Source organism: Oncorhynchus gorbuscha, linkage group LG16 (genome assembly GCF_021184085.1).
Source record: "Oncorhynchus gorbuscha isolate QuinsamMale2020 ecotype Even-year linkage group LG16, OgorEven_v1.0, whole genome shotgun sequence".
NCBI lineage: Eukaryota > Metazoa > Chordata > Actinopteri > Salmoniformes > Salmonidae > Oncorhynchus > Oncorhynchus gorbuscha.
This window is the reverse complement of record NC_060188.1, coordinates 68571029-68692295: the sequence shown is the minus strand read 5'-3', so window position 1 is coordinate 68692295 and position 121267 is coordinate 68571029. Positions and strand designations below refer to the sequence as shown.

General features: G+C 42.8%; 3 protein-coding genes across 5 annotated transcripts; 1 reads left to right on the top strand and 2 right to left on the bottom strand.

Moving 5' to 3' along the window:
- The first annotated feature begins 23568 nt into the window (after positions 1–23568).
- Positions 23569–25688, top strand: LOC123998636 (ependymin-2). The gene is made up of 6 exons (XM_046303690.1): positions 23569–23753; positions 23954–23985; positions 24205–24345; positions 24531–24717; positions 24899–24983; positions 25188–25688. Exons 1-6 carry the CDS (start codon positions 23666–23668, stop codon positions 25318–25320), a joined length of 666 nt encoding a protein of 221 aa, XP_046159646.1. The 5' UTR covers positions 23569–23665; the 3' UTR covers positions 25321–25688.
- A 2364-nt stretch (positions 25689–28052) lies between these two features.
- LOC123999802 (sacsin-like) lies at positions 28053–61823 on the bottom strand. Its single transcript, XM_046305825.1, is given in 8 exon segments — positions 28053–39414; positions 39534–39622; positions 39727–41155; positions 50388–50534; positions 60230–60341; positions 60535–60579; positions 60581–60623; positions 61804–61823. Coding segments are annotated over 8 exon segments (12897 nt in total). The 3' UTR covers positions 28053–28402.
- A 27803-nt stretch (positions 61824–89626) lies between these two features.
- LOC123998832 (UDP-glucuronosyltransferase-like) lies at positions 89627–118807 on the bottom strand. Of its 3 annotated transcripts, none has more exons than XM_046304028.1 (6): positions 118059–118807; positions 117492–117684; positions 110596–110727; positions 93137–93224; positions 92733–92952; positions 89627–91250 (listed from the first exon to the last, which is right to left on the bottom strand). In XM_046304028.1, exons 1-6 carry the CDS (start codon positions 118733–118735, stop codon positions 90965–90967), a joined length of 1596 nt encoding a protein of 531 aa, XP_046159984.1. In that variant the 5' UTR covers positions 118736–118807; the 3' UTR covers positions 89627–90964. The 3 variants fall into 3 exon arrangements, with proteins under 3 accessions (XP_046159984.1, XP_046159985.1, XP_046159983.1); XM_046304029.1 differs by lacking the exon at positions 117492–117684 and adding an exon at positions 114519–114944 and having other exon boundaries at positions 118292–118807; XM_046304027.1 differs by lacking the exons at positions 117492–117684; positions 118059–118807 and adding an exon at positions 114519–115531.
- Between the last annotated feature and the right edge of the window lie 2460 nt (positions 118808–121267).

Below are 121267 nucleotides of genomic sequence, written 5' to 3'. Positions count from 1 at the left end.
AACAGCATTATTATCTAAATTACAGTATTTTGTTCCAGAAATAGAGAACTAATCACTGCCTAAAATAATCGTGGAAACTAAAGCTCCATTGGGCAATTACATGTTTTATTCACTTTGATGTTACTGCACAGCCCACCAAGGTAGTTGTAGAGTTTGAAAAACAGATCTCATTAATGCCCACCTGAAATAATATCTCAAAATGCAATTGATAGTAATTTTGAAAGTGAATCATTGTGAAAGCACTGTTCTCATTCAGGATGCAGTAAGTCACTACTTTAAGTCGTGCAGCACAGTTAATAAAATGGTAAACTTGGCATGGAACAGCAGCCTGCACTAATCCACAAGTCATATCAGGAGTCTGCTTGGAATGTACACTACCATTCAAAAGTTTGGGGTCACTTAGAAATGTCATTGTTTTTCTTTAGAAAACACTCTTTTTTTGTCCATTAAAATAACATAAAATTGATCAGAAATACAGTGTAGACATTGTTAATGTTGTAAATGACTATTGTAGCTGGAAACGGCAGATTATTTTATGGAATATCTACATAGGCGTACAGAGGCCCATTATCAGCAACTATCACTCCTGTGTTCCAATGACACGTTGTGTTAGCTAATCCAAGTTTATCATTTTAAAAGGTTAATTGATCATTAGAAAACCCTTCTGCAATTATGTTAGCACAGCTGAATACTGACAACTGGCCTTCTTTAGACTAGTTGAGTATCTGGAGCATCAGCATTTGTGAGTTCGATTACAGGCTCAAAATGGCCAGAAACAAAGTACTTTCTTCTGAAACTCATCCGTCTATTCTTGTTCTGAGAAATGAAGGCTATTCCATGCGAGAAATTGCCAAGAAACTGAAGATCTCGTACAATGCTGTGTACTACTCCCTTCACAGAACAGCTCAAATTGGCTCTAATCAGAATAGAAAGAGGAGTAGGAGGCCCCAGTACACAACTGAGAAAGAGGACAACTACATTAGTGTCTAGTTTGAGAAACAGATGCCTCACAAATCCTCAACTCATTAAATAGTACCTGCAAAACACCCGTCTCAATGTCAACAGTGAAGAGGCGACTCCGGGATGCTGGCCTTTTGGACGGTAGTGTATATTTTTGTATAATTAACAAAACAAAGTGTAGAAAGCACCTATAGATGTTATCAACCATTTTTTTACAGCTTACCTGTTGCTGCACGGTATGAGATGATAAGTCACAAGACAACATTTCACAAAGACAGCCAGCGTTCTTGCATTCACACACAAACACTGTCAGTCATCATGATGTGTACCCATTCTGGTCGTTGCACCATATAAATGATGTACACTAAAGGGCCAAGGTGTGCAGGTATGTGGTAATCATACAGTGAAGGGATCAAAGGTCACTCAATAACCTTTGTGCATAGACAAGAATGACCCACCACAATCATCGCTGCAAATGCAGCAGTTTACTGTTTTTGGCTTTCTGTCTTGACATTTATTTATACAATTTGACAGTTGAGACTTTTGGAAAATAGACATTTCAGGCAGTTTTAAAATATGCCTTTGATGGTAAAAAATATATCTGTAGGTTGTTGTATCATAGTGCCGTCTTGAGAGAGCATTGCGTCACATTTGTGTGTCATAGACAGTCTGAGTAATAGTGGGTCTCTCTCTTTTCGCTTTCTCTCTCCATCTACTTTCTCAATTACCAGCGAGTGATAGAGAGAGAGAAGGATAGGGCTGAGTCATTTTCTGGATTGCGGAAGCAGGCCGTTTCATCACAGTCTTATGCAGAGAGTGGCAGGTGATAGAAAGAGCAGAGAGGAGTTTCTATCCTGCCAATCTCCTGGTGATCCCCCGGAATCAACAGCCTGCAGGGGGACTGCCATGGGAATGTCTCAGAGTACATCATCACTACCATTTTTACCACCTTTACTACCACCGTCATGACCATCATGACTATCCATCCCACTTTCTGTTATCAAGAGCCATAGTAGAGATATGATATGGCACTCTGGCATTACCCTAAAGCCAACAGTCATAAATAGTCATAATCAAGATTCAAATGAGAGTTAAAAGATATATTAAGCAGCTGCTTAATCGATTTAGTGATCAGTCAAAACCAGCCAAGTATGGGCACAGCTTTGGTACTTGGCACTATCTGAGTGTGTATCTATGGTGTCACCGTTGTGGCCCTACTGGCCCGTGCGAACAGGTCAGGTTCAGACCTGGAGAGAGAGAGTGGCAGTCAGGACAACAGTGCTGATGGACAGATATAGTATCTACTTCCTCTCCTTGGGGAGCAGAACACTATCACAGTGATGTGTTATCGGGAGGGGCTGAGTGGGATTGTGTGGATGTGTGTGTTGTGTGGAAGAAGATCTTTATGAGTCACATACATACAAACTACCCCTTTCAAATCACACACATGACTCACCAGATGGGCTTCCCTCATTCGTATGACTTCCGCCTGTGCTCTCTCAGTTTGAAGGAACACTGACAGAGATTCCCCCTGTCTCGGTCACTTTGAGTTTCAATACATCTACTTTAATTTCAATACCATTCTTACCATTTTTTCAAATCAAATCAAAAATCAAATCAAATTGAATTGTTTACATATACATGGTTAGCAGATGTTATTGCGAGTGTAGCGAAATGCTTCTGCTCCTAGTTCCAACAGTGCAGCAATATCTAACATGTAATCTAACAATTCTACAACAACTCCCTAATACACACAAATCTAAGTAAAGATATGGAATAATAATGTATACACTAAATCAAATCAAAATCAAATCAAATGTATTTATATAGCCCTTTGTACATCAGCTAATATCTCAAAGTGCTGTACAGAAACCCAGCCTAAAACCCCAAACAGCAAGCAATGCAGGTGTAGAAGCACTACCGGTCAAAAGTTTTAGAACACCTTCTCAGTCAAGGGTTTTTCTTTTTTTTTACTGTTTACTACATTGTTCAATAATAGTGAAGACATCAAAACAATGAAATAACACATAGGGAATCATATAGTAACCAGAAAACTGTTAAACAAATCAAAATACATTTTATATTTGAGATTCTTCAAATAGCCACCAATCGCCTTGATGACAGCTTTGCACACTCTTGGCATTCTCTCAACCAGCTTCGCCTGGAATGCTTTTCCAACAGTCTTGAAGGAGTTCCCACATATTCTGAGCACTTGTTGGCAGTTTTTTCTTCATCTTGCGGTCTGATACATTCCAAACCCTCTCAATTTGGTTGAGGTCGGGGGATTGTGGAAGGCGGGTCATTTGATGCAGCACTCCATCACAGTCCTTCTTGGTAAAATAGCCCATACTGTACACATCCTGGAGGTGTGTTGGGACAGTGTCCTCTTGAAAAACAAATGATAGTCCCACTAAGCACAAACCAGATGGGATGGTGTATCACTGCAGAATGCTGTGGTAGCCATGCTGGTTAAGTGTGCCTTGAATTCTAAATCAATCACAGACAGTGTCACCAGCATAGCACCCCCACACCATCACACCTCCTCCTCCATGCTTTACGGTGGGAAATACACATGTGGCTATCATCCATTCACCCACACACATCTCACAAAGACATTGTGGTTGGAACCAAAAATCTCAAATTTGGACACCAGACCTAAGGATAAATTTCCACCGGTCTAATGTCCATTGCTCATGTTTCTTGGCCCAAGCAAGTCTCTTCTTACGGCTGTCTTTTAGTAGTGGTTTCTTTGCAGAAATTTGACCATGAAGGCCTGATTCACAGAGTCTCCACTGAACAGTTGATGTTGAGATGCGTTTGTTACTTGAACTCTGTGAAGCATTAATTTCGGCTGCAATTTCTGAGCCTGGTAACTCGAATTAACTTATTCTCTGCAGCATCTGGACTGGCAACCTTGCGAGGGTTAACACGTTTAAATACCTTACTCACGTCGGCCACGGAGGAGAGCCCACAGTCCTTGGTAGCGGGCTGCGTCGGTGGCACTGTATATCCTCAAAGGCGGCAAAGAAGGTGTTTAGTTTGTCTGGTAGCAAGACGTCGGTGTCTGTGATGTGGCTGGTTTTCCCTTTGTAGTCCGTGGTTGTCTGTAGACCCTGCCACATACGTCTCGTGTCTGAACCGTTGAATTGCGACTCCACTTTGTCTCTATACTGACATTTTGCCTGTTTGATTCCCTTGTGGAGGGAATAACTACACTGTTTGTATTCTGCCATATTCTCAGTCACCTTTCCATGGTTAAATGCGGTGGTTCGCCCTTTCAGTTTTGCGTGACTGCAGCCATCTATCCATGGTTTCTGGTTAGGGTAGGTTTTAGTGACCAAGTGAGCAGTCACGATACCATGGAACACAAACACTTGCTCTTCTTTGCTCTTTTGCACCTGACCCCAGCAATCCATTTCCTTATATCTGTACCATATTATTTGCACTAGACAATCCCTAAAGACAGTTAAAAGCAGAAACTGTCAATATTAAACCAGATAGTAATTCTGTTCCTTCTCCTGGGGTCTTTGTCACTATGAGAAATGTATTGGGGAAAGTGCTAACAAATCAAATTGGATTGATTGCCTCAGTTTCTGTCAGTTCGGGGACCAAATGCTGAAGAACAGTTCAGTTTTAGTCTAGATCCTCATGGGGGAGTGCTAGCCTAAAACCATTTCAGTGTGATTACATACTCAAGCCTATGTGCACTAAGATGAGCTCTCCTTGTCCGAGATAACTTATTTTTGGGATGTGATCCTGTCTCTCTCTGTATGCCAGGGTCAGAATTTTTCATGGACAGTACTGTCTGGATTTGTATCTTGTATAAACTTCGAACATGTACATATACTACTAACAGGGCCCGTCCACCAATTCGGTGTTTTTTGAGATGTGTAACTTGGTGAAAGAAAACCTTTGATTTGCAGCTAATTTTAACATTCTGTCACAAAGAGCACATGTTCAACTTCATACAAAGCATGTTTTCCCATCTAAAGAGGTTACATTTAAAACAATACTATAGTAAGTGCCTATCAAGTGTAGGGTTCAAGATTTAATCTTAAATCAGCCATAAATCCCCTCGTGACAGGGGAAATGGAAGCTGGCAAGCTTCACATAAAACATTTCTATCCTGTCTATGGTGTTAGATTCTGGGTTAAACTTGGAATATTGTTATACTAGAGACATGATACATCAGGAGTAATACTATAGTATATGAGGAGTGATAGAAACCTTTTTACATGTATTTTTTACATCAGACGTTAATGGTTATCTGCTATAGGTGATACGGGCGGAGAGGTTTGTATTAGGCATCACTTCGTCTACCTGTCGAACCATAACAGATGTCAGGGTTGGAGAGAAAGATGAGTGCCTCTAAATTGGAGTATATATACTTGTGTTGGTGGAAACGTTTATTCTAATGCAGCTGTATTGGTCCTCTGGGAAGGATAAACTTGGTTAATTAAGGTCTCATAGTGTCCGGTGAGTTTTTAATTCTGAGAATTAGGACCCAACAATGGGTAAGAGGGTTGGAGTGTCACGCTCGACCCAGTCAGAGGGTTGGAGTGTCACGCTCGACCCAGTCAGAGGGTTGGAGTGTCACGCTCGACCCAGTCAGAGGGTTGGAGTGTCACGCTCGACCCAGTCAGAGGGTTGGAGTGTCACGCTCGACCCAGTCAGAGGGTTGGAGTGTCACGCTCGACCCAGTCAGAGGGTTGGAGTGTCACGCTCGACCCAGTCAGAGGGTTGGAGTGTCACGCTCGACCCAGTCAGAGGGTTGGAGTGTCACGCTCGACCCAGTCAGAGGGTTGGAGTGTCACGCTCGACCCAGTCAGAGGGTTGGAGTGTCACGCTCGACCCAGTCAGAGGGTTGGAGTGTCACGCTCGACCCAGTCAGTTTACCACAACAAATACCTTCAAATGGCCCAAAAGAGTAAGCTGACCTGCTGAATGAATTGACTATTACATGTTGAATGTTTCTTCAGAATTTTTATTTTTCATTTTTTATAATAGTTTCATCTTATTAAAATGTATGTTCAGTTCACGTTACAGGTTGACCTTAAAATGAGGGACAGGTTGTTGTTTTTTTTAACCTTCAAATGAATCACTAAAAACATTAAATAAATTATAATCTTCAGAAATTACTGTCAAATCAACAAAATAACTAGGACTTTACAATCATGGTGTAAACTTGGAGAAATGTTGGGGTTAAGTGGGTTAAAATCTCCCTTGAAGTCACATAGGGTGCATGGAGAGACTTGTCAACATGTTGAATTTTGGCAATTTAGCAAGTCATTATTCATATAATTTTTAAAAATTGAATTCTCCACTCCACTGAATATAACAGGCTTTTAACATTCAATATTGGTGTACAATTTGTACTTAAAATATCAAAAGGATGCCAAAGGCACTCATTTCTTGGAACAACTCAACAATTACAGTGTTTGGATTATGTCTATTACAGTGTATCCAGATTTGAATCCTGAAGCATGTGGATGTCCATGCATGTTAGATCACTGATTATAGACCAGTCAACATGCTGTGTTACCTGAGATGTGGAGCAGTGAAATATATCAAGGTAATATCTCACCATTTTACCACTTTTTCAACAAATTCCTTTTAAGTTGAAGATTTAGTGGAATATAACCTATTCAGCAATGTGATCATATTCATCATCTCAAAGGAAAGACAAATCTGTTGTCTTATAGGGTTTGCTGTAGAGCAACAGAGGACAGACAGCAGAAGACAGTGGGCCAACCTCATTTCACCCCTACAGAAAGTGAGTCATGTGGCAGACAGGCATCGAGGCATTAAGTTACTGTTCGATTGAATGTTGGAATGGGCAAAACGAGTGACCTAAGCAACTTTGAGCGTGGTATAATCATGGACAGTACTGTCTGGATTTGTATCTTGTAGGAGCGCCTGCATCCTAGGCTTTTCATGCACAAGCACGACAGTGTCAAATCACACACATGCCTCACCAGTAGGGCTACCCTCATTCTTATGACTTCCGCCTGTGCTCTCTGTTTGAAGGAACACTGACAGATATTCCCCTGTCTCGGTCACTTTGAGTTTTAATACATATGTTTTCGTTTCATTAGCTTTCCTTGATGACAGCTTTGCACACTCTTGACATTCTTTCAACCAGCTTCATGAGGTAGTCACCTGGAATGCATTTCAATTAACCCATCTCAATAGGGTTGAGGACGGGTGATTGTGGAGGCCAGATCATTTGATACAGCACTCCACCACTCTCCTTGGTCAAATTGCCCTTACACAGCCTGGAGGTGTGTTTTGGTTCATTGTCCTGTTGAAAAGACAATGGTAGTCCCACTAAGCCCAAACCAGATGCGATGGCGTATCACTGCAGAAGGCTGTGGTAGCCATGCTGGTTAAGTGTGCCTTGAATTCTAAATAAATCACAGGCAGTGTCACCAGCAAAGCACCCCCACATCATCACACCTCCTCCACCATGCTTCACGGTGGGAACCACACATGCAGAGGTCATCCGCATACATACTCTGCGTCTCACAAAGATACGGCCATTGGAACCAAAAATCTCAAATTTGGACTTGTCAGACCAAAGGACACCACCAGTCTAATGTCCATTGCTCGTGTTTCTTGGCCCAAGCAAGTTTCTACTTCTTATTGGTGTCCTTTAGTAGTGGTTTCTTTGCAGCAATTGGACCATGAAGGCCTGAGTCTTCATGGCCCAGTCTCCTCTGAACAGTAGATGTTGAGATCTGTCTGTTAGTTGAACAAGACAGCTGATAGGATCAAACGCATTAACTTTTATTTTCTTCCTTTTTCATGGTATCCAATTGGTAGTTACAGTCTTGTCTCATCATTGCAACTCCAGTATGGACTTGGGTGAGGCGAAGTTCGAGAACCGTGCGTCCTCTGAAACACAACCCAACCAAGCCGTCTCCCGGTTGCGGCCGGCTGCGACAGAACCTGGACTCGACCCCGAGAATCTCTAGTGGCACCGCTATCACTGTGATGCAGTGCCTTAGACCACTACGCCACTCAGGAGGCCCAAACAAACTTAAATTACACACATTAACTTTTAAGGAACACTGTTAATTGGAATGCATTCCAGGTGACTACCTCGTGATGCTGGTTGTGAGAATGCCAAGAGTGTGCAAAGCTGTCATCAAGGCAGTTGAAGTTGAGCTTCCAGTTGAAGCTCGCATCCGCTACAAGACCATGGTGCTTGCCTACGGAGCTGTGAGGGGAACGGCACCCCAGTACCTCCAGGCTCTGATCAGGCACTACACCCAAACAAGGGCACTGCGTTCTTCCACCTCTGGCCTGCTCGCCTCCCTACCATTGAGGAAGTACAGGTCTCGCTCAGCCCAGTCAAAACTGTTCGCTGCTCTGGCCCCCCAATGGTGGAACAAACTCCCTCACGACGCCAGCACATCGGAGTCAATCACCACCTTCCGGAGACACCTGAAACCCCACCTCTTTAAGGAATACCTAGGATAGGATAAAGTAATCCTTCTCACCCCCCTTTAAGATTTAGATGCACTATTGTAAAGTGACTGTTCCACTGGATGTCATAAGGGGAATGCACCAATTTGTAATTCGTTCTGGATAAGAGCGTCTGCTAAATGACTTAAATGTTAAATGTAATGTAATGCAAAGGGTGGCTACTTTGAAGAATCTCAAATCAAATATATATTTTGATTTGTTTAACACTTTTTTGGTTACTACATAATTCCATGAGTTATTTCATAGTTTTGATGTCTTCACTATTATTCTACAATGTAGAAAATATTTAAAAAGTAAAGACCTTGAATAAGTTGGTGTGTCCAAACTTTTAACTGGTACTGTGTCTGCCTATATTAGTTACTATGCTGTTACTAGGCTGTAATGTATTACGGCACTGTTATGTTATGACACCTAATAGGAAGTGCACATGCTACTAATGTAGGGCATAAGATGTTTTTACTAAACAGCACTAAACTGTACTCCCGTCTCCTGCCTGGTCATTTTCTCCACAACACAAATATTACAGTGGCGATCAGGTGATTAAGCTTCTTAAACGGACATTGCTTGATGGGAAGAATGTTGCGTGAGTAATTAAACTCAATATAATGATGTAAATCCTCTGTTGTTTCCTTCAGTAGATGACTGCTTATGCTAAGCACTGCTAGCAGGAACAGTGTTCAAGAGCTGCCAAATAGCAAGCCGATGGGAGTCCAGAATAGCGACACTACCCTCTGCTGGTGATCATAGGAACTGTCATTGAACCCATTGAAAATAGACTCTCAGTGGAGAAATAGTGTAAAAAAGATAAAGATGAAACGTAACACAGTGTGCACATTATTACAAATGAGCGCAGATAATGAAAACATTTCAGAAACTTCTGAAATGGAGAAAGTGAAGAATTCGATGACATTTCTGAAGATGAAGGAATACAAGGAATGTGGAAACTGAACAATTAACTGTGAAAATGGCAACCATTGGTTGAGTACCAGAGTTTGAGGCTACAAAAGAGGATTTTAATTCCTATTTAGAGTGTTTTGAGCGTTGGCTGGCTGCAAATGAAATTAAAGATGAAAAGAAAGCAGATGTATTTCTCAGTGTTTGGGTCCCAACTGAGTATGGATTGCTGGAAGGTCTCATTGAACCAATAAAAGCAGTGGAGTTGACCTTCAGATTCTACCAACTTTTCCAGAGTCAAGGGGAGGCCGTGGCTGATTACATCCTTGCTGTGAAACAGCTGGCAAGTATATGTGAGTTTGTACAATTTCTTGATGACGCTCTCCGAGACAAGTTTGTCTGCAGTCTCACAGGTGAAGCATATCACAGATGGCTTCTGTCAGTGAAGGACTTAACTTTCAAGAAAGCCTGTGATATCGCACTTGGACTTGAGCTTGCCCACAGGGATAGTATTGACCTATCAGGACATACAGATCATCAGAAAGGAGTTCACAAGGTGACACAGTGACACACGTGAAGCAAAATGCTCACATAAGTCACACTTTTCTCAGTCCCATCCTCAAGGCTACACAAGAACACAGCAGCCCATATCACAAAGGTTTAAGCCAAGTTGGTACAGATGTGGGGGAGATTAACATCAGCACAGTGCATATCGATTCCAAAGTAAAAAGTGCTACAATTTTGGGCATTTACAGAGAGTATGTAAAGCTCCAAAACTCACAGCAAGAGTGCACAGTGTCAGACACAGCACAAGAAGAGGAAGGTACATCTGAAACAGTATTGGAACTGTTCACAGTGTACACAGCTCAACAACTAAAAGATGGAATCTATCTCAGCATGGGGTTTGCTGGAAAGCCAGTAAAAATGCAGCTGGACACCGGAGCGTCTGTATCTCTGGTTCCAGAGAGAATCTACAAAGAACAACTGATAGAGTGTCCTCTTCCGCCCGCGTCCATCCGCCTTTCATCATACACTGGTGACACTATTCCTGTGTTAGGGCAGATCCAGATACCAGTTGTCGTGACTTTAATACTTTATTTACTCTGATAACTGTTATTCATCTAATCAACTAACTATGTTCAATTGTCACCCGATTAAATTCATCATGTAACCATCTCCCGAAATAATCTCTAAAGGGTCTTTACCTATCACATCCATAAACAGTCAACTTATTAACCTCGTATCATATCATCATATCATCATTCTGAACAGTCTTAATGGTGTTATAAAGAAAATACTATAACTTGAAAAATATACACACTATGTGTGTGTGTGTGAAGTGTCCTTCCGATGCATTGTGCATGAAATATGAACATTTATTGAAGTGTTTTTGTTAAGAGATGGATGTGATTTTACAAACTATAAGAGGAAATTGTTTCTTTAACTTTGTACAAGTAAGTAGTCACCGCCCCCTTGAGTGAGGTCAGAGAGCCTGTCAGCCTCACGAACAGGCCTTTCTGAACGAACTGTATAAAACGATGGGTTAAGAATGAACATATCAGACCAGAGAGGCATGTAGCTGTAGCTCACGTTCAAAGTTGTTCGAACTCCGAAATCTCAACACGAGGTAGAGACGATGAAGTCACCCCCTAGACAATCACTGGTACAGCTGATTAGCTGTCCTAAGTAAAGTATCTAGAAAAGTGAATTTATGTAGGACCATTCTCCTACTCTTCTCAAATCACCGTAGCACACTACTCTCATCACCCCACTGAGAAGCATCAACGCGGCTGGCTAGCCTATCTTCAAATAATCCTCTCCCAGAGCGAGTGGAAGTAGAGCGAGCTTTGTAGTTCTGTTCAGGACTGCACGAAGGGTCGCCGGATGCCGGGCAAAGGCAGAGGAGAGCAACAGTAGAAGACGGGTGGGGACCCCTTTTGGTCAATCAGAGCCTTACAATCGTGCCGTGGAAAGCCCCAACCAATCCCTTTCCAATAATGCTCCGTTGGGATAAATACACAAAAAAACAAGGCATTTCCATGTAAATACACTCATGATTTCTTACTCCAAACGGGTGGCGGTATATGTGCAAAGTATACGATTACTGTGAGAGTAGTTTCTAAATGTACCAAAGTATTATATCTCTGTCCTTCCCCCCATCTCTTTTGTAACAAGCTGCCATATTGTCAGTCCGCTAGGGAACTGTTTCTAATGTCTTAAGTGTGTATGTTTATCCTGTGTTACCATTTACTTAGCTAGTAAATAAATAATTAAACCAATTTGTGTAGCACTGAATCATAAGTAAGGATAGGGTTTTTGCAGATGCAGGATGTTAATGACATCACAAAATAACACTCAAAACATCATTAGTGGTCTTTGGATTAGTTCTGACAATTCTCCACGTTCTATGTTGGAAATATTGTTCCAGTGTTCGCTAACGTGTTAGAGCTTTGTCTGGAATATGTATGTGAAACAAAGGCACATTCCTGTGTAAATTTCGAGAGGGAGATAGCTGAAAGTTATTGTCCTTGATTTACAACAGGGTGTGGGCTGTCAACCCCTCACCAGCTCCCTTCTCTCCCATCTGCGGGTGAGAGGGTGTCTGGCTGAAGATATTTATTTCAAAGCTTATCTGACCTATTTGAATTCTTATTGGACAGTCATGACATAGTCCGCTATGAGGGAAGGAGTGGATGCTACCGCGTATCATTGTTAAAGGAGAGAAACCAACTTTGCTAGGCAAAAACTGGCTACAGAAGATCAAGCTGAACTGGGGAGAAATCTTCAGTCTGAGAAATTACAGACCAGTGAGTCAGGCTACACTCACTAACATGCTGGAGAAGCACAAATAACTTTTCAAAGATGGATATGGCGAGATACAAGACTTCACAGCAAAAGTCAGAGAGCAAGAAGGAACCAGGCCTATCTTTCACAAAACACATTCAGTTTCCTATGATCTTAAGGAAGCAGTATCATGAAACTGGAGTTCCAGCATCATGAAACTGGAGAGTATCGACTGGGCCGCTCCGATCGCTGTAGTCCCAAAGAAAGACAAGACCGTCAGAATGTGAGGAATCTTCAAGGTTGCAGTAAATCAGCATACTACCAGAGGAAAATCCACTACCAAACGCTGAAGATCTGTTTGCCACTCTAGCTTGCGGGAAGGTTTTCAGTAATCTGGACCTGTCTTTCACTTAACAACAACTGAAGCTGGATCCGGAGTCAGAACAGTATCTGACCATCAATACACACAAAGGGCTTTTCAGATTCAATCGCTTGGCGTATGGGATCTCGACAGCTCCAGCGATATTCCAACATGCAATGGATCAGATCTTGGATGGATAGACAATGTTGTGTGCTTCAAAAACGATAAGAGTAGTGGTGTTTCACCGGCGGCCAGGGCCTCCCACTTGTTCTGCACCTCTCATGTCTCTTCACAGTGCCAGACGATTCCATGGTATTCCACCCCGGTTCAACTTCAGGTACCTTTTCTGACAGTTGATGCTGCTGCTAAGAACGCAATCCTGTACGCATTCCTTTACCTCTCTTGTTGGAATTCACTGATTGCGGTGCGCCATCCCACCATATGTCACGTAGAGTAGGCCAGAAGGCTATACTGGAAAACATAACCTCCATCAAAATAAAAAGATGGCGGAGCCGCAAAAGTTCTTCTGTGCTTCAGGGTGTTTATTTACATAGTGATTCCGGAACATAAACAACAGTACCGCCATCAAACATATACCTTATGAGACAGCTAAAAACAATGCTGCCCCATTCACAGGTCAATCCAAAATGGCCTCCCCATGAACTGAAAGAGAGACTCCTTTTGTAGGGCTAGCCCCTCCCCTCAGAACAATTAACCCTAATTATTTAAGCAATTACCTAGTCAAACCTACATTTTCCATTAACTAAACATACTAAAGTATATACATTGCAACATGTTTTTTTTTTTTTTTTTAACAATATCACCACATAACATTTACAAAATTACATCACTACTGACAGTGTCTTTTAATATACCCATTTACAATAATGGGCCATTTGGGACAGGCACTACAAAGTCACCCCAATTCCCTTTGCTCGGGTCCTTATCCAGCATACCCGGAAGCTACAGCGATGGAGAGAGAGAGAGAGGAACTGAACAAACAAACAAACAAACAATAATGCGCTCATCCATAACATCGATAAGTAAAATACATATTGCTTGTATTAAATATGAACATTGACATAAGTGTGAAATGTATGTACCAAGACAGAAAAGTTAACTTGTGTGTCAACCCACATTGTTAACTTATCTGATAATGGAGCAGGGAGGAGTGATGAATGTATACGTGTGTTAAAGAACCAAATGCTGCCCGCGGCCTGTGACGGACTTCTACGTCACAATGGACAACATCCTTGTCGGCACCAACCATTGAAGAGCCTCTTGCTCCTGAACTATTACAGAAAGTTAGTGGCAAACTTGTTTGCATTTATGTAATGGCATTCACAGAGTTGCAGGTCAATACAAAGTGGAATTGGTCTCCACAATGCCAAGAAGCATTCAAGACTCAGAAACAGCATCTGCCAAATAGCAAGTGGCTTTACCACTACGACACAGAGGTGAAGCTGAGACTTATCTGTGGTGGCCTGGACTGGATCAGGACATTCAGCAGCATGTAGATCACTTTTCACCCTGTGAAGCTGTTCGCAATAAGCCTGCTACTACACCTCTTCATCCATGGTCCTGGGCTGCAACACCATGGGGATGCATCCATGTGGATTACGCCAAGATTGACAAGCAACATTTCCTTGTTGATGTCGATGTCCATTCCAAGTGGATTGAAGTGTTCCCTACTCAACTGACCACAGCTGAGAAGACCATTCTCAGACACATGTTCGCATCCTTTGGACTAGTCAAAGAGCTCGTCTCGGACAATGGCCCTCCTTTCACATCAAACAATTTAGAAATGTTTCTCAATAACAACAGAGTAAGGCACATCCTGTCACCACCTCACCATCCGGCATCAAACAGAGCAGCAGCTACTATTGGGCCGGGAGCTGTAGGGCACGAGATGTTTTTACTAAACAGCACTCAATTGTACTCCTGTCTCCTGCCTGATAATTTTCTCCACAACACAAATATTACAGAACCTATATGCACTAAGATGAGCTCTCCCTGTACAAGAAAACATTGTTTTAGGACGTGATCCTGTCGCGCTCTGTAGGCCAGGGTCACAATTTTTCATGGACAGTACTGCCTGGATTTTTATCTTGTGTAAACTTTGGACATGTACATATATTACCCACATTAAGCATCTCCAATCCAAAATGAAATCTAGAATCGGCTTCCTATTTTGCAACAAAGCATCCTTCACTCATGCTGCCAAACGTATCCTCATAAAACTGACTATCCTACCGATCCTCGACTTCGGGCGATGTCATTTACAAAATAGCCTCCAATACCCTACTCAACAAATTGGATGCAGTCTATCACAGTGCCATCCGTTTTGTCACCAAAGGCCCATATACTACCCACCACTGCGACCTGTACCCTCTTGTTGGCTGGCCCTCACTTCATACTCGTCGCCAAACCCACTGGCTCCAGGTCGTCTACAAGTCTTTGCTAGGTAAAGCCCCGCCTTATCTCAGTTCACTGGTAACCATAGCAGCACTCACCCGCAGCTCGCGCTCCAGCAAGTATATCTCACTGGTCACCCACAAAGCCAATTCCTCCTTTGGCCGCCTTTCCTTTCAGTTCTCTGCTGCCAATGACTGGAACCAACTGCAATAATTGCTGAAGCTGAAGACTCTTATCTCCCTCGCTAACTTCAAGCACCAGCTGTCAGAGCAGCTCACAGATCATTGCACCTGTACATAGCCCATCTGTAAATAGCCCATCCAACTGCCTCAGCCCCATACTGTATTTATCTATTTATGTTTCTCCTTTGCACCCCAGTATCTCTACTTACACATTCATCTTCTGCACATCTATCACTCCAGTGTTTAATTGCTATATTGTAATTACCTCGCCACTATGGCCTATTTTATTGCCTTACCTCCCTTATCTTACCTCATTTGCACACACTGTATATATACTTTTTTTCTACTGTATTATTGACTGTATGTTTGTTTATTCCATGTGTAACTCTGTGTTGTTGTATGTGTCAAACTGCTTTTTATCTTGGCCAGGTCACAGTTGTAAATGAGAACGTGTTCTCAACTTGCCTACCTGGTTAAATAAAGGTGTAATTACTAACTGGGCCAGTCTGCCCATTTGGTGCCTTTTGATGTGTAACTTTGTGAAAGAAAACGTTTGATTGTGTAACGATCGTTGTCCTCCTCGGATGAGGAATAGTAAGGATCAGACCAAAATGCAGCGTGGTAAGTGTCCATGTTAATTTGAATAAATAAACTGAACACTGAAATAACCAAAAAACAACAAAGAGAGAGAGTGAACGAAAAGAAACAGTTCTGTAAGGTGAAGACACAAAACAGAAAACAACTACCCACAAACACAGGTGAGAACAGGCTACCTAAGTATGGTTCTCAATCAGAGACAATGATTGACAGCTGCCTCTGATTGGGAAACATACCAGGTCAAACACAGAAATACAAAACATAGAACAAAAACATAAAATGCCCACCCCAACTCACGCAGAGACATAAAGGAACTAAGGTCAGGACGTGACAGATTGCACCTAATTTTAACATTGTCATGAAAAGCTTTTTTTTTAGGAAGTTGAACATGTTTTCCCATCTAGAGAGGTGAAATAAATGAAATACTGCCTATTAAGTGCCAAATAATGTAACAGGGTTGTAGATTGCATGTTAAATCAGCCATAAGTCCACTTGTGACATGGGAAATGGAAGCTTGCAAGCGTCACCCCAAAAATGCAATTGTTAAATAATTTCTAGCCTGTTTATGGGTAAACGGGTTGGGGTGTTACGCTCAACCAACTCAGTTTTCCACCACAAAAAAACTCTAACATGGCCAAAAATAATAAAAAATGAATCACTAATCACATTGAATAAATCATCTTCAGAAATGACCTTGTCCATGCAACAAAATAAGACTTTACAATCATGGTGAAAACCTGAAGAGTCCGAGGGACATGTACAAATGATTAATTTTGGCACTTTAGCAAGTCTTTATTTGTATAAAGAACATTCTCCATGTGGTCTATATTAAAGGGCACTTCATTTAATATAAACTGACTTAAAATTCAATATTGGTGCACAATTACTTAAAATATGAAAAGGCACTAATTTAGTGGAACAACTCAACTATTACAGTGTTTGGATTGTGTCTATTACAGTGTATCCAGATTTGAATCCTGAAGAATGTGGATGTCCATGCATGTCAGATCACTGATTATAGACCAGTCAACATGCTCTGTAAACTGAGCTGTGGAGCAGTGAAATGTGGTATTTATCAAGGTAATATATCACCATTTTACCACTTTTGTAACAACGACCCAGTGAGTCAGGCAACAGGTGCAGATGGTGCCTTTAATAATAACAAACAGAGTGTAAGGTTCTGTATTTATTTTCTTAGTCAACCTTGTGTTCTGTTTCTGTGTTCTTGAACGTAGCCCTGTCTTTCATTTTTGTTCATTGATTTCACCTGTGTTAGTTACTCACCTGGTCTCATCAGCTCCTTATTTAGTTCAGTTCATTCTGTTTGTGCCTTTGTGAGGTATTGTTTGTTTTGACGCTAATCCTTTTCCTAGCACGTTTGTAAGAACCAGTTATAGCCTTCAGTCCTAGTTTTGATTCCTGCCTGTTTGCCTACCTGTGTATGACCCTTGCCTGCGACCACGTTTCCTGCCTTCTGCGAAGGCGAAATAAAACACCTACCGGGCTCGAATCTACACTTTTTTCTCCCTGAGTATTCATTACAGAGTTACAAAACAAGAGAAGCTTCTGGACATGAAAACAGAACCAAGGTAGATATGGTAACATAACAACAGCACTTTTGTTTAGAGAAAAAAAACAAGCAATTGATCAGCAACAACTAATGAACTTAAAGACCCTTGTTCACACACAGACGCACGCTTTAGACCACTCTGGGGTACTTCTTTCCCACCACAGGAGATCTTGTCTTTGTCTTTTGTCGGCCAGCAACAATGTAGAGAAATCTGAGAGGGAAAAAAGATCAGGCAAGGTTAAAGGGGTTAATGATATATCATAAACTTGCAACTCATGTTCTGTCGACTCCCGGGGGATTTTTTTGTTTTCATGTGTGTAAGGGCGCAGGGAGTTAGTAAGCAGGTGCAGATGGTGAGTTTAATAATAACAAACAGAGTTACAAAACAAGAAAATACAAGGCGAATGTTACTCCTGCCTGCCTGGGCTCATTAAGCCTAGCCGAGCAGTAGGGCTCTGTCCCAAATGACATCCTGTTCCCTATAGTCTGGACATGAAAACAAAACCAATACTGCCTGAGGTTGGTGAGGGCTATATGAAGGGAGAGTAATCATGGTGGTGATGAACTCCAGGTACACTTAATGATGGGGAGCAGGTGTACTCAATGATTATTGCCAGGCGTGCGCAATATGGGTTGCCAGGACTGGTGGTTAGTAGACTGGCGACGTCAAGCACCAGAGAGAGGGAGCACAATCCCTACCCTGACATGCGGTTACAGCCGCAGAAAGGAGGACGGCGGCAAGGAGCGGGTTGGTCGGTGGCGTTGTAAATCCTGGATGATGTTGGGGTCCAGGATGTCCACCAACGGGACCCAAGAGTGCTCCTCAGGACCGTACCCCTCCCAGTCCACCAGTTACTGGATCCGACCCCCAAAACGGCAGGAGTTCAGGAGGGACCTAATAGCATAGGCGGGGTGTCCCTCAATGTCCAGGGGAGGTGGAGGGGTGTCATGGGGGACGGAATCAGCCAGGGGACCAGGAACCACCGGACTGAGGGGGAAAAGGAAAAGATGATGAGATCCAGTAGTTAGTGGGGAGTTCTAAACGATGGGCTACCTCATTGACCCTCCAGAGGACCATGAAGGGCCCCATAAACCGGGGGCTCAAATTCGGGCAGGGCAGGTAGAGCAGGAGGTTCCTTGTGGAGAGCCAGATGCGATCACCAGGATGGAACACGGGAGCCTCACAGCAGTGGCGGTCCACCTGATCCTTCTGACAGTCGAGGGCAAAATGGAGCTTCATGTAGGCGGCGTTCCACACCTCGTCAACTGCTAGGGCCCTTGGTCTGGCTCAGAGTCCACAGAGCCTGGGCTGGCTGATATCCCAGGACGCACTGGAAGGGAGTCAGCCCAGTGGAGGAGTGACAGAGTTCTGGGCACATACCGCCCAGGGAAGGAACTGGGCTCACTCCACCTGCCGGACCTGGCAGTGACTCAGATGTGAGGCTGACCATGGCCCCCAGCTTCTCCATAAAAGTTTTCCAGACCTGCAAAGTGAATTAGAGACCACGGTCTAAATAATATTCTCCGGAAGGCCATAGACCAGAGGACCTGCTGGAATAGTGCCTCAGCAACCTGGAGAGCAGTAGGTAGACCAGAGAGCGGGATAAAATGGCAAGATTTGGAGAATGTCAACAACAATCAGTATAGTGGTAAAACCATCAGAAAGAGGGAGATCCATTACAAAGTCTATGGACAGATGTGACCAAGACCTCTGAGGCACGGGAAGGGGAAGTAGTTTACCTGCTGGAGAGTAACGGGGATATTTGGATTGAATACATGCCAAACATGAATTGACATAGTGGGCAAAGTCCTGCGCCAAGGTGGGCCATCAGTATTTATCGGAGAGGGATTAGATGGTGCTGGTGATACCTGGGTGTCCAGCGGCGAGGGATGTGTGTGCCCAGGTCAACAGCCAATCTCTCACCCAGTGGGGATGTAGACGCACTCGAGGACAGAAGCGGGTTTCCTCCAGAGCCTGGCAGATGTCCACAGCTACCTCCCAAAACACGGGGCAAATCATACGGGAGGACCACTTGATAGGGGTAGAAAAACAGGGTGTAGGAAAGCAGGTCCTCCGGCATCCTGGTTCCCAGGTGGTGATTCTCATCTTTGATCAGGAGATGGTGGGGTTATGGAGTTGGAGCCATGGTAGGCCAAGCATGACTTGTGTACGGGTGCGGTGATGAAGAAGGGAAGGCTTTCCTGGTGCTTGGGTCCCATGGTGAGGGTAAGTGGTGCTGTGACGTGAGTAATTGTGTAGGATGGGAGGTGTGTATCCCCTACCTCCTTGGGTTCAGGCTCTGCCTCAGGACAGCCAAAGGAGGGAGGTGAGTGGTGAGGTGGACACCAACGCGCCCGAAGAAGGTTATTCAGACAGATGGCCATCGCGACGAGAGCGTCCAAGGATATGTTGTCATCCCGACATGCCAACTCCATCTGGTCCTCTTTGTGCAGTCCACTGCAGAATAGCGTGTGGAGTGCCGGTTCATGCCCACCGCTGAAGGCTGCCACAGTCCGAATGGCGAGGGCGTACTCCGCAGCAGTCTGGGCACCTTGGTGGAATTGGAAAAGTCGCTCACCTCCCTCTCTGACCTCTGAAGGATGGTCGAAAACCACCTTGTACAGAGCCATGAACCTCTGGTAGGAACCCAGCTCCTCCTCTCTCCCAGACGTCTGTAGACCACCCCAACGCCTGTCCGGTCAGCAGGGAAACGACCGTGGCAACCTTGGACCTCTCGGTGGTGGGGGCTCCTGTCTGAGAGGTGAAATAGAGGGAACACTGGAGTAGGAAGCTATGACATTTTGATAGAGTACCATCATACTTCTTCGGAAGGGACAGTTGGGCATCACGGACCTGGGAGCATGGCTGGGTAGGCTGGGGGACTGGCTCACTGACGACCCATGGTAGGAGGCCATCCATCAGAGGTATGGAGAACCTCGCTGCTGGTGTTGAGTCGGTTGAGAACGTGGAGGACCTCCTTCATGGTCGTACCCAGTAGAGCCAGCTGGTCGTGGTGTTGGTGGAGAAGATGACCCTGTTCCTTGACCATGGTGTAAGCGGCTGCTTCCATAATTTGAAGCAGTATTTTGTAACAACGAGTCAGGATGAGATGGTGAGTTTAATAATAACAAGCGTGTTACAAAACAAGAAAAACATCTGGACATGAATACCAATACTGCCTGATGACTGAGGTTGGTGAGGGCTATATGAAGTGAGTAATCCGGGTGGTGATAAAGTTCAGGTGTGCTTAAGGGAGCAGGTGTGCGAATAGGGAGCAGGTGTGCGCAATGATGGTTGTCAGGTGTGCGCAATATGGGTTCGAGTGCCAGAGGGAGCAGGAGTAGGCGTGACAACTTTTTCAAAACATAACTTTCAGTTGAAGATTTAGTGGAATGTTACTTATTCAGCAATGTGATCATATTCATCCTCTCAAAGGAAAGACAAATCTGTTGTCTTATAGGGTTTGCTGTAGAGCAACAGAGGACAGACAGCAGGACGACAGTGAGCCGACCTCATTTGACCAGGGCTTTCAGTGTTTGGATTGGACTCCCCCTTATTTCTTCAGAGGATCGCTGGATCTTTCACAGCCATAGAGACATAAACTGCACAGGAAGCACTATTAATATACTGTAAGGGCATGAATAAAACTTTCGGTATAGCTTTAGAAGATCTTACATAGTAGATATTCTAGTTTGAGAAGTGCACCATATTCTACGCTATTACAGTTTATTGTTGAGAAGCCATCAAATAAAGTATCTAGGCTGTCTTATTTACACCGGTCTCATCCCTCACACAAGTCTTTAAATGCTGTGACACCCTGTGGAGATTGGGGCCGGGAGTTTTTAGGATACTGTAAACTTTGTATCGTTTGATTGGTCAATGGTGGTTGGTTTTGGGTTGAAAGGTTACACCTTCAGATGTTAGAAATGGAATTAAATGCCTTTGTTCTCTCTCCTATCCTGTATCCTGTCCAATGGGGAAGGTTGTATGATCAGTTTCAATTTCCTAGGCTTGTAGGCCTCCCGCCTAGTAAGCATCACTTTGTTCATGCTTTGTCCTTTAAGTTAATGCTTTGTAACTTAAGCTTTATTCCTTGTATGTGAATCCATTCATTGTACAATGTTAATTAAATATCTACCTTTGGTGTAGACAATTCTCAGACAAATTATTGCTAGTCAATGTCAACCATGATGCTTGCTTGTATATTTTAATTATCTTTATGGAGTCAGATAAACATTTATTACCAGTCGCATGTGAGGCATTTATAATATCATATATACTGTATATACACATGTCAAATATTACTGTCCACTACAAGTACATTTCTGACCAAGCAGTAAGCATTCATACAGTATAATTATTATCTGAAAATTGTCTCATGGCTTACAAACTAATTGGGTGGACCATACCCAAGGAATCATAGAATATACAGTTGAAGTTGGAAGTTTACATACACCTTAGCCAAATACATTTAATCCTAGTATAAATCCCCTGTCTTAGGTCAGTTAGGATCACCACCTTATTTTAAGAATGTGAAATGTCAGAATAATAGTAGAGAGAATGATTTATTTAAGCTTTTATTTATTTCGCCACATTCCCAGTGGGTCAGAAGTTTACATACACTCAATTAGTATTTGGTAGCATTGCCTTTAAATTGTTTAACTTGGGTCAAACATTTCAGGTAGCCATCCACAAGCTTCCCACAATAAGTTGGGTGAAATTTGGCCCATTCCACCTGACAGAGCTGGTGTAACTGAGTCAAGTTTGTAGGACTCCTTGCTCGCACATGCTTTTTCAGTTCTGCCCACAAATCTTCTCTAAGATTAAGGTCAGGGCTTTATGATGGCCACTCCAATACCTTGACTTTGTTGTCCTTAAGCCATTTTGCCCACATCTTTGGAAGTATGCTTGGGGTCATTGTCCATTAGGAAGACCCATTTGCGACCAAGTTTTAACTTTCTGACTGATGACTTGAGATGCTGCCTCAATATATCCCCGTAATTATCCTGCCTCATGATGCCATCTATTTTGTGAAGTGCACCAGTCCCTCCTGCAGAAAAGCACGCCCACAACATGATGCTGCCACCCCCGTGCTTCACGGTTGGGATGGTGTTCTTCGGCTTGCAAGCCTCCCCCTTTTTCCTCCATAACGATAGTCATTATGGCCCAACAGTTCTATTTTTGTTTCATCAGACCAGAGGACATTTCTCCAGTACGATCTTTGTCCCCATGTGCAGTTGCAAACCTGTTGTCTGGCTTTTTTTTTATGGCAGTTTTGGAGCAGTGGCTTCTTCCTTGCTAGGCGACCTTTCAGGTTATGTCGATATAAGGACTTATTTTATTGTGGATATAGATACTTTTGTACCTGTTTCCTCCAGCATCTTCACACGGTCCTTTGCTGTTGTATCGGGATGGATTTGCACTTTTTGCACCAAAGCACGTCCATCTCCTGGAGACAGAATGCGTCTCCTTCCTGAGCGGTATGACGGCTGCATGGTCCCATGGTGTTTACTTGCTTACCATTGTTTGTACAGATGAACATGGTGCTTTCAGGCATAGGAAATTGTTCCCAAGGATAAATCAGATTTGTGGTCTACAATTTTTTTCTGAGGTCTTGGCTGATTTCTTTTGATTTTCTTATGATGTCAAGCAAAGCGACACTGAGTTTGAAGGTAGGCCTTGAGATACAGCCACAGGTACACCTCCAATTGACTCAAATGAAGTCAATTAGCCTATCAGAAGCTTATAAAGCCATGACATAATTTTCTGGAATTTTCCAAGCTATTTAAAGGCACAGTCACCTTAGTGTATGTAAACTTCGGACCCACTGGAATTGTGATACAGTGAATTATAAGTGAAATAATTTGTCTGTAAACAATTGTTGGAAAATGACTTGTGTCATGCACAAAGTAGATGTCCTAACTGACTTGCCAAAACTATAGTTTGTTAACAATACATTTGTGGAGTGGTTGAAAAAACAGTTTTAATGACTCCAACCTAAGTGTATGTAAACTTCCGACTTCAACTGTAGCACAAGATGCTGACAAGACAAGGGACACACAAGGACAGAACAGGACACACAATGGCAAGGCAGATCATTACTTCATAGTGACTCCATGTGGCTTGTCCTTAAGTCCCTGTTTATGCAGATGTTGTTTGTCAGGGTCCACGTGGAAGGAAAGGTCAGCAAGTTTAAACCACCCCTCGTCTCTTTCCAAAACATTCTTCCCATTGTTACAGACACTGTGGGGGTTGGACCCATAGAGGTGTTCCGTTTAACCCCATGGTTGGACCCTATAAAAGGACCAGTGTTCATCCATCCTGTCACAGTTCCTGGAACCGCTTGGAGTCGTGATCATCCTCTCTGAGTTGTGTACGTTTGAGTGTTAACCTCAGTCTCCCTCCAAAAGAAGATGCAGGACTTCTCCTTCGCTGCCCTCTCCATCTGGCTGTGTCTGGGTGCCACCGCCCTGGCAGAGTCCCATGGCCCACAACACTGCAGTAAGGATTATCTGCTTTATATCTACTTGTAGTAGTTCATGTTTGCTGTGCACTATGTGGAAAACTGCTGTTACTTGTATGACTGTTTCTGTAATATTGTCAAGGTTCATAGATTTGACAGTCTCTAACTTAAATTATACCTATATGTTTACACATCTCTGAGTTTTAAAATCTGCCTAAATGCCGTTTTTGTCTTTTAGCATCACCTAATATGACTGGGGTCCTGACTGTGGTGAGTTGCCCATTAATCCATTAACCATTATCAATGTCCAGTTTCATGTAAGGACACCGTGTGGTTATATTTCCATTATTTCAAAACCAAACCAGACTCTCAGCTCAGGCAATCCTCTTTCAGTCCACTGATGTTTATGCAGGTACATAATTGGGTCATATTCATCTCTCTATCTCTCTCTTTATATCTTCCTCTCACTCTTCATCTCTTGATAAACAGATGGCCCTTACAGGAGGTGAAATCAAGGCAACTGGACATTACAGCTACGACTCTACGAACAAGAAGCTACGTTTCACTGAAAGTGAGATGCACCTCAACAAGACTGAGCACCTGGAGGACTACCTGATGCTGTTTGAAGAGGTAACACTGAGAACTAACAGAAATACACACGTATAAGACAACATTTCAGTTGAGTCCAACCCCATTGTAATGCAGAACAGCTGCTTTATAACATCAAAGTATACATGTATAACACACTTGTTTCTATGGTTATGGCACAGCGTCGTCATAACCGAGTCTTCCTCCATCTCATCCGTCTCTCTCAGGGGGTCTTCTATGACATTGACATGAAGAACCAGTCCTGTAAGAAGATGTCTCTGCACTCTCATGCTCACGCTCTGGAACTCCCCGCTGGTGCAGCCCATCAGGTTGAGCTGTTTTTGGGGAGTGACACTGTTCAGGAGGAGAACATCAAAGTCAATATATGGATGGGATCTGTGGCAGAGACTAAGGGTAAGTATGATACGCATTAGGAGTCGGACTGTCAATGTGCTTTTCATTAATTAAGTAATACATGATGGGTTATATACTGTATATTGGTTTACATAGCAAGGCTATTGAGGTGTATCAAAACATTCACATACAGTGTATATGTCAGTCCTAATGTCTGTCGGTCTATCTATCTGATCTCCAGGCCAGTATTCTGCGTTAACTACTGTGGGAGAATGTCTACCACTCAGTACTTTCTACTCAACTGACTCCATCACACTCCTCTTCAGGTGTGTGACATACATTTAACTTGCATAAAGCAGTGGTAAGGTCACTGACATGTATGTAAAGTATGCTGCTACCATATTGCCCTATTACAGTACTAGATTTATTTGACGATTGTAGATTTTGTTCTGCACTGTATATCTGATTGTGCTTACGGTGTAGGTTCTTGCATGCCTGAAATCTTCATGTGATTTCTCTTTTTCTTACAGCAATTCTGAAGTGGTCACTGAGGTGAAGGCCCCTGAAATGTTCACTCTGCCGTTTTTCTGTGAGGCTGTGGAGCTGGAGGAGACTCCAAAGGGCCAGAAGAATGACTTCTTCAATATTTTCAACACTGTCTGATACAGTGGCACCAGGACCTCCAGCCCCAACCAACCAAGAGCCTGGCAAGCTAATCCACCTAGATGTTTCTCTCACTCTAATGACTACATTTGAGTGTTTTATTATTACCATCTTTCCTCTTCTGTTAGATAAGATCTGTATTATAATTTACTTTCTTTGTTGATTCCCCTTTGAAGACATTGCATAAAAGACGGATCAGATGTAAAAAGGAAAGTTAATTTCAAGTTGTCATGTTAATGTAATCTCTACGTTTGAACAGGATAGATGGGCATATAATGTTTGTACCTTACACTATTAATCTGTCACTGTAAGTTGCAAATGCGTAAGAGGTCTGCATAGGCAAATAAGAATAAAAACTCCAAATCTTTTCCAGTCTCCAAATGTATTTTTTTAAATTACCCAAGTCATCTTCAACATCTTCATCAAACATACATAAGAATATATTTTAATCTCTATCTGAAACTAATTGCAGCACCATAGCGTCTAGCCCCTGTAGCCCACATTGGCTAAACTCTAGTCTCATTAATTAGTCATGCCTTTGATCCAGAACAATAGTCTCACTTTCTTTGTCTGTCAGTATTTCTGGGGTTAGGTTTACATAAAATGTATTTCACAGACATGGTCACTTGTGGCCTTTTGTAAATGGAGTTTGAAATAACAGAGAGGGATGTGATACCTGAAAGGCAATGAAGTCATTAAACCCAAAACAAGCAGGGAGACAGAGCGTGAACCCTAGCTGGGGTGAGTTGCTGAGCATGAGGCCAACAGCTGTCCTTGGTGCTGCAGCTGCCAGGGCTGGGACAGTGTGACTGACTGGGACCCTCCTCCAAACATGATGAAATGTGTAGGCCTCCTGGCCCATTTCAGCACCACCACATGGGGCCCACTGCATGGCAGCAGTTGCAGCAGTGGGGGACGAGTCCATGTATGAAATGAAACTGTCATAGCAACGCTATGAATCAGACCTACCTCATTTATTCCTGGAGGAGAGAACATTCTTGTTTTTTCTGTATCACTCAGTGCGTGGACTTGATTGCATATATGGCCGTGGACCTAGGCAAGTCTGGCACTGATTTTCCATTGACCGTATAATAATAATAGGCTGTGAGCGTTGAGGTGGGTCACGTGTCGATCACCCCTTTGCCACTAGCCCATCCGTGCAACACTAGACCATGAGTAACAGGCATGATTGAATGCACTTTCAGATAAGGAACATGCTTGTTGTTAATTAACTACAGTAAAGCTTAGTTCCTCGCAGTCTTCATAGCAAATAGGCCTAATGTGCGTAAAAACTTGGGACATCGGCTTGCTTTTCGGATGAACAATACTTTTAAAGTTTTTTTTATTTTACCCCTTTTCTCCCCAATTTCGTGGTATCCAATTGTGCATAAAAAGAGAATTACGTTACATTTCCGCACACTTACCTCGGATCTGAATTCCCCCGTGGTGAATTGGCACCAATTGAATTAGGCTATATATCATATTAGTCAACATAAAGATGAAGGAAAATTCATCTCTGCTGAACAAAAACATCTGAGAATTCTGGAGCCTTATTTTGTCGGTAAAATATAACAATAGCCTAATTTTCAACCCAAAATTATCGACAATCACTGGATTAGGTTGCATATCAAAACATCTTGAATCATGCATTCCTGTTTGGACATGTTAGATGTAACAACTTGTTTCTTGAATACCATCTCGATAGTCTTTTACACTTCTTATTAAGCATTGTGGATTACTTGATAAGGTGATTACTCATTTATCTATTGCGTGACGCCGCTATGTTTATTGTTGTTAGTGTCACGGATCCCTCCGGAACTTTCATCACGCACACCTGTCCCCTATTCCCACTGATTTGTATTTGTATACATGTGCCCTTTGGTTTCCATTGGGGGGTCGATTATTGTTACAATGTCCGTTGGTGAGTGTGAGTACCTGTGCTGTGTGTTTCAGGCTTTCTTGCCCTTGTGCATTGCGCAGATGATTACAGATCTCGTCCCGTGTGTTAATCATTGTGTGCGTGTGATATTTATTCAAGGTACTCCTCGCTCTTTTGTTCGGGTTTCAACCCTGTGTTTTTGTTACGTGTTTTCTTGCTCTTCGTCCCCGTGCCTTTACACGGCACGCTGTAATTTGGGCAAAGTAAAAACACATACCAGCGTGACAGTTGGGCTGGTGCCACAAACTGAAAAAGTTGGTGTCACCAGTGAAAAACATTAGTCTGGATCGCTGCATGTATTGTATTTTGTTCCCCTATCATCCACCATACTGTATCTGCTATGTAAAGACTCCTCTGTATCCTTAGTGCACCACCTGGGCCCAGGCAGCAGCCTGTTGTATATACAAGTTATTATTATTGGATCCCAGATAAAGGCTCCAGCCATAGGGTCATGATGAAGACGTGTGTTAAGAGACTGAAGATGATTCAAATGAAACCCCAGACTAACATGTTTCTCTATGAAGAAAACAGAACAAAACATTTTGTATTGCGTAAACACTGGGGGCTGGCTACTGCCGAGAGACAACCAAGCACACACTACCAGACTTATTTTCTGATGAGTGGTGACATCATTCATACAGGAGATATTTTCAGAGCAGATTCTGTTAGTTGACATGCATGTCTCTTATGGTTCATTTTCATGGTTTCTTAATAAATAAAATGCTTTTATCAGATGACTGATCATTGTTTTACTTGGAGACTAAATACTGTAATATATCTGAGGATGCAGAGAGACTGATCAATCTTTACTTTATTAAATCACATTTATATTTGACATTTATTAGAACAGAATACATCAACATAAAACGTGGAAAATTAACATTTTACTGTATTTGATGTATAACAAAAACAATTTCTCCTTTTAAATCAATGTTTTCTTAAAAATAATTACTGAACCACTTGAATGATCATAATATACTTGCAGCTAAGCACAAGCTCACAACATGAAATATACATTTAGCAATTCGAATCAAATAGCTTTTAGCATTTTTTTGTGTGCATTTCTAAAAGAACTGGATGCAATAATCAACCGTTTGTTTTCTATCAATGCCCAATGGAAACATATGCAGACTATGTCTTGAATCAATTAATATAAATGTCTATTTTGCACAGAAGCTTTGATGCCATGTCCAGTACCTCGGTTTCATTCTCACACTTGAACATTTTGTTGGGAATGTTTGGTAAGGGGTGGTAGTTTGGGTATTGAGTGGTCTTGGCGTCGACTCCCAGCTGTTTCAGTTTGCTCACAATGCTGGGTAGAGTGTGTAACTTGGGGCTATAGTCAGATACCCGCTCAGCCAGAATGGAGATGGAAATGTTGCTGGAATATTGTCCATGTCTTCTGTACTCGGCTGCTATGAGAGCCTTCTCCACGGCCTGATGTACCTTGAACAGAGTCCACTCTGTGGCCCTGCCTCCTGTGTCGTTGTGAGCAGCAGCTAGATCACACTGGGCCTGACTGAGCCAGCGCTGAGCCTCTGCTCGATTGGGTTGTGGTACATTTCCATGATATGTATAGAAGTTGTATCTGGTATTGTGGCCCCTTGCTCTGGAGAACCTCTCTCTCCCACACCGGTGGCGATGAGCCTCCTGGTTCCACTGTTCGTAGAAGTTTCGGAAATTTGTGCTCCATTGCGGGGATGATTGGTTTCCCGTCCTGCTGTTCTCAAGATCCTCTATTCTGTTTTGAAGATACTTGAATGCCTCTGTGGCAATTTGCAGACAGTCTGGATTTTTGTCTGGGTGCCACCTCAACCAGAGGCGATTGATGGCCTTGTGTTTCTCCTCTGCAGACAGAGTCCAGATCTCTGCCAGACAATCCTCAATGTCCTTTTTGGCTTCTTCCAAAGACTGTGGCAAGACCATTGTTGTTGATGACCGTGGAACAGATTCTGTCAGTTGTACCAGTTCCATGCAAGTTGCTCCAGTGGAAGAAGGCTTCTTTTCCTGTTTAAATTGGTACAGATCAAGGGCACTGACTAAGATTACTTTATCTTTCCCAATTTTTATTTTGTATCTGTGTGCACTCTGTCCTGATTGGCCTGTTGGTACACACAGCTGTTCCACTATAACTGCATAACACCAATAATCCTCCTCTGCCGTCTTCTTATAGCCAACGTATTCCCCAGCTTCATAGTTGTTGAGGTAGCTCATGTCCAGGGTGTCGTGCCACTCTTCAGGAATAGGACTTCCTGGTTCTGGCGGTCCTTTCAGGGATTCTTCGGTATTGGTGCTACCAGTATCGGCACTGTTATGGATACCGTTCTGCTCCAGAGCCATGTTGACATCCTCCATGCTATCACACGAGAGAAGGTGTCCCAGAACTAGCAGGAGGTTTGAGCCGAGAATGTTATTGAGAAGGACATTAATCTCATAAGTCAGTCTCATGATGACCTCACTCTTCACTTTGTGGGCTGTGTCGTTGTTGTGTTTCAGGTAGAAGGTGCAACCTTGCTGGCCCTTTTTGACATACAGCTGTGTGGCAGCAGTGGTGCCACTCAGTAACTCCTGGCCAAGCCAAAGCACCGTTTCAAGGCTCTTGCAGCAGGTGATCTCAATGCTGCCAAAGGCTGTCTCACACATGGTGGCAGCGTCGCCTTGTGATACCTGGCCCTCTTTCTGCTGTCTAATGAGACAAACCAGACCATGCCTGAAAGGAGTAGAGGACAGATGTGCCTGAAACCATCCACTGAACTCGCAGCACTCCCCGTACTCACACAGTTGCATGTTGGATTCCACCATGTTCTCTACTACAGTTTGGGAGAGCATTTTGGGTCGTATCTCCAGGGGCAACAATTGCAGCATTTTACGATGCCCATACCTGTCGAACCCTAAATGGCAATTGCTCAGTTTCTCCAGGAGTTTCAAGTCTTTAAGAGCACACTCCAATCTGCTACCCTGGAAGACTGTGTCGTTGAAATACAGAGAGTCTGAAGGATACAGTCTGCCATCTGTTGATGGTAGATACAAAGCCTTGGGAAGTTCTGAGGTCAAATGATTTTCTTCCAATCTCCTAATCAGACAAAAAAGCTGCTCTACAGCACACTTGACAGTTTCCTCCTGATTTGGTTGAAGGGTTTGCTTGTCGGTGGAATCTGCATGGATTTCTTGTAGCACGTTGCAGTACTGCTCTGCAGTAGGCTCGTCTTTGACGCCAATTTTCTTGAAGAATTCTGCATACCTAAGATCCTTTGGAGGAATGCAATACAAATATGGCCTAAACTTCACGTCGTGAGGCAATACCAGAGCTGTTTGCTTGGTCTTTACAAGAGTAGAATCTTCTTCCACCAGCACCACAGGGAGGTCAGACAACAGCTTGGGGTCAAACTCTATTGTTTGTAGATAGGTGTAAGATGTCCGGAACACTTCAGCTCGGGTTCCAACCAAGTCAGGAGTTTGGCATGGTGACTGACAGATGTTTCTGAGGTTCTCTATCACACGTTCCGGAGGGGGCTGTTCAACAGCGCCTGCTTCTATCATCATTGTTATATGCTTTTCAATAAACCTTCTTAAGTGCAGTATTGGCATGGTTGTCCAAATCAGGGACTTGTGGAGATCTTTTCCAAGCAAACAACCTCTGATTGAAACTACAGTCCTCTCTCCAGCAAATGACGGGTGGTAGGTGCACAATCTCTTTTGAATTTCCACAGGAAAAACAAACTTAATGTCAGAAATAATTTTGAGAAAGTTTGGTGCTAGCTTTAAGTCATCCCTTTTCAAAATAGTTTCAAACAATGTAGACGACTTTAGTTTCAGCTCTTGGAGGCAGGCAGTGACTTTGGCATCCAATTCAATTTTATGAGCAAACTCAATTATCTCCTCATCTGACACAGTGCACTTCATTTCAAGTTCTTCGAGCAGTTTCCTTGCTTGAACCTTATGAGATATGATCCCTCCATCTGGGAATATTTTCCAGAAGCTTTCTGGCACAAATCTCTCTTGCGGCAGCATGACTTCGTACAACTTCTCATTCTTATCAAAGTAGTAAGAGGCCATCTGCAGATTCCCATTGATGTTCCGAATGAATTTCACATTTTTCATTGTAGAGATGATTTTTTCATGGTACTCGTAGTTGGGTTTTAATTGTAGCAACAACAACAGTTGGACAGAGAGAATCATTTGGTTTTCGTTTAGCTTGTGTAGGAAAGGCAGAATAAACTGTACATAGTACTCCAAATCACTTAAGATTTTAATGCTCAGGTTGTCTGACAAGCTCTCATTTTCACAGTTATATTTGAGGAAGATGGTCTTGTCATCTGCCATGTACAAATCTGGAAAGCTTTCCTTGAACTCTGTTTTGAGGATGAATACATTTTGTTGTCCATCAATCCGCTGCCGTTTACCCTGTATGGTTTCAAATAATGGCAATGACTTGAGCTTTCTCTGGTAGCCCTGTCTGTTTTTAGATGAGCACATCCCAGACTGCAGAAACTGTAGTAGTTTAATCAACTCATTACTAGACAGATGCTGAAACTCTGAATGTTTCAGCTGGTGGACTTGGTCTAACACAGCACTGTAGTCACTTGTCTTCAAGAGCTCAGGGAGTAGATGTTGATACATCAGTTGGTCCACATGTCTGAAGAATTGAATGTTTATTTTCATGAGACCAAGTTTCAGGAGGATAGATGACATGTCTTCTTTTGATGCAACGTCAATCACACTGGACATTTTCCTCATTGTTTGGAGAACATGTTTGTTAAGTCTTGGGCACACAACTGGCAAAATAGGGCAGTCAGAGAACAATTCCTTGATGGCCCTCAGAGCCTGATTATCACCTTCACCCTTCTTAGCTGCTAATTTGACTTGACCATCAAAGAATTTCCAAAGCGCTTTCAGCCATGAGAGCATTGTCTCGTCTGGTACATGTAACCTACTGTGTGGATCAGTTTCACAGTTTTGAAGGAGTTGCAGAAGTATAGGTTTCAAATACTTAACTGTGACTGGAATGGTCAATTTCTCAAGAAAGTTCCCATCTTCTAGAACCTCAACATGATTGATGTTGGTTGTGTAATCAGCAAAATCCTCTTGATGTCCATGGAACAATCCGTAAAATGTTGACAGAAGCTTGGGAGACTCAGCATCGAACACTCTGAGAATCTGATCTTGAGTGAGAAGGAGTGGAAGTCCACTGATTGATCTGGAATGCTTTTTGTTAGCAGCTATTTGAAGTCCGCTCTCTGAACTGGAAGTGTTCTTGCTAACTACAACATCTTCGATACAGTACTCCAAGAGCTTGGAGCATCTCTCTTTGTCTTTGATCAAAGTCTGCCCAATGGGTAGAGGTAAACCCATTTCAGTTTGAGTTGGATCATTCAGTGGTTTCTTCCTCAGGTAGTTTCCCACCGTCAAAGGACTGACTCTTTCCACATCAATTCCAGCTGTTTTGAAGCAGGTCCATATTTTTGTCATCTTTGTGGATGAAGGAACCAACTGCATTCCAATATCTTCTAAAATAGAAAATAAGATGTCGTTCTCCATGCTTGTTAAATGAGGAGTGTCAGTTGGTACTGTCTTTCTCACACTTGACCAGTCAACAGTGTACTCCTTTTCATTTGTCAGGTGTGTCATTGACTGGGGTTGGACTTCACAAGTTGATCTGCGTAGTACTGGAACAACACAGAGTTCTTTTTCATTGACTGACCTGTACACTTCATGAATCATTTCATGCCAATCTTGGCCAATGTCTTTGGTAATTGTGGGGAAGAAGGACAAGTAGGACTTGTCCAGGACTGAATTAATAAGATGTATGGAATTGGGTTTCACTTTCTTTAGGTTGCAGATGTAATTCAGAAGGCCAGCATACAGTGGGGCAATGATGTTCCGTTTCAGAGACTCATTCCAATCACTCTTCAAACTCTTCCCATCCTCTTTCCAGAGTGCCCGTCTGGAAGAATCTACCTGAAAGTGTCCGTTTACATGGACTGGAAGCCCAGTTCTACCAGGCAACGGCAGGGAGCAGAACACTTGCCCACTGAAGTCATCCTGTTTACAATGAGAACTTACACATGCTGCCAAAGATGCCTGGGGAACTCTGCCAGTCTCTCCTTTCATATCAGTGTTTCCTTTAAAGGAGCCAAACTGCTCTGCAATGATCCACTCGCTTTGCCTTTCATCAGATGATGAAATCTTGACATTGTAAATGGCTTCATGTGGTGTTGTTGGTCCATCAGACAACAGGGACTGTTGTACGTGGTTTTGGAAATTAACCTTTTCTGCATGACTCTTCTCAGAAATACTTTTTTCAATCGAGAAAGTAATTCTAAGCGTTCCTGTATTTGTGTTGATTTCATGGAACTGTATTTTCCTGATGTTCTTCAAGAAGAGAATCAATCCCTCAGGGTCTTCACGGAGAGCAGAAGACAGTTCATTGATATCTCTGTCATTGACAACATTGTTTGATATCTTTGAGGTTTTTGCCATGGCACACGACCTGATAGGCAACCTAAACATGGTGCCTTTTTCAAGAGAGAATTTGTTTGGGAGAAATGTATTGTAAACATCCATGAAGGTGTTCTTCAATTCGTTCTTCAGAGTGTACTTGCGACCAGGTGATTCTTGTGATCCACCTTCAACATACTTCAGATTGGGATCAGAAATGCAGAGCCATTTGTCACCGGTTAGGATCGAAGGACAGTCAGTCAGGTGGTAGACTGAGTTAAATCCAAGTCCATATTTTCCAGTTTTCCCTGGAATGTTGTGCTTTCCACCTTCTCCCAGCTGTTGAATGCCTCTCAGATCAGCTTCAGAAAATACCTGGTTGTTGTACACACACAGTGCAGGGCCCTGCAGTGGATGCCATCTCTCTCCAAATGTTCTTTCCGTGCTGTGATTTCTTTTGTCCAAAACAAAGTGAATTTCTGTGGCCTCTGCATCATCAGCATTTTGGATGAGCTCCTTCAGGATGTCCTTCTTTGAGGGATAAGCTGCAATTATGTTTTTAATGCGGACGGTCAGTTCCTCATGTTGTCCGAACTCTTCGGCAAATGGTGAGAAGTTCTCTACTGAATGCTTTTGCAGTGTGTGGTGTCTTGTTGTGTTCACCCCAAAATAAAGTGCAATGGCACGAGATATCTTTTTATGGCATAAAGTGACATCTTCTGACACTTCCATCCAGGGGCTGTCATTAAAATAGAGCTGTTTAGATGGCTTCAAAACACCACTTCCATCAGGTATGAGACAGTCATCTTGGTTTTCATCAGGTATGAGACCATCATTTTGGTTTTCATCTTTGGCCTTATATAATCCCCTTAGGATTATTGTCAGGCAAATTTCTAGATCATTATTGGAAAGTGGGCTGATACCATAGGCTTGGCTAAGTTTCTGCAGTACACCATGGAACTGTTCTGGTGTGAATTGCTTTTGGATGCCTACACATTTCCAGAGCTCTTTGAAACTGGACAAGGAAGGTGGAAGGACATGAAGATACGGTTTAGCCTCAAAATTCTCAATTTTTGCCACCGATTTCACATCCACAAATCTGTCTTCAACCAGGATGAAGGGGAATGAGTGTGCCCTCTCAAAAATGGCTGTGGATTCCTTCTCATCTTGCAGCCATTCATTCAGAAATCTGTAGCATTCAAGGGCAATGTTGAAAAGCATCTGTTTGTCAAATGTTTGTGTGTGCTTGGATACTTCCTGCAGCTGCTGAAGAACTGTCTCAAGTGAAGGGCTTTCACAAAGTCCCAGTATGCGTAGCACTGCATCATCACTGTGTATTTTCAAATTTGAAGAGTCTACCACAGACTGTGTCATGTCAACTAGAAGGCGACATCGGTCACTGTAAATGTCAGTAGGCTTTTGAATCCTGACTGCTCCATCTTTACCTTCCCATGTATTCACTGGAGCACATGCTGGAATGAACTCTGTGTTTCTCAGAGTCTCCCAGTGAGGCGAGGCTTTATCCTGTAAGGAGTCCCTCATCAGCTCCAGGATGCACTGAAGATGCCTGTATGCTTTCCCTTTTTCTTTTTGCCAAATGCTGCCAATGGTCTCTGCTCTCTCTGTGATGTCCTCCAAAGGGAGATGGTTACTCAGCATCCCCAGTTCTGACAGACGTTGAATCCTTTTAGAGGAACAGAAGTCATTTTTGGTCCCCCCAAGGAACCGTCCTTCCTCTTGCTCAAACAAACATGCTACTTTTCCAGGGGGATTCACAAGTTTTTTGATGAACTGGAGTTGTCCACTTTTCTTTGTAGGAATGCATGGGTAGCTCCTCAGTAGATTGTCAATGGCATCGTCATTCAGGTCAATAGCATGCAGTACAAGAGCGTTCCTACTCTTCTGGTCCATAGTGCTCAGGTTGTTGAATACCACGTTTTGGTAAAATGTTTCCCAATCAAATGTTCTCTGATTTAGAATCGTATCAAAGCCGGTCTGTATGAAGCTCTGTCTCACCCACGATGGCAGTGGGACAACATGATAAGATGCATTTGGAAAACTTTGACAAACCTTCATTGCAAGCTCTCCTACAGCTTTGTCCTCTTGAATTGTTGGGTGCAGAAATCTGGCATTGCACATTGAGCACCAGTTGTCCCCGTCACTGAAGAGCTCCAGAGCTTTGCCAGAGAATTGCTGAGTGATGGTGAAGTAAAATTTCCCAACCAGGGGTTTGAAGGTCTTGCTCACATTCTTTTCATTGGGCCAAAAGGTGTAGTACGGGTAACGTTGAAGGTCTCCATTTTTTGACATATTCTTCAACACTAGTAGTGTAGTGACATATGCAGTTGTAACAGCATCCTGCAGGAGAGCTTTATTCCAGTCATATTTCACACCACTCTCCCACAGACCTCTCCGATTAGAGGTCACAGCAAAGGATCCATTCAGGTTCACCGGGAGCCCTGTGGCAACAGAGAGGGGGAGGAAGCTGAAAGCCTGGCCAACTTGTTTGGTGTCTCCTGGGACCCATTTCCCAGTCTGTGGTTCTTTGTTTAATGGTACAGCAACACCTCCTATTGGCAAGGAGAACACTGTATGCTTGTTGTCTGTCTGGACCATTTGTAAAGAATTTTGTGTCCCAAAGCAATTGTACAGAAGCCAAAACTGGACATCAGATCCATCACAATGTTGTTGAGTTAGTTCTGCTATGTTGGCGCTATGGCAGTCAATGACCTCTTGGCATTTCGCATATTGCTTCATCAGAGATTTCAGAGCATCATTCTGCATCGTTCCTGGAGGAGTGTCCTCTGGAATCTTGAATGTGCTCACAACTTTTCTGGTGGCAGTGAAAAGCGTCTCAATTTGGTCGTCTTGAGGAGGAGTGGAAGCGTCGCTCGGGAGGTTTTGAAGAGATACCATCTTGATGTTCTTCAGAAAGAGGAGATGAGTTTGTGAGTTGATCAGTTTCTGTTGAAATTTCACTATGCCATCGCTGTCATACACATTTCCGCTGATTTCTGACTTGACAGCCTCCTCTCGTGTCCGGAAAGGTAGTTTAATAAGCGTGCCCTGGTAGAATTTCTGAGTGCTCTTTTTTGAAAGATTGCAATCAAAAATGCGCTCATATGGTCTGAATTGTCCAGGAAACCTGTGCAGAAGCTGCTCCCGAGATAAGTCCAGTTTGATTCCAGTATTTGCTTTGTTTTGTATGTGCTTTTGCAGGTGTGTAACATTTGGGTCAAGTATCAGAAGCCCCTTGCCACTGAGGATTGAAGGAATATCAGTCACATGGTACACAGCATTAAATCCAAGTCCAAACTTCCCTATTTTTTCAACCTTGTTTTCCTTTGAGGCAGATCCGAGCTTGACAATGTTTTTCCAGTCATCCTCAGTGAAGAGCTCGTCATTGAAGGCCCAGAGACATGGTCCCTGACAGAGGGACATGCCTTGGTCTATGAGGCTGTCCGCTGGGTCTTTGTGGTCTCTGAAATCCACCATGAACTTACAGGTGTTTGCTCCAGCATCTTCTGCATTCTGAATGAGCTCTTTGAATATGTCATTCTCTTCATCATACTCCTTCAGGATGTTCTTGATCCTCAGAGTTATGGGTTCTGACTGCCCACACTGCTCTATTCCAATTAACTCTGGACGTAGGATCCGGGTGCTGAGGAACGGGATGTTTAGCCACTCTGCCATTGCCGGTGAAATCTCCTCGTGGATGACATGTATCTCCTCCTGGTCGTGCTGTATATCCTCCAGACTGATTCTGCTTATGTCACAAAACACTGTCTTGGACAAAGGTTGCAGAGTAAATCTCTGACTCCCTGCCATGACCGGCACAGGGATATTGACCTTGACGGTCTTCTTCTCTCTCCACATCCAGTTCAGAATGGCTATTGACACTTTCAGCTCCGAGGGTTCGCCAAATGGTTGGGACCTTTCCTCAATGGTCTGTTTGATGTCATGAAGGATGCCCTCTATTTCTGTTTTTGACAGTGATGTCTTTACTCTAAACTCTGTCAGCAAGGTGTTGTATGGAAGAAATTCATCGGTCACCCTCTCAATGTACGAGCTCAGATCCAAATCAGGTGGGTAGGCCAAGACTACATCATCAGGAAAAACAAAATGATTGTGGATCCACAGCCAAGGTATGCATCTCTTTTTCAACACTTCCCTGACCGCAGGAATGTGATCTTGCATATATTTGTAAATGCTGTGCAGCTTGGTTTTAAACTCCACATCTTTATCTGGATCTGTCATTGCCTGGGCCACAGCTGCCAGTGATGACACATTCTCCATAACCTTCTCAGCAGGAGGGAGGCGTAACAGACCCAGTTTGCTGCTTACTTTCTGACTGAATTCTCCAGTAAGAGGCATGACATGCCCTACAATGCTCTTGTACTCCGAATGTCGTATCTCCTCTGGCTTGTAGAAACTTTTCTGCTTGTTCTTTTCTTTCGTGATGCAAGGATTCTCACAAGGGACCCACTGCAGCTGTGAGAGGTGCTGCAGCTGCTGATGAGAGAACTGGGAAAGCAAGTCATTGTCATTCAATAGTCTTTGAAGTGCTTCTGCCTTTTTGAAAGCCCTTTGTGAGTGAACACGTGATTTCTCAATATGGGTGGCAATATGCAACACGTTGTCTGCTGAGACTTCCATTTCCTTTGTCTGCAATCCAATGCGTGTTAAGCCGTCAAGCATCTCTGGAGTCTGGGTGAACACAGCTGGAGGGAAAAAATCTCTTTCAAAAAGGACTTGGAAGGTTTTATTGTTTGGATCAAAAATGCTGGAAGTCTTCTTCAATTTTCCATCTACTTCGATGAAGCTCAAATCCTTACATTTTCTGTACAAGGTCCCATTCTGTAAGAAGAGGATACTGCCATGCTGTAAAATCCAGGTCATGATTCTCTCAGTCTCTTGTTTCTTGAAAGACTTCCTCTCAACTCCATCAACCAAATAAATGGCCGCCTGGGCGGTCTCCAGGAGATCAACCTTGAGCAACAATAGGAGCATGCGATCAGCCTCAGTTGCACACCGGACAATGGAATGCAGCATGGGGAGCTCTGTGGGGAGAGCTGGGGTGGAACTCAGATCCACTGCCTTCTTGGATAGGGCGGCAACGTATTCTCCGGCCATTGATTGGAAGAGAGGCATCTTTGAGAGCAGATCTTGTTCCTGGACTGTGAGAGGATTCAGAGTAGATAGGTAGGCTTTGAGTTCTTCTTTCTCATGGTGAGGAGCAGAACTGATTCCACTGATGACCTGACTGGCAGCTAAGTTCATGAACACCTGTAGAATGTTCTGAGGCGATGGTGGTAGTACGTACGAGTCAAGATCTCGGTGCTTCAGGCATTTATCTCTGTTCACCACTGTTCCCCCAACACTATTTATCACTTTCTCGATTTTGTCTGATAAGATGGTTTGTTTGCTTTCCCGAAAGATTATGGTTGGATTATGTTGTAGTCTTGCAAGTTTGACAGACTGGCTAGTATCGTGAAGTGGCTCGATGGGTATCAGTGGCATGCCTTCAAAACATCTCAGATATCTCCAGTGAGTGTTGAGACATTTCCAGAACTCTCTGAGCCACCTCAGGGGTGGGTGCTGGCCACTCCCTACCTTCCAGGTGACATGACCATCTGTCTGTTCCCACTCCTTTGGGAGACTCTTCTTGGCAAATGTAGCCACGATGTCAGCATCCACATTGAATACGTTGAATTTCTCTAAAATTACAGAGATATGTCAATAATAACCATGTAAAAAACATGCAGGTATTTGCAATTCCACATGATATCCAAAACCTTTCAGAATTTGTACAATATTGAACAATATATTATCTTACTTGTTTTAGCTAGTTGCCTCAAATGGTGGATGCTAGTGTCGCTGAGATCATCCGGCAGAAACAGGGCTTGGCAACCTGGCAGCAGCACTCTGAATGATGAGAAGACTTGCTTGTAAATTGTTTATTGAAAAAAAGGCATGGATTATGCCTGTGAAAAATACTGCACTGTATATTTAGATTATTAAGAATTTACCTTGGAAATGAATCATTGTCAATAAGAGCAATGTCCTTCTCTTCATTTGTGAATGTCTTGAAAGTCCCGTCGCTGAGAGGCAGCATCTTCAGATCCCTGAGGTTGTGGTATTTCTCATCGCTCAAGATGAACTGCAGCAGAGACCGTTTGTCATCGATGGAGAGGTTGGACATGGCATCTCTGCGGAGAACACCCCTTACAAGAGCTGGAGTCACCCATTTCAGAGTGTCACGGTTTGGGAAAGCCTGCTGGACAGCTCTGGAGACATGATCTGGGAAGGTGACAAGCTTTTCTCCTCCTGCAATCAAGGTCCTGGTCACGGCAGCCATCATTTCAGATGCCTTGGGGTCATTGGATGGACACACAGACTCGGCAGGAGAAACAAACTGTCTTTCGTCTTCAGCTAGAGAGAAGACAGCAGTGTTCTGTCTAAACAGACGTTGTAGAATGTCCTCAGCAATCCCATGCCATTTGTCTCTGGTCTGACTGAGGTCTGGCCAGATCTTGTACACAGCTGAGACGGGGAGTGTGTTGGTCTTGGCTAGGTTGGTGGCATCCTGCAGCATCAGGAGGTATGTGTGAGGGAGAACCTCCTTCACCAGCAGCTCGTTCCACATTGCAGCTTCATCATACTTCTGGTCTTCCTCCTGCCACTTGATGTGTCTTCTGTTGTCAGTGAGGCCGAAGCAGGCATTCACATGGACCGGGAGTCCAGTCTTGTTGGAGTTGTTGTTAGGAAGGGGCAGGAAGCAGCTCAGTCTGCCCTCAGTCAGGACATTCTCCTGGCCACACGGAAACGCCAAGTCAACATGAGGGCGGAAACTTAGCTTCTTGGCAAGTGAATCTAGCTTTGGTACATTACCGTCTTTCATGCAACATGTTGTCACAAGCCACCTGGTCTTTGTCTCCTCCTTGTTGGAGATAGAGGCGATGGTTTTGAAGCAGGTTGAGCCCTTGATGTTTGAATCACTCCTGGGCTTCAGAGTTGGATCAGCTGTGGGACTGGATGAGGTGACTGAGAGCCGGGTGTTGATGGATCCGTTCGTGTTAATGTGCTGCAAAGAGACTGATGACACGTTCCTCAGGAACAGAGGGATTATGTCTGCATCTGCAATGAAGCTCTCGAAAAGCTGAACTACTTTGTGGTAGTTATACAGGTTATCTGAGATCTCTGAGGCCTCACTGCGCAGAGGAAACCTAAAGAGTGTCCCTTTAAAGTGCTGCTCCTCCTGGATGATGTCCTTCCATCTCTGGCCACTGACTAGTTCGACAACATCTCTGAATGGTTGGAACTGATCCTGCAGATTCAGGAGAGTTATCTGGTCTTCCTCGTTCTCCAGACACCACCGGAAGCCTCCATCCTCCTCAAACAGCTTGTCCTGAGCATCCAGGAAGCCCAGGTACTTGGAACTGAATATGGATGGCACATCTAGAAATGATCAGATGATCAGTAAGAACGAAATGCTGTAAATCTTCCTGTGTATAATATAGGTTTCCACACTACAGTGGGGCAGAAATGTATTTAGTCGGCCACCAATTGTGCAAGTTCTCCCACTTAAAAAGACGAGAGAGGTCTGTAATTTTCATCATAGGTACACTTCAACTATGACAGACAAAATGAGAAGGAAAAAATCCAGAAAATCACATTGTAGGATTTTTAATGAATTTATTTAGAAATTATGGTGGAAAATAAATATTTGGTCACCTACAAACAAGCAAGATTTCTGGCTCTCACAGACCTGTAACTTCTTCTTTAAGAGGCTCCTCTGTCCTCCACTCGTTACCTGTATTAAATGGCACCTGTTTGAACTTGTTATCAGTATAAAAGACACCTGTCCACAACCTCAAACAGTCACAATCCAAACTGCACTATGGCCAAGACCAAAGAGCCGTCAAAGGACACCAGAAACAAAATTGTAGACCTGCACTGGGCTGGGAAGACTGAATCTGCAATAGGTAAGCAGCTTGGTTTGAAGAAATCAACTGTGGGAGCAATATTAGGAAATGGAAGACATACAAGACCACTGATAATCTCCCTCAACCTGGGGCTCCACACAAGATCTCACCCCGTGGGTTCAAAATGATCACAAGAACGGTGAGCAAAAATCCCAGAACCACGCGGGGGGACCTAGTGAATGACCTGCAGAGAGCTGGGACCAAAGTAACAAAGCCTACCATAAGTAACACACTACGCCGCCAGGGACTCAAATCCTGCAGTGCCAGACGTGTCCCCCTGCTTAAGCCAATACATGTCCAGGCCTGTCTGAAGTTTGCTAGAGAGCATTTGGATGATCCAGAAGAAGATTGGGAGAATGTCATATGGTCAGATGAAACCAAAATATAACTTTTTGGTAAAAACTCAACTCGTCGTGTTTGGAGGACAAAGAATGCTGAGTTGCATCCAAAGAACACCATACCTACTGTGAAGCATGGGGGTGGAAACATCATGCTTTGGGGCTGTTTTTCTGCAAAGGGACCAGAACGACTGATCCGTGTAAAGGAAAGAATGAATGGGGCCATGTATCGTGAGATTTTGAGTGAAAACCTCCTTCCATCAGCAAGGGCATTTTATTTTATTTTTATTTTTTTATTTCACCTTTATTTAACCAGGTAGGCTAGTTGAGAACAAGTTCTCATTTGCAACTGCGACCTGGCCAAGATAAAGCATAGTAGTGTGAACAGACAACACAGAGTTACACATGGAGTAAACAATTAACAAGACAGTAGAAAAAAAGGGGAGTCTCTATACATTGTGTGCAAAAGGCATGAGGAGGTAGGCGAATAATTACAATATTGCAGATTAACACTGGAGTGATAAATGATCAGATGGTCATGTACAGGTAGAGATATTGGTGTGCAAAAGAGCAGAAAAGTAAATAAATAAAAACTGTGGGGATGAGGTAGGTGAAAATGGGTGGGCTATTTACCAGTAGACTATGTACAGCTGCAGCGATCGGTTAGCTGCTCAGATAGCTGATGTTTGAAGTTGGTGAGGGAGATAAAAGTCTCCAACTTGAGCGATTTTTGCAATTCGTTCCAGTCACAGGCAGCAGAGTACTGGAACGAAAGGCGGCCGAATGAGGTGTTGGCTTTAGGGATGATCAGTGAGATACACCTGCTGGAGCGCGTGCTACGGATGGGTGTTGCCATCGTGACCAGTGAACTGAGATAAGGCGGAGCTTTACCTAGCATGGCCTTGTAGATGACCTGGAGCCAGTGGATCTGGCGGCGAATATGTAGCGAGGGCCAGCCGACTAGAGCATACAAGTCGCAGTGGTGGGTAGTATAAGGTGCTTTAGTGACAAAACGGATGGCACTGTGATAAACTGCATCCAGTTTGCTGAGTAGAGTGTTGGAAGCAATTTTGTAGATGACATCGCCGAAGTCGAGGATCAGTAGGATAGTCAGTTTTACTAGGGTAAGCATGGCAGCGTGAGTGAAGGAGGCTTTGTTGCGGAATAGAAAGCCGACTCTTGATTTGATTTTCGATTGGAGATGTTTGATATGAGTCTGGAAGGAGAGTTTGCAGTCTAGCCAGACACCTAGGTACTTATAGGTGTCCACATATTCAAGGTCGGAGCCATCCAGGGTGGTGATGCTAGTCGGGCATGCGTGTTATGCTGGTGAATGAGGACCCAAAAGCGACTTAACAGAAACAGAGTCTTTATTCCAGTCTATAACAAAAATGATAATCCTGGATATAATCTCAGGTAAAGTCAAACAGGAAAACTGAAATCCTCTAGGCAGTAGAGGGGAACAACTGGAGACGCGACCACAGACTGCAGGTCGCTTCGGGAAGGCGCAGGCCGTAGCTGATATAGATACCTGCTCACACGCAGCATCTGAAGAAGGCAGAAACACGACAGGGCGGAACAAGGACACAGAACAGCAAACATCAAACAAGGATCCGACAAGGACAGAAGCGGAAAACAGAGGGAGAAATAGGGACTCTAATCAGAGGGCAAAATAGGGGACAGGTGTGAAAGAGTAAATGAGGTAGTTAGGAGAATGAGGAACAGCTGGGAGCAGGAACAGAACGATAGAGAGAGAGAGCGAGAGAGGGAGAGAGGGAGGGGGAGAGAGGGATAGAAAGAGGGAAAGAACCTAATAAGACCAGCAGAGGGAAACGAATAGAAGGGGAAGCACAGGGACAAGACATGATAATCAATGACAAAACATGACAATGCGGGTGCAGGCAGCGATCGGTTGAAAAGCATGCATTTGGTTTTACTAGCGTTTAAGAGCAGTTGGAGGCCACGGAAGGAGTGTTGTATGGCATTGAAGCTCGTTTGGAGGTTAGATAGCACAGTGTCCAATGACGGGCCGAAAGTACATAGAATGGTGTCGTCTGCGTAGAGGTGGATCAGGGAATCGCCCGCAGCAAGAGCAGCATCATTGATATATACAGAGAAAAGAGTCGGCCTGAGAAATGAACCCTGTGAGGTTGAAGGGAGGTTGAACCGGCTGGTAATAGGGGTTGCGACAATGGCGGCGGATAGTTTCAGAAATAGAGGGTCCAGATTGTCGAGCCCAGCTGATTTATACGGGACCAGGTTTTGCAGCTCTTTCAGAACATCTGCTATCTGGATTTGGGTAAAGGAGAACCTGGAGAGGCTTGGGCGAGGAGCTGCGGGGGGTGGGCGGAGCTGTTGGCCGAGGTAGGAGTAGCCAGGCGGAAGGAATGGCCAGCCGTTGAGAAATGCTTGTTGAAGTTTTCGATAATCATGGATTTATCGGTGGTGACCGTGTTCCCTAGCCTCAGTGCAGTGGACAGCTGGGAGGAGGTGCTCTTGTTCTCCATGGACTTCACAGTGTCCCAGAACTTTTTGGAGTTGGAGCTACAGGATGCAAACTTCTGCCTGAAGAAGCTGGCCTTAGCTTTCCTGACTGACTGCGTGTATTGGTTCCTGACTTCCCTGAACAGTTGCATATCGCGGGGACTATTCGATGCTATTGCAGTCTGCCACAGGATGTTTTTGTGCTGGTCGAGGGCAGTCAGGTCTGGAGTGAACCAAGGGCTGTATCTGTTCTTAGTTCTGCATTTTTTGAACGGAGCATGCTTATCTAAAATGGTGGAAGTTACTCTTAAAGAATGACCAGGCATCCTCAACTGACGGGATGAGGTCAATGTCCTTCCAGGATACCCATTGAAGATTGAATTGAAGATGAAACGTGGCTGCGTCTTTCAGCATGACAATGATCCCAAACACACCACCTGGGCAACGAAGGAGTGGCTTCGTAAGAAGCATTTCAAGGTCTGGAGTGGCCTAGCCAGTCTCCAGATCTCAACCCCATAGAAAATCTTTGGAAGGGAGTTGAAAGTCCGTGTTGCCCAGCAACAGCCCCAAAACATCACTGCTCTAGAGGAGATCTGCATGCAGGAATGGGCCAAAATACCAGCAACAGTGTGTGAAAACATTGTGGAGACTTACAGAAAACATTTGACCTCTGCCAATGCCAACAAAGGGTATATAACAAAGTATTGAGATAAACTTTTGTTATTGACCAAATACTAATTTTCCACCATAATTTGCAAATAAATGCATTAAAAAATCCTACAATGTGATTTTCTGGATTTTTTTTCTCATTTTGTCTGTCATAGTTGACGTGTACCTATGATGAAAATTGCAGGCCTCTCATCTTTTTAAGTGGGAGAACTTGCACAATTGGTGGCTACCTAAATACTTTTTTGCCCCACTGTAATACATCAACTAACTGGTGCCCTTGCACATTGACTCGATACCGGTACCCTCCTGTATATAGTCTCACTATTGTTATTTTACTGTTGCTCTTTAATTTCTTGTTACTTTTATTTCTTATTGTTTTATTTTTTTACTGCATTGTTGGTTAGGGGATTGTAAGTTACTACTGTTGTATTTGGCACATGTGACTAAAATTTGATTTGACATATCTTACATTACTCATATCATATGTATATACTGTATTTTATACCATCTATTTCTTTTATTTTTTTATTTCACCTTTATTTAACCAGGTAGAATAGTTGAGAACAAGCTCATTTGCAACTGCAACCTGGCCAAGATAAAGCATAGCAGTGTGAACAGACAACACAGAGTTACACATGGAGTAAACAATTAACAACAATTAGCACCTTGCCTATGCTGCTCGGCCATTGCTTATCCATATAGTTATATGTACTTATTCTCATTCACCCATGTGTCTTTAGTATCATTAAAGGTGAAGACTGTTATTTTATCAAATCAATTCTCTAATTATCATTACTTAATTAAACTAATCATGTAAATTTAAGTAACTAGGAAGTCGGGGCACCACGGAAAATGTTCAGATTAAAGTTAGATTTTTCAGAATATAACTCTTCAGATATTTTAATATCTGATAAATTAGTCTTCTATTAACCTCTTGAAGCTATGGGGGCGCTATTTCATTATTGGATAAAGAAACGTGCCCGTTTTAAGCGCAATATTATGTCACAAAAAGATGCTCGACTATGCATATAATTGACAGCTTTGGAAAGAAAACACTCTGACGTTTCCAAAACTGCAAAGATATTATCTGTGAGTGCCACAGAACTGATGCTACAGGCGAAACCAAGATGAAACTTCAAACAGGAAATGAGCAGAATTTTTGAGGCTCTGTCTTCCATTGTCTCCTTATATGGCTGTGAATGTGCCCTGAACAAACCTACGCGTTCTGCCGTTTGCCCAAGGTGTCTGCAGTATTGTGACGTATTTGTAGGCATATCATTGGAAGATTGGCCATAAGAGACTACATTTACCAGGTGTCCGCCCGGTGTCCTTTGTCGAAATTGCTGTGTAATCTCCAAGCTGCACGCATTCATCCATGTGATTCAGGGGAGAGAGGAGACTTCCACGAACGATATATCATCGAAGAGATATGTGAAAAACACCTTGAGGATTGATTCTAAACAACGTTTACCATGTTTCAGTCGATATTATGTAGTTAATTTGGAAAAAAGTTTGGCGTTTTGATGACTGAATTTTCATTTTTTTTTGGTAGCCAAGCGTGATGTACAAAACGGAGCGATTTCTCCTACACTGTTATGCAGGTGAATGAGGACCCAAAAGCGACTTAACAGAAACAGAGTTTATTCCAGTCCAAACAGAAAACGACTAATCCTGAATTCTTAACAGGAAATGTCCAAACGGGGAATAACAGAAATCCTCTAGTCTGTAGAGGGGAATAACAGGAGAAGCGGCCACAGACTGCAGGTCGCTTCGGGTAGGCGCAGGCCGTAGCTTATAGAGACACCTGCTCACTCGCAGCATCTGATGAAGGCAAAAACACGACGGAACAAGAACACAGCACAGCAAACATCAAACAAGGATCCGACAAGGACAGAAGCGGAAACAGAGGGAGAAATAGGGACTCTAATCAGAAATAGGGGACAGGTGTGAAAGAGTAAACGAGGTAGTTAGGAGAATGAGGAACAGCTGGGAGCTGGAACGATAGAGAGAGAGAGAGAGAGAGAGAGAGAGAGAGAGAGAGAGAGAGAGAGAGAGAGAGAGAGAGAGAGAGAGAGAGAGAGAGAGAGAGAGAGAGAGAGGGAAAGAACCTAATAAGACCAGCAGGGGGAAACGAATAGAAGAGAAAGCACAGGGACAAGACATGACAATCTATGACAAAACATGACATACACAAAGAATAATTTTGGACAAACTGAACATTTGCTATCTAACTGAGAGTCTCCTCATTGAAAACATCCGAAGTTCTTCAAAGGTAAATTATTTTATTTGAATGCTTTTGTTGTTTTTGTGAAAATGTTGCCCGCTCAATGCTAACGCTAAATACTACGCTAGCTATCAATACTGTTACACAAATGCTTGTTTTGCTATGGTTGAAAAGCATATTTGGAAAATCTGAGATGACAGTGTTGTGAACAAAAGGCTAAGCTTGAGAGCTAGCATATTTATTTAATTTCATTTGCGATTTTCATGAATAAACGTTGTGTTATGGTAATGGATTTGAGGCTGCAGTCACGATCCCGGATCCGGGCTGGCTCGACGCAAGAAGTTAATGAATTATTATTATTACCTTCATCAGTCTCATCTGAACATCATAAATTGTTGGTTATCTGCACGAAATGGGTCTCTATTGGACCTGGGAAGCTATTCTTACATAAATACATATGCCACTAACGATAGCTCATTCGGAAAAGCAATGCATTGTATTTATGTGAAGCTGGTTTCGATTGTTGAGTTGGTGATGTGAGGCTCTAGTTTGCCCAGTCTATGTCGCCATGTTCTTTGTGGAATCTTCCGGGTCGTCGTGTGAGAGGTTCACGTGGTCTGAGAGGTTCATCTCACTCTGGAGATTCGTCTACGTCAGTCAGTGTTCTCGTATTAGATTTGCTACCTTTCCAGCTACAGTCTGTTAGGCTGTCATCTAGGACTCACTTCTTGAGCGATCATTAGTTCAGAGTTCATACCATTTCACGTGTATAGCAAGCTCCCATGTTTCCTGGCCTGTATTGTTGACATTAGCCCTTTTAAACGTGAGGACAAATCCTTGCGGTATTCGGAACTTGAGTGACTTTTTGTTATGTAGAGTGGATATTCAACTATTCTCCACCACAGCTCACGCTGGGGTTTGGTTAATTCAACATGAATTGGGTCACTGGGGCTCTTATAGAAATGTAGAAATAATTTCCAACCAATGCCAATTCACTTGGGTGTGGCTACTGACTTAGTTAAACTTTACAGGAAGACGATTTTCTCATTTTAAAAGTTATCATTTCGCAAATAGTTTAATCTTTACTCATTCATTTTATACAATAATTAGATGCAAACCTCATAACTGAGGGACCTGTATGAACAGAGTTTGGGTAATGTAGCTGTATTGCCTATCATGAGGTCACAAACATGAAACAAAATGGACCGGGTCGTAGCTGGCTTCTCCACCGACCGTTTACACATTCTCCAAAATAGGAGTAGTTGTTCAATTCTCAAATTCTGGGACGTAGTAAAATTGGGTGGGAGAATCCCTTTGTCTTACCGTGTAACGCTCTCTCAATTACATGGTCAGGGAGTCTCTCTGTGGTATTTATAACGTGGTTGTAAGGTCGTAAAACTGCCCGTAAAACTTACTTGTTAGATATTACTGCACTGCCTGAACTACAAGCACAAGCATTTCGCTACACTCGCATTAACATCTGCTTACCATGTGTACGTTACTAATACAATTTCATTTGAACAGTTTGACCCTCCTTTGGGAGCAATAACCTCAACCAAACGTTTTCTGTAGTTGCAGATCAGACCTGCAAAAAGGTCAGGAGGAATTTTTCCTCTTTCCAAAACTGTTTCAGTTCCACAATATTCTTGGGATGTCTGGTGTGTACTGCTCGAGGTCATGCCACAGCATCTCAAATCAGGTTGAGGTCAGGAATGACTGGGCCACTCCAGAAGGGGTATTTTCTTCTGTTCAAGCCATTCTGTTGTTGATTTACTTCTGTCTACCTTTCTGTTTACTGTTCTGTTTACTTTTGTTGTCCTGTTGCATCACCTAATTTCTGTTGAGCTTCAATTGGCGGACAGATAGCCGTACATTCTCCTGCAAAATGTCTTGATAAACTTGGGAATACATTTTTCCGTCGATGATAGCAAGCTGTCCAGGCCCTGAGGCAGCAAAACAGCCCCACACCATGATGCTCCCTTCACCATAGTTTACAGTTGGGATGAGGTTTTGATGTTGGTGTGCTGTGCCTTTTTTCTGCACACACAGTGTTGTGTTCTTTCCAAACAACCCAACTTTAGTTTAATCTGAATATTTTGCCAGTAGCGCTATGGAACATCCAGGTGCTCTTTTGCGAACTTCAGATGTTCTTTTTGGACAGCAGTGGCTTCTTCCATGGTGTCCTCCCATGAACACCATTCTTGTTTAATGTTTTATGTATTGCAGACTCATCAACAGAGATTTTAGAATGTTCCAGAGATTCCTGTAAGTCTTTAGATGACACTCTAGGATTTTTCTTAACCTCATTGAGCATTCTGCGCTGTGCTCTTGCAGTCATCTTTGCAGGAACGCCACTTTTTTTTTCCCCCAAATTGTAGACAATTTGTCTTACCGTGGACTGACTCTTAGAGATACTTTTGTAACCCTTTCCAGCTTTATGCATGGCAACAATTCTTAATCGTAGGTTCTTCTGACATCTCTTTTGTTCGAGGCATGGTTCACGTCAGGCAATGCTTCTGGTGAATAGCAAACTCAAATTTTGTGAGTTTTTTTAATGGGGCAGGGCAGCTCAAACCAATCTCCAATCTCGTCTCATTGATTCGACTCCAGGTTAGTTGACTCATGACTCCAATTAGCTTTTGGAGAAGTCATTAGCCTAGTGGTTAACATAACTTAAACATTCACAGTGTAGGTTGGAAAAAGTATGTATTCAATATAGACAAGAAAAATACAATAATTTGTGTGTTATTAATTTAAGCACACTATGTTGGTCTATTGTTGTGACTTAGATGATGATCAGGTCAAATTGTATGTAAAATGTATGCAGAAATCCAGGTAATTCCAAAGGGTTCACATACTTGTTCTTGTCACTGTAGATCCATGCGCTGTGTTATGGATTTTAGCATATCAACCACACCTTGTGAAATACAGTAGCTATTGCATGCTCATTGTTTGATTCTTTATGGTGATAAAAATACTTTGGGGTTCACCTGTCATGTGGTAGACAGAGTTGAATCCGATCCCAAACCTGCCAACTTTGTTTGGGTCTTTGCGTTTGATGCTCCGGCCTGTGGTCGTGATTCCCTCCCAGTCCTCTGCTGTGAACTCTGCATTGTTGAAGGCATACAGTGCAGGACCTGGTCACAGACAGAACTACAGTCAGTTATTCATACACATTAGGACCTGCTGACAGACAAGACAACAGTCAGATATTCATATACTGTAATGTTCTGTATTTATTTTCTTAGTCAACCTTGTGTTCTGTTTCTTTGTGTTCTTGAACGTAGCCCTGTCTCTCATTTTTGTTCATTGATTTCATCTGTGTTAGTTACTCACCTGGTCTCATCAACTCCTTATTTAGTTCAATTCATTCAGTTCGTGCCTTTGTGAGGTATTGTTCGTTTTGACTCTATTAAGCCTTTTCCTAGCTCCAGTTAGCCTTCAGTCCTTGCTTTGATTCACCTGCCTGTTTGCCTACCTGTGTATGACCATTGCCTGCCTATGACCACGATTCCTACCTTCTGCGAAGGTGAAATACATTTACATTACATTTAAGTCATTTAGCAGACGCTCTTATCCAGAGCGACTTACAAATTGGTGCATTCACCTTATGACATCCAGTGGAACAGTCAATAAACACCTGCCGCACTCTGCACGTGAATATACACCTTTTTCTCCCTGAGTATTCATTACATATACATTAGGACCTGCTGACAGACATGACAACAGTCCAATATACCAATATTTTTTATTCAACCAAATCAAGTGATGGGGCACCGCTACACCAGATTGAAAAGTACTGGGGCAAGTGCCAGGTTTATGCATTACATTGTTGGGAGCATATAAAGTGTGGTACTTTTTTTCCCTAATGCCAGCTTGCCACACATTTGCTGGTGGCCCTGTGTGAGCCAGAGAGAGAATGTTTCCTGATGCTCAGAGCAAGTGACCACTAATATTTCTGCATTCCAGCATGATGATTAAAATTCTAAATCAGAGCGGTATACTATAAATGAGATTTGACGAGTTAGCGAGATAACTTTGGTCCACTCGGAGTTCAACTCTGGATAACCAGTGGCTCAACTTTTAGCCAGGTACATTTCTATGGCAACAAATCCTTCAGAACTAACCTGCTCCAATGCAGGCTAAGGGCTAACTCCATTTATCCTAAATGAAGGACCATTGAAATTCCATTCCCTCCCTCTCGCAAGGATTGCGTCATCATCCCCTTCATTTGAGGAAGACGACTGACAAAATATTGTAATGTTTTTTTGTGCTAATAAAATAGTCATGTTAAAATACCTATCACATTACACATTTAGTAATGACAGAATGCATTTGAAACTTCAGCACAGTATTACTTTTGTATTAATTAATACAATTATTTTATTGATAGGAGTGTGAAAAAAGGTGCTCGTGCATTGATAAGTACACCAAAACTAACAAAAAAGAGAGCATTAACAATACGTAATAAAATAAAGAAGGCACTTCTAACAGTCTATTTCACACCATAGCCTGCGGAATCTTCAAGATAACTTTTTTTTCATTTTGATTTCAGTACAAATGAAAAAAAGTGGCACTGACTCACCCATGAATTGACGTTTCAATTTAGGGTTTGGCATTCGACTAGCCACGTGCGACATGAACGAGCAGTTACTGCCCAGGCTTGAGTAAGAGGCAGGTACACAATCAATATCCACCTTCATAACATGGATGAAGCCTGAGCTGGAATGTGAAGCTAACAGAAGCTGGCTAGCTTTAAAAACCCTGAGTAGATCTAGCTTGCATAGTAGTATACACATTAATCTGGGCATGTTGCCCTGCTGTTAATCTGATGTTGTGGAAAACCCTTACTACATTTTCTGCCTAGCAGTCAGCATGCAATGAGACCAAGTCAGCCTCAGACATATAGATTGACCTGTATTTTATTAATTTCTGATGTATTCATTAGTGTTGTAGTGTAATGTTGAAGTAAAATGTACATTTCATAAACCACTGTTAAAGAGAAAATTCAGCATGTTGGCTGTCTAATCAACAGTGAGCCCTTGTAATGTAAGGTTCAATTTCAAGTTATTTATTTTGGGTCATTCCATATGATTTCAATCACTTTGACTGCATCCCTTGTGATTTTAAAGAAACCTTTCATACATACAGTGCATTTGGAAAGTATTGTTACGTTACAACCTTTATTCTAAAATGGATGAACAAAAAAAATATTCCTCAATTTATACACACAATACCCGACAAAGACAAAACAGGTTTAGACATTTTTGCAAATGTATAAAAAATAAAAAACAGAAATACCTTATTTACATAACTATTCAGACCCTTTGCTATGACACTCGAAATTGAGCTCAGGTGCATCCTGTTTCCATTGATCATCCATGTTTCTACAACTTGATTCCACATGTGGTAAATTCAATTGATTGGACATGATTTGGAAATGCACACACCTGTCTATATAAGTTGACAGTCCATGTCAGAGCAAAAACCAAGCTATGAGGTCGAAGGAATTGTCCATAGAGCTCCAAGACAGGATTGTGTCGAGGCACAGATCTGGGTAAGGGAACTAAAACATTTCTGCAGCTTTGAAGGTCCCCAAGAATACAGTGGCCTCCATCATTCTTAGATAGAAGAAGTTTTGAACTACCAAGACTCTTCCTAGAGCTAGACTACCGCCCAAACTGAGCAATCGGGGCAGAACGGCCTTGGTCAGGGAGTCGACCAAGAACCCGATGTTCACTCTGACACAGCTCCACCTCTGTGGAGATGGTTGTCATTCTGGAAGGTTCTCCCATCTTTACAGCACTCAACCAATCAGGCCTTTATGGTAGAGTGGACAGACAAAAGCCACTCCTCAGTAAATGGCACATGACAGCCCGCTTGGAGTTTGCCAAAAAGCATCTAAAGGACTCAGCAGCAGGGACTGGGAGAATAGTCAGGATTGAGGAAAAGACAAAAGGAGCAAAGTTGCAGACACTTGTAATATTTTTTCTATTAATAAATATTTGTATCTACACTGACTCATTTTACTCCTGACACTTGTTATTTACATGTCTGTTCATAGACACATTGCATTGTGATTTACTTTCAGAAGCAAGATAAATGTTTGTGTGCTAAAAAGGCTGTTGTGATTTCTTCATCTCAATACAAGGTGTTTCACGTGCTGGCAATGTAGATTTGTGGCTTCTACCTGTGTGGTATAGTTCAATCTAAATTCATGTACAAAGACATCATAGAATCAGGATAAATTGTATTAAGATGAAACGGTACATTTTAGTACTTTGCCTGACAGTGCACACAAATAACTGAGTCTATATGCATCCATCAAGGCGTGCGTGAGCATTCCAAATAAAGGCCTATTCTACATGATTTGCGGGTGTTGGGTTGAGTTGTCCTCGCCTAACTATGTCTTCCTGCCATGGCACACGTCCAGGGGGGAGAGGAAGTAGTCCCTAAACTTGTTTCACTTGCAAGCCGTGTCGCCCTGGAACGAGAGAGTCTCCTTGCCTCTTGGAGATGGTTGTGGCAGGCAACAACACGTCTCAACTCTCCAGGTTGGTAGTTGCCATAAGGGAGGGGCGTGTCAGCAAAAGCGGGAGGAAAGTATCTTGTGTTCAGCTCATGAGCTTCATCTGTGGAGGACAGGAAGTTGTGAGCCACACATGCTTTCACAATGTCCTTAGTCTTTTCAGGTGTACACTCATTTGGACGACCAAGAATCCTCATCCTCGCAGCCATGATACTGAATGCATTCTCTATGACTCTCCGACAACAAGAGTGGCAGTAGTTGTAGGTATGCCCAGGTTCATTGAGATGGACACCTGTGATAAAGAAATAAAACAGATCTGATCCCTACACAGGCTCAAGGGGGACCTGGGAGGGCTGGTCTTCTGGAGCCGATGTAAAATCCATGAGTGCCAAAAACCTTTCTGTTGCAGCCACAATAACGTCTAGTTTCTTCGACTTCTTTGAGACTTGTGCTGTACAGTTTATAACTGTGGCAATGAATGCAACAAAATCCATATTTTTAATACACTGGGTATCTTTTGTCTGACAGCAAACATTTACTACAGGCTGTGGTGTATCCACTACCATCTCTTCACTAGCATCACATGTTTTCTCAATTATTTTAATCGCCTCCACATAGGAGAATCGATTGACCGCTCTAACTTGCCACCTCAATTTCCTTCATCCTTTCAGGGCACTCTAGGAACTCATTATCCCCACCACAATTGCAACACAGTCGTCATTCTACACACCTTTCTTCAGTATACTTGGTTCGTCTGCACACACTTGAAACATGGCCAAATCCTTTACAATTCTTACAAGTGCAGGGGTTTGGGGACGAAAGTTCTTATGGCGTATCTTACATAACCAAGCTTCACATCCGTAGGTATTGTCGTGGAAATATTCGCTCAATCCTATTTCTCAGATACCGGAACTTGTGAATTGAAATAGACTTCATTACAAAGTAACAAGCCGAGCTGGCCCATGGACTAACTGCCGGACTCATTCTCAGTCCACTCCTTTTATACAGTTTCATTCGTATACAAGTTTCATAGTCCCTGCACATCTGCACATTATGCTGATAACCATATCCCATCGGCTTTACTCCACCATTGTTTCCAAATCTAAGTTATTTCCTCTGGGCGGGGTTTCCGCTCCCCTCTAGTTCTTTGGATCAATTATATTGGTGCCGCGCCTATACATTATTTCCAAGAAAATAATAACTACAGATTAATATAGGCAATTATAAGATTGCTACATGCCATTATCGGACTATAATATTACTATGCGCCATTTTAGGATTAAGTACAGATAACTATAGGCCATTATAGAATTATACCAATAAATACACATAATCCCCAGATTACACATGGTGCCTTTGCTTACCCCCTTTAGTGCTATTTAGCCTTTTAACAAGGCACATTCTCTTAATAGAAAACACCCATGGTATTTGCTCTTTATCAAAAAACAGGGCCGACAGACTTTCTTATTTTTCTCCATTCACCCAGCGGGTCAGACGCTGGGCACCAATCACACCACGAATTCAATTCGGGTATTCAACCTGAATACCTGTTGTCACCCCTGAGATGACTCCTTTGACTGGTGCTCTACTCCAAAGTTCAACACACAAAACTTATGTTGTCCGGATTCTTTTGAGGCTCACTGCAATCTTCCTCTACTCTTCAGAAATACAATGAATCAAAATAAAACCACTCCTGGTCACTCTGACAGACTCCACTTTTCCAAGCACACACTTCACCATTTTCCACACCTCAAACAGGTTTCTCATATGCATCCTTACTCAAACGCATCTCAACAAGAAGCAATTCTTTATCATTTACACACGTTTCGTCTACTCCAATTTGACAATTTACTTTTTGTTAGTTTTCAATATTACTGTTGTCCATTCAAACATTCGTCTTCACTAAATTTACACAATGCGCTGACAAATTCAAACTCAGCATGCACTTCAGCCATCTTCCCCCTCCCAGTCAAGTTTCTCTCTGTGTACACAATTGTATTCTCCCGCCCGTCTGTTCCTTGTCTGGGTGTGTCGTCACTTCCTTGTTTGGTCATAGATGGCTATTACTAACTCATTGCCCTCTACTGTCCCGGGGTAATACCGCCGCTTTCCAGTTTTTTTTCTTCATTAGTCTACCTAATGTCTTTTTTAGGGAGCATGTGAGCACACTCAATCAGTTTGGCTGGCCGGAAGCCAGATGCTCAGAGCACCGTGAGTGACCCAGAGAGAGCTACCACAACCACTGTTATCTCACGCTAGACTAACTTCTTGCTAGTTATTTATCATCCCATCCAATTACATAGTACCTGTCTTGACAGCATTAAACTGAGAAGCTAGCTAACTAGGCTAATTGAGGCTAGCCATAATGTTACTGCGCTTCTCACCATCCTACAGTTAGCCTACAAACAACTCTGGATTATAGCCTAAATAGCAGCCTACCTGTTGGCTTTTGGTTGTTGTAGCCTTTCTTTTCACTCTGTCATTTTAATTCCATCTTCTATTGATTAGATATACCCAAACTTTCTTGCTACACAAGCATAGCAGCAATGCAATCATCTCTCTCACTGGAAGCACTTGGATCAGAACGCATGCTTTTTTTGTGCATCTTTTTCCAAATCATCAATATAGAGTTGCATCATGCAGCCCTCATGTTTTCATTTCTAAGACATTCCCAGGTTTATAGGCCTATCACAACTAAATAAATAATGGATTTTATTGTGATGGCTATATAAAACGAATTACTTTTTAAAATGTAATGTTCCAAAGGCATGCTAAACATGTTGGTTAATTAACAGTAAATTACTGTGAGACCAGCACTAATTTGCATGACAATTACCTTCTGACAATATTTCATGACCACCACAGCCCTATCCCCTCCTCAAGAAACCGAAACTCAACCCCTCTGACGTCAAAAACTACAGACCTTATCCCTTCTTTCTTTACTTTCCAAAACACTTGAGCTGTCTCTGACCAACTCTCTCGCTATCTCTCACAGAACGATCTTCTTAACCCTAACCAGTCAAGCTTCAAGATGGGTCACGCAACCGAGATGGCTACGCAACCGAGATGGCTCTTCTCTGTGTAACGGAGGCTCTCTGACTCTCTCTCCTCTGTTCTCATTCTCCTAGATCTATCCACTGCCTCCGACACCGTGAACCATCAGATCCTCCTTTCCAAACACCACACCCCAAAAAGAGTCATTCGTTATGCCACCGCTGGTCTCTTGGCCCTCCCTCCTACGGAAGGGCAGGTCTCGTTCATCCCAGTTCAAGCACGATATCTTAACCGCCATCGATAAGAAACAATACTGTGCAGCCGTATTCATTTTTATTTATTTTTTTATTATTTTTTATTTTTTTGCCCCTTTTTCTCCCCAATTTCGTGGTATCCAATTGTTTAGTATCTTGTCTCATCGCTACAACTCCCGTACGGGGAGAGATGAAGGTTGAAAGTCATGCGTCCTCCGATACACAACCCAACCAAGCCGCCCTGCTTCTTAACACAGCACCATCCAATCCGGAAGCCAGCCGCACCAATGTGTCGGAGGAAACACCGTGCACCTGGCAACCTTGGTTAGCGCGCACTGCACCCGGCCCGCCAGAGGAGTCGCTGGTGCGCGATGAGACAAGGATTTCCCTACCGGCCAAACCCTCCCTAACCCGCCAACGCTGGGCCAATTGTGCGTCGCCCCACGGACCTCCCGGTCGCGGCCAGTTACGACAGAGCCTGGGCACGAACCCAGAGTCTCTGGTGGCACAGCTGACGCTGCAGTACAGCACCCTTAACCACTGCGCCACCCGGGAGGCCTGCAGCCGTATTCATTGACTTGGCCAAGGCTTTCGACTCTGTCAATCACCACATCCTCATCGGTAGACTCGATAGCCTTGGTTTCTCAAATGATTGCCTCGCCTGCTTCACCAACTACTTGTCTGATAGAGTTCAGTGTGTCAAATTGGAGGGCCTGTTGTCCGGGCCTCTGGCAGTCTCTATGGGGGTGCCACAGGGTTCAATTCTTGGACCGGCTCTCTTCTCTGTATACATCAATGATGTCGCTCTTGCTGCTGGTGAGTCTCTGATCCACCTCTAGGCAGACGACACCATTCTGTATACTTCTGGCCCTTCTTTGGACACCGTGTTAACAACCCTCTCGACGAGCTTCAATGCCATACAACTCTCCTTCCGTGGCCTTCAATTGCTCTTTGATACAAGTATAACTAAATGCATGCTCTTCAACCGATCGCTGCCTACACCTGCCCGCCCGTCCAACATCACTACTCTGGACGGTTCTGACTTAGAATATGTGGACAACTACAAATAACTATATGTCTGGTTAGACTGTAAACTCTCCTTCCAGACTCACATCGAAAATCTCCAATCCAAAGTTAAATCTAGATTCGGCTTCCTATTTCGCAACAAAGCATCCTTCACTCATGCTGCCAAAAATACCCTTGTAAAACTGACCATCCTACCGATCCTCGACTTCGGCAATGTCATTTACAAAATAGCCTCCAATACCCTACTCAACAGATTGGATGCAGTCTATCACAGTGCCATCCGTTTTGTCACCAAAGCCCCATATACTACTCATCACTGCGACCTGTACGCTCTCGTTGGCTGGCCCTCGCTTCATACTCGTCACCAAACCCACTGGCTCCAGGTCATCTACAAGACCCTGCTAGGTAAAAGTCCCCCCTTATCTCAGCTCACTGGTCACAATAGCAGCACCCACCTGTAGCACGCGCTCCAGCAGGTATATATCTATCTGGTCACCCCCAAAACCAATTCTTCCTTTGGCCGCCTCTCCTTCCAGTTCTCTGCTGCCAATGACTCGAACGAACTACAAAAATCTCTGAAACTGGAAACACTTATCTCCCTCACTAGCTTTAAGCACCAGCTGTCAGAGCAGCTCATAGATTACTGCACCTGTACATAGCCCATCTATAATTTAGCCCAAACAACTACCTCTCCCCCTACTGTATTTATTTATTTAGCTCCTTTACACCCCATTATTTCTCTCTCTACTTTGCACATTCTTCCACTGCAAATCTACCATTCCAGTGTTTTACTTGCTATATTGTATTTACTTCGCCACCATGGCCTTTTTTTGCCTTCATCTCCCTTATCTCACCTCATTTGCTCACATTGTATATAGACTTATTTTTCTACTGTATTATTGACTGTATGTTTGTTTTACTCCATGTGTAACTCTGTGTTGTTGTATGTGTCGAACTGCTTTGCTTTATCTTGGCCAGGTCGCAATTGTAAATGAGAACTTGTTCTCAACTTGCCCACCTTGTTAAATAAAGGTGAAAAAAATAAAAAATAATAAGCAGTTCTCTGTCCTGGCACCCCAATGTTGGAACCAGCTTCCCCCTGAACCTAGGACAGCAGAGTCCCTGCCCATCTCCCGAATACATCGGAAACCCTACCTCTTCAAAGAGTATCTTAAATAATTTGTCAGCACCCCCCCCCCCAAAAAAGTTATAATTTGAAAAGAACTAACACTGGCTCTTGACTCTTTTCTCCTTACTAGCTCTGGCTTTGCTGATTGCTGATAGCTACTAAAAATGTACTTACTATGACTGTGTTATGTGGTTCTCCCACCTAGCTATCTTAAGATGAATGCGCTCTGGATAAGGGTGTCTGCTAAATTACTAAAATGTAAAATAATAGACATTCCCATTCAAATTGACATTCGACAGTGTTGTGGACCGGTTGTCATCTTTCTGATAGTAATTGGAAGTTAAAGTTTTAATTCAATTTAAATGTCAAATGGTGTATTAGCTGAATTACAGGGATCTGAATGGATAGGTATTTTCTATTAATTCTATGATTGAAATAACACCCACCCTGTATTCATTAGTATACTGTGTCTCAACCGAAGACAGGCACAACACAGACATTTTCAAATTATGTTACATAGAGTCCCAGCTACAACATTTGTGAAGATGTGAAAAATCTTAGTTTACGTGTTTGTAGATTATTGACATTAAGGCTTTAAAAAATGACATTTTTTTAAAATATAAAACTGTTTTGCAAGAAATCGTAGAATAGTTTGACTACTCTGTTTGTAAACTTTCAAACGACATCAAACTCAAACCTTCATCTTTTTCAGTGATGAAGACATGGAGGTCTCTTGGTAGGCAAAACAGGTCAACTTTGTTTTGGCATTCAGATCCAAAAGGTCACTTTCTGACCACTTCCACCATGCGCAACCATGTATGAAAGGTTTTGTTCAAATCAAAATGGGTGCAGATATGTAATGACCCTCTTCAATCTTCCACAAATATGAAACAACCCTACCTTGGTACTTTCCCAAACCTTCAGTCTTGAGGCTCTGGCTGCCGTAGCATCTCTCATCATGGAGGAACACCACCTTCGACGCCCCGGCATCATCAGCATTCTGGATAAGCTCCTGGTTACAGCACAGATAGGGGTAGGGATGTTTACATAGGTTCCTTTAACTTGGATAGTACATTGGGCTATGGCAAACTTATACAATACAAGATCTTCACACTACTTCTTTAAATCTAGTGGCTTTAATGGCATTTACCGTAAGTGTACAGAATGAACAGATGACTACATGATTGATTGATTATCAAAATCACCTTTAATATCTGTCCTCCATCAGGGTACCTCCGCAGGATGTCCTTTCAGGTAATCAATGAAAGGGGGAACTGTTGCAGCAAATGAATTTCTAAACCATAAGAAGTGAAGAAGTTGGATAGTTTAGTCAAAGACATTACAGTATGAAGATAGGCTAAAACTGTTTATCCAATAGAAATCCCTGATCACACTTGTAGGCGATGTCATGGCGACGTTGGCTAGCTAAACTCAAGCGTAGAAACACGTCTTGGGTCTAACGTTCGTCGTCTCATGCAGAACTGCGCATGTGCAGGCAATCAAAGGCATTCCTTCAATAGTGTAACGACCCTGGGTTATTAACGCGATAATCGACCCTGCCGCACGAGCGTGCTTTTGCGGCACAGGCGATAGCGCGCCGGACTTCGGGCTCGAAGGTTCGAGACCTGCTCTCTGCTGTTTCATTACATTGATCGGACCTTGCATCCAGGACAGTGTGTGTGCTTGGCCGGTGAGCGCGTTCTTGTAAGACGTAGAGTCGCAGGCTAGCGCGAGGACGCGCTCTTTGAAAGGAGAGAATAGTGTAACGACCCTGGGTTTATAAGCGCGGAAATCGAGCATGCTTTTGCGGCACAGTTGATAGCGCGCCGGGCCTCGGGCTCGATGGTCCGAGACCTGCTCCATTACAATATAAAGTTGTTTTTTGACTAAAATAAAAATGGGTCCGTTTGACGAGGTTGGAGTAATAACATCTTCAACTTTTAAGACATTTGGCTCAAATCTAGGCTGTGCCTTTAGATATCAAGAAAATGAACAACTAAGGAAGAATTGTTCACTTCTCAAACGCTGGCCTGGTCTGTTTGGTCTGTTTCGCAAGCATTCCGGGAAGTCTTGCAATGTTGCGCCTTTGGGTTTAGAAACTGTGGTTTAGTTTTCACAGTATGGTTGGAAATTAAACCACATTATTCTCAATCTATACCGTCTATCTACTAAACGCAGGAAGAAATTATGTTTACATTCTATACATTTGCTAAACATAAAACTGACATTTAGTTCCATTTTTATGGCTTTTATAGCTTTATATAGAAAGAGGACATTATCTCCAGTTAATCCCACGATGTATAGTGTTAACAAGGTAAAGCTACAGTATGTATAGGGTTAACTAGGTCAAGCATGTATAGTGTTAGCAAGGTAAAACATCGTGCAGCTATAGGAGAACACACATACAGTTCCAAGCAACTGGTTCAAATGTTCTACTGGTTAGAATGTTCAACTGATTAAAATGATCTCCTCACCGTGTTTTCCTCTCACTCATCCTTCCACATTGGTTGGATTCTACAAGAACCAATGAATTCGTTTTAATTATTGTTATATGTCTTGATAGCAAATTTAACTGTACTAATCTAACTGCAAACAAAAATGTCCCTAGTTTAGAAATGTACTACTCAAGGATCAAGTAGGCCTAGCCTAGTCTTAATAATAACGTATAATAATAATCATGATAAGAAGACTTTTGTTGTATTTAAGATACATAAATTGATCAATTTACCTCAATCATTTCTTCGTGATGATGGAGTGCGATGGAGTAATCTGAAGCCACCTATGTCATCAGAATAAATATTCTTAGTAGATGTATGGTTTTATGTCCTCTACAGACTCTTCAGTTGACCAACACGCCTATTTTATCTTGGTCTGCCCTGCCATCATAGGAATAACAAAATAGTTTCGTTTCCTGCCTTGTCATGTATGAAACAAAACTTTCATTACGGCGTGACTCATAATCATCTTCTTCCTCTTTACATTTTTATTCGCACGTGATTCAAAGGTGAATGAGTGATAGGTGGTGGGCTGACGCCGAAAAAAGTGAATTTGATCAATCTACGTCAAGGGAGGAGCTGATTTTGTTGTATATGACAATGAAATATTATTATGAATACTGTAAAATGAGTTGCCACCTTCAATTCTTGCGCATTTTGTCAGAAAAAATATATATATTTCAACACTGTCTGCTGAGGCAAATTTATGAACTTGCTGAACTTGGAACCAATCAGAACTCCCTTACATATCCCTAGGGATGAAGGCAGCCAATGGCTTGCTTCTAAAATGTAAACAGCCTCACATTGTGGCCATAGATATATAATCTATAGAAAGGTGTGTAACCTTTTACTCTGGCAATTTGACTGTTAAACTCATAGGGTACGCTACCAATGGATGCCAGTACCGATTCGAATGGGAACTACCAACAATGGATTATATTTATATGGTTGGTTGCGGCTGTCGGTTTGCCTATTGAAGATTTCAAAATACAATTGCGGGGAAAACGTAGAGATTGGAAAGCAAATGCCTACTGCTGGAAACAGAAGAATTAATTATTTTCTTTTTTTAAATCAACAACTCCCAATTTGTAGCTAACAGCAGCACTATTTTTCAAAGCAGATCATCTTGAAATAGGCTATTGCTACGACCAGCTCATCGGCCATAACCATGAGTAGTTTAAGGCCTCATCTTCATCAATAGGTGTGTTAGTGTGCCACTACATTTTATTTAGTAGAGGGAGAGCTTTTTATGCATCTCTGTGTGTGGAGTAAACGTGATCTAGAGCTTTTTTCACCTCTTGTTGCACAGGTCCCTTGCGAAAAAAGATTGCAGTATAACTGCAGTACACTGTATTATAACTGTAGTTGGAGTGCAGTATAACTGCAGTATGCTGCAAATACTGCATCCAAAATGTGTTTTTTTTTCTGCAGTAATTTTGCAGTGTGACTGCAGTTACCATGCAGTATAACTGCAGTTCAACTACAGTACACTGCAGTTATTCTGCAATTACTGTGTTCAAAATACCACAGTCAACTGCAGTTACTGCACTTTCAAAACTGGGGTGACATGCTGGTTTAAATAAGGTAAAACAGATTGCATTAAAATAAACAACCACTAGGAGCCCTGCTTCTGGATGACATAATTCTTTGCTTATGGCGCTACACAGCTTGTTGAGTGCGTTCTTGAGGAGAACGAAAGATGGCGGAAGCAGATGATGAAGTGGATTCTGAATACAATGGCGGTAGAATCAAGAAGAATTGGAGTATTGTCCGGAGCAAAGTAGTGTACAGTGATGAAAATGACCTTTTGTATCTAGTAGGAGTACGGTTTGTTAATGAGGAGCAGCTGAGCAGAGTGCCAATCTTGAAGAAACCATATGAGTTATCCAAACTGGTGGAGAGAGTGCTGGGTAAAGTGATGGCTGTGAGGATCACGAGAGGCAGCCTTGTTTTGATTTCTTGTGCTTCTGCAGATCAGAAGGAACGTGCATTATGTCTTAACGGATTTGATAAGTTTCAAGTGTCGTGTGTGGCTCTTCGGAACAGGGCACTCGTCAAAGGGGTTATATCTGGCACCTGGAGGGAAGTCGATTTTGAAGAGATTAAAAGATATTCCTGGAGTGATTGAAGCACGTCGGATGAATCGTGTGGTGAATGGTGAACAAGAGAAGAGTCTATCTGTTCTTTTGTTTCTTCATATGGAGTCTCACCCTACTCAAGTGCAGTTAAGGTACCTGTATATTAACTACATAGTCAGAGCATTTATCCCAAGACCAATACAGTGTGATCATTGTAACGCTTTTGGTAATGTAGCAAGTGTTTGCAGAAGTGAGAAGCTAGGATGTCCAAGTTGTGGAAAGGATCATATTATGTGTTATAAAGGTGATGAATATGTGACATGTTGCAATTCGGGTGGGAACCATGACTCCACGTCTTCTGAATGCCCCACAAGGGTGAAAGAGAATGATGTGGCCAAAGTCAGGGTTGTACAGAGCATTTCATATGCAGCTGTGAAAAGGGTTGAGGGTTTGAATGGTGCACCAGAAGAGTCCATGGTAGTGGATTGGCCTACAATGCAGGAGGCAGGGGTTGCCTTTCACCAGCAGGATCCTGACATTTCAAAGGTAAGAAAGTGGAATTTGTGGCATTTATAGCTATGGTAATTAGTGGCACTGCCAAGTTGTAGAGAAAGTCCAGGAATATAGAAATCATAGTGATTGCGGCTCCTGGGGCTGAAAGATTTCTCAGCGAAGGAGTTACATGCAATATTGGCACAAGCCGTACCACCCTCTCAGGTCCTAGAGCTAAAAGAAGGAAGAAGTAGGAGTTTTCTTTGTTTTGACAATGTACTATTTTTATTAGGGTGGATTAAGTTAGTTTTACTATTACGTATGGATACATTTATTTATTTTTTAAACATTTATTTTGGGGGGGGCTCAAATCGTCTAGTTCGTGGAGGCAGTGTAGTCTGCCATAAAACCCACAGAAGAAGAAGATGAGGCTGCCAAAGTACTGAGTAAAGGGTCTGAATACTTATGTAAATGTGATATTTCCTTTTTTAATATATATATATATATATTTCCAAATATGTGTGTGTGTGTGTATATATATATATATATATACACACACACACACACACACACACACACACACACACACACACACACACACACACACACACACACACACACACACACACACACACACACACACACACACACACACACACACACACACACACACACATATTTGGAAACCATTCTAAAAACCTGTTTTCACTTTGTCATTATGGGTGTAGATTGAGGGGAAAAATAGAATGTATTTTCTAATAAGGCTGTAACGTAACAAAATGTGGAAAAGGTCAAGGGGTCTGAAAACTTTTTGAATGCACTGTATGTCTCTCTATTATGCAAGGGAATGCTTGGAACATATTGCCAAATTAAAATCCATTGGAACTGATTTCCTGGTGTTTCTGAAAATAAAACCACCTGTGTGCCAAATTCTGCCCACCAGCTGGGGAACCCTGATGTAAAATGTACTTACATATGTAGCTGTAGAGGTATAAGTGTGTCAATGACCTATGCCACCCCAAGTTTAAACAAGAGCATGTGGAGCATTGCTTAGTAATACAGTACAATACAGGCTCTTAGGTCTGGTGGGAGTCACTGTTTCACACAGGGAAGAGGCTGGGACAGAAATAACTTTATGGAATTTATTTCAGACAGTGTCATTTTTAAAATGTAGAGTCAGAGATATGACAGATGCAGACATAGATGTGTCTTTTCTGGTCAGAGGCAACCTAACATGGGTTTGGCTAAGACAAATGAAGGGGTGGGTTAATAACAGCATTACATTGTGTTTAATTTATATGTGCCTTGACAATGTTTTTATGACATTCCCCCGGGGTTTTATATTAATGTTGAAATTAAATAAAATATACATGACAAAGTGTGGGACTCTTAGGCCTAGATTCAATCAGTTCAAGCATTAACCGGCGATAGCCATGAAGTGTAGGCTATATAGAAATCATTCCACTTAAATTGAAAAATCATAAAACTAAATAATGAGGATTTCAAACTAAATAATACAGCAGGTGTGGACATTACAGTGAAATGCAAAGGTTGACATTACAGTGAAATGCTGAATACAGCATGACATTACAGTGAAATGCTGAATACAGCAGGTGTAGACATTACAGTGAAATGCTGAATACAGCAGGTGTAGACATTACAGTGAAATGCTGAATACAGCAGGTGTAGACATTACAGTGAAATGCTGAATACAGCAGGTGTAGACATTACAGTGAAATCTTACTTACAAGCCCTTAACCAACAAAGCATTTAATAAAAATAAGTGTTAAGTAAAAAATTAAAATAAAGTGCAGCAGCAAAATAACAGTAGCAAGGCTATATACAGGGGGTACCAGTACAGAGTCAATGTACAGAGTCTAGCATCCTAATTGAGGTGTAGATTACATCTCATATTCCAGTGTTCAAATTTGCCAATGGCAATGTCCGCTTTAGGCATAATGCCAGGAGCCGCTTGTGAATGAGAATGGCGCTGGAATGTATAGAGGACGTTTTACCGGCTACTTTTTTAATTTTAGCTTTTTAAATAATATTTTTGCAATAGTTTCCTATGACCAAAAATAGCTTCTGGACAACAGTGATCAATAACCTCGATTTGGATAAAGATTACTACTACAATTATTTGGCTGCGCAGGACATACTGCTCACCCCGGACCAGGCCCTGATGACTCACACTCAGAATTCTTTATATATATATTAACCTTTATTTAACTAGTGTTAGTGTTTAAATACTGGAGAGTCGAGACCAAATCTCGGGCGCTGGACAGAGTGAATTTCAGTTGTAACATAAGGCAGTTTATTGAGTCAAAAGATATCTTGTCCCGCAGTTTTAAGTGCACGGATCTAGTTCATATAACTCGGTAAGGAGTCAGGTGAAAAAGAGACTTAGACATTGGTTTACAGCAGATTTTATACATGGATTATGTAGGTGGAGTCTTGTCGTGTTGGTCTTCTGAATGGTCCCGAAGGGTTGGAGGCGGACCTGCTCTAGCCAGAGCAGGAGCCCCATTGGTGCAGAGCAGAGTCTTCTGCTCTGAGCACCCTACCAGTAGATGGGGGAGTAAGGTGTGTGTGTTTATGCAATGGAATGTCTTTGTTTCCTGGGGTCGTGAGACAACAGACCTGAGGGGGCAGTTTTATTGCTGGGTGTGTGTGCTGGATCCTGTTTTAGCAGGGGTACGTAAAATGACTTGAGTCAGGCGGTTTAGCTTGGCGCTGTATAATATATGAGCTATGTGTATGAACATTTATATATATATATATATGACACTAGGCAAGTCAGTTAAATAACAAATTCTTATTTACAATGACGACGCTGGGTCAATTGTGCACCACCCAAACTAATATGTATACCAAACGTTTTAGGGTCCATACACAGATCGGCTACATAGCTAGCTACACATCCATAGGCATACAGGTATTTTTATCCTCCACAGCACAATAAGCAAGAAAATAGTTAGCTAGCTACGTTATTTCATATATCTGCATTGCATGGCAAATATCAACAAGAAAAGCTTACAAAATTGCACATTCAATTTGCAATAACTGCTTTAGCTAGCTAGATTATTTACATCCACTGTTCACAAGATGACAGCCTGGTTTGCTGGTTGTTTCCAGAATTACAATTTCATACTGTCACAACACCCATAAAGCAACCAGCTAGCTTGCTGAATCGCCATTTTCATAAATTAACTTTATGATTTAAAAAATATGCATAATTGTTTTTTCTCTACACTAACTAACACATTATTCTCAACTGTAACTTTTTGCATTTGTTATGATGTTATAATCACTTACATTTGCTTCCATCCTAGTATTTTTGTCAGCCATCTTTGCGTTGGGTCGCATAACGTCAAATCCGTCATGGGAACCACTCGATATGATTAGTCATTGTACAGCAGTCGCTGCTGGTGATTTGCATAAAGTTGGATAAAGTTTATTTTTCACCACCTCCCACACCACGTTCACACCGCCCAAAGATCCCTCACCGCTTTCCTTCCATTGGAAATAAATGGGAAGCGCGGCTCTTCTGCTAGTGTACACCGGGCATTAGCTAGCTATAGTAAGCAGCTTCGGCCGTTTCCATATAAATTACATTGGTTGATACAAAAACTGAAATATCACAATTTGCATAAGTATTCAGACTCTTTACTCTGTACTTTGTTGAAGCAACTTTGGCAGCGATTACAACCTTGAGTCTTCTTGGGTATGACACTACAGGCTTAGCACACCTGTGTTTTGGTAGTTTCTTCCATTCTTCTCTGCAGATCCTCTCAAGCTCTGTCAGGTTGGATGGGGAGTGTCGCTGCACAGCTATTTTCAGGTCTCTCCAGAGATGTTCGATCGGTTTCAAGTCCAGGCTCTGGCTGGGCCACTCAAGGGCATTCCGAGACTTGTCCCGAAGCCACTCCTGTGTTGTCTTGGCTGTCTGCTTAGAGTTGTTGTCCTGTTGGAAGGTGAACCTTCGCCCCAGTCTGAGGTCCAGCAGGTTTGTACTTTGCTCTGTTCATCTTTCACTTGATTCTGACTAGTCTACCAGTCCCTGTCACTGAAAAACATCCCCACAACATGATGCTGCCACCATGCTTCACCGTAGGGATGGTGCCAGTGTAACGGATGTGAAAAGGCTAGCTTAGTTAGCGGTGCGCACTAAATAGTGTTTCAATTGGTGACGTCACTTGCTCTGAGACCTTGACGTAGTGGTTCCCCTTGCTCTGCAAGGGCCGCGGCTTTTGTGGAGCGATGGGTAACGATGCTTCGTGGGTGACTGTTGTTGATATGTGCAGAGGGTCCCTGGTTCGCGCCTGGGTATAGGCGAGGGGACGGTCTAAAGTTATACTGTTACACCAGGTTTCCTCCAGATGTGACGCTTGGCATTCAGGCCAAAGAGTTTAATCTTGGTTTCATCAGACCAGAGAATCTTGTTTCTCATGGTCAATTGTCCTTTGGGTGCCTTTGTCAAACCAAGCGGGCTGTCATGTGTCTTTTACTGAGTGGCTTCTGTCTGGCCACTCTATCACAAAGGCCTTATTGGTGGAGTGCTGCCAAGATGGGAGAACCTTCCAGAAGGACAACCATCTCCACAGAGTCAGGACACTCGTTTTAACGTCCCATCCGAAAGACAGCACCCTTCACAGGGCAATGTAATCAAGGTTTGAAAATGTTATGTTTTAGTCAAATATATCTGTTTTGGCTTCTTGCGGTCAATATGCATTCTAAAAATATTTTTATTATGTTCTGACCATCCACTCAATAAAAAATAGTCGCGCAGCTGAATCTAGTTGATGATCCTTGTTTTACATCCTATAATTTCCTTTTCATCAACAAGTAATATTATATAAAGGGTACAAACTGCAGAGTACACAACTTATGATGTGGGAACTGGCACCTAGACCAAAATCAAAGAAAGAAAATGTATAAATACATTTCTAATGCTTATTATTTTGACCATTACAACTGTCAACACAGGGAAAAAAATACCACAATGCAGCACACACAGACGTTTATGTAAATTATTAATGAGATACCTAAAATGAAACAGGATGGGAATGGAGGTATTAGCAATGCATTCAGCTACTAGTGTTTGTGCCAGACAAGTCTAAACTTGAGCTAGCAGTCAGGATTTATGAAATTATAACAGGAAAGGGTAACAAAATTTGTAGTCTACATGTAATTAGTCTATGATAAAACGGGTTCAATCAAACAATCACTTTATTCACTGTTTTTAGGGATAGTGTTCTGGTGGTTTCCTTTTGATAAATGCCTGTCAAACAGACAGCCTGTGCCAGTAACTGTGCCATTTGAAGCATTTGGGTCAGGCAGGATCCTTCACAGCAGTGCATGTCTTTTCCTGTCAGTGTGGAGACCGTTGTAGACACACAATGGACCATCCATTAATCCAACTCACCCATGCAAAGTTATTTAAAAAAGCAGTATGACTCAACACATGTTAGACCATCACTGATTACTGTCTCCTCTATCTGAGCGTTGATGTTGGCACCTGCAGAAAACAGAGACAACAGAGGGAGGATTCAAGATTGTTTTACTGGGAAGGCACTTTTAAAGGAGTATTAATCTATTCCCACTGTTGGTCATTGAATCCAGAATGTTTTTTCTTCTTCCATTTGTTATGGAAAAGCCAGTTTGTCCCTTTTGCATCAACTCAATAATATCATGAGCTTAAACCTGTATATGAATACAATCATATCATGTGATCATTTTGTTTCCAAAAGAGAGGTTTTGTATTTTTCCTCAAAACTGAGAAATATGGTAGGTAAAATCATTAAATAGAAGCACTAGTTTAATTCAAATCCAGAGAGAGAGACCCATACCTTGTGACAAAAACAGTGCCACCAGGGCAAGTGGTTCGAATGCCTCCTTCCCATTGGCCCCTCTCCAGTTCATGGCATTTGTCAGGAGTTGTGTTAGTGTTCTCCACACAGTCTCCTTGGTGGTCATTCCTCCAGCCAGTCCAAAAGATGTGATCTGAAAGACAACAGACTGGTATGTCACAGAGATTATACTGATTTTAGAGTACTGCTTCAGAACAGAGTTATTCATCAGAGAGGGTAAAGCACCTTGATCACCAAGGGGTTGGTAAACCCAGGGCTGGAATTTCGAGGTGGAACTGCATTCTGGGTCAGATTGAACGTGGCTTGGTTTGGGTGAATTGATTTCAACACTACATTTCATTATTTAATTTTGCACACTGGTCTAGGTTAGTGTCTGTTTTGTAAACAAGACCGAGAGAGACAGACACTCTGTATGTGCTGCTGGTTGTATAACAACATTTGTAATTACTCATTCACAGAGACTAGGAAGAGTCGCAGCAACAGGTCAAGGCAGTGAGACGAGGGCTGTTGGGTATAGGCACAGCTCTGACATGTAGTTAGCTACAGGACTTAATAGGAGAGAAAATATGATGTTGAATTGACTACTGAATTAGGTCAGTGTATATTGTGGCCAATGGGTATCCTTCATTAAGCAGCATGACAGAATCATTTCACCACCATCACCATCTGTTATTTCAAGATGTGCGAAATTTACAGAAATCTGCCTTTTTCGTTCTGCTTTCTTCACCTTGGATATCGTAAAACAAGCATTATCAAGGTAGGCGGGGAAAGGGAGGGTGTTGCCGAACTGGGTGCATTTATTGTTCCTAGTGCAGCTACAGTAGCTAGCCACACAGTCTCCGTTGAGTGTAATTTGTGTTCTTGGTCAAATCATTACAACTGTTAGTTGAGTGACTTGATAATTGTAATTCTGTAGCCAGCTATTGTTACCTAGCGGCTGTGCACGTGACAACTACAATCTCTAGCTAGCATTTGAAGCTAGCTAACTAAGTAACTACTTGATATTGTATTGTGTGTCTAGTTAGCTAACCATTTATACACAGGCTAACGTTACTTACTTATAGGCTACTAGCTAGTCATGTGAGGATGTGTTTGCTTGATAGCTACTTGAATTGTTCGTGCTCTGTGTATGGACCGCAGATGTGCAGCACTGCAGTGTGTGTGTTTGAAGACATTCTGTGTCCAGGGGGGGGCAAGAGCTGGGAGAGTTCAAGGTGACTGGATAGGGCCCATCACGGGGAGCAAACTGCTGCACGCACACAGCCATTGAGCTATCGACAACCCTGTTGTACAGTCATCACTGGTAAGACAGGGAGGGAGATGCGGTCTGAGACTTGGAATTTCTAAGTCTTTTTTTTTACTGTTTCTGTTTCTCTACCTGCCTATGAACCTGGAGACACTGGAGCAGAACCACCATGAGTATGTCAAGGTAAGCCAGTCTGAACCAGACAAAACTGGTTCACAGGCTAGACCAGTCTAGATCATCTTACAAAACCTTAGTAGACTAAAACCTCAAACTCTACAAAGTTACATTCAGTCCTCTCCTCTCAGCTTCAGGAACATGGTCCAGCATGATGACAGCTGGTGGGGAATAGCAAGTGGATACATTTTCATACTGGTACCCTGTGGGAATCAAACTCACAACCATGGCATTGCTATCACCATGCTCTACCAACTGAGCCACATGGGTGTAGAATTATAAATTAGGATTTAGAATATTAGAATGGACATAAACCTTATGATGGGACAAATGTCAGAGTGTTCACCAACCATGGTTTGCCAGTGCTGTGATAAAATATTGTGTAAGATAATGAATTTGAATAATTTATCTGTACTGTATGTCTTGTTAGCTAGTGTCGAGGTGACTAGTACGGGCCACCCTGGCGATCCTATTAGGTTCACTCACGTGTGGGTAGTCTTTGCCTGTGGATCTTCTCTTGACCTCTCAGGGTGGGTCAACTCCCACCTGTGGTATGAGCCTCTTTCCAGGGGAGTCAGTCTCCCTGTCTTCCTACCCTAAACTGTTTTTAACAGTAGAGCCCTAAACTCCACTTTAACAACTGATCATCCATCTTGGTCTATCCCTGCTTGCAACAGAGGTTAGCTCACACCTTCCTACTGATTACACTTCACAGGTAGTTTGTGACACGGTATACAATCAGCGAGGGCTATGTTTGTGTATAACACCAATGAGCAATCCAATATTTATTTATAGTCCGCTCTGTACTATTTTCATTAGTGGCGCGGCTCTTACGACTTCATTCTCACTGTGCATGGAGGTCACGTTCCACGACGGGGTTACACTATTTATTACAAGCGCAGCATAATCTCAGACACTCCTGCTAACGGCTGGTCCTTCCTTTCTAATTGACCGGACAGCACCCTCACAGGTGAGTCATGCTCGCTAAGTCCCAGGTATAGGGTTTCAACTAAATCCTCTAGCTGAAGGCAGGGGTTCAGCCCTTTGTCTGGGTAGACAAAGGCCCTATAGGCTAGACTCCCAGTACTCCATTATTGTACCTTTGACACAGTTACCCTCAAGCTCCCCTTTGGTTTCCTGCTCGAGCCCACAATATGGTCTGGCAGAAGGCCACTTAAGGTGAACCCCCTAAGCCTATAGTTGTTATTAATGTTACTTTACTTCTTAACAGATTATTCAACAAATAAATTAACTAGTAAATGAAACCCAGTAACACTTCTCTTCTTTTTGGTTCCCCAGCTTTACAGCTGATGGATTTTATTGACTTTTTTTATATAGCAATTGCACTCTACAGTTGCTTCTAACAATAGTTATGAAGCACTATGCTCACCTTGCCCCAAAGTCTTCACTCTTCTAATACATCAATCAGCTTCTGCTCTTTCCCTATCTTTTACATTGGTATTTATACATTTTGTCCAAGCCCTTGACTAGACACAAGACATCATCCCCCTTGCACATGACATTTAAGCAAAGTTACATAACACATTGTCTCCTTTACACGTGATATCTACACAGACTTTTGTAACACATTGTTTCCTTCATATGTTACGGCAATCCACGGTGTCATCAGTTCATGGCCCATGTTTCATTCGGCAGCTCCACCAGCTCTAACCCAGGGCCTGAGTTCGACAGGGGTGTTGCCACATAAGATGAACCTCTGCCCTCCAGCAGAGGTACATCTTCATACAGTCTCCTCACACCCATCCCCTCCCTGCGTTTATGCTGCTCTCTAGCTGCTTGTGGTTGGGTGTTCTTCTTGTCCTTCTTAAGCTTCTTCTTATTCTTCCTTGTTTCAGTGTTACCAGAGTCCTGTCAGCGGGCTGGAGGACTCATCAGGTCATATTGAATATGTGGACACCTATAAGTACCTAGGTGTCTGGCTAGACTGCAAACTCTCCTTCCAGACTCACATCAAACATCTCCAATCGAAAATCAAATCAAGTCGGCTTTCTATTCTGCAACAAAGCCTCCTTCACTCATGCCGCCAAGCTTACCCTAGTAAAACTGACTATCCTACCGATCCTCGACTTCGGCGATGTCATCTACAAAATGGCTTCCAACACTCTACTCAGCAAACTGGATGCAGTCTATCACAGTGCCATCCGTTTTGTCACTAAAGCACCTTATACCACCCACCACTGCGACTTGTATGCTCTAGTCGGCTGGTCCTCACTACATATTCGTTGCCAGACCCACTGGCTCCAGGTCATCTACAAGTCCATGCTAGGTAAAGCTCCGCCTTATCTCAGTTCACTGGTCACGATGGCAACACCCATCCGCAGCACGCGCTCCAGCAGGTGTATCTCACTGATCATCCCTAAAGCCAACACCTCATTTGGCCGCCTTTCGTTCCAGTACTCTGCTGCCTGTGACTGGAACGAACTGCAAAAATCGCTGCAGTTGGAGACTTTTATCTCCCTCACCAACTTCAAACATCAGCTATCCGAGCAGCTAACCGATCGCTGCAGCTGTACATAGTCTATTGGTAAATAGCCCATCCATTTTCACCTACCTCATCCCCATACTGTTTTTATACTGTTTTTTATTTATTTACTTTTCTGCTCTTTTGCACACCAATATCTCTACCTGTACATGACCATCTGATCATTTATCACTCCAGTGTTAATCTGCAAAATTGTATTATTCGCCTACCTCCTCATGCCTTTTGCACACATTGTATATAGACTGCCCATTTTTTTCCTACTGTGTTATTGACTTGTTAATTGTTTACTCCATGTGTAACTCTGTGTTGTCTGTTCACACTGCTATGCTTTATTTTGGCCAGGTCGCAGTTGCAAATGAGAACTTGTTCTCAACTAGCCTACCTGGTTAAATAAAGGTGAAATAAAAAAATAAATAAAAAATTGACCAGGCTCATTCGCGACACTCCCTCCTTGACCTGTGGCTCCTTTAGTCTTTTTAGGCTTGGATTCTTACCCTTACATTGGAAACAAACTTTTTGGGGGGGTTGTTAATATATACCACTTCCCGTCTCATCATGGACTGTACATACTTTAACCTGATAGGGCGTGTCCCAAGTAAGTACACTCACAGGGTGTACGTAGCCAAATTGGCTTGGATTAGGCAGATTAGGCTGAGCATATCCCTTACCCTGAACACTTGGTTTTCCAAGACAAAACCCTCCATCTGCGCCTGTTGTGCCCCTGTTGATAGGTCCCCGGGGTAGGGAGTCGTCAGCGCAATCACCTTCTTTATTGGTGGTTTGCAGGGATTTCAAAAATCCTGACTAGAACCAAAACAATGATCATATTACTCCAGTGCTAGCCTCCCTACACTGGCTTCCTGTCAAGGAAATGGCTGATTTCAAGGTTTTACTGCTAACCTACAAAGCATTACATGGGCTTTCTTCTACCTATCTCTCTGATTTGGTCCTGCCCTACATACCTACACGTACGCTACGGTCACAAGACGCAGGCCTCCTAATTGTCCCTAGAATTTCTAAGCAAACAGCTGGAGGCAGGGCTTTCTCCTATAGAGCTCCATTTTTATGAAATGGTCTGCCTACCCATGTGAGAGACGCAAACTCGATCTCAACCTTTAAGTCTTTACTGAAGACTCATTTCTTCAGTGGGTCATATGATTGAGTGTAGTCTGGCCCTGGAGTGAGAAGGTGAACGGAAAGGCTCTGGAGCAACGAACCGCCCTTGCTGTCTCTGCCTGGCCGGTTCCCCTCTTTCCACTGGGATTCTCTGCCTCTAACCCTATTACAGGGGCTGAGTCACTGGCTTACTGGTGCCCTTTCATGCCGTCCTTAGGAGGGGTGCGTCACTTGAGTGGGTTGAGTCACTGATGTGATCTTCCTGTCTGGGTTGGCGCCCCCCTTGGGTTGTGCTGTGGCGGAGATCTTTGTGGGCTATACTCAGCCTTGTCTCAGGATGGTAAGTTGGTGGTTGAAGATATCCCTCTAGTGGTGTGGGGGCTGTGCTTTGGCAAAGTGGGTGGGGTTATATCCTTCCTGTTTGGCCCTGTCCGGGGGTATCATCGGATGGGGCCACAGTGTCTCCTGACCCCTCCTGTCTCAGTGTCCAGTATTTATGCCGCAGTAGTTTGTGTCGGGGGCTAGTTTGTTTTATCTGGAGTTCTTCTCCTGTCTTATCCGGTGTCCTGTGTGAATTTAAGTATGCTCTCTCTAATTCTCTCTTTCTCTCTCTCTCGGAGGACCTGAGCCCTAGGACCATGCCTCAGGACTACCTGGCATGATGACTCCTTGCTGTCCCCAGTCCACCTGGCCGTGCTGCTGCTCCAGTTTCAACTGTTCTGTTTTTTTCCGTAATTTTCATCACTCATTATTTATATTTATAGCCAGTGTAAGCAATACAAATCAATCAAAGCAAAACCTTCACCCCACCCCAGGCAGACTCCTTAAAATGTCATCCTCACCTGGCTCACACCTTCCCCTGACTGGTCATAAATATTCAGTATCTCCAGCGATTCAACATCCATTTCTCCCTCCATCTGAGTCTTAGTTTCTAGGTCAGTAATATCCCTTATTTGTTGATAGGGCCGGAGTTCCTTCAAGATTTCCATCACCTCTGCAATTTTAACTGAAAGGGCCGCTAGCTCACCGGCCTCTATCCTAGCCCTTCACTCATCTCCTGATAGGCTCTCTTCAGCCTTCCCCTAAACTGGCGTTCCCCTGCGAAAACTGGGGTTAAGGCTCCAATAGCCCCATCCTCAGGTTCCTGAGGTTTAAAGTCATTCACTGGATTTTCTGTCAGAACTGGGGTTAGGGCTGCAGGACCTCATCCTCAATGCCCAGTGGATCCAGATATGTCTCCTGTCCATCCTCCCGACCAGGTTTCTACCCTAGGTACAAATAAACAACTGAAATATCATATTTACACAAGTATTCAGACCCTTTACTCAGTACTTTGTTGAAACACCTTTGGCAGAGATTACAGCGTCAAATCTTCATGGGTATGGCGCTACAAGCTTGGCACACCTGTATTTGGGGAGATTCTCTCATTCTTCTCAGTAGATCCTCTCATGCTCTGTCAGGTTCAGAGACTTGACCTGAACCCACTCCTGCGTTGTCTTGGATGTGTGCTTAGGAACGTTGTCCTGTTGGAAGGTGAACCTTCACCCCCAGTTTGAAGTCCTGAGCACTCTGGAGCAGAGCGCATCAAGGATCTCTCTGTACTTTGCTCCGTTCATCTTTCACTCGATCCTGACTAGTCTCCCAGTCCCTGCACTGAAAAATATCCCTTAAGCATGATGCTGCCACCACTATGCTTCACCGAAGGAATGGTGCCAGGTTTCCACCAGACATGACGCTTGGCATTCAGGCCAAAGAGTTCAATCTTCGTTTCATCAGATTAGACAATCTTGTTTCTCATGTTCTGAGAGTCTTTGGGTGCCTATTTGTAAACTCCAAGCGGGCTGTGATGTGCCTTTTACTGAGGCCTGATTGGAGGAGTGCTGCAGAGATGGTTGTCCTTCTGTAAGGTTCTCCCATGTCCTCAGAGGAACTCTGGAGCTCTGTCAGAGTGACCATCGGATTCTTGGTCACCTCCTTGACCAAGGCCCTTCTCCCCTGATTGCTCAGTTTGGCCTGGCTGCCAGCTCTAGGAAGAGTCTTGGTGCTTCTAAACGTCTTCCATTTAAGAATGACGGAGGCCACTGTGTTCTTGGGGACTTTCAATGTTGCAGACATTTTTTGGTACCCTTCCCCAGATCTGTGCCTCAACCCAATACTCTGAGAGAGCTTTAAGGACAATTCTTTTGACCTCAAGTCTTGGTTTTTGCTCTGACATGCACTGATAACTGTCGGACCTTATATAGACAGGTGGTGCCTTTCCAAATCATGTCTAAGCAATTGAATTTACCACAGGTAGACTCCAATCAAGTTGTAGAAACATCAAGGATGATCAATGGAAACAGGATGCACAGGAGTTCAATTTCAAATCTCATTGCAAAGGGTATACAAACTTATGTAAATAAAGTATTACATTTTTTTATACATTTGCAAAAAAATTCTAAAACATCTTTTCGCTTTGTCATTACGGGGTATTGTGTGTAGATTGATGAGGAATTTATTTAATCCATTTTAGAATAAGGCTGTAACATTAAAATGTGGAAAAAGTCAAGGGGTCTGAATACTTTCCAAATGCACTGTATTAGGCGAAGCGCAGGTTGGTTGATCTAGAACAAGAAACAATATACAAATATGTTCACATATTCACAAAAAAAAGTAATACATCTGCCACGGTCTGTAGTGTTATTTGCATATTGCACCCTGATTGGCCATATGCTAATGAGGGCCTGTGGGAATGTAGGGGTCCAAGAGGAAAGCATCTCTCTCTCTCTCATGGGGCTTGTAATGTGAAGCAATGTCAAGTTAGCAATAAATGTGGCATCGTAAAGACAACGTTAGTAGTTATTTTACTCACGTACAGACAAGTTTGATTACATGACATGGTATCAGAAGTGGACTAGAATGAGTGTATTTGCTAACAGAGTTTAGCTTACAGTACCGGGTTGAAAAGTTTGGGGAAGAAAATCAAGGAGGCTAATCAGCATGGAAGACATTGCGGCAGAAGTGCAGCAGCCACCAGGAGCAGTGCCTGAAGAGGCTAGCCACCCGTGCAAGGTGTAGCAGGAGGGGCACAGATACACGCACATACAGGTCCAAGTGTTACATTTATCATACAGCCGCCGGAGCGGTTAGATTTGTCTAAACCTCAAGAATGAACCAAAAGGATTAGGAGGTTTGAGGACTTTCATAATGTGAGTAATCTTCACACATCTACTGAGGAGAACCAGATAAATACTCTCGTACTGTATAGGCAATGAAGCAGATTACGTTTTGAGGGGTCTAAACCTAAATGAACTCGAGCAAAAACAGTATGGACAAAGAGACGGATTTCATGGATTCTTTATTGTAAAAAAGAATGATCTATGAGAGCACACTTTAACATGAAAATTAAAACAGTGGAATCTTTTCTTCTATGGGCTTATATGCCATGGCAGAGTATTACAACTATGGACTTTTGCACAATGAACTAATTAGAGATCGCAAGGCAAATTGAAAAAGCAGTAAGGCTGCTTGCGAGGTGGAAAGGCAGCGAGTGGAAACTGAAATTCCAGCTTGAGAAAGCTAGCCATGAAAATGCTAATGACAAAAAGCAGTCAAAGTGCACAGCTAATGAAGTAGTGTGTCACTCCTGTGGAAAAAATGGACATTACCAACATGTGTGTATGTCATCATGAGCCGTAAACGAGAAGAAATGTTGTTTATGGCTCATGAACACATTGTCTGGGATCACATTTAGAAATGTCAAATTCTAAATAGACACTGGTGCCGATGTGACTGTTATCCCAGACAATGTGTTCAATCACATTTTTGCAGGAACCAGCAAGTCAGCTCTACAAAAACCAACAAAACCTCTGATAGGACCAGGAAGAGTGCTGCTGGACGTGATCGGCGTGACACAAGTGTGGATCTAAGAAAGGGAGAAAAGGAGACACTGGAGGAGGTATATGTCAGAGATCTACACACAGCTTTACTAGGCAGACCAGTGATCATAAAGCTTGAGCTAGATGCTCGACTCAACAGCATTGATTTACAGACACTGAAAGAAAGCTATCCTACGCTGTGCAGTGGTCTTGGCACAGTATAACCATCAAGCTGAAACCTGGTGCAGAGCCCTGCTTACTCCACAACAGATTCCTCTGACATTGCTGCCACAAGTCAAGATAGAGCTAGAGCATGTTCAAGGGTTCAAGATTGTCACTTGAGTAAAGAAGCCCACGGACTGGTGCGCCGGCATGGTGGTTGTCCTTAAAGAAGAACAGGGACGTGAGGATATGTGTCAACTTCACCAGTCTCAATGAGTCAGTGTGTAGAGAAAAATACAAACTTCCCACTGTCGAACAGACCCTTGGCTCACTAGCCGGGGCGAATATCTTCAGTGAGTTCGACGCGAACATGGGCTTCTCGCAGATCCCGCTAGCCGAGGATTCAGTGAAACTAACAACCTTCATCACACCTTTCAGACATTACTACTTCAACCGTCTGCCTTTTGGCATCGCTTCAGCACCTGAACACTTCCAGAACAGAATGGTGAAAGAGGTCACTGAAGGCCTGGAAGGTGTGGTCTGTCACATGGATGAAGTGTTGGTCTTGGGCCAAACACAGGAGGAGCATGATACAAACTTCATGCCGCATTGCAGGAGATGGAAAAAGCCGGTTGAACTCTGAACATGGACTGTGACCTGTCAAAGGAGGAAGTGAAGTTCCTGGGTCACATCTCGGACAAAGGAGGACAGCCCGACCCGGCAAAGACAGAGGCTGCCAAGGAGAGTTTGAAGAATGGTGAACCAACTGGGAAAGTTCATCCCCCAGTTAGCAGAAAATGACAAACCTCTCAGAGACCTACTCTCAAAGAAAAATCACTGGTTCTGGGGGGCCGACCAAGTCAGAGCCTTCAAAGAGCTGAAGGAGGAGCTGACATCCACACCCACTCATACCATCACAACTTCCTGAGAGACCCTGTCAAAGACTGAACAGACTTGTTCACTCTGAAAATCACCACCTACCTCTCAACGTATGTGGAAATCGCAAACATGTCACTAACAAAGTCTGTGGAAGTCATAGTTCATCTGAAGTCCATCGTCGCCTGCCATGGGGTACCTGAGGTCCTGGTTACTTGCAATGTCACCAGTAGTCCAATGTTCCCGCAAAGCAATGAAGGCAGACCGCTCTTGCTTTGCTGGCCTATCGGTAAACTCCGCTCTAGAATGGCTTCAGCTCAGCTGCTGATGGGATGACAGCTTCATACCACAGTGCCAACACTCCCATCGCTGCAAGACCCATCACTCTTAAACACAGCTATGGTCTGCTCAAAGGAAAAGGAGTGTCACAGAGTTAGCAATCTCAGCAGACTCCCACCTGGAAAACAGGTGTGTGTGACCAACTCAAAAGTCACAGGAACAGTGCTGAGGGAACATGCAGCACCACAATCCTACATGGTGGAAGTTTCCCACGGGTCTGTCCGCAGGAACAGACATCACCTCATACCTATGAATGGACCCGAGAACAGCAACGCTACGCAGGTGAAGATTCAAGTGTCTTCACGCTTAGCGAAATACAGGGAATTTGGGAATTTGGTAAGTATTCAGGTCCCTTGACTTTTCACATTTTGTTATGTTACAGACTTATTCTAAAACGTATTAAATAGATTTTTTTCCCTTGTCAATCTACACACAATACCCCATAATGACACACCGCATTGCCAGAACCACCAACAGCAAAAGTAATCATGGATATTCCTGCTACACCCAGAACAAGGTCTGGGTGAGCAATAGTTAAAGACTGGACTTATAAGTCAAAGCAACAAGAACAAAAGACTGAGCTCAAAGTTAAACAAAATGACAAAACACCTGTCAAATCGTTACAGTTCTAACTTACCTTTGGGGTAGATTTGTGTTAAAAGAAATTAGATGCATTTTGGGTTAAAGTTGACAGAAAATATATGTTTATTACTATGTTGACATGTTCCAGAAGAACTAGGCAGGAACAGACTTACCAACATAAGGGCAAAATAATCCCTTGAGGTCTGTTGCGACAAAGGCAGTCTACCATTTGTTCTCTGAAAAGGGGAGATGTGGTGTTCATGAGGAAAGCATCTCTCTCTTGTGGCTTGTAATGTGAAGCAACGTCAAGTAAGCAATAAATGTGCCTTCATAAAGACACACCGTTCGCAGTTATTTTACTCACGTACAGACAAGTTTGATTAAACGACACTGCCAAAACCAGAGAGGGAGCCTGGGAAGAAATTGCAGACAGAGCAAATGCGCAAGTGAAGTGGCACAATTACAATATCTAATAGACCTAGCAGACACACATGCCTGATTAGTAATAATGCGTTCACTTTATAGAGCACTTTTATTGCAACACTGGTGATATGTGTCAAGGCTATGGTTTAATATGTACTGTAAGTTGTAGTAGCCTGTCACACTTGTAATGGTAGGCCCCTTCCATAGCCTATGTAGGGTGAAAAATAATGTATTGAATTCATAGTGCTTTTCGTGACAACACGGGCAACAATGTGTTATATGTTTAGTTGTAACCCCAAGGGAGTCACAGACAAAAGAAGTGAGAAAGATCATTGAATTGAATGACTGTTTCTGAAAATGATTTGGTGAAAGTGTAGATTACAGTATTCATGTATTTATGCTGTGAATTATTTTGCGTAGTTGTCACAGGCGTCGTAAGAAGGAGACCAAGGTACAGCGTGGTGAGCGTACATATTATTTTAAAATGACACCAACAAAACAACGAACACCACAACCGTGATGCTTACAGGGCTAAGTACCACTAACAAAGTTAACTTCCCACAAACACAAAAGGGAAAAAGGCTGCCTAAGTATGATTCCAAATCAGAGACAACGATAGACAGCTGTCCCTGATTGAGAACCATACCCAGCCAAAACAAAGAAATACAAAAACATAGAAAATACAACATAGAATGCCCACCCAAATCACACCCTGACCAAACCAAAATAGAGACATAAAAAGCTTTCTACGGTCAGGGCGTGACAATAGTCTCCTTCATTTGGTCCAGAGGGTCTTTGAATGGGGGATGTGTTCCATCTCTAGCACCAATGACGTTGGAAAATCTGCAGCGTGAATTAGGCCAGCTTTAAACTTACTCTTGAAAGTTGTAATAGTAGAATGCACAAGGTGCAATTTCAAAATTGGGTAGTGCATCATCACTTCCTCTTGTCATGTTACTCATTGCGTACCTTAGAGAACTATTTATAACTTGTTACTTATTTATTTACTTTTCTGCTCTTTTACACACCAATATCTCTACCGGTACATGAACATCTGATCATTTATCACTCCAGTGTTAAACTGCAAAATTGTATTTATTCGCCTACCTCATGCCTTTTGCACACAATGTATATAGACTCCCCCTTTTTTTCTACTGTGTTATTGACTTGTTAATTGTTTACTCCATGTGTAACTCTGTGTTGTCTGTTCACACTGCTATGCTTTATCTTGGCCAGGTCGCAGTTGCAAATGAGAACTTGTTCTCAACTAGCCTACCTGGTTAAATAAAGGTGAAATAAAAAAATAAAAAATAAATGTCCAGATCAACTAGCCCATGTCAGCAAAAAAATAATTGCCAACAGATATTTGTGTAATTTTTTTGTCACTCAAATATTACATGAATACACATTAGACATGGGAAAATGTGCTATAAAACTGCACAATTTTCGTTGTACACCATGACAAAATGTGTAGAATTGCAGGACACAAGTTTTAACCTGCAAAATTCTGAACAAGTGGGGTGTGAACAGATTGTGCCATGAACAGTGCTTGTGCCCATAGAAATAGATGCAGCATGCAAGGGGAGTGCGGGATGTTCCCCAAAGCTTGAAAGGGAGCCCAGAGTGAAAACGTTTGGGAACCCCAGATCTAAAGAATGTATTTGAGGTCCAGAAAATACATTCCCTTTGTAAAGCGCGAAGAACAGCACAGGCTCCGATGTCAAGTGGATTTAACCAAGAAGTGACAGGGCATAATGATGAACAAGTATCTGATTGGCTTAGAGGTCCCATATTTATTCACCAGGACAGGCTAAGATCAAGTTAACCTAGTAGGTCGCGGGTTTGCTTCAGAGCATTCGTTGCTATGGTTTCTGATCAGGCTCTCTTTCAAGCTTTCTTTCTGGAGCCGCAGTTTGCACAAGTTCCTGTTTGACAGATCTTGCGGAATCCCTAATCCGGCTTCCAGGAATAACCCTCTGACAAATGCATATTTCCACATGTCAACAAACAGAATGTGCTGTAAAAATACTGTATCTCCAGGATAAAAAATGGCACCACTCATCAGAACAGCTGGGCATAGTGTGTACCGCATTGTGGGCAGCAGGTAGCCTAGCCGTTAAGAGTGTTGGGCCAGTAACTGAAAGGTCATTGGTTTGAAACCCTGAACCGACTAGGTGAAGATTCTGTTGATGTGCCCTTGAGCAAGGCACTTAACCCTAGTTGCTCTGGATAAGAGTGTCTGCTAAATTATTCAAATGTAAATGCTGTATCTCTGCAGTCACCAGTGTTCATACAAAATGTAATACAAGGCTTCTTTTTGTTTGTTTTGTTCCATTGTCTTCAGACAGAAACATGTTAATCTGTGGTTAGTCTGGGGGTTCATCTGAATCATCTTCAAACTTAACGTATACCCACCACGACCCCTCCACTGGAGCCTCTATCTGGAATCCAATAATAATAATAATAACTTACATAACATCGTACATACTTGGGCCACTATTCAATCCGTATCACGGAAGATCAGCGTTACAGCGTGATTAGAATTTAAAGGCAATGTTCCCACATTAGCAGAGACTACATTCACAGTAAACTCTGCATATGTCAGTCCATCAGAAATAATCTTTCAATTTAAAGCTTCAGTGATCCAGATTGTGATACAGTGATACAGAGCCCTTACAGCAGGATACCTGGGCCGACGTGGTGCGCTAAGAAAACAGAGGAGGGGTCTTTACATAGCAGGTATGATGGATGATGGTAGGGAAACAGAATGGATGTAATAGCCACTCACTTATTAGAGAATTCTTCTAAAGAAATCATGTAATATAATGTCGTAATCATCAGGCCTTCATCAGACCCCCATGTTTTTATATGATCGGTGATTCATAATATCTTCAGCAAAAACAGCTTCATCCCCTAAACTACCAGCAGATAAAAACAGATAAACAGTTTATAGGGAGATAAAGATGCTTGTGTTAAAATGGCTGAGACTCAGAAGGGCATGTAAGTAGGCATTTCACATTAAAGTCTACACCAGTTGTATTTTCCGCATGTGACAATTACATTTGATTGGATTTGACTCAAACTGGAGCAAGAGAGAGAGAAAGCATCAACTGAAACTGGAAGAGAGGAGGAGAGACAGCCGTCATTGACACAACTGGGACAGAATGTGAGCTATGGGAAATACAGGAAATGTACATCCAGCTGGGAATCAAGAAGGTTCTCATCCCATCCGTGCTGTCTTTGCGTCCCGAATGGCACCCTATTCCCTTTGTAGTGCACTACTTTTGTGCACTTGCCAAAGTAGGGCACTACCTAGAGAATAGGGTACCATTTGGGAAGCATGCACTGTAACTACGACCAGCAGACAGTATCCTACCAGCAAACAGTATCCTACCAGCAGACAGTTGCCCATCCACTCTGCCAGGTAGACTCAGCTCCTCAGGCCGGCACTGGAACACTCAGTCCACCTTCTCACAGCCTTTCTGCCTCACCACGGTCTCAGTGTGTTCTGCTATGGAGCTGACCTCCACTGCATACACCTACAGGAATAAACAGGGGTTTAATACACCTACAATGCAGAACAGAACACAAACCAAAACAACAGAAGTTAACACACCTACAGGAGTAAACAGGGGTTTAATACACCTACAACACAGAACAGAACAACAGAGGAGTTTCATATACCTAGCGCACAGTGTTCTAACTAACATTGTCCGTTATATTGAGGTTTAGGCATTGTAATGTCCAAGTGAACACAAGGCTCAAAAGAAAAGTTAGCTTCTATCCACTAATTCAGTTAATAGAATATCCTAAATATTGTTATATTGCAGGAGGGATGTGACACAGTGACCCTGTTAACATTAATAATAATATATTATAATCATGGATGGGCCAGGCGGGCACAGAAGAGACTGATGACTCTGCTGCCAGAGCCCAGGTCCATGACCACCTTCTCCCTGAGGGGGGCACCGTTGGTCAAGGTGACCTGGCGGTACACCTCCATCCTCACACGGTCACTCAGCATCTCCAAGTGAAGCCTATGGGTAAGCAGAAACACAGACAACAATATTAACACATTTACATTACAGTATATGTCCCAAAATACTTCTGGCGCCAACAGAGATGGCCGCCTCGCTTCGCGTTCCTAGGAAACTATGCAGTATTATTTTTTTTTTACGTGTTATTTCTTACATTGGTACCCCAGGTAATCTTAGGTTTTATTACATACAGTCGGGAGGAACTACTGAATATAAGAGCAACATCAACTCACCATCATTACGACCAGGAATACGACTTTCCCGAAGCAGATCCTGTGTTTTGCCCACCACCCAGGACAATGGATCGGATCCCAGCTGGCAAACCAAAACAACATCGCAGTAAAAGGGGCAGACGAAGCGGTCTTCTTGTCAGGCTCCAGAGACGGGCACATTGCGCACCGCTCCCGAGCATACTACTCGCCAATGACCAGTCTCTTGACAACAAGGTTGATGAAATCCGGGCAAGGGTAGCATTCCAGAGAGACATAAGAGACTGTAACATACATTGCTTCACGGAAACACGGCTCACTCGAGACACGCTATCGGAGTCGGTACAGCCAGCTGGTTTCTTCACGCATCGTGCCAACAGAAACAAGCATCTTTCTGGTAAGAAGAAGGGCGGGGGTGTATGCCTTATGATTAACGAGACGTGGTGTGATCATAACAACATACAGGAACTCAAGTCCTTCTGTTCACCTGACTTAGAATTCCTCACAATCAAATGTCGAAGAAATTATCTCCCAAGATAATTTTCTTCGATTATAATCACAGCCGCATATATTCCCCCCCAAGCAGACACATCGATGGCCCTGAACGAACTTCATTTGACTCTATATAAACTGGAACCACATATCCTGAGGTTGCATTCATTGTAGCTGGGGATTTTAACAAGGCTAATCTGAAAACAAGATACCGTAAATTCTATCAGCATATCGATTGTGCTACCGGGGCTGGTAAAACCCTGGATCATTGTTATTCTAGCTTCCGCGACGCGACGCATATAAGGCCCTTCCCCGCCCTCCTTTTGGAAAAGCTGACCACGACTCCATTTTCTTGCTCCCAGCCTATAGACAGAGACTAAAACAGAAAGCCCCCGCGCTCAGGTCTATTCAACGCTGGTCCGACCAATCTGACGCTTCAAGACTGCTTCCATCATGCGGATTGGGATATGTTCCGCATTGCGTCCAACAACAACATTGATGAATACGCTGATTCGCTGAGCGAGTTCATTAGCAAGGGCATCGGCGATGTCATACCCACAGCAGCTATTAAAACATTCCCAAACCAGAAACCGTGGATTGATGGCAGCATTCGTGCGAAACTGAAAGCACAAACCACTGCTTTTAACCAGGGCAAGGTGACTGGAAACATGACCGAATACAAACAGTGTAGCTATTCCCTCCGCAAGGCAATCAAACAAGCTAAGCGTCAGTATAGAGACAAAGTAGAGTCGCAATTCAACGGGTCAGACACAAGAGGTATGTGGCAGGGTCTACAGTCAATCACGGATTACAAAAAGAAAACCAGCCCCGTCGCGGACCGGGATGTCTTGCTCCCAAACAGACTAAATAACTTCTTTGCTCACTTTGAGGACAATACAGTGCCACTGACACGGCCCACTACCAATCCTTATCACAGTCTGCTGTCCCCACATGCTTCAAGAGGGCCACCATTGTTCCTGTTCCCAAGAAAGCTAAGGTAACTGAGCTAAACGACTATCGCCCCTGAGCACTCACTTCCATCATCATGAAGTGCTTTGAGAGACTAGTCAAGGACCATATCACCTCCAGCCTACCTGACACCCTAGACCCACTTGAATTTGCTTACCGCCCCAATAGGTCAACAGACGACGCAATCGCAACCACACTGCACACTGCCCTAAACCATCTGGACAAGAGGAATACCTATGTGAGAATGCTGTTCATCGACTACAGCTCAGCATTTAACAATAATAGTACCCTCCAAACTCATCATCATGCTCGAGCCCCTGGTTCTTGACCCCGCCCTGTGCAACTGGGTACTGGACGCGCCACCCCCAGGTGGTGAGGGTAGGTAACAACATCTCCACCCCGCTGATCCTCAACACTGGGGCCCCACAAGGATGCATTCTGAGCCCTCTCCTGTACTCCCTGTTCACCCACGACTGCGTGGCCATGCACGCCTCCAACTCAATGATCAAGTTTGCGGATGACACTACAGTGGTAGGCTTGATTACCAACAACGACGAGACGGCCTACAGGGAGGAGGTGAGGGCCCTCGGAGTGTGGTGTCAGGAAAATAACCTCACACTCAACGTCAACAAAACAAAGGAGATGATCGTGGACTTCAGGAAACAGCAGAGGGAGCACCCTCCTATCCACATCGATGGGACAGTAGTGGAGAGGGTAGTACGTTTTAAGTTCCTCGGCATACACATCACGGACAAACTGAATTGGTCCACCCACACAGACAGCATGGTGAAGAAGGCGCAGCAGCGCCTCTTCAACCTCAGGAGGCTGAAGAAATTCGGCTTGTCACCAAAAGCACTTACAAACTTTTACAGATGCACAATCTAGAGCATCCTGTCGGGCTGTATCACCGCCTGGTACGGCAACTGCTCCACCCACAACCGTAAGGCACTCCAGAGGGTAGTGAGGTCTGCACAACGCAAACTACCTGCCCGCCAGGACACCTACACCACCCAATGTCACAGGAAGGCCATAAAGATCATCAAGGACAACAACCGCCCGAGCCACTGCCTGTTCACCCCGCTATCATCCAGAAGGCGAGGTCAGTACAGGTGCATCAAAGCAGGGACCGAGAGACTGAAAAACAGCTTCTATCTCAAGGCCATCAGACTGTTAAACAGACACCACTAACATTGAGTGGCTGCTGCCAACATACTGATGGTTCATTAAAGCCACACCCTCAAACGACTGAGGGGGTTTTAAAAAGAGCAAATGTATCCAATTACATTTTCACATTCTTTATGATAAATCTTAGTTCTCAAGAAAATACTTTCAATGAGAGTAACATACATTTTTTTTCTTTTCGTTTTGTTGTTACAAGAAACCTTGTCGAGATGCTAAGCCTGGTTGATAAGCACATCAGCTGCTGCCAATGACGGTGAATCAATCGTCAGTCAGTGTCACAGCTTTGAAGCTGTGAGGCTGATGGGTTGTTTGGTGACCATGAGGTCATTCATTTGGTTTTTAATCTTGAGTTAATGTATGCCTTTTTGTAGTTTCATTGTTTATATATATTTATTTTGGTCATCTTTGAACAACTAATATTCCGCTTGACCTGGCCGACCAAGATGTCAAGAGAGACAGAGCTGGTCCTGGACCTAAGGTAAGATTGCTGTCTCCCTGGGCACATGTGTATCCAACAGTCCTCAAATGCTGATTTTCCCACATAAATGCACATATTCATTCAGGTTACAGACCATGTAACTAGGCCTAGGACCCCTAGACAAACCAAGTGCAACAATATCCATAGGCTAGTTACGGGTTTTGTAACAGTGTTTTATTTTGTGGCAGAAGAGGAAGCGCGACATCCCACTTCCTCTTTCATTCTGGTTCATATACGGTCAATGAACTAAGTAGACCAGACCCAGCTGCTATTGTATTGGTGCTTACAGGAGAGCCACCCCTTACGCTGAGTAGAACTGTGACAACTTCTTTCAATGGTAAACAACCCTACTACACTACTTGATAAGTTTGGTGGCGACCGCAGCTCGTGAAGTCAGTCAAGCTAATAAACTCATCGGGTGGAGTTGTCATCTTTACCCTCCTGATGCATCCTGGTAGAATCATAAACTTTCTAACAATCATAACTGTTGGCTATTTCCACAGACCTATTATTGGTTTGCGTAGGGTAATGTGGCTCAGTTGGTAGCGCATGGTGCTTGTAACGCCAGGATTGTGGGTTTGTTTCCCACAGGGCACTAGTATGAAAAATGTGTGCACTCACTACTGTAGTTCTCTATTTGGCTGTGTTCAAGTGCTCATTGGAAAGTTATTTCCTCTCACTCTGACGGCAATGAAAAGGGACAACTTTTTATTAAAATGTATTTGTAGATTATTTTTATTAAAATGTATTTGTAGATTATTTTTTTTCACAATGTGATCCAAAATACTGTACAACAACAAATAAGCAAAATACGTATTCTTTGTCTTAACATCTAGCAATATGTTGACATAGCATGGAAGACATCACTTTTTACCAATGAAAAATGCATTTCAAAGACTGAGATATTCTCTCCTGACACCAATTTGGTTGTTAAAGGTCCAATGTAGCCATTTATATCTCAATATCAAATCATTTCTGGGTAACAAATAAGTACATTACTGCGATTATTTTACCATTTTAATTTTAAACAAACAGCTTCTTAGCTAAGATCAATTTCTCAAGCAAGTATTTAGCTGGGACTGTCAAAGAGTGGTCTGAGTGGGGTGTGGGAAACTAAACTAGCTGTTATTGGCAAATAGGTTTGGAACTCTTTCTTATTGGTTTATTAACTAACTTGCAGCATGGAGATGTCAACAGGCAGGCCATAACTCCATTCCACATAAATAGGATGTTATACTAAAAGGACATGATCATACTTTTCTCTTCACAGTATTATTCCAAACTCTGTGTGTGTGTATATATATATATAAACAGGGAAATCAAATTTGACTGCACTGGGCCTTTAACAGGGTATTGAATCAGCATGACAGGCTGAACTAGAAAGGCCAGAGTCATGGCGAGATTCAACCATATCGCGGAAGAGCTGTGTTATAATGCAATTAAAATTTCAGATTGAGACACGTGTGAACCCAGTCTCCGATAATGCAGGAACATTGTTTTTAAATGGCAATCGCGCTATTGCACTGATCTTCCACAATACGGATTTCATCTAGGCCATACTCTTCCAAACGCACAGTGGCTGAGAAATGGGACTTGTGTCTTGCTGGGTTCAGGCATTATTGATAACAGATGCATGAAGTTACTTTGACATTATCCTGAGATATCAAACATGACGTAAGCTCCCCCCACTACACACAAACCCTTCACTCACACACACCATACAAACCCAGGTGTGGGTTTACTGAGCAGTTTTTTGGTGTTCCTTTACTTCAACCTACAGTAGCCTACAGTATATCTTCCCTGTTATACACACAGGCCCTAGAGGTGGCAGTATAGCTTCACTGGACTCTAGTGCCTTAAGGCTTGGCTGGTATTCAAGCATAGCTTTGTAGGTCGCTTAACATTTGAAGATAATTTGAGTTGATATCTGCAGCATATAACGTGAATGTGATCACAGCAAACACGGAAACATTGCCTGTAAAAGGCACATTATTGGTGACAGTGCACTACAACCAGCCTTGGATTGAATCCCAGCCTAAGCCACAGGAAGGACATTCACTCACTCTTCATCTTCATTGTCCAAATCATTCCACAGCACTTGCGGAAGCAGACTTTGCAGCATTTAACGGTGACCATGACAACAGTGAGAATTATAGTAAGTAGCAGAGCGAACACGTCCAGACTGTGGTACTGGATCCAGTTCAGGTCGTGAGCAGCGGGTCTCAGGTGGTCGGCTCCTCCGTGGCGCATCACAAACTCTGTCCAGAACACGGCCAGGTCCAGCGGCTCAATGGGACGGTCCTTATGCACCGTTGACAGCTGTATCATCTTCTGCTTGTAACTGAGGAGGAAGGATGGAGAACATGAGGAATGCATCAAGGTTTGCCATCTCTTCATAGACCACTCATGGCTGCTAATACTGTCCCAGTGAAGGAAGTGGGTTCCTCTAACGAGGAACTCCGACTGTCACCTCCAATAATGGATTGGTGACCATATATTTGTACTGAAATGCAATGTGTGTGGATTTAAAGTTAGGATTTGGTCTCTATAGTGTTTGCACTGCTTCTTGAGTTCACAGTATCTCCTATTATATAAAGACATTTCCATCTAAAAGGACGCATGACGACCAACATGTGAAGTTCATAGGAGCATGTCAAATGAAAGCTAAATGTAAATTTTTTTATTTTTAAGTCAAGGCATATATACATTCTTCAACAATTTTCCATCCAAATAATTAGGAATAAGCAAACACTTATTTCTGGTAAAACAGATGGAAAAGGGGTCTTAAACATCATCTACCAGAAAAAGTCTTAGAAATACATCAAAACACAATGTTAAATTACAGAACCCTGCCAATATCAACACTTATTTTAGTGGGTTGGGGGGCTAGGGTCAGTCTTATATCTGGAGTATTTATCCTGTCTTATCCGGTGTCCTGTGGGAATTTAAAAATGCTCTCTCGAATTCCCTCTCTCTCTCTCTCTCGGAAGACCTGAGACCTAGGATCATGTCTCAGGACTACCTGGCATGACTCCTTGTTGTCCCCAGTCCACCTGGCCGTTCTGTTGCTCCAGTTTCAACTGTTCTGCCTGCGGCTATGGAACCCTGACCTGTTCACTGTGATTACTATTATTTGACCATGCTGGTCATTTATGATAATCTTTGCCATGTTCTGTTATCTCCACCTGGCACAGCCAGAAGAGGACTGGCCACCCCTCATAGCATAGTTCCACTCTAGGTTTCTGCCTAGATTCTGGCCTTTCTAGGGAGTATTTCCTAGTCACCATGCTTCTACACCTGATTTGCTTGCTGTTTGGAGTTTAAGGCTGGGTTTCTGTACAGCACTTTGATATGTCAGCTGATGTAAGATGGGCTATATAATTTCTCAAATAATCAAATGTATTTGTCTTCTGTACGTTTAAGAAACATTGCCTTGTGCCTTGATTCCGTTACCAAAACCTCATGAGGGAGGATAATGAATTCATAGAAGTAACAAGTAAAGGTAGACTTACCAATTAGTTTGTGTTTTTAGTGGTATCAAGTGATTAAAACTCTGAATTCTGTTCCCAAACCGGTAACGGAATTACAGAAAGAAAATTAACGGATTTTCAATTAAATTGGCTGACATGCAAAATCATAGTAGTCAAACCACAGTTGGGTCACATGCTACTGTCCTCCCTTTCACTGGCATACTTTGTTCAGCTCAAATGTTTTCTGTCATCTGATGGTTAAAGCAACACTGTGAAAACAGTCTGGACAACCCCGCAATCTCACTTCTCTCTCTCCTATAACATGATGTCCTAGTATTAGCATGATGTCTGACCTCTTGTCATTGATGACCTTGTTGAGGGCTTCCACCAGTTTGTCTGAGGTGACGTCGAACACACTGAGCACCTCCCCTACTCCCCTCACTGCCATGCGGTGTACGTTGTCACCCTGGTCACCAAACAATGGCAGCATCACCATGGGAACGCCGTTACAGATCCCCTCGTAAATACCGTGGGTTCCTCCGTGGGTGATGAAGGCCTTGACCTTGGGGTGGCCTAGAACATAAAATCTTATGAACACAGAACATTCACCACAAGGGTGTTGACATCAAAATAAAGGAGAAGATTAACTATTTATTTTACAACATAAACAGTGTGTTGGGTTCACTGAGAAGTGCCCTTCTGTAACTTGCCCTATATGGTTTATTATAAATATATAACACTAACTGATTAAACCAACCCAGCAAATCATTCTGAGGAAGCCACTTCATCACTCTGACGTTGGCTGGAGCATTCTCAGGCACCACCCCTGTATACCTCCACACAACCTGAAAAACAGAGACAACAGTTTATTTAACTAATCAAGGCATAGATTCAATAAGATCAAGTGTTAATCGGCAACAGACGACACCCGCATAGCTGTTGTTTTGGCAGTGTCTGGGGGTGTAAATCACTGGCAACTGTGTTTGAGCTGTCAAAGTTGTGAGGAGCTGCTCTTATGATCATCGGGTGGATTCGATTATGCTGAGATGCAGGGCCAGGCAAAGGACCATCGGGCAGGGAGAAGTGCCATTCTCAAATCAAACAGTAATCTGTGCCACTGTCATTTTGTCAACAAGGCAGCATGGTGGATTTATGGGAACATTGTTTCATTTAATGACATCTGCTTTCATATTGTTAATGGGATACAGTTTTACATTTATTTCGTCAATTATTAAGCATCCTAAGCATTAGATTTTTTGAGTTGAGTTATTTTCATTTTGCCATTTTGTTTTCTTTCCACATTCATTTTATATCCTGAGATTTTAGTGTTCTGTTTTTTTTTTAGCAAGGGGAGCATTGAGTTTTCAATATTGGTCAGATATATCAGAAGACCATCTGCAAATAAGTTCAGTTTATATTCATGTCAACTTATACCGAGACCTGTACGTTTGGGTCCAGTCTAACTATTTCTGCAAGCGGTTCAATTGCCAGAGCAAAGGGAATTGGGGGGAGAAAGAGAAGACATCCCTCTTGTGCCCCTTTCAAAAGCAATTTGATCATATAATGTATTTCAGCTGGAACATGTTCTTATGTGTTTGTTAGTGTTTATTTCTAATAAACCCTGTTTGATTATGTATCAAGTCTGGTAAGACTTTTGCCATTCTATTGCTTATGAGCTTTGTTATTTTGTCAGTTTATTAAATGTATGGTTATGTAATTAACAGGGGACTCTCCAGATTTTCCTGGTAGTAAATATAACTGAAATAATTGTTTGATACATGAAACTAGGAAGCACTGAATCGAGTGACGTGTTATGTGTAAAAAGGTCTTTACTTTGTCCCAAAATTGTAAATATAATTCTATGGGAAAGCCGTCCATTTCTGGTGCTTTTCACAGCACTAATGTTTTAAGTGTCTACCTAGTGATATTTGTAGGATTGTGGCACATTATTTCTACAGTCTTTTAAAGTGTGTGTTTCGTTGCTGACTTAGCGGGGACATCATTTTTCAGAGAAATTTTTAAAAAATACACCAAACTAATAATTAGATCAATATCTTTCAATGTAATAATATAACTTATGTTCTGTTTAAGTGATAATGCCCTCGAAGCCGGTGTTTGGAGGATATATTGGCACGATATAACCATGACAAAATATCCTCAACACCGGCTTTGGCGCAGTCACTTAAATAGAACCTGTTGAGTGCATTGTCATTTTTATACAACGGGTTACCAACATTTTCATTAACATTATTTTGATGAATTCATTCGTAATATTTCATCCTTCCACGAGATATAGTCCCGACACATATCTAGGGTTATATCTGTTTGGATGCCAGAGATGCAACCCAGTAGTTATCTTTTTGTTCTGTATCCATGGACGCGACCCAGTCGTTCGTCCTAAAAGTTATATTGCCATGCTGGCTGGCCACGTTCTTATCCCTTGCTTGCTAGCCAGCCAACTACGGTTCTTACAGTCACGTTAAACAGTGCAATCAAAATAACAAAGTAGCTGCATTTGCATTTGTTTGAGCTGTTTTCTAGTGACATTTATTTGGATACATCCATAACAATGACCTAATAATGAGGCACGATTTCACCTGGCATAGAAAATGTGCTCACCAGTCAGTACACTGTTTAGAGGAGCTAGCACAACCACTTCAAAGTGAAGCTGGAAAGACTGCAAACTAGATGCACTTCGTTTTACATTTTTTTCAATTTACATTTCTCTGTATATATCCATAAAAATGATGCCAGTGTAAAGAATTGCTATTTTCTTATGCAAGTGATCAGCCTACTGCTAAATACATGGCTACAACTCACAGTAAAGCCTGTGGGGTCCCCTACAGGATAGCTCCCACATTACACACTGACTGCCAAGCCAGCGCACACACACAGTCTCCTTTAGCTGAACGGATGTGACGGCGGGATTCTAGAGTGACGGACGGCCCAGCTGAGCCAATGGCGGAAGACTACAGACTACACCCCAGCTGAACCAATCCAAAGATCCGATCTCCCAGGATCAACCTACTTTCTGTTTTGTATAAATTGTATTGTAACGGTTCACTCTTTCTCTTTTCCTGCTGTTCTGTGCGAGCGAACGGGAGAGCCGTATTTACGTGTACCAGATATTCTCACTCTGAATAAACTGTCGCTTGTCGTACAATTTTAACACCTTGTCTGAATCGATCCTTAACCGGCTCACCCTTCTACATAACCTTTTATCAACACCAGCTGATTCATGATTTCGACTGGCTGAGAAACGCTGCCTAAAAATAAATAAAAGGAGAGCCGCACAGTCTAGGAGCTCAGATGCAAAAAAATCTATTGTCCAACGTTTCGACAGAAGCTGTCTTCATCAGGGTATAATGACAAACACTGCAGGGTAACTCGCTTAAATATATATATATATATATATATGTCAAGACACTCTCAGTTGTCTGTAATCGTGGCCTGGTGTCATTAGTTAATTCTCATTAAAATAACATACAAAAAACAAATGGATAGTGTACGATCATAGATACAATTTGGCTACAGAAGCCAACAACCATTTACAATAGCAAAATCACAAGAATGACTTCAAATCAAAGTCTACGTTGAGACCGACGGGAGCAAGGGTCTTTAAATTAAAGATCCAGGCAGGCTCTCGTTTTAACAATAAATTGTCGAGGTCACCCCCTCTCCTAGGGAGCGTGACATGTTCGATGCCAATATAACGTAGAGACGAAATCGAGTGGTTTGCTTCCAAAAAGTGTGCCGCAACTGGGTAAGTCGTTTTTGCACCTAATGATGCTCAGAGATTCGTACTTTTAATTTGCGCTTTGTTTTACCCACATTTTTACCACAAGGACAAGTTATAAGATACATAACTGCCTTAGTGGAGCACCTGATAACACCTTTTGATTGGTGATCTGTTTCCCTGTTTGGGGGTATTTGAATGATCTACATTTAAGTGCCATTGCATTGAGCACAGCCATTACACTTGTAGTTTCCATCCATTAGGGGCACAAATGCACGTTGTGCAGGGATATCTTGGGGTGATAAATCAGAGTTTACCAATTGATCTGAGATTTCTGCCCCTGCGAGAATACAACCAAGGGAAGGTCCGAAAACACATTACCAATACTATCATCGGATCTTAGAATGTGCCAATGTTTGAATGATTCCCTTAACTTGCTCAGAACACTTTGAATAGCGAGTAGCTAGAACGCAACCCTTTTGAGAGACTGACCTTAATAGGTCATTGTTACGGAGTCTAGTTGATAGGTAATCGACTAGCCGGACTGTTCTCCAGTTGTAGCCATTCGTACAATGCACAAACAAGGCTATTGAACCTGACATTGGTGTCTGTCGTTATTCCTTTATCTAACATATCATACTGAAACATGGTATCAGAAGTGGCTCGGAAAACACACGTTTTGTTATTTTTGTAGCTAAGTACAGTATAGGCGCAGTTACGTTCCATATGCGAACACACGCTGTTTCCTACTCACAACACTGGTCAACTCGTTGTTAGCTGCCTAGCTAGCATCACTACCTAAGTCGATGACTGAAGGCAAAGAAATCTCATATTCCATTGCTATGGCAGCGAACATTCCGCCACCAAATCCCATGGTTCTCACAGGGGACTGGAATACTAATTGGGACAACTTCAGGGATGAATTCGAGGACTATGCGCTGGCGACCGGTCTACATGAGAAACCCAACGAGGTACAAGCGGCAACTCTGAGGAGTTTAATGGGCAGCGAATGCAGGCATGTCTAACGGCACAATCTCACCCTCACAACACGTCAACAGTGTGATGCAAAGGCTATATTGGATGCATTGGAGAATTACTTCAAACCCGCCAGAAACGTAATTTATGAGCGGTTCGTTTTCGGAAGCTGTAAACAGGAAGAGGGTGAGTCAGTACACAACTTTGTAACCCTTTTGAGAGAGAAATCAGCCACTTGTGAATACGGGGGATTGAAAGATGAATTGATTCGTGACAAAATAAGTGCTGGGAATTGCAAATGAGGATACACGCCGGCGTCTACTGAGAGAGACTTAACATTAGTAACTGCCATTGAAATGTGCCGCACTGCTGAAGCCACTGACATGAGAATGAGAGCAATGGAAATCGAAATCCCACGCTCCGATGTTGATACCATTCACGCTGTTGCTAGGCAGACATTCAGACTAAACCAATCGAGGCAGAGCAATTCACCACGAACCTTGAACACAGAGAGCCCCGTAGCATGTAAATACTGTGGGAATACACACACACGTGGCAAAGAGCACTGCCCTGCCTACGGAAAACCATGCAGAGCTTGTGGAACTAATAATCATTTTGCAAAAGTGTGTCGCAAAAGAAGGGAGAGTGAGGGCAAGATTCACTGTGTTGATGATGTCATTCAATGTTCAGAGCTGAAAAGTGAAAGTGACATTTACATGCATGAATCCATTGGGGCTGTACACTCGAGGGAAGAAATGGTTTGTGACACTACGATTACACAACAATGTCAACTGGATTCTGGTGCTACATGCAACGTAATGAGCTACAAAGACAAAATCAATCTGGCACCTGACACACATCTATTGCCCAGCGATACTAGACTAAAGCTCTACTCAGGAGAGCTAATGAGCTCTATGGGCACCTTTGAGACCGAATGTGTTATTCGGGGACGCAAACACAAGCTGGAGTTTGAGATTGTAAAAACCAGTCAACATCCTCTCCTCTCAGGCTCTACATGCGAACACCTGGGACTGATGCAGTTCACTGTACCAAATGACCTGCACATTGTGGATCATGTCCAGCATGGACCCCTGTCCAAAGAACAACTACTTAGCAGATATGACGATGTATTCAACATGCCCGTTGAATCTGTGCCTGGGGAGGTACACTTTGAAGTGGATGAGAGCATCACTCCAGTCCAGTGTGCTCCCCGCAATGTGCCCATTGCAATGAAAGTGGCTGTGAAGGCCCAGCTGGACAAGTATGAGGCCGATGGCCACATGACATCTGTGACAACCAACTGACTGGATCAGCAATATGGTCATAGTGAAAAAAACAGAGAAGCTGAGGGTCTGCATCGACCCAAAGCATCTGAACCAAGTACTGAAACGATCCCACTACATCATGCCGACACTAGAGGATGTCCTCTATAAGCTTCCCAAGGCCAGGATTTTCACCTTGGTGGATGCCCGAGATGCATTCCTTCAATGCAAGCTGGATGAAGAAAGCAGCCTCATGACTACCTTCTGGACCCCCTGGGGTCGGAAACGCTGGCTCAAGCTCCCGTTTGGTGTCTCGGTGGCGCCTGAGATATACCAACTCGGTGGCGCCTGAGATATACCAACTTGGCCTTGGCCTGAAGAAGCTGCAGTTCAAGGTGAAAGACGTCCACTTCCATGGCCACATTCTCTCGGCAAAAGGCCTGAAGCTGGACCCAGACAAGGTCAGAGCAATCCTCGACATGCCAAACCCGTCTGATGCAAAAGGAGTACAGCGTCTCATCGGCTTTGCAAACTATCTTTCAAAGTTCATGCCACACCTATCAGCAGTCTGTGAGCCTCTGCGCCGGTCGCTAGACAAAGACACACCATGGCACTGGCTACCCAAGCACGAGGCCGCAGTGCAGGAGATTACATCTCTGGCTTCATCCATGCCAGTGTTGCGCTACTACGACGTCATGAAGCCTGTCACAATCCAGAGCGACTCCAGCCAAAGGGGACTTGGATGCTGCCTTATGCAGGAAGGCCAGCCCGTTGCGTTTGCCTCGAACGCTCACCACCACCGAACAAAACTATGCACAAATTGAGAAAGAGTGACTCAGCATAGTCTTCTCCTGCCAGCGATTCCATCACTACTTATATGGGCGAGACCTGGTCATCGCTGAAACTGACCACAAACCACTCATTGCCATATTCAGTAAACCTCTCCTCAAAGCACCCAAGTGGCTTCAAAGCATGCTGCTGACTCTGCAAAACTACAGCCTGAAGGTCATTTACAAGCCAGGACCAGAGATGTACATCAGCGACACACACAATGTACAGGCAGAGGCACTGTCTATCAGCGGCAAGCCATCTGTTCGCTACAGCAGGAACAACAAGATGTTCAACAGATCAATCAGGCAGACTACTTAAACGTCACAGATCACCGCCTAGCCCAGATAAGGCAACACACTGACAAGGACGAACGCCTACAGTCACTGAAGTCCATGGCTCTCGCAGGTTGGCCATACCTGAAAGAGGAGACACCTTTCACAGTGAGAGAATACTGGACCTTTCGAGATGAGATCAGCGTGCAAAACGGCGTCTTGTTCAGAAGGTCATTATTCCCAAATCACTACGTCCAGAGAAGCTTACCCGCATACACTCCAGTCACGTTGGAGGTGATGCATGCTACCGCCAAGTTCGTGAAACATTATACTGGCCAAACATGCAAGCAGAAATTAAAGACTTTGTCAGCAACTGTACAACATGCAACGAGTACGCTCATGAACAGCAAAAGGAAACCATGATGTCACACGAACTGCCCACAAGGGCCTGGCAAATCGTCAGCATGGACTTATTCAGCCACAGACAAAAGGACTATCTTCTCATCGTTGATCACTACTCTGACTTTTGGGAAATTGAATTGCTCCCTGACTTGTCTGCAGAGACGGTCATAAAGTGCTGCAAGGCGCAGTTTGCAAGGCAAGGTCAGCCTGACAAGGTAATCACGGACAATGGCCCACAATTCACTGCACAGTTCAAGCGTTTCGCCTCAGAATGGGAGTTTGACCACGTGACCTCCTCTCCAAGACACCAAAAAGCAAATGGCAAGGCAGAATCAGCTGTCAAGATTGCAAAAAACCTGTTAAGCAGGATGATGTTACGGAGTCTAGTTGATAGGTAATCGACTAGCCGGACTATTCCCCGGACTCCAGTTGTAGCCATTCTTACAATGCACAAACAAGGCTATTGAACCTGACATTGGTGTCTGTCGTTATTCCTTTATCTAACATATCATACTGAAACAGTCATGTCTCGTTTTGTTTAGAATTTTCTCAATGGCAGTATTAATCTGACCATTTTTGTACCCCCACTCCTTCAATTTTCTTAGTCTCAGCCATATTTATGTCAATCTGTTTTTTTACAAATTATTTTGACTCTACAGAATTGGCTGTAGGGCAAGCTGTTTTTCAGGGGGAAGTGGGTGACCGCTATCAGCACTCATCAAACTGTTACAATCAGTAGGATGCTCAGAACAGGAGTTAAGAAAAGCATGGAACGCCTGGAGCTGTTTTACATCACCCCTCCATAGAATAAAAATATCAATGTACCGTTTCCAAATAAGGATGTTAGGCAAGAAAACAGTTTTGAAAGGATTGAAAATAGATGGTTTCTCCATGTAACTCAAATTACCATAGTAAGGAGCCATGAGGGATCCCATAGCAGTACCCTTCATCTGAATAAAGAAATAATTTAGAAACATGAAGTAGTTGTGTGTGAGTACTATTTCAGCCAATGTTATAATGCATTCACTGGAAGGTAATTCCTTAGGGTCATGTTGCCTGCCTATTTCGTCCCAACACGTTCATTACTATGGGACTATAAGGGCACAGGGCGAGACCCAGATGCAGACATGGGAGGCAGATGGTTTGAGTCTCTGATATTAATTATAATCCAAAAGGCAGGCAAGAGAAGGGTCGTGGACAGGCAAATGATCATAACATGGTCAGAGTCCAGGAGGTACAGGGTGACTGGCAGGCTCGAGGTCAGGACAGGCAGTACAGTCAGGCAGGCAGGTTACATTTTTACATTTTACATTTAAGTCATTTAGCAGACGCTCTTATCCAGAGCGACTTGCAAATTGGTGCATTCACCTTATGACATCTAGTAGAACAGTCACTTTACAATAGTGCATCTAAATCTTAAAGGGGGGGGGGTGAGAAGGATTACTTATCCTATCCTAGGTATTCCTTAAAGAGGTGGGGTTTCAGGTGTCTCCGGAAGGTGGTGATTGACTCCGCTGTCCTGGCGTCGTGAGGGAGTTTGTTCCACCATTGGGGGGCCAGAGCAGCGAACAGTTTTGACTGGGCTGAGCGGGAACTGTACTTCCTCAGTGGTAGGGAGGCGAGCAGGCCAGAGGTGGATGAACGCAGTGCCCTTGTTTGGGTGTAGGGCCTGATCAGAGCCTGGAGGTACTGAGGTGCCGTTCCCCTCACAGCTCCGTAGGCAAGCACCATGGTCTTGTAGCGGATGCGAGCTTCAACTGGAAGCCAGTGGAGAGAGCGGAGGAGCGGGGTGACGTGAGAGAAGTAGAGTAGAGGCAGGAAGGGGTCAACTGAGAAGACGAAAAACAGGAGCACAGAAAAATATGCTGGTTGACTTGACCAGACGAACTGGCAACAGACAAACATGGAACACAGGAATAAATACCCAGGGACTAATGAGGAAAACATGTGACACCTGGAGGTGGGAGGAGACAATAACAGGAACAGTGTGTCTTATACGATTTCATCCCAAACTACAATTAACACAACTCCCTAATGAAGATGGAGCATATTGAGCCTTCCTTATTTTGCAAAGATTGATAATCTGAAATCAGAATAGTAATAGCTTTTATTATGAATGAGTTAAATGTTTTAGTAATGGTGGTATTTTTCTAGAGTTATATGGAATTTTCTGTGATCAGACACTTTTGTATCTGGGTAGTATATTAAACACACAGTACCAGTCGAGTTTGGACACCTACTCATTCAAGGGTCTTTCTTAATTTTTACTATTTTCTACATAATATAATAATAGTGACGACATCAAAACTATGAAATAACACATGGAATCATGTAGCAACCAAACAAGTGTTAAATCAAAATAATATTTTTGATTCTTCAAAGTAACCAACCTTTGCCTTGATGGCAGATTTTCACACTCCTTGCATTCTCTCAACCAGCTTTACTTGGAATGCTTTTCCAACCGTCTTGAAGGCGATCCCACATATGCTGGGTACTTGTTGGCTGCTTTTCCTTCGCTCTGCAGTCCAACTCATCCCAAACGATCTCAATTGGGTTGAGGTCGAGTGATTGTGGAGGCCAGCTCATCTGATGCAGCATTCCATCACTCTCCTTCTTGGTCAAATAGCCCTTACACAGCCTGGAGGTGTGCTGGGTCATTGTCCTGTTGAAAATCAAATGATTCTCCCACTAAGCCCAAACCAGATTGGATGGCGTATCACTGCAGAATGATATGGTAGCCATGCTGGTTAAGTGTGCCTTGAATTCTAAATAAATCACTGACCATGTCACCAGCAAAGCACCATCACACCACCTCCATGCTTCACGGTGGGAAGCACACATGCGGAGATCATCCGTTCAGCTACTCTGCGACCCGGCAGTTGGAACCAAAAATCTCAAAATTGGACTCATCAGACCAAAGGACAGATTTCCACCCATCTAATGTCCATAGCTCGTGTTTCTTGGCCCAAGCAAGTGTCGTCTTATTGGTGTCGTTTAGTAGTGATTTCTTTGCAGCAATTTGACCATGAAGGCCTGATTCACGCGTCTCCAATGAACAGTTGATTTTGAGATGTCTGCAACTTGAACTTTGAGCATTTATTTGGACTGCAATCTGAGGTGCAGTTAACTCTGCAGCAGAGGTATGTCTGGGTCTTCCTTTCCTGTGGCAGTCCTCACGAGAGCCAGTTTCATCATAGCGCTTGAAGAAACGTTCAAAGTTAGACATTTTACGGATTGACTGACCTTCATGTCTTAAAGTAATGATGGACTTTCGTTTCCCTTTGCTTATTTGAGCTGTTCTTGCCATAATATGGACTTGGTCTTTCACCAAATAGGGCTATCTTCTGTATACCCCCCCTACCATGTCAAAACACAACTGATTGGCTCAAATGCATTAAGGAGGAACGAAATTCAAAAAAATTACCTTAACAAGGCACGCCTGTTAATTGAAATGCATTCCAGGTCACTATCTCATGAAGCTGGTTGAGAGAATGTCAAGAGTGTGCAAAGCTATTATCAAAGCAAAGGGTTGCTACTTTGAAGAATCTCAAAATCAAATCAAACTATATTTTATAATGCTTTTTTTTGTTTACTGTGTTATTTCATAGTGTTGGTGTTTTCACTGTTATTCTACAATGTAGAAAATTTTTAAAAAAATAAAGAAAAACCCTGGAATGAGGTGTCCAGACTTTTGACTGGTACTGTATATGTACCCCAAGAAGAGTAGCTGCTGCTTTAGCAGCAGCAAATGGGGTCCCTAATAAATCCAAAGGGCACCTATTGATAGATCGGTCAACAAAAAAAAGAGTGCAATTAATAACTTCACCTTGGATAGTGTATTAATACACCCAGTTACTACAAAGATACAGGCATCCTTGCTAACTCAGTTGCCAGAGAGGACGGAAACTGCTCAGATTTCACCATGAGGCCAATAGTGACTTTAAAACAGTTGCAGACTTTAACTTCTCTAGGGTATGGGGCAGCATTGGGAATTTTGGATGAAAAGCATGCCCAAATTAAACTGCCTGCTACTCTGCCTTAAAAGCTAGAATATGCATATAATTAGTAGATTTGGATAGAAAACACTGAAGTTTCTAAAATTGTTTGAATGATGTCTGAGTATAACAGAACTCATATGGCAAAAACCTGAGAAAAAAAATAAACCAGGAAGTGGGAAATCTGAGGCTTGTAGTTGTTTAACTCAGCCTCTATTGAATTTACAGTGGGATATTGGTTATGTTGCACTTCCTAAGGCTTCCACTAGATGAAACTTGTTAGAAACTTGTTTGATGCCTCTACTGTGAGGTGAGGCCGAATGAGAGGGGATTGAGTCAGGTGTCTACCAGCAGCCTCGACATCAGTCTCGCGAGCTCTGTTCCATTGCTTCTCTACAGACAAAAAGGAATTCTCCAGTTAGAATATTATTGAAGATTTATGTTAAAAACATCCTAAAGATTGATTCTATAATTAGTTTGACAGGTTTCTATGGACCGTAACGGAACTTTTGGACATTTCATCTGCAACTGGTGTGCTTCATGAGTGTGGATTTGTTTACCAAATGCGCTAACAAAAAAGATCTATTTGGACATAAATTATGGACATTATCGAACAAAACAAACATTTAATATGGACCTGGGATTCCTGGGAGTGCATTCTGATTATCATCAAAGGTAAGTGAATATTTATAATGCTATTTCTGTCTAATGTTGACTCCAACATGGCGGATATCAATTTGGCTTGATTTTGTCGTCTGAACGCTGTACTCAGATTATTGCATGATTGGCTTTTTCTGTAAAGTTTTTTTTTTAATCTGACACAGCAGTTGCATTAAGAAGATGTTTATCTAAAGTTCCATGTATAATATTCGTATCTTTATCAATGTTTATTATGAGTATTTCTGTCATTTTGATGTGGCTCTCTGCAAAAATCATTGCATGTTCTGGAACTATTGAACATAATGCACCAATGTAAACTCAGATTTTTGGATATAAATATGAACTTTACCGAACAAAACATACATGCATTGTGTAACATGAAGTCCTTGGAGTGTCATCTGATGGAGAGTGATTTAATTTGATCTATATTTCTGCTTTTGTGACTCCTCTCTTTGGTTGGAAAAATTGCTTGGTTTTTCTGTGAGTTGGTGGTGACCTAACATAATAGTTTTGTGCTTTCGCTGTAAAGTATTTTTGAAATCAGACACTGCGGCTGGATTAACGAGAATGTTATCTTTAAAATGATGTAAAATACATGTATGTTTGAGGAATTTTAATTATGATATTTTTGTTGATTTGAATTTGGCACCCTGCACTTTCACTGGCTGTTGACAGGTGGGACGCTACCGCCCCACGTACCCTAGAGAGGTTAAGAGAACTGAGGATGGATTACCAACATTGTAGTTACTCCACAAAACTAACCAAATTGACAGATTGAAAAGAACAAAGTCTGTGCAGAATAAAAATATTCCAAAACATGCATCCTGTTTGCAACAAGGCACTAAAGTAATACTGCAAAGCATGTGGCAAAGCAATTGCATTTATGTCCTGAATACAAAGTGTTATGTTCGGGGCAAATACAATAACATACATTGCGGAGTACCACTCTATATATTTTCAAGCATATTGGTAGCTGCATCATGTTATGGGTATGCTTGTGCTGGAATCGGCTGAACTTTGATAATTGAGATTGTGTTATGTCAGAAGTTAATGGTTCTCTGAAGAAAAACAATGGACATCTATGGATTAGATGAAGGAATGTGTTGAGGTCAGGAGGTGAGGACAGATTCTCTTAAGGCAGTAATAAAGGTTTGTCATCCCATTACCCTCTGTATTAGCTTCCTGTGGAGCCATAAACTGTAAGGATGTGTTTTAAGTAGGATGTATATAAATGTGAAGAAAGAAATGTTTTGCTGTCTCATTACAGCTGTACAGAACCTTTAGGAATAATTAAATGTGGTTAAAGCTTCTCTAGTGTCCGTGAGTTATTTACCCTGAAAAATAAGAACCTAACACTTGTAATCATTAAGAACTGGGGAGTTTTTCAGGATAAAAAATAAGCTGAATGGAATTTAAGCACAGGCAAAAACCTGGTTGTTTGCTTTCCACCAGACACTAGGAGATGAATTCACCTTTCAGCTGAACAATAACCTAAAACAAAAGGCCAATTCTACATTAGTTTCTTACCAAGAAGGCAGTGAATGTCATCCACATGTACTGATACAAGTTCTACAGTATTTGTAAAAATGTTATCTGTACCCATTGAATGCAGTGGCAATATCCAGGAAAGCCAAAGTAAAACAAAATACAAATCTGGGCCTAATAGTGTAAGATATCATACAAAAGATTTAGCTTTGACTTATGTGGATGTTAAAAATATTTGTTGGTCTGATGTGATTTAATAAGGAACATACAGATGCTGCACTTGAATTTATGAAATTGCTTCTTCCATTATTGATACTTTAAAATAAATGATGGGCAGAAAGACATTCAACTCCATCTTTTATCGAATCAGATGGCTTATTCATCACAATCATTTTGATGTTGCCAATTATCTTAATGATTACTTCACTGGCAAAGTGGGCAAATTTAGGCTTGAAATGCCAACAATGAGCCATCACTCATGTATAATGTTTCTTTTTTAAATCATTGCAAGTTTGAATTTTGTAAAGTTTGTGTGGGAGGTGGAAATATTGTTATCGATCAATAATGACAAAACTCCTGGCATTGACAACTTAGATGTAAAGCTACGAAGGATGGTAGCTGACTCTATAGCTACTCTTATCTGTCTCATCCTAATCTTTAAGCCTGGTGGAAATTCTTTGACCTTAGGCCTGGAGGGAAGCCAAAGTCATTCCACTACCCAAGAGTGGTAAAGCGGCCTTTACTGGTTCTAACAGCAGACCTATCAACTTGCTGCTAACTCTTAGCAAACTGTTTGACCAAATACAATGCTACTTCTCTGTAAATAAATTAACAACAGACTTTCAGCATGGTTGTATAGAAGGGCACTCAACATGTACCGCACTGACACAAATTACTGATGGGTTGAAATAAATTGTGGGAGCTGTACTGTTAGCTCTCTAGGCCCTCTACTCTTTTCTATTTTTACCAATGACCTGCCACTGGCATTAAACAAAGCATGTGTGTCCATGTTTGCTAACGATTCAACCATATACGCATCAGCAGCCACAACTAATGAAGTAAATGAAACCCTTAAAGAGTTCAGTCTGTTTTGGTTGTATTTGGTAGAAATCGTTCTAGACCTCAGCTGAATCTGGTAATGAATGGTGTGGCTGCTGAACAAGTTGAGACTAAATGACTTGGAGTCATCTTAGATTGTAAACTGTCATGGTGAAAACATATAGGTTCAATGGTTGTAAATATGGGGAGATGTCTGTCCGTAATAAAGAGATGCTCTCCTTTTTAGACACCACAATCCACAAAGCAAGTCCTGCAGGCTCTAGTTTTATCTTATCCTGATTATTGCCCAGTCATATAGTCAAGTACTGCGAAGAAATACCTAATGAAGCTGCAGCTGGCCCAAAGCAGAGCGGCACATCTTGCTTTTCAATGTAATCAAAGGGCTAATATTAGTACTATGCACGCCAGTCTGTCTTGGCTAAGAGTTGAGGGAATACTGGCTGCGTCACTTGTTTTTTACAATAAACGTGTTAAAGTCCAAATTGTTTGCATAGTCAACTTACACACAGCACTGAAAACACTTACCCCACCAGACATGACACCAGGGGTATTTTCAGTCCCCAGGTCCTGAACAATTTCAAGGAAACGTACAGTATTATACAGAGCCATGAGTGCCTTTCCATCTTGTATAGCGCAAGTGAACAGCAAACCTGGTTTCAAAACACTAATAAAGCAACACCTCACGGCACAAGGCCTCTCCCACATGTGACCTACTTGTTGTATGTTTGTACTGACATGTATGTGTAACTGATAAATGAATGCACACACTACATGTCAATGATTTAAATGTATGTAAAGTATTTTGTCTTTCATTATATGTCGGACCCCAGTAAGACTAGCTGTCGCCATTGCGCCGGCTAATGGGGATCCTAATAAAGCTAATAAAATGTTCCTGAGTGATAGAATTATATTTTTGACATATTGCTCGGCAAGACTTGCAATGATTTAACCAATTTGACAGAGCTTGAAGAATTTTGAAAAGAACAATGGGCAAATATTGAAGAATCCAGCTATGCAAAGCTCTTAGATTTACCCAGAAAGACTAATCGCTGCCAAAGGTGATTCTGAAATGTATTGACTCAGAGGTGTGAATAGTTGGATAAATTAGATATGTCTGTCTTTTAATTTTCAAGAAATTAGCTAACATTTCTAAAACTTGTTTTCACTGTCATTTATTGGGTATTGTGTGTAGATGGCTAAGAAAACATATTTAGAATTCATGCTGTAAAACAATATGTGGAATAAGTCAAGGGGTATGAATACTTTATGAAGGCACTACAGATATTCTAAACAAAGTGTTTTGATAACTTTCAACAGCTTCATGCACAATAAAGAGACTGGGGCGTTCTGCTCCTGATATGGTAAGAGGGTTCCCATAACACTGCTGAACAACAAATCCACCAGGTTTTGTAAGTAGTCTGTGAATAGAATAAAAATATCATCACTCAATAAACATACAGCGAAGAAAAATGTACTTTTCTCTGGTTTGGAAGTAATTATACAAATAGTGACTAAGTACAGAATAGATTCAGGCCAGTGATGTTGACGTCGTTTCTATGCAACCAGGTGTGTAAAGTTACATTGCTGAATGCTTGCTGACACTCATTTGTAGCATGCTCGCTAAAAAGACTGGTACTCGGGCTAGACAAATGCCATCCTTCATTTATTTTTGCGCTAGAAAATACACAATATACTTTTATGATAACGGGCATTTTGTTTTAGCACTAGTAGCAGACGAAGCCCCCGAAAGCTAGCTAACTAACCTAGCCATTGATCATAACTCCGAGATCCATTACAGTAAAGGCAGAATTCCGTCTGGGCCAGAGTTATCAAGAGAAAACCCAAATAACATTCCTGTTCTTAAAAAAGTATATTAGCCAGTGGTTAAGGGCGCTGTACTGCAGCGCCAGCTGTGCCACCAGAGACCCTGGGTTCGCGCCCAGGCTCTGTCGTAAATGGCCGCGACCGGGAGGTCCGTGGGGCGATGCACAATTGGCCTCTAGCGTCATCCGGGTTAGGAAGGGCTTGGCCGGTAGGGATATCCTTGTCTCATCCCGCACCAGCGACTCCTGTGGCGGGCCGGGCGCAGTGTGCGCTAACCAAGGTTGCCAGGTGCACGGTGTTTCCTCCGACACATTGGTGCGGCTGGCTTCTGGGTTGGATGCGCGCTGTGTTAAGAAGCAGTGCGGCTTGGTTGGGTTGTGTATCGGTACGGGAGTTGTAGCGATGAGACAATATAGTAGCTAATAAAAACAAAACAATTGGATACCATGAAATTGGGGAGAAAAAGGGGTCAAATCAATTTTTTTTTTAAAGGATATTAGCTAGCTACATAACTTGCAAATCCAGGTTAGTTATATCTTTATCCTAATTTAAATGAATTAGCATACGTTCACTAATAGGTAGCTTAACTAGCCAATTCAAGTTGAAACCTTATCGATAGCAAGCTGACTGTTACATCCCATCAAATTGTACAGTCAGGTATAACTATGCAAATTTTTCTCTATGACATTACACATAGAGAGGATATGTATTTAGCTAGTTACATCACAGTATCATAGCTAGCTAGCTACTCACCACATACGTCACAGTCATCTTGTCGTATGTAATCCATTCCTTGCAATATTGTTGAATGCATTAGAAGTTTGCAAGTGTGCATTCGTTACACATTGCAGCTGGGGGCGGACCACACCTTGTCGTCTCTGGGCAATTGGACATCACTGACTAAATTCGACATGTAAGTAATCTAAAACCTACCCATCCATACCCGTTGTGACCCATTGACTTCCAAATCTCGTTTTGGGCGAGACTCACTTTATGACCAAAATTATCCTCTTTACACATTGTAGTAAATATTGACACTATAATGAATGTTTCTGATTCCTATCGATGCCACATAGGCCATTTATAACCAGGGAAGTTGGTTCTAGGAGGCATTTCCTCTTTAAATGGTGGAAGCCCTCAATGGAAATGTCTACAACAGAACAGTTATTTCCATCTAGAGTGCTCTTTTATCTCTATGATTGACACTTAAGACTGAAACTGCAGTTTGTTTTGCCAAAATAAAAATGGGTAAAGTGATATTTTAAACATCTAACAACAATTAATCAACATTGAACATTTAACAGAAAACAATTACATTCGATTTAAAGGTTTTTAAAATCAGGTTAAAAATCATGTTTTTTAATATTTTGTTATGCAAATAAAAATATTACAATTAATCTAATAGAAGGTTAAATCAAAATGATCACTACTGTGCATGGTTCTCCCTTTATTGCAACTTTTTTGGTATGTTTCAGTAGTGACACATTTAGTGGAGTGGTAAGGAATTCAGGTAAATATTTAAAATATGCTATACAAATTGTGTGAGTATATGTCTACCTGACGTACTGTATGTTGGAAGATGTGTGCTGAAAGTTTGTTAGATTTACACCACTTCTGTAGAACGACAGTGCACTACATTTGGACAGTTCTGGTCAAAAGTCGTGCACTATGTAGAAAATAGGGTGCCATTTGGGATGTATTTGCATTGTCCTTACCCTCTGAGGGATCCTGCTGAAGGCATCAAAGAACTGCTTGGCTCTCTCCTCTGGCATCTGGGAGACCAAAGAGCCCAGGGTGAAGACCACGAAGCCATCCTCTCCTGACTCATCCACAAACTCCTGCAGGTCCTGTAGAGGCACGGGGGTGAATGGTTACTTAACAAGGACATTTTACATTTAACATTTGAGTCATTTAGCAGTTGCGCTTATCCAGTGACTTAGTCATTGCATTCAACTACAGTGGCAAGAAAAACTATGTGGACCCTTTAGAATTACCTTAATTTCTGCATAAATTAGTCATACAATTTGATCTGATCTTTAGCTTAGTCACAACAAGACAAACACAATTTGCTTAAACTAATAACACACGAATTGTATTGTCTATATTGAATACATAATTTAAACATTCACAGTGTAGGTTGGAAAAAGTATGTGAACCCCTAGGCTAATGACTTTTCCAGTCAGCTAACCTGGAGTCCAATCAATGAGACGAGATTGGAAATGTTGGATAGAGCAGCCCTATAAAAAACACTGACACATTTTGAGTGTGCTATTCACCAGAAGCATTGCCTGATGTGAACCATGCCTCGAACAAAGGCATGGTTCAGGAACACACACCACACACACAGGCATTGGAAGGAACACACACCACTTTGTGTGGAGGAAAAAAAGGCACGGCACATCAACATCAACCTTATCCCAACTGTAAAGTATAGTGGAGGGAGTATCATGGTTGGGCTGCTTTGCTTCCTCAGGGCCTGGACAGCTTGCTATCATCGACAGAAAAATGAATTCCCAAGTTTATCAAGACATTTTGCAGGAGAATGTAAGTCTATCTGTCTGCCAATTGAAGCTCAACAGAAGTTGGGTGATGCAACAGGACAACAACCCAAAAGACAGAAGTAAATCAACAGAATGGCTTGAACAGAAGAAAATACACCTTCTGGAGTGGCTCAGAGTCCTGACCTCAACCCAATTTTAAAATGCTGTGGCATGACCTCGAGCGGTTCACACCAGACATCCCAAGAATATTGCTGAATTGAAAGATGAATGGTCCAAAATTCCTCCTGACCATTGTGCAGGTCTGATCCGCAACTACAAAAAACATTTGGTTGGGTTTATTGCTGCCAAAGGAGGGACAACTAGTTATTAAATCCAAGGGTTCACATACTTTTTCCACCCTACACTGTGAATGTTTACATGGTGTGTTCAATAAAGACATGAAAACGTATAAATGTTTATTAGTTTAAGCAGACTGTTTGTCTATTGTTGTGACTTAGATGAAGATCAGATCAAATGTGATGACCAATTTATGCAGAAATCCAGGTAATTCCAAAGGGTTCACATACTTTTTCTTGCCACTAAGTTTAGTGGGAAAGTACAACCACATATCACAGTTATGCTACTAGATCTTTTGAAATATCTTCACACTATGCAATGGAATTGTATGTCCACAGGCAGAAAACGGACAGCAACTGGTGTGTACTCTTACTCTGAAACGTTCCCTCATAGTAGCCATCAACATTTCACATTGGACAAAATAAAACATGTAGGGGACCAAATCATATAGTTGACATTGGACAATATGTCTTAACTTCCATACATCAGTGTTACCACAGTAGTTGGTCTAGTTAGTAAAACATTGGCTGAAGAGTGAGGTTATGAAAGGAGGCCATGCTTTGAAAGCACACCCTGTAGTCATACAAGGTAAAGGCATACTAAACCCTAACCCCAACCCTACAGAAATATCCCTGCAGAGTAGTTTCCCTTCCTGAGGTTTGTAGTGTTGAAAGAACACAATAGGGCCCCTCAGTTCCTCTGTTAGATTATAATGGCCACAGTCCAGGAGGAAAGAATTGCTGTTCCTGGCTCAGGTTTCACTGGCTGCACAGAGCCAGTGTCCCACATGGCACCCCATTCACTATATAGTGCATTACTTTTGACTAGAGCATATGGACCCGGTCAAAAATGGTGCACTATATCGGGAAAATGGTGTCATTTGGGATACAACCAGAATGTTTAGAGAAGAGTGAGGAATACTCTCCCAAAACTAATGTTGAGCAATACTTCTTTCTACAAAATATGAAGAACCCCACACATCTCGATTTAACTAGAACTGTTTTCAGAAACTCAATTTGAAAGTGTAATTACGCAGAATTTCTATTGGTGCATTGATTCTTTTATGCCTAAAACATTGTCAGGATAACTTATGTTTAGCATGATTCCTATAGCACTCTGGCACACCAAGTGGTGCAGTGTTCTAAAACACTGCACTGCATCTCAGTGCAAGAGGCGTCACTGCAGTACCTGGTTTGAATCCAGGTATGGGGTAAGTTGAACCGCAGGACAGGGTAAGTTAAGTTGAACCGCAGGACAGGGTAAGTTAAGGTGCCCACAAATTTCTGTCCTGAATGAAATATTATCACTACCTTTCCCAAACACAACATTGCATTTTTTTGTCTTTTGATCATTTTAAGCATCTATTAATACAGGCTTAATAACACCTAACAAACACTTTGCACTTTTTTTGACCACTTTTAACATAGGCCATAGGCCCTGTTACCTCATATCCAATCGATAATGCCTTGCATTATGCCTTGGAAGAAAACGCATCAATTTGTTCAACCTGCTTTTGGCTCAACCATTGGCTCAACCATCGGCTCAACCATCGGCTCAATTTACCCCAAGTTACAAGGATGTACTTTCATGCTAGGTCTATAAGCTCCTCACATTGAAGCTTATAAAGACCCCAACTGATGTATAGAACAATCTTAAAATAATCTACTTTGGTTTAGATAGAGGTTTTAATGATGCCTGTAACACAATACATTCAATTGGCTTGGGGAAAATTCATTTTTTGGACTTAACTTGCTTACCACTTTTTCCATATGGTTTCTTCCTTCAGATTCATGAAATGATGACCTCTTTCCTAAATATTTGGTAAAATGCTTAATTTTGTGTGTGTGTGTGTGTGTGTGTGTGTGTGTGTGTGTGTGTGTGTGTGTGTGTGTGTGTGTGTGTGTGTGTGTGTGTGTGTGTGTGTGTGTGTGTGTGTGTGTGTGTTTGGGAGGAAAAGGGTGGCTCAACTTACTCCACTCTCCCCAATGCATGATACTTAGAATTGACAGGAAAGTAGCTGGTTCTCTAGTCTACACTATGTTTCTAGATTGGTTCACAGATTTGAAGGCAAATTAGTTTGGAATGCATGTTGTATAACGTGAGGAGGAGCTGAACATGGTACACAAACATTGAGCTTTGCCAAGTCAATCCTCATGGAGGAAACACAGATCAGGTTACAGCCGGTTGCTAATTGAGTGTCTGACAACACCCCCCCCCCCCCAAAAAAGTGATTCAGAGAACACGTTAGAACATAAAGATCTTGATATCTTGATATCTTTATCTGATATAGAATTTGATATCTTGAAATATGTAAACAAGTTGAAAGTTTGCTGTATTTTATCCAGAGGAATCATTGCTGTGGTCCAACTGCCACTGCAGTGAATCTATCCCTTAAAGGAAAATTCTACCCTAAAACTGTACTTAGTTATTTCTTTAATTAGTCCATTGTTGATATAGTCCCAAAAATGATTTGCATGTCAGTAATCAAGTTTTCAAGATGTATAACTTTCAAAATACAGAAATACAGCTGGTTTGTGTCATTTAACGTCATATGATGCAAAACGCGCACACCGGCTGTATTTCTGTATTATGAAAGTTATATATCTTGAAAATGTGATTGCTGACATTCAAAACATTTTGGGACGATATCAAGAATGGACTAATGAAACAAATACCAAAATAGTTTTTGGGTGAAGTTTTCCTTTAAGGTTTCTGTACCTGGATCCATACAACATATAAGGTGCACAACTCCGCAAAGTGGAAGTTTCTCCACTTGTTTGTTTTAATTTTTAGGCACTCACCGGTGGCAGTGGAGCTCTTTTACCACAGTTGATGCCTCCTATGTTGACCATGTTGGGCATCCTGGGTTTGGGATATTCAAAGGAGTAGTCATACCTCAGCAGCCAGATAGCACCGTTTCCCAGCAGCTCCCTGTATGTCATGTCTTTCTCCAGATACCTACTGGTCAGCTTGTCAAAGCTGGCAAACATGAATGTACACAGGTAGCTCTCCAGACTGTACATCATCATGTTCTTCAACCTCCCTAGGAAGTCCATGTGGTCAGTGTTGCCTGAGTGGAAGCGTGGTACATAGGAGGGGGGAGTGGGGCACTGGGCAGCCCTGTCATCCAGCCCACAGGGGATCCCCCTAAGGAAGTACACTGCTGGGATGTTGAAGGAGTCAGCAATGATGGATCCACAGGGTAGGAAGGGATCCGTCAACATCAGCTGGAACCCTTCTCCTCTGAGACGCTGCATCAGGGGTTCATCATACAGCAGACCCTCACAGCCTTTCACCTGCATGGTGGTGAAGTCAACCAGATGCTGCACGCTCACAAATATATCCATTACCTCCGGCATCTTGAGAAACACGCCGTCCTTCAGTTTGTTGACGCTCTCGTCCAGCTGGGCCTTGCTGTAAGGGACCCTAAAAGTCTCAGTCCTGTAGTAGTCAGAGCCCTGGATGAGGATGGACGTCTCAGGGACCAGCACCACCATCTCATGGCCCCTGGCCGCCAGCTCCTTCACCAGCAGCTTCATGCTCAGCCAGTGGCTCCCATCTACAGGCATCACCAAGACCTTGTCCCCCTGGACGGTCCCCGGACACAGGGCCAGGCAGTACAGCAGGGCCAGCAATCCCTGTCCCAGACACTGCCCCATCTTCAGCCCCGTCCTCAACCCCAGCACAGGAACATTCTCCCCCCAACCCATGCCTCTCTGCCTTTCAGCTCAGTAATGCGAGCTGCTGTGAGAAGGGACAATACCTCCCTGAGATCTGGCACTGAGTGCTACTGAGAGGGGGCTGGACCTCAGAGTAAACTGTGGATGGGTGGGTTGGTGAGTGTCTCCCTGCTCATTCTCGCTGCCTCTATGGGCAGGCTGTTATATAAGATCAGACAGTCCTTCCTGTGGGCTAAAGTTTATCTGTAGGCTGAATGGTTCATGATTCCTTAAGATCAATTGAGAGAGGTACAAGATTGGCTCGCCAGTGATCTCTTGTGACAACCTTAACAGTGGGTTAGCTGAGTTGGTTCTAGGTGCCGAGATTAGCTAGCTTGTGACTTATAAAGCAATAGTTTTGAAAGCAAAACTGTACCAGAGATATTTATGATCAATTAGATTTTTTTAACAAGTACTGAAACAAGAAAAGTAAACATGGCTAATTTAAATGGGCTGTTTTCTAATTTGAAGTGTTTTCTTATTTCCACAAAATAAACTATTTATTAATTTCCCATTGAGCAGCATGATAATGAAAAAAAAAATTCATTACAGAGCATGTAAATCAAAGTTACACGTACCATGGGAGGAGTCATGGTGGTATTCTAATCCTCAAGCTCAGAGTATGACCTCATGTTTCGTGAGGAATCTAGTACATTAACTTCAGCTCCTCCCCTTTATCCTCCCACCCAAAACACTGACATACTTTTCACATACTTTCACACACTTTCTCAAACACACATACACACTCAAAAAGACCAGTGGCGTGCGAAGGCAGCTGTCTTGGGAAACAAACACTCACACGGAGATAACATCTAACATATGATATATAGAGCAGTATTTCACCTACGGTTAAAGCTAATATTACTATTGACAAACCACCTTTATCACAGTGACACAAATACATTACATTTGTCCTCCTATGTTAATGAAGAATAAAATATTTGTTTCCTTGAACATCAACAAAAATACATCAGCATTGAAAGAATGCTGAGTGTTACGTAATCAACCATATTTGAATTACAGTACATATTACAATAAAATACAGTATACAGTGCTAATCAATTATTTTAAAGGTGAAGGACTGTAATCAATAATAACACTGTTATCCTGAGTACAGTCCCACCCACAGACTGAGCCTCTCTACACCACGTTCTATTTACTCCCTGAACAGGAACTGTTGAGGTGATCAACTAACTCACTGTGATGGTTTCTAATGACGGAAGCTAAATATAAAAATGACTTTCAGTGCCCATCATTCTGGATATGATCAGACCGTTTACTGGTGTTGTTACCATGTTACCATGTTTGTTTGTGTATCTGGGGTATCAGGGCACTACAGTGTAAACAACTAGCTGAGGAATACAGCCAGGCCCCCAGGGACAATACAAAAGTCAATACAGTCAATGGCCATCTGTTTTCACTGAGATGATGGTTCTTCAACAGAGTAAAGAGAGACCACACAGAACACCCAATTAACCAACAGTCTAATTCAGAACACACATATGTCCATGCCCTGAGGCCAGGCTGGAGGTTCTAAAGGTTGGGCCTCTGTCTGGTTTTATTTTCCTAATGTGTGTACACAAACATAAATCGATGATTGAGAAGAAGCGAAGAGGGCTAGAAGTTTGGCTCATCTGATCAATAGACTGTGAATATGTCCCAAATGGCACTACTTTTGACCAGAGCCCTGTAGGGAATAGGGTGCCATTTAGGACACAATCAGTCACCATCTGCAATTGTCCTACACATCATTATATTATCGGGCCTTTTTTTATAGTGACAAAAAATAATCAGTTCAGACTATTGTCTAATTGACCTTAGGGCTCGATTCAACCCTTACCTCGAAAGTTCAATGTGATTGAAATTGAAAGGCCATTTCCGATTGTGCCGACATATGCAGCATTTACAGTGATTGCAGTCTACGTGAATGCAGGAATATTGCAATCGCACTGAACTTCTGCAATACGGATTGAATAGAACCCTTGGTTACATGCACTGAATAAGAAGTCGCTCTGGATAAATGACAAATGTAAAATGTCTTTAGCTTATAGCTACCTCTGGCAGTTCATTTGGCTCCTCAAAGTGCATTCCTCCAATCATCACCATATTAGGCATCAGAGGCCTGGGGAACTCGAAGGTAAAGTCGTTGCGCTCCAGCCACAGTGATGCCTTCTTCATCAGCTCTGGGATGGTGGTCTCTCTCCCCAGGATCTCTGAGGCGATGACGTTTACATCAGAGTACAGGTACCTGCAGGACAAGGGTTTGAGGTCAGGGCAGCCATACTCAATAGGCGGACCACGGACCGGATCTAGACCCAAAACGGGGTCAAAACGGACCGTGGGTACAAACAAAAAATATTCGGTCTAGATTTATTTCCTTCGCTCCATGGCATAATGTGTAGAATTGTAGGAAACTAGCAATAAAACTGAAATTTTTGTCTGCCAACAAGAGGGGTGTGAACAGTTTGGGATCGCATGGGTTGCGAGGAGCGGGTTTGTTACTACACTGATAAATATCCATCCGGACCATTGCCACCTAGGAAATATGTCTGACCAGGCCTTCTGAAATGGTATTTGAGTACCCCTGTTTTAGGGTTAGGGTTGACATCAGAGAACATGTACCTGCAAGCCAGGGGGCGGAGCAACGCCCAAAGGAAGTTGACACTCCTCTGCCTCAGGGTCATGTGATCAGTGAAGTGAGTAAAGCGTCCAGGGGTGTAGGAGGGTGGGCTGGGGCACTGGGAGGCCTCAAAGTCCATTCCACAAGGCAGGCCATTGTGAATGTAGATGGCAGGCAGGGAGAGGAGTGCTCCTACAATCACGCCCAATGGCGCAAAGGGGTCAGTCAGTATGGCATCAAACCGCTGCTCCCTCAGAGTCTGCATCATGTCCTGGTTGGATAGCAAGCTGTCACAATTGTTACGGGTGTAGTTCCTGAGAACCGTCAGGGTCTGGTAGTAGCTCCACATCCTGCTGATGTCGTTGGAGGTGTCGGAGGCCATGATGGTGTCCAGGTTGGCCCTCTGAATGGTCTGGAGCTGTGTCCGGGTGTAGGGCACGGGGTAGGTCAGTGTGATGGTGTGTTCCGATGGACCCAGAGAGCCACTTACCTCTGGAATCACCACCACCACCTGGTTTCCGCGGCGACCCAGCTCCTCCACCAATGGTTTCATGCCCGTCCAATGGCTGCCGTCGGCTGGGATCACCAGGAGTTTACCGGCCCGGCAGGACACCACCAGACACAGAGAGAGGACCAGGCCTGCTGCTGCTCCCCTCAACCCTACCCCTCCTCCAGCCATAACACAGCAGTACAGTACAGTCACACTGTAGGATAGACAGAACAGTATACCAAATTAGAGTAACTGAACTGTGCTTCCTAGCAGAGAACCAAGTGTTTAAATAGAAAAGGGTGTGTCCTTATCAGGGGCTGGCCTGATTCAACCGGCTGAAATCAAGACTTCACCACTAAACATACAAAACGTTGTTTGACATTTTTTTTTCATTGGCCATAGTGCCAAACAACAGTGAGCTGTGCATTCAGAAATGTGTTTACTACAACCGGGTGTCATGCTGTCAAATGGGAGCTGATGCAGGGTTTGTAGAAGGATCTGTCTGCACCAAGATGCAACGTCATACTCATTCTGTGCAGAAACTGGTTGAATCAAGTGTTTCAGGAATTTGTCAACATATTGTGACGTGGAATCAAAGTGGAAAATACAATGGATTTTTTTTTAAAGTAATGTTAAAAAGAAAAATGCTATTACAACCTCTTTGCAATAAGGAATTGAGACCAAAAGCTTGAAGTTTCAAGTGTTTAATACCAAGGATAGTCAGCTGAGGGCATATATTTAGAAAGTTCAGAAAACATCTTATACTCTTCATTCCTTGTAGGTGTCACCTCCTCAGCCATACATTTTATGACCCCAATGAGTGTCCCTCCTTTCCCCTGTGGAATGTCCATGTTCCTCGCTTTGTTTAGCCAGATGTCAGAATCACACCCCATCTATCTTCTGGTCTGGGCCTGACCCTGCTCTCTGACACTGGGCAATTTCCTCTAATCTGATTAGGTTAATCTTTCTAAATGAGCATACACACAGTTTCATGGCCTAAACTCACAGTAATCATTAACTAAACAGGATAAAAACAAACTACAGTTTAATTTGAAACATTACATTTTTGACAGAATCCATCAGTCCCCCCTATTAAAACCATAAACACTTCTTATTGTTTAATATCACTAAACAATCATTCAACTGCCGGCTGTAGACTTACTTCTTTTGGTTTTCTTCAGACCTGAGAGTGTGATAGAAACCAACTTGATAGACATAGAAAAGACTAGAAGACACAAAACAAAAAAACACTGAGTAAAAACAATCCTAAATTCTACCGATTATCATAAGCATCTATGTAGATACATGTATAAACTAAATCTCTGACCACAGCTTGAGGGACACAACTGACAAATCTTGCTACCCCTGAGCCCTATACCCACTGATATGCTTTTCTGCTCAGGTCCACAAAAAGTAGGTCTCTAAATATCCCCATTATGCTTTTCCTCAGTCTTCCATCAAGGGCTACAGGATCACAAGATATGTTTTTCAGCCAAGTCCTCCTCACTGCGTTCACCTCCTAAAGCTGCCCTACTGCAAGCTTTATCTCTGGGAATACAGCTTCCCGTATACATGGGTCTGTGGCAACCTTCTCAATTGTTGTTCCCTCATCAGTAAAACCGTCTCCATATGTGGCTATTAAAGTCTGAAATTGTAAAAATATTTCAGCAACGGTTATGATCACCCTGCTAGAGTCCTCCAAGTTGGGCTTATCCTCATAGTCGTCCTTCCACTCTACACAGACCACTGTCTTTCCCACACAACGTACTATTCCGTGTTTAACTCTACACAGCGGAGTGGTATCATTCTCTAATGAGTATATCACCCATTTTCTTAATTTATAGGAAAGGCATCCCTCCGCTTCTGTCACAATTAATCCTCAATTTATCAAAACAATTAATGATCAATTATCAAAACTTGCTCTAGCCTCTCCCAAGTCAGTAGGTGTTGATACAGCTTTGACCTGGGACACGTGGATCCAGGCCTTCCTTCCCGACACCTTCACTGCTGTGTCAGTCACTAGTATTTTAAAACATTTTGCTAAACCTCAACTTCTAAATACTCTCCTGCAACCCGCCTCACCCAATGTAGCTTTCCTAGAGTATTTATATTTACTTCGGATCCGGAACCCCTCAACTGAAGCTAGCCATCTAACTACCAGCTATCAGTCAGCAAAACATTGCTAGCGGTCTTCAGCTAACCGGTCATCAGCTAACCTTTAGCTCGGAAAGCTCTCGCCAGTTCGAACAACGCGGCTCTAAACAGAGCATAACGGACCTATTTATTGATTTTTTTATCCCCGGATTCCCACCGCAAACGGAACATTTTCAGCTGGATCTTCACAACTAGCTATCTAGCTAACCGCAACCCCGGATGATTACTCCTGGCTAGTGTTTCCACCCACGTAGCTTGAAGCTAGCCCGGCCAGAGCCCCTGTGCTACCACCGTAGCATACTCCTGGGCTACAATATCCGGACCCACGACCGGCCTATCTGTCACCGCATGAAGAGGAATAAACAGACTCACCCCATCGCGACGTCCCCCAAAGGCTAACTCTCTAGCCCTTGCTATCTCCTTGCTTGCTAATTCGGCCTGCTAACTGCTAGCTTGTTTAGCCCCGGTCCGCTAACTGCTACCTTGTTTAGCCCCGGCCTACTAACTGTTAGCTTGTTAGCACAGGCCTGCCGTCTGAATCGCCGCGTCCCAAACACTCACTGGACA

What these genes read in the sequence shown, in the direction of transcription:
- LOC123998636 (XM_046303690.1), top strand. Translation starts at nt 23,666, where the DNA reads ATGCAGGACTTCTCCTTCGCTGCCCTCTCCATCTGGCTGTGTCTGGGT. An exon ending in TGACTGGGGTCCTGACTGTG is followed by an intron (nt 23,986 to 24,204) that starts GTGAGTTGCCCA and finishes CTTGATAAACAG; the next exon opens with ATGGCCCTTACAGGAGGTGA. An exon ending in ACCTGATGCTGTTTGAAGAG is followed by an intron (nt 24,346 to 24,530) that starts GTAACACTGAGA and finishes CGTCTCTCTCAG; the next exon opens with GGGGTCTTCTATGACATTGA.
- LOC123998832 (XM_046304027.1), bottom strand. Translation starts at nt 115,427, where the DNA reads ATGGGTTGGGGGGAGAATGTTCCTGTGCTGGGGTTGAGGACGGGGCTG. An exon ending in AAAGAGCTCCACTGCCACCG is followed by an intron (nt 110,728 to 114,518) that starts GTGAGTGCCTAA and finishes GTGCCTCTACAG; the next exon opens with GACCTGCAGGAGTTTGTGGA. An exon ending in TCCTCAGAATGATTTGCTGG is followed by an intron (nt 92,953 to 93,136) that starts GTTGGTTTAATC and finishes TTTATGTTCTAG; the next exon opens with GCCACCCCAAGGTCAAGGCC.